The sequence below is a fragment of the Harpia harpyja genome, chromosome 12 (assembly GCF_026419915.1).
Source record: "Harpia harpyja isolate bHarHar1 chromosome 12, bHarHar1 primary haplotype, whole genome shotgun sequence".
Classification (NCBI taxonomy): Eukaryota; Metazoa; Chordata; class Aves; order Accipitriformes; family Accipitridae; genus Harpia; species Harpia harpyja.
In genome coordinates, this window is record NC_068951.1 from 27743690 (window position 1) to 27862007 (window position 118318).

Below are 118318 nucleotides of genomic sequence, written 5' to 3' on the forward strand. Positions count from 1 at the left end.
AAATACACTGTCTTGACTTTTAGGGCCATTTGTCAGAGAAGTGATGTCATGGTAACAAAATGTAGATTGCCTTCAGATTTCCGGTGGGGTTATCAAAACAACTATGGAGCCATCTCAGCTGAAGACTGAGGTACTGACCTCAATAAATTACCTGTTCTAGCAGGGACTTTTGTTGCTTTCCATTCTGTTCAGTATTTTCCCATCCTCACTGGCTCCATCAGCTTTGTGAAGTTTTCCTCCAGCATGTTCATGTCCAGCAGTCAGATCCAGAGCCTACCGATAACATTATGAAAGGCCTTAAATGTTAACAGTAGGATGCAGTCTTTTGAAGCATTTGTTTATTTGTAGGATGTAGTCTTTTGAAGCATCTGTTTGTGAGCTGGCAGTGGATGTTTTTGCTGAGCTCATCAAATACTTGGAAGTCATTACCATATTTCAAATAGGATGTACAAACTCTGCAAATAAGAGCTCTCAAGAATTTTAGAACTTTTGAAGGAATTCTAGAAACTTCAGCTAGAAGATCCTACAGTTTTCCATTGTGTTCAGCCTTTTAACAGTATCAGGGGGTGCCTGCAATTATGTTGGGCATATACATTGTGTCCTGCTGAATTTTGACACAGAAGGCTTAAAGCAGATACTTATGTAATTGCAGTTCATTGAGTGCTTTTTGGTGCCTGACTTGGACTGAAAACAATATTCTGCCACTTGGAACATGCCTAGTCTGCCAAATGGGAGACTTTGATGCCAAACAGACCTCTTCATTTTGTAGTCAATATTTTGCTGTGATTCTTGACATAGCTGTTGATACCAATTTCATGATTTTTCAGTAAGCACTGTAGGCAGAACACTGATCTCTGTATACATATTACTGAATTTTAATATAACAGGGATGCCTGTCATTAATTAGTTAGCATAGATATTGGAGAACTAAAAAGGCAATTATGCTATTTTATTGCTTTAAAATATAAAAGGCAATAAAATGGCAACAATACTTCTGCTGTGGTATACTGTTTTCAGAAATACCAACACCACTGTACAAGAATTGGAAGTTCCTGTACTTAATCTAACAACATGTGTGTTTGAAGATAACTCCATTCAACACATTTCTGATCTTACAGGTGTCACAGTAATTTATATTAAGAAATGAAAAAACTTTATAAATGCATTTCTGCAAAAATGTACTCAGAATCAACTTTATTTACAGCTCAGACCTTTTTTTTGCTAAAAATGCATAGTCATTACATATACAGTAGTCAGCATCCAAAAGTGTACAAAGAGTAAATTTTCAAACCCTCCCAAGAGAACCAAACAAAATTCACACTTTTTGTTCATTGCATGCACGGACCCTTAAATGTGATACCTCTTACTAAAGCGTGCTTGAATCTCTAGCAGACAGAATTGACTTGCTATAAAACTGTTTCTCCATACTATTAACCCCCAGCTACAACCACAAATCCTAAGGCGTTCACATAAAATAGCGAAGTCCTACTTCAGAATCCTCTATGTTCTGCGTATGGCCCAGGAAGCAATTACCCTGAAAGCATAAGTCTGCTGGTGGTGTTTCCTTACAGGGAACTTTAAGCAAAAGCCTGCTTCCTTTGTCTTGGTCATTAACTTATTACTGAATTCAGTGGAATGAAGCAGCATCTGTTTAAGCAAGTTGTGAAAATAATTTGACTTTATTCCACACCCAGCTACAAGACATGAAACGTCTTGAATGGAGGTCTGTGTCTTTCAGTGCATGTGACACTTCCTCAGCATCTTGTGTCTCATCTGAGGAGAAGAGGGTGAAGTCTCAGCTGTAACTTGGGTGTTGGTTGTGTAGCCCTGACTTACAGGTGTCTAACAGAAGCTAGGAATATACTCAGATAGGGTGAATTTCTAATGGTAGAGACTTTGACTTAATGAACCACTCAAACCCTTTGATGTCTTTGTTGCCTTTTTTTTTTTTTTTTCTTGTCTCCACTACTGCTGCCAGTTAGAAAAGCTCTTAAAAACATTGTCCTCTACTCAGTGGTGCTGTTTATATCAGTCCTTCCAGGAGAAGGGCAGAGTGGGTTAGGATGATTAGTCAGAGCTCCACGGCAAAGGAAGAGTACACGTATGTGATAAGAAGATCCAAGTTCAGTTTTCACTCAAGAACAGGATTGGCTCCATGTTGTTGGTTTTGGGGAATGGGAGGGGAAAAGAGAAAGTTGTTTGTCTGATCAATATAATTTATGTTCTCAAGTGATTACATGTGTTTATTTAAAAGATTCATTTATTTAAGGTCTTTTTACTCTGATAAGAAGTAGCTTGAAGTAGGTTGAAATTCCCAATGGCAATTGAGACATAATCATAGTCTTACAGACACTGATGGGAAATCTTGCTCCATTGGTAACTGGAATACAGTCCATGGCTAAATGAACAATGAGGCCTCATGTCAGCATTAAAATGCCCCTCAGTACAGGTCACCAGCGAGAATTTCTAAAGAGAAGAATACTTAACTCATGTAAGTTTTCTCTTTACTCCTAACCCTTAAGCATTTAGTCAGCCTGTTTACTACTGCTTAGGTCTTGATTGCCCCTCGCCTGAAGCCAGTGGAAATTTTGCCATCAGCTCCAAAGGACACAGGATGTGAACCTCCTAGGAGTGTGGCAATGACAAGGGTTTGTCCCAAGAGTTCATGATCTAGAAACGTTCATATTCCTTTCCCTGTGAGATGAGGAGCTACAAAAAATAAAACATTCTCTCTGCCGGAGTTCAGTAATATTTCTTCTTAGCACCTAGGAGGGTCTTTGCATTTTTAAGTGCTTTACAAACATTAGCTAGTCTTCAGAGCAACCCTGCGAGGTAGGTAAGGTATATTGTCCCCATCTTACAGATGTGGAAACTGAGACACAGAGGGTCAAATTCAACCCTGGTACAATTCCAGTGTTTTACATGAATTAAATTCATTCAAAATGAACACAGCTTAAACAACTTGCCCTAGATTACAGAACAGGTAGTTGCAAAGCAGAGATAAGAACCCAGGAGTGCCTGACTCCTTAGCTTGTTACTGGCCACCTGGTCATTTTTACTCTCATAGGCAATGAAAAACAGTATAATCTGGGCAATTACTACAGGTATGATTTGCTTCTGTAAGGCATGTGGATGGTAATCAACTGAGTTAAGTGCAATAATACTTTATGAGTGTGCTGCCTCAGAGAGTTTACTTGGTCATGAAGTAAAACTTTCATACTGTCATTTTCTGCAGGTGCACTGTTGACAAAAACCCAACATAGTAGCTGGATTCAGCAAATAAATAATAAGCACAACACTTGGACAACTAGCAAAACTATCATTTTAGCAAAAAACAATGTGTTTCCACTTTTAACTGCTAAATTTCTACAAGTGCAGCATGCAGATGAAACCTTTCCCTTTGTTTCCAGACTGCAGACTCCAGTCTTGCTAACGAAGCAGCTCAGAGCTGCATAGATATCCTGAATAGTGATGTTCAAATGAATACACTGCAGAAGAAGAAATAGTGTTATCACCACAGAACATGGGATAATTACTACAGACCAGGTATATCAATCTTACTTGAAGATGAGCTTGAAGCTTACCAGTTATTTGGAAATGCCCAGAAGCTAAGCTTATTGAATGTATGCCAATGCATAGAATGCAGTTCTAGGCACATGCTGACTGCAAGGGGGGGGATGTCTGTGCCACCAACACTCTGGGAACTGGCCCCAGTTCGTTCAACATTGGCACAGGTATGTCAGTCTGAAGGTCAGTGTTGGCCAAAGATGGAAAGACACACAGGCGTTTTCAGGCCACCCCCTTGTGCTCCAGTCCTCACCTCACCCCCCATCCCCACATGGATTCTACCACAGAAGGCCTGAAAAGCCTTTATGGTTTTAAAGGTGAGCTGTGGAGTCAGCAGTGTAGACCTTATGGCAGGTACCCAGGCAATAAAAACATTACGACAGGTACTTATGCAAAAAAAGTTTGTTTTCCGGGATGTCCTTACGCATCTAGTCTGCAGGCTAGACCTCCTGCCTAAGCTCTGGACATGCTTATGGATGTTCAGCCATGTGTGCTTTCACACCAAAAAGAGATCCCGCTCCCTTACAAGCCACACAAATGCTGGCATTCACTTCTACACGAGCAAATTCAAGCACTATAATTATAGATATCTTGTTCCACTTTTAACCTCTTTAAGTCAGTTTTGTTCTGTCCATATTTATGGAGACTGGCTATTGGACATGGCAAATAAAGCAATTATCTACATACATGTCCTTCACTGAATAAACACAGACACTCAGGTAGCATTTCCCTAGATATTCTCCACACTTACTGTAACTTTTTAATCTGTAGCCATATTTTAAACAGACAAACGAACAAACATACAGTAATTAGAACTCTTAAAATCTACTCACATCTCCCTGTACCCATTCACTCCCTATTCATACAGCCTGCTTACAGTGGCTCAGAGAGCAGTACTTGCCACCAGCACTTACAAATAATTCCACTAAGTGCTCAGGCTCATACACATGCCTCAACATTTTGCCAACAGAGACTTTTAAATGAAGCAATATTCTTAATACCAGAGCCAGGTACCAAATCTGCAGTGTGACTGGAGCTCACAGGCAACTCTGACAACAGCAGTAAGATTCCAGTAAAATTGCAGTTGGTTGCGATCCAACCTTTATACTGTTATCTGTCGTTGAGATATATATAGACGACCCTGTGTGGCCTAACTGCAAATATCAAATGTATTTTTACAAGTTAGCAACAGCTTTTTTTGACATTGCCTCTTGAGATGTCCTCTACATTGTGACTGACAAGCACAAATATAATTCATTATACAGTATGCTTTAAAAGCCTTTTTTTACATTTGGCTTTTACTGTTGCTTGTTTCTGAGCTGTCTTCTAGTGCTGAGATTTGCTGTCCCCGGTCTTTTTGATTTCTTTCTTAGTTTTTAATTGCTGGTTGGACATGCTAGTGGCATCTCCCAGGCAAACCCTTTCTACATAATTAGTTTTGAAACTTGGATGAGTCATTGGGCTCTAACTACTATGCCTCTATTATTTTAACTTGAATACAGCACATCTCAAAGATTTTGGCCTCTTTTTGCAGTGGTAGAAATTCATAGGATGACATCGTTGCAGGTCTTGATCCATTTGCTTTCTTTGTGAGCTTCCAGGGTTTTTTCACAATATAAAGCGCATTTCAAAGCATAACAGTGTTGTGAACCAGCCTCCTCTCCCAGTGGTACGGATCATTTTCTGCTTTATTGGCAGCTGAATAAAGCAATGCCATGTTTATGACAAAATTTAATGAAAATATGTAAAATTAAAAATACTTCATGTAGTTTTCATTTCCTTTTAATGCAGGTTGGTGAATGAAAACAGAACAGACAGCCACACAGGGCCGCGCTGGTTTTTATGGCCCCTCAGTGATAACTCAAGAGGCCACAGTTTGGAAACTGCTATTTCAGAAAAATTCTAGCCAATCTCTTTGTAAGACCACGTGTGACCCTACCACAAATTATATACTAGCAGAATTATGGCTGGCAAAGCATACGTATTTTTGTTAGGCCATTCTCATCATTCACTGAGAATCTAAAAGATCCAAACCATTATAGTTAAAATGGGTTAAGATAAAAGATAAAATGAAGTGGGTGTCATTTTCTTTTAGCTTATGCACTTTCATAGGGAAATTTTCACAAAGCTGACATTGGTACAGGACATATCAGTTATTGGTTTCTGTGATGATTCTGACCCATATTAAAGATTTGACCTCATAATCCCTAGCTATAGTCCTTCCTATATTCCCGTTATAAACAAAGGGGGCTTTGTCTTACAGAAGACTATGGGATTGGACTCAAAACATTTCCTTGGGGTTCAGATGCCATGTCCATGAAAGTGGGAAAGACCCAAGCAGAAATGAATTTCCACAATAGGGCCGAAGAGGCTGAGTTAAAGAGCCACTACACTATTGTGCGGTATGACACCAGCGTTTCCTAAGGAAGTACCACCCTTCTTTGTGAAAATGGGGTATACAAGCAGTTTCTCACCTGAACTTCAAGTTGTAACCCCCTTGTGTAATATTATTGCATACTTGTTACTTGTTCTGCCAGACAAAATCAAAATCCATTTAAAATCTGCACATAGTTTACAAAAATGTCTCTTTATATAGAGAGTAAGTTCAACCTATAGTTAGCCATTTGTCGCGTGAGAAGGATAATACCTGGGTTGCTGTGAAAAGATACTGCTTTGGAAAATAGCTCATAATTCTTGTCTTTGAACTCCCCCGAAGCTTCTGAAAGAGGACTTCAGAACACCCAGCTGCAGCCACAACTAATCAAAATAGGAAAAAGTGGGGAACCATGAGAAAGTGCCAGTGTCCAGTACTTGTAGAGCCAGATTTTAGGTCCCGAAACTGAGATGCAGCAGTACCATATTCTGCAACTAATTTTAGGATGGTAAATCTGACAGAGTACTCTAATTAAAGAGCAGAAGAAACCAGTTCCATGTAATTCTTTAAAAGATCCAGAATGAGATCTCATGCATCAGTTACTCTCTTTACATCCACAGAACTCCCACTGAGCTTGGCAGGGGCTTATAGAAAGTCTGGCATCTGACTTTGACTCTAAAGGGCTGATTTGGGGGTGAATTACCAGGGAAGATAAAGGGGCCCCTTAGCAACCCCCTTAACACAGCAGATGTTCCTGACGTGCTGGGGGAAGAGCCATGCCATTATGCAGTGCCCTTCTTCTCCCCCCACCCCTGTTCCAAACTAGTCTGACCCCTTTCTGGTTCACTTATTTTACATATCCCTCTATTTTATTTTAGTATCCGAGTGGCTACACCAACCACTCGCTGTCTGTCTAATTAAAGTGTCTCCATGAACTGGTAATTCTGTAATAATTCACAGCTGTTTTTCCTCTCTCTGTTAAATCTATTGTTCCCTGGCTGCAAAGGCTGCAAGACCTTAGAAACTATAGATAGCTATCGATTTGTTTGCATTTAAAATCCAGTATGTGGCTGCAAAGGCCTGTTACAGTATCACAGAGGAAGATAAATGTCAGTGCATAAACTGCTAGGAAATTTCACACAGGAGTTGATTAAAAGTCTATGAGTAATCATTGCACAAGTGTCTTCAGGTGTATATATATATACACGTATATATTAGCTAATGAATATATAGCTAGATATATACATATATATGTATATACAGAGCTAGTTTAGACCTAATTGTTATGAAATTAGTAAGTGGCATTCGCAGTTCATGCATTCTTCCTAGTAGCAGAGCCATATTTTTTTCAGCTTATGCTCTAAGCAGCAACATACCAGTAAGTGTTTGCTTGCTTCCCCTGGTAACCTAGTAGTTTAAAGAGCACGAGCAGTTCCGCCATGGTCATTTTTTCTGGCAACCCTCTGTGAAAGGGACCTGGCTCCTCCACAGGTGCGTTTCCCCCGGGTTTCACAGCATCTTCAGGACACGGCGGGGCCGGTCTGAGGGTCGCCAGTCTGAAGGTCATCGGCCCGAGGGTCTCCAGCCCAAGGGTCACTGGTATGGTGGTCGCTGTCCTAAGGGTCGCTGGCCCAGCTAGTCCTGCTTGCAGAGGTCTGCGACGTTGAGGAACCTCCTGACAACCACGGCCAGGCAGAGCGTCAGGAGCAGCATATACCCCACGGTGCCCAAGTAGGTGGGGGCGGCCGGGGCTGCCTTGAGGAACTCGGCTAGCCCGTCCTCCACGTAGCGCACCTGGTCGTAGATGCTGAGGAAGGTGAAGATGTGGAAAAGCTGGTGGCTGTGCCCCACGATGTCGAAGAGCCCTGGCTGGATCCGCTCGGGGATTTTGCTGACGTTGAAGAAGGCGGCCACCAGCAGCCAGCAGTAGCGCCGGTAGAAGTAGACGAAGAGCGTGGGGTTGCGGGTGCGGAGGTCAAAGAGGAGGCTCTCCAGCATGATGGGGCAGGCCATGCTCAGCGGCATGGCGAAGACGAAGGTGCGCACGGCGAAGGGGTAGGCGCAGCAGGCGGCGCGGCTGCGGCAGCAGGCGGCCGTGCAGCCCACGGCCAGCGCCAGGGCCACGGGCAGCACCAGGGCGCGGTAGGCCGCGATGGGCAGGCTGCAGTCCAGCTGCCAGCCCAGCCGCTGCTGCACGTAGCGGCTCATGGCGCCGGCGTCCAGCAGGCTCAGCCCCGGCAGCAGGTAGTAGGAGTAGGCCACGGTGCTGGCAAAGCCGTAGTAGCTGATGGAGGCGTAGTCCAGGTAGAAGAAGGCGGCCCGGAGGCGCGGGGAGAGGCAGCTGAAGAGGTGGGCCGTGCAGCTCATGGCGAAGGTGAGCAGCACCCCCGAGGCGTAGCACCAGAGGGGCAGCAGGGCCGGGTGGTGGAAGGGCACGTCCCCGGCGCCCCGCAGCAGCAGCAGCCGCCCGAAGCGGCTGAGGAAGAGCAGCAGCGGGATGAAGTGGGTCCAGAAGTTGAGGGTCTCGTTGGTGGGCTGCAGCACCGAGGCCAGGCACTCCTGCGCCGAGCAGTGCAGCCGCCGGTAGCCCGAGAGGATGAAGCACTCCACGAAGTCCTCGGGCACCTCGTCCCACCGCAGCAGGGCGGCCGGGCGAGGAGGCGGCACCGCCTCCTCCTTCTCCCCCTCGCCCGCCGGCATGCTGCAGGGCCCGGGCCCCCCGGCCGCCCCCGGCCCGCCGCTGCCGCCGCCGCCCGCCGCCGCGCCCCGCCGCCGCCGCCGCCGCCCGGGCGCGGTAGAGCCGCTGCTCCCGCAGCCGCCGGCGGAGGAGCCGCGGTGGCTCTGCGCTTCGCCGCCGCCGCCGCCCCCGGCAGCATCACTCATTGCAGCAGGGGCAGTGGCGGCACCGCCGCGGCTCCTCCCGCCCCGCCGTCCGGCATCGCGGTAACTGGAAACCGGCGGCGCATCCAGCGCTCCCGGGGAGCGGGGAGAGACGCCCCCGCCGCCCCGGGTAGGGTTTCCCGGGGAGGGAGGCGCCGGACACCCGAGCCGCCCTTAATGATTGATGCGGCCGCAGCGGCGGGGCGGGGGGGGGAGCCGGGCCCGGGAGAGCCCCGCCGTCGCCGCCGCCGCCCCGGCCGAGCCTCCCCGCGGCGAGGTGTGGGGCCGGGGCCGGGGCCGGGCCCGGGCCCGGGCAGCGCAGACCCCTCAGGGCCCCTCTCCGTCGGCAGCTCTCCCGCGGGCAGGAACCGCTGGCACGCGGACACGCGAGCAGACCCACGCCGCCCGGTACGGGGCCCTTCCCACGGGGGCGTTCCGGTGTAAAAAGCACAAAGGGGGCATCGGCCCCGGCTGTCCGCGGGGCTGCGGGTGCTGCCGCCCGGCCCTGCGCCGCGGCTGCGCCGGCGCGGGTGCCGAAAGCCGGGCAGAAGCCCCGAGAGAGGCGGCGGTGGCCCCGCGGGGCCGGGAGATCCCCAGCAGGCGGGACAGACCTGGGAAATGCCCCCCCGAGAGGGGACATCTGGCAGCTGGGTGGACTTCTGCCGTGTGTGCTTCACAGTGAGGCCGCCCGAGACCTGGTTTCTTTGGCGACATTGCCTCGTGCAATGAATGCGAAGGTTCTTTTAGGCGAAACGTTCCCGGCCAGGCTGCGAAGGGTGTCTGTCACACTGACGCACCGGGCACCCACCTTATCTCCGCGCTCCGAGCGGGGCGGCGGGGAGGGAGACTCAGGAACGGGCTGACAGTAGCTGCTCTGCGTTGATCCTTAGCCAAATCCTACATTTACCGGCGGTGCGGTTATGCAAGCAGCACAGTTACATAACTGGAATATAAAAATACAGGGAAAAGCACCGTACGGGTGTTACTGTACCTTAACGCGTCTGAAGTAAAGAGAAGGCAGTGCGGAAAGGTAAGTAACTGTTGCAGGCACAGGTAGGAGCCAGAGTGAGGGATTGCTCTCTGCTCTTTCAATGTTTTTCCTTTTTTTTTTTTTTTTGGTTTTCAGATGGTCTTAAACATCTGATAGCTCTAGGTTTTCAAATGTATGCATTACACGGTGATATTCAGATATATGCGTATGGTCATATAGTATAAATGGAGGTCCAGTGTTATTAGAATATCCTGCCCAAAGATTTTTATAAAAATCTTCTATTCAATAGTGAATCATGACAGTATGAAAAATCCTCTGAACAAGGAGGTAATCAGAAATAGGTTTTTAAAAACTGGCACAAAAAAGTAGTGAAAATGTGATGCTGAAAGTGATTTTCAATGCATTTTTCATTACAGCAAAAATATTGATTTTATGGAACTGTCAAAAGTAGGGCAGACTGGTGACACTGCTTATAATCTTTATAAAAATTACACAGGAGTCCTGCTAGGAAAATAAACACAACTGAACAGTGCTGAAAAGCCAAGGGGGGAGTAAAATACTAAATTAAGAGACTCGTGTTTTTAGATAACGGGCCTAATGTGCTCTGATGTCCATGTGTTTTCAAGGGGGTGCCTGGCAGTGTGCAGGGGCATACCAACCTGACGCTCCTCGAGGAATGATTGACGGAGGGCTCTGCATAACCCACCTGTGGTGAGCCTCAGCTGCACCAGGAGCAAGCAGGGCCCTACTCGCCGTGGGATCTGCAGTGTGTGATTTAGGGAGAGAAAAGGCTCTTTGGAATTAATGAAAACAGCTCAGCCTCTGGTAGAGGTCAGGCTTCTCATGGGGCTGCCCTGTACTAGAGAGGCTGCCCTGTTAGCTAGAAGTTACCTCCTCCCCTGCTCTGCTCCCACCACACCACACACGCAGCCGCTCCCGGTCGGGCTCTGGTGATAGTTTCTCCCAGTCCCTGAGTGATACTTTAATTTACGGTGGTGAGTGCCATTGCAGGCCTTAGGGAAGAGGACCAAAGTGACCATGATCTTCAGCCTCCCTCATCAAGGTTAGATAAGGAGAGCTGGTTGACTGGGAGCAATCTGGTTTTTGACCTGCGCTAAAGAGCCTGTTGGAAAGCCACCAGCAGCTGTTGCAACAGATGGTGTCTAAAGAACAACAGCATCCACCGCTGATTGGGAACTGCTGGCCTTGCAGCGGCAGCAGGGCTTGTTCGACCTGTTCTGACTTTCCTACAACCTCCAGACTTTCAGGGCTGTGGGAGGTGTTAAGCCCTCATGCCCCAGGGAGTACCAGGGTATCGCCTGGCTTCCTGCGAGAGACACCCCCCGGGTTTGTGGTTTTACGGGGGGCAGCCCAGGCTGGGAGGAGCAGCTGGGGTTTGCCTGTGCTTCAAGACTGACACAGTTCCGCCAGCCACTGGACTGTCTGGGTATGGGTGAAGATACGCACTAACGCTGCAGAGAAGATAAATGCCTGGAAATGTCTCCCTACTATTGATGTCTTCCTGTAATATTTAAGATGTGTTGAAATAATATTTAGGAGGATGGGGGCTTTTTGCAGAGCCCAGAATCACTTGAGAGACTTGTACATACCGGCTCCTCTGGAGGAAGCACAGGCCCCTGTGGTGGCTATCTAGTTTTGTTAGCTTTGTCCCTGGTGGGTTTACCTGTTAACACTGTGCTGCAGATAAATACAAGCAGTGTAAAATAAATATAAATTTTCTTTTCTCTGCCTCTGGGCGGGGATCCGGCTTTGGCTTGTCCCGAGTGCTCTGCTGATGTGATACACGCATAACCTGGGTCTCCTTGTCTGGCCAGAAAGTGCCAGGGAGATCTCAGGGCTTCTAAAGATCACAGTTCACATAATTGCCAAGTGACAGCAATGTAGCTTTAGCAGCCACGTTAATGAAACTCATTACTAATGATCTGGTTCTTTTGCTTTTTTCCAAGGCTGCCTCCTGACAGGGGAGGATGGTCTCTGAAGACAGATTGGGCTTTCATAAAGACAACTGCATACATCTTACGTTCAGTTAATTATTCTGTTCCCAAGCCAGCTGTGGAGTAGTGTACTGGGAACCTTACAATTTAAAGCACTTACAACCTCAAAATAGCCGCTTATTCATATGTAGTCCATCAAGATTAGTATTACATGACTATTATGTGGTAGGCCAGGGAAAATCAGGGCATTTGGAGGTCACATAGAGGAGTCCACATAATGTAGTGCATGAAGAGGCCTCTGCATTTCTCTAACCAGAGTTTATATTTAGAAGGGCATGGTCAGCATATACCAGGGTTTCTTCTAGCATGTGTAGAATTTTCTGCAGGCTTTCTCTCCAAATAGGCTTTGAGAAGACACTTAAAACACTGATGAAGGTACTGCCTAATGAGGTAAGGAATGGAAGATAATGTTAATCAGTGCTGGCTGAAGAGTCATAGAAAAAGATGTGCTAAAATACCAAATGTGAGTTTGTTTCTATATTATACTTCTGTTTTATTCATTGTTGAAGTCCTTTCACAAGGTATCATTTTGTCTGAAATGTCAAAAGCCCTATAAGATATTCTGAATTACTTCAACCCTCCCCAGTGAAATTATGCCTTTTGGTTAGAAAAAAAAGCTAATTTCATCTTTTGCGCTCTAACATACTTGGCACACTAGGGAAGAGGTCGTACTTAGCCCTCCTATTATCCATTGCCTTTCTGAGTGAGTAAAGAAATTAACTTAAATCTACCACTAGAGAGAAAGTCCTCTTATGAACAAGCAATGGCGGTGTTCGGAAGATTTAAGATGCTTTTGAAGATATATCTTCAGCCTCAACCCACTCACGCTGGTGAACGTCAATCTTAAGAGCTCTTGCTTGACATAATCCTTTACCATACAACTCTGTCTCCCTCTTTCATTTCTTTTTCCTTTCTGTATTTTCATCTTCAAGACAGATTTTACCAATTTCTTTCTTCATAAGACATTTTATCTGAGTAAAAACATTTAACCTGTTTGTTTGCTCTGGATTTTTATCCTTCTTCACTAAAATCTCTTTAGTAAATCTGATTCTGTTCTGACATCTTCCGTGGAACCTCACTGATCATGAGTGAGGGTAGAATTTGTCTCTATTTATTTAAAAAGAGTAGGTGTTAAAGAAAGAGGCTTTAGCCTCATCTAAATTTGTCTAATACAGCTCACACTTGCAGTTTCTCTGGGAGAACATCTTAAGAGATACACAGACATACAAACATGGTCCTTTTGTTCTATGTGGGTTTTTTTATCCTTTCTCAAGTGTGCATCAATCTCATGAAAATAATGTCTTGATGGGTAACTTTCTGCTGCAGCGATTACAATCGTTTGTAATAATTGAGTAGGCACAGTGCTTTGATCTAATATTGAAGAGATTAACTTGCCTTTAGAGATTCTACCCCACTATCTTTTTCAGACTGGATAGACAGGAATCCTTGCATTATTTTCTCCTCCTTGAGTAAACTAATTAAGGACAATTATACCTTATAAACATAAGTCCTTAATAGATAAAGAAAAGTGGAAGTGATACTTGTATATTAAAGCTTCACTTGGAGGTGAGAAAAGCTAGATATGGTAAAGGGAATAATAATAACTGACACCATCATGGTTGCATAGCAATGTTCATTTTAACCTCTCTTTCACTAGGAGCTTCTAGTTTTCTTCCCTCTTCACCTTCAAGTTGAATATTTTCAGGTTTGTGTTCTTCATGCTTTAAAAACCAGCAATAAAACTAATTTGAAATAATCTGAAAAAACTCTAAACACACCAAACTGGGAAAAAACACTTCACATTTTTAAGAAAATTTCTCTGAATGTTTGGTTGTTGTCTTTTTTAAGTTCTTGTTTTTGAAAGATTAGGGTTAGAAATTGTGTTTTTCTGGACAGCAGCAAATCCGAACATAAGTATTGCAGTGACATTAGTTTCACCGTGATGAAGAATAGTGTATTGGCGTATGCATATTTCATGTGTGTTTTCTGTGGTCAGAATGCACCACTGTTGCACCTACCAGGGGCTCACAGCAAGAGCAAAGTACAACTTGACCTTTGCACGGGTTGCAGGACTGAACCCTGACTTACAAAGTGCATGGCTAAGAAATTGTTTTGTTCGTATGTACGTGCTGAGTGAGAGTGTTTTCAGAGCACAAACTGCTATTCACTGTTAGTAAGCTCCAAGGAGGGACTCCTGGTATGGACAAAGGAAAGACTGGTGTTGCACTCATCTTGAACTTCCATGCTTTTAAACAGGTGATAAATTTGCACATCTGGATGCCAGCCACGTAGGGTAATTCTCTCTGACAAGAAGCTGCAGGAGAAATTTTGGAATTAAGCCTTCAGTTGATACTTGCACTAATGCCTGGAAAATACACTGCAAATTACGGACCTTTCTCAGCCAGACAGTACAAGTCAGATGTTGCCCCTGTGACTGGTTTGTGTAACGGGCCTCACCGCCTGAGGAGTCCCAGGGGGAGAAAGATGCCGGGTTCCCCGGTAAGACGTGTCCCAGGAGAGCAGTGAGGTCCTGGAAGGGAAAGCGGCTGCTGAATGGCAGGGCTAGAGCAGGACTCGCAGCTGAGAGAAGGTAGGGCACCAGAACTGAGAGATGTAGTAACATAGAGGTGGCTCCAGCCAGGAGACAGCAAACAGAGCAGTAGCAACACGTCGAGGCTGCTGGGAACCTTGGAGCCAAATTACCCTTTCCCAGCCACCCTCTCTGGTTCTTTTTTGTTGTTCTGGGGGGGTCCCTGCTAAAGCATCTCAATTCAGCCCAGGCTATCTGTGCTTCAGCTGCGCATGCTGCCTGCCTCTCATCTCATCTCTGCCCTGCTCTCCAGCTGCACTGCACACCCATAGCATCCTAGCAACATGTGAGTACATGGGGGGGGAGCGTGAATCTACCTATTTTGAGAATCCTTGCCTAGCAGTTTTCAGTCTCGGGTGGGAGGAGATGGAGGGTGGAATAAGGGAAAAGAAGCTGGAAGACTGCTGCCTAAGCAATGGGGAAATGGCACACATCGCCTGTGGCTTTAGGGATCCGTGAGCCACTACTGAGAGCATGAAATGACTCAGAGAGTTGCAAACCTGTACACCCAGCAGCTACACTTCTGTCCTGCTCCTGATCTGCCCACCTTGTGCCCTTAGACGTGCTTCCTTTGCTACAGGGTAGGGAACTTCCACAGCACTTTAAAGCCTTCTTCTCCCCTTTGCTCACACCCACCTTTGCAAAAGGATTGCAGCAGTTCAGCTGCGCCCTGACCTGGGGTGACAGCCACGGAAAGATCTCCTCTGAAAGTGGGGAAGAAAACAGCCAGAAAGACAAGGGTAATGCACCACAGCATGTGGTTTACTTAATGTAGCTTAGTGTTAATTATTTATGATAATTCATGATTTTCCCAGGTATATTGCCTAATGATATCTGTCATTGCAACAACAGTTAATAAACAACTCCCAGTTCTGCATGCAACCAGACCTACTGCATTATAATGAAAAATGTCTAATATTTCCTTTTCAATATTGTTAGCCTACCCTTTCCAGCATTAATTCTCCATAGCTTTCTGCATCTCACTGCTTCCTTTCCTTCCCTCTCTCCCCCCTCCCCTTCCTGTCCCATTATGCTTAAGACACTGACATGTGTTGTCATTCACTAACTGTACACAAGTGCTACTGTACTATTGCAATGTGTTATAAATAGCACAGATTCAGGAGTACAGTTCATTCTGAAAAATTATCTTCAGAGATGACCTTTGAAACTCCCTTTCCTGTTTTTCATAGCATGCTCTGGATCATGATGCTCTTAATTTGGTGCAGTTTATTAATTACAAAAGAGCATAGAGGCTGAGCAGTAAGCAGAGGATTTAAACAATGAGGTAGATAATTAAAAAGGATTAATGAGGTGGATTAAATAAAGGGATTGAGGCCAAATGGAGCACAAATTTTCTAAACATTAGTGGCCTCAAAACTCTAGCATCCAAGGGCACATTCCTCTTTCCAGCTAGATGTTTGTTTTTTACCTAGAAGTGTCAGTCTTTCTTTCATACCAGGTTTATTAACGCGGTCCTAGGAGAGCTGAGCAGTATCTACTGTCTCATCCGGTGGCCCTAAGTGCCCCTTCTATCCAGTACAGGTTCCCCAGCTGGTTTGCTTCCAACTCATTGCTGCACCTCTTTCTACAGCCATGTTAAAAAAAATCCCAAAGCAGGTCACGGATGACACTAATCCTGTGCCTCTGCAGGCTGGTGAAGTGGTTCTCAAGAAAACAGGGAGAAAGATGGGGGAACAGAAGGGCTTGACTTGGATTCTGAAGCAGTAAGATCCTGCCTAATCCATCTCTAAAGCTCCTTGGCCAACACCATTCCTTCCTGTTGAAGGGCTCCTCTACAGGCAAGTTTGGAGCTAAAAAAATCATAAAAAGACTGATGGAATTGTTCCCAAAAATTGCTGTCAAGGGGTGGGGTTTATTTCTCCCTCCTTCCCCCCCAAGCCAGCAGCGATTCCACTTCAAATCTGTGCAAAGCCTGGGGGTGCCCACAGAAAGCTATGCAGGTGGTTGCAGAAACTGAGAGCTGTCCTCCAGAGCAGAAGGCCTAGACGGTAAGGTACTGCGTCAGCTGTAGGCAGAGCAAAGGCTTATTGTTGTAATTGCTTATGGCTGAAGGGAGCTCAGTAAACATCTGGTACCTCTTGATCCTCAGCTGCCAATCCGCTACGAGAAAATTTTGCATGTTATTTTGCAAACGGTGGAGGGAGGCATGAACAGCTGGGAGAACTGCGTATTTCTGCCCCATGACCCTTCTCTGTGTACCTCACCTTTTTCTTAGTTGCAGCAGCACTGTCCGGTCAACCGCTTATTTGCTTGCAGCGTAAAGCAATGTGCATCTACAGAATGATTATTATTTATTATTTTTCTATTTTTTGGTGTGACTTTGTAAGTAGAAATCATATAATGCAGTAAGTTCAACCTCAGCCCTACCGGCGGCCGGGGGACTGCAGGTCCCCGCCGGCTGCCCGCGGCGGGCTGGCCCTGCCCCCTGCCGGAGCGTGCGCACACGGCGGCGGAGGGCGGCCCGGCCCCGCCCCCCGGCCGGCCCCGCCCTCCAGAGGGGCGGGAAGACGGGCTGGGCCGCTTGGGTGTTGTCCGCGGTGCCGGGGTTGCGTGTCGGTCGGGCTTCGAGGGAGGCTTTTGTCCAGCTCCTGAGTGAGTGTTCGGTTCCGTAACGCTGTCGTGTTACTGCCACTAACCAGCCTACTCAGTCCTGTTAGGATCTACGTGACCGCCAGCGTTGGGACCTGTACTATACCAGTAGCCGCGAGAAGGTGCACAGCCAAACCTTGACCCTAACGATAGCTACTGGCAGAGCAACATGCTCTCGTCAGACCACCTCGCTGCAACAGCTGTGCGCACACCTGCAGCAGGTGAGGTTTCCTGAGGGTTTTGCCCTCCTTTCTAAATCTCCAGTCCTCTGCCGTTGCCCCTGCCCTCCTCACCCTCTCCCTTTGTTTTCGTTTTGCCTCTTCTGGAAGCTCCCGCGTCATCCTCCGCTGAGAAATGCGGTTACTAGCGTAGGCCCTGCTCCCTCCCGTCACCCACAGGGCAGTAGGTGTCAGGAGTTGGTGGATTTAAACCTTTCATTCATTTCTGTGTATGCACTGTCTTTTCCTTAAGTATTATCTCAACCCCAGCACCTTTCACATTATGCCGAAAATCTGTAACAGCACAGGAATGCAAGACTCACAATAAATGTAATGTGACCTCTGGTTATAATCTCCTGTTAAGCAATGTTCAATAAAGAAAGTTGCTGTGGTGGTGTGCTATCAAACCCAGTAAAGGAGGATTTGCTGTGCTATCCTTTTCACTGTTTATTCCTGGGCTTTTCTTGATTCGATGTAACACTTTGACATTGTTCAAAACAGTATTCTGTTTCACTGTGCTAGAATTTTAGGGGCAAGCCCTGCCTCCAAATTGTATGACCACGCACCGTTCAGTGTCTATGGACACGGATCAGTGGACGAGCAGAGCTGTGCAGAATGGCCGAAGCGCAGGACTCTGCAGCTGCACAACACGCTCTCCGCCCTGCCCAGCCTGACCCTGGGTGAAGCCTTCCCACGCAAAACACGTTTTGGGCCCTTGGTGTGCACCAAGAGCGCTCCCGGCATTTCCACACCACTTGCCCCACAGGACACGCACACCACCCCCCCACACACCCCGCGGGCCTCCCCAGTGCCCTCGGCTGAGTCCTGCTACTGCTCTACTCATCCCACCTCTGCCTCCAGGGAACAGGTTCACCGGTGGGCAGCCTGAGCTGTTCCCAGCTGTTGCCTGCTCATGTCTTGTGGGAAACATCTGGTGATTAAAAAAGGCTCCGTAGGATCTGCACGGTCCTCTCCCCTCCTGGGAGTCCTGAGGGGACTGAGTCCCCGAGGGGCTCAGGCAATGCGGGCGAGCGCTTTGTTTCTGAACGCCGGCCCCCCGCGTTGGGGTTCCTCCCGCGGGACCGTGCGCCCGTCACCCGGGCAGGACAGGTGCCGGTGCCTCCTCACAGCGCAGCGCTCAGCAGCACGGCCCGTGCCCGCGCCCGCGCTCTGCCCCAGGCCGCCCGCCGAGGGACCGAGGGGCGGCGGGCGGGCGCGGGCTCCCGCCGCTGGCTGCCTCTTACCGCAGCCGGTCGCTAGGCTGATTTGGGTTGCCTAGCGACGTCATTTGGGTTTTCTTCAGCTAACGTGAGACCTGGAGGCCTGGGAGGGAGGCAGGCAGGCAGGCACCGCCCGAGGCAGAAGGCTGCGGGCGGAGCGGGGTGCCGCGCTGCCAACGCAGCGCCCGGCCCTCTCCTGCCTCGCCGCGCCGCTGAGGAGAGGACGTGGGGACGGGCCCCGCCCCGCCCGCTCGGAGGCCGCCCCATCGGTGGCTCGGCCATCGGCTTCCCGCCCTCCGCTCGCGGGCTCGGTGGGATCGGCGCTCGCTTCCTCACCGCCAGGGCTGGGCGAGGGGAGAGGCAAGATGGCGGACAAGGCGCCCAGCGGCTCGCAGAAAGCCAGTGGGAAGGTGAGGCCGTTCCGCGGGGCGGCCCGCCGGCCCGCTCCGCAGCCGGGGGGGGGGGCACGGCCGCCGCCTGCCGGCGCGGCGGCGGGGGCCCGGGAGCGGCGGGGCGGCGAGGCGCGGGCGGCGCGGCCCGCTCCGTCCCTGCTCTTTGCCCGGGGTGACTGCGGGCCCTGGGAGGGGGTGGGGAGGCGGGAAGGGGGTGGCGCGGCGGGGCCGGGGGTGAGGCCCGGGCCTCTCGCGGGGCATCCCCGCTTCCCCGGGACGGCCCCGGGGCACGTTTCTGTCGCGGGCCGGTGGCAGCGGCCTTCTCGCGTCCCCGTGCCCCCGTGCCCCCGGCGGAGGGATGCGGGGGCGGGGGAGCGGGGGCCCGGCGGCGCGCGCCGTGACTGCAGGCGCGGGTCGTCCTGTTCCAACCGGCACGTCCCCGGCGTCGGATGCGGATGGTCGGTTAATGCCCGAGCCGTACCCGTGCCCGTGTAGGAGTTTACTGGGCGCCCTGATCCCCCCCGTGGGCCGAAGCCCGAGTGGGGTTAGCTCCCAGCTTGCGAGTGCGGAGGAAAACGATGATTTGTGATCGAGCCTCTTCTTTTGATTTGCGACGAAATTACAAATTTCACAAAACCGCTGTGGCGTTCCCCGCTCTTTTCACTGCACCCCGCTCTACTTCCTGTAACTGTTGTTTGTTGGATTTGCAGACCAGAAGTCCAGGTAGTGCAGGAGTTCTGGCAAACTTGTCCAGAGCTGTGCGCTGAAACCAGCGCCTGGCTGGCTGCTCTCTAAGCATCGCCTCCTGCCGAGAGAGCAGTGGGTAAGATAACGTTGTGGGGGACGGACTGGCACCTAATGGTTTGAGTATTAGCGATTAGTGACACCCTTTCACTCAGCTTTGTTGCAGGTTTTAGGCCAGAAGTATATAAATCTTCCAGGTTTTGGTGTGGAGTTGGGTTTTGGGGGGTGGGTGGGTTTGGGTTTTTTGGGTTTTTTTTTTTAATTTTTTTTTTTTATTTTGGTGAGTCTATAAATCAGTCATGGGAGGAGCCACGTTTTGGCTTAGGAATTTCCAGTGCTATATGGATTAATTTTTACAGATTTTTGTATTCAGCTAAAACAGTTGGGTTTTTTTGTTTTTTCGTGGGTTTTTTTTTTCTGCTAGGGAACTAGCTGAAATGTAGTTACCAAGAGCCTTTGCATGTTTACCCAGTTGGCGTTATTAGAGTAGGAGAGTTTTATTTTTATTTCCCTTTTATGATCTATTCCAAATATTGCCAGGAAACGTTGTTTTGGATCTTGCCTTTGGCTTAGAACTGCAAGTAAGAGCTGGACAGAAAACTTCAGTAGTAAAGTAGGTTTTAATTTAGGGAGAACAGCTTCCAGGGAATAAGATATTTTGGGATTTCAAGTATCATTAGACATAGAATAATAATTTAATTGTTGATTACTGCAACCGATAACATGGTACACAAAACCAACCCAGATGTGGTCCCTTTCTTTTCACAGTTACATCATAGAATTTTCTGTTTTGTCATTTACTATTTCTGTACTGATGATATTCTTTTTTTTATATACAATAATAGCTAATTTACAAGAATTGTTTTCTGTCCTAGATCTCAGTTCTGCAGAGGTATGTGCAGACACTTAACTCTTCATACTAAGTCATCCATCCCATTGAAGTTAGTGGAGTACTACAGAATGTAAAGTCAAACATGTGTTAATCTGTCGAGGCCTGTTGAGGAGGTCCTGTATCTTGCCATCTTCGTGCAGTTGCCCCTTACCCCTCAATTTCCCATTACTCTAGATGTATATGCTGTGTTTCCAGTAGTCTTTTTCCCATGCTTTACATTCTAGATCTTACTTGTTTTGTGTTGTCGATATTATTCTGTGTGCCAAAGAAAATTGTGATAGTACCTACCTGGATCCATGAGAACATTTTTGTTGAAAAGTGAAATAAAATAAGACAAGCCTAGCTCTTGGGATTTATTTCCTTCAACCTCAACTTTCTTTGGGGGGTCGGGGTGTATGTGGTGTCTCTTTTTTTTGTCATTGCATGAATGTTTGCGATATGTATATACATAGAGATACTTTTCAGATGTCTGCAGAAAGAAGTATGACATAACAGTACTGAAAGTAGTAATATTCTTATTTTTTGTAATGAATTTATTCACACAAGGATAAAAATGTGTATTTTCAGTTGAGTGTATGTAAATGTTCATGGTTTAACAATCTAAGTAAATAATCATTTTGCTCAATTTCTTAATTATTTATCAAACTTTTTGATATTTTTAATAATTTTAAGATTCATTTACTTACATATTGAAATTGAAATTTTAGGCTCCATTTCTTTTGGTGCCTTGTATTTGCAAGTTATAAGAATAATTGTACTTGCAAAACAAATATGTCTCTCAGACTCCATAGGATACGTTTCAGTGGCAATTCCAAGATGTGCCTTTGCTGGTTTCTAGGCTACCTCCTGGGAAGACACAGTGACATTTTATTTTCTGTGTTCTGTGAAGAGCTGTGGCCTAGCAATTGAAGGCTTTAACACTTACAATAAGATACAGTTTCTCCCCTTCAGAATGGGTGGTGGTTGTTTTTCGGTCTTAGTGTCCAAGTACTGATTCTGAATGTCTAGCCCGTTATTTTGTTTTATAGTGTAAAATCAGGCTTATTTCAGTTAGGCATTATCTGTTTGATTCACTATTTGAAAACCATCGCTGGAGATGGTACAGGTCCAGGAGCACCTGTTGCCTATGTCGCTGTGGTGGTAGCTGCTTTTTATGATACTGTCAGCTTCTCAATAAGTTTGAGAGTCTCCGATGTGAAAAGTGTTGCAAAAGCATCATCTGTTCCTCTGTCACTTTGAGATTAGGATAGCAAGATATGTGTTTGAGATTTCCAGAAATCTAAATAGGAAAGAAGGACAAAATTAAGGAAGAGGAAATACAGATTGCCCAAGACTGCACAGATCGTCAGTGTAGGATATGATTCTGAAGTGGCAGATACTGATTATATTCAGTTATTGTCTTGATGTAATGAAATATTCGCTGTTCAACGGCTTTGCCATCTTCTTATTTTATCTTCTGAGAATAGTGACTATATTGTATGTCCACTGTTCTTACATGTAATACTGTACAAATTGTGTACCATGTGGCAGAAGAGATTATCCACTGGGACCAAGCTGTAGGTTTCCCTTTTAAATTCTAAAAAAAGTTTTAACAACATTCCTTAATCTTAAATGCGTTTCTCAGGCTTTGAGTAATTTATATGTTAGTTAAATGTTGAAGAACAGTGATTACTTGCTTGTGAATGGACAGGTTTCCTTGGTAAGTTAAAGTGTATGAAGAGTGATGATGTAAAGTCTGTATGTATGGTGAATTCCAGTTAGATGTAGCATTCTGCAGGATGGTGAAACTCATGATCTTTAACTTTCCCTGTAGTATTGTTCAACTGGTGACTAGGAGCAGGACATGCATAAGTGTGTTCCTCTGTTGATGGAAATGTAAAAGGAGGTGTCCTTCTCATGTCCTCTCTGGCACTAGAAAGTTAAATGCTGGCAGCTCCTGTTCATCTGAGTTTAAGGTTATAATGGAATATCATTCCTTGCAAGTAGTTTGGAGAAAACCATTTTCCATTTACTTTTGTGTCTGCAAGTGATGTCTATTTAAATAGCAAATAATACTAATTTGCGCTATTCCAGTAAATATAAAGAGTAAATAGATTAGCTATAAAATATTTTGCAGGTGTTTGCAAGCATTTGTTTTCTAGACAGTTTGATAGAGAAAGGAAGATGAAAAAAAGATAAGTTGGGGTGGGAACCTCCCTGCCTTTGTTGGATTTTAACATCTTTAAATTAAGCTGTGATTCCATTTGCTTTTCCTTGGTAACAGTGCTGACACAAACCAGTCCCAGCTGTAGCTACTTTTTCCCTCCCAAACACTGTCCTCTTTAGTTGATTTGGCATGATTTGGGCAGGGGGTGGGTGTGCGGAGGGCCTACTGACTTCATTTGGGTTTTCTTCTGCTAACGTGAGAGCAAGAGGCCCTGGAGGGACCTACTGTGAATTGCAGGTTTGGCTGAACCTCCCCAACACTCTCTTTCCTAGGTGATCAGTTAGATTGGGAAAAGTGATCTAGTTTAGTGTGAGCAGCTGCCCAGCATGGGGGCAGAGTCAGTGGAAAGTGTTGAAGCAGGGCAAGAGTGTCTTATGCCAGAGTTTCTTGTAAACAGTTTACCCTGAAGCTATTAGTTTTTGCAAGGGCAGGGCTTTTATTTATGTTTAAGTTGTAGCCATTACAGTTGTAAAAATAACATTCAGCATTTGGAAGGCCCACAGATTGTTTCCTGGGTTTTATTAGCAGCTCATGTGCTTTTGTTGCTCTTTGTTGTTTTACTAAATGGCATCAGTATTAATTAAAAAAGAAAAAAAAAAGTTGTTTGCTTATGTTATAGAGTGTATTTTAAATATTTGTGAAATAACATGATTGTGCCAGTTTTACCTAGGGATCATTAAATTTGGAGAAACTATGAAGAGCTGGATTTGTGGGCACTTGCACTGCTGACAGGAAGGAGAGAGCAGTTGGGAGAGCAGTTGTCTCTTTGTTTTCTTTGGAAGCTGCCATGAAGCTGGAAGAAAATTTAAACATCAGAATCTGAGAGAGGGCTCTTTGCTTTGGCTTTCTGATAAGAATTTGTCATAAATCTTATTTGTGTGGTCCTTTGAAGATTTTTTTTTTTTTTTTTTCTTTTGAAGGTTGAGTAAACTTGGCTAGACTCAGTAATGGAGCTTTGAGTGACCTGACCTCCAAGACTGTGGTTTGACAGGGCCATATTTTACTGGAATGCCATTTCAGCAGCCTGCATTGCTACTTAAGTTATGCTGGCACAATTCTTTGAGGGACCTGTGTAGTGAAAGTGATTGAGAAAGTGATCCAGCTGCAAAATAGTCTGGGTTGGGCGGTGGGGGGGGGGAGGAAGGTTTCATGCAGAGCGGTAAAGGCAGTGAATTGGGGGTAAGAGGGTATTGGTAGATTGTTTGTGTTGGCAATGACTGAAAGATGGACTCATCACATTTTTTATGTCAGTGTTCTGAACATGAAGGAGCTATCTTCACATCTCAGACATCATCAGGTGCAGGACAGAGCTTTGGGTATGTTTCTTCCAACAGTTAGTTCAGTTGAGCTACTTAACATGATGAGAAGAGTCAAAAATAATCCTGTTCCAGGTTTCAAGACAGGTGGGCAGCATCTTCTGAAATGCTCCTCTCTGTGAATGTTAGAAAGACACTGTGATTCTGCTGAGTCAACTCAGCTGGTGTAACTCTTAAGGAAACAAAATCACCCCTTTTGTGAAGGCAGTGCAGATGGATGTAAAGTGCAGTGCTGTGAGAATTAGTTTTTTAAATAATTGCTATTTAGAAACTGGCAGACAGCAATGTGTAATTTTGTCAAGAATCGTTTCATCTTGTGCTTTGTGGGTACAGTTGCTTGGATGGTCAGAAGCAGTACCAAAGGTATGAACTAAATTTATAGATGGGAAGAGAAGACCTTAAAAATAAGAACTGTTTAAGGAGGAGAATAATGTGGATCTGCAAAGCTGCTAGTTGCTGTGGGATAAAGTTGGTCTAAAAGCTAAAACTGCTTTTAGAAGTTTTCAGAGTGCGCCTTGGTAGAAATTCTGTTGCTGGGCTAACGTTCGGGGTGGCTTGCTCCACAGTGCCGTGGTCCCTGGTGGTGGGTTGGGGAGTGCCGCTGTACTTCTAGCTCAGTGACTTCCAGACTTCTTTGATCATTGGCCTGCTTTCCCACTGTTAGCCTGCAGAATCTCTGCGTGCTACTGTGCATTGAAAGCCTTTCTGAGCAATATCATCTGCTCTGTTGCTGGAGAAACAGATTTAGTGTCTGTTACTTTTTTTTTATGTTCTTCCTTGGGATATTGTCTTAAGTGTCATTGTACTGAGCATTGGTACTGTTTGTTACTGTGTGTAATGTCTTGTTTCTTGTCCTCCCTGTAAGCAGCTTCCCTGTTGGAAGGTGTCACTTTCCAAAACTTCTGTAAATGAAACAGATGTGGAGAACTGAGAAATGGTCATTTCATTCTGCTGTTGCCAAACAACCTCCTTCCCCCAAGCAGTGCTAGGTATCGACTCCGCCGGTACACTGAGGCAGATGGCATTGTATCAGTCCACCTTTGAGATTTATCTTTTTTAACTGCAGGTCTGAAAATTTTGTCTTTTTTTTAAGGGTGGAATTGTAACTGATATGTTGGTTGCCACAGGGTGGCAGCTGGCAGCAGGAAGAATGCTGTTTTCAAGCTCTGAAATTCTTTTTCACAGTGTCTTTCTTTTATCTGTGTCATGTGCTATACATTCATGAACTCTCTGGGAGAGGACAGGTTTCCTTAAGCTGCATTTTTGCAGTACATAGAACTGTGGATAACAGATTACTGATTTGAGTGCCATAGGTAGTTGTGAATCACAAAAAAATCCAGCACTAAATACAGAGGAGAAGTTTGCAGCAAGCGGTATTAGTAAAAGATGCTTGTGATACTTGCTTCGACGTGTATTTTAATGAACTCCTACTGGTGCATGTGAACTAGACTTTTTATTAACTTCGGTGCAAAGATGTGCCTTGTGAGTAATGTATATAGGGTTGCAGGTAAGTGGATTTGGGAGGCCTTTGAGAGTAAGGCACAATTGGGTTTTTTGTTTGTTTTTTTTTCCCCCTTTCTTAAAAAAACCCCAAACATATTCCTAGGAGCCTTCTGCTTCTCCCTTTTAAGGGATGTATCTTTGTGTCTCTCTTTACCTTTGTGGACTTAGTTCTGGTTCTTGAAGTGCTGTCTACCATTTTTTACTGTAAAACATAGGAATATACTTGTCCAAAGATAAATGTCTCTATCTTAACTGATGAAAAAGCATGGTGCAAAATGAAAACGAGGTCTAGTAAATTTTCTTCTAGAGTAGCAATTGATGCTTGTCCGTTTTGGAAGGCTGGAGGTGAGCACTGTATATTACTATTTCTGGTAAAACCTATAAATTTCTGGTAATAAGGAGAAGTGCTAATGTTCTGTAACTAATGAACAGATTTCAGCTAATGGAAATGTTTTACTTTGACTTGAAATTTCAATTTAGATATGAATTGTGCATCAGGCAGTTATGTCTTAGTAGTAGATGTTATGTCAGTGAGGTTTTCTGACACTTAGGCATTACATAATTTAGAAGTGTGTTCAGTCCAGTTTGTTGGAGTATTCTCCATCACTTTAAAGTCAGGTTTTTAAATGAGTTTAAAAAAGCCTATGCAAATTTTGTATATACGCTGGTTTATGCGTTAAAGTTTAGTTACAGTTTAAAGTAATCATGTATCTACTCACCAGTTGGACTTTAATTAGTGTTCTTGAGGTGGCCAGCTTCCATCTATGCACAGCATACTAAGAGCAGTTTTGTAAATGATTTTATAGTAAGGCAAATATAATCAAGTACTTTATGTAATCTTTAACAGCCTTTAATGACAACTCTTGCAGATTCAGTGTAACAAACTTTTTTTTTTTCCTTGCAGTGGTGTTAGTGGCATATTTATAAAATCCGGCTGTGGAAATTCAGATGTTTTTAATGGTAGCAAGAACAGTCTATCTTTAATCCCTTGTTTGCCTTATATTGACATTGTTCATGCTGTGACCCTGTTCAGGTATATCATTAAAATACATTACATGTATCTTTGTTCTTGTGTGTTTGGACGTTGAAGTTGAAATGAAAATCACATTCAAAGGACTGAATAAAAAAAACCCAGAGGTTGTTTGTCTGTTTCTGTGGCTCACCTCCTCTTCATTCTCTCTTCAGGTCAGAGTGCCAGATGCAGTACATACCACTGGATCTGCTGATACACATGTAAGTCCAAAATATTTAAAAACAACAACGAAACCCAAATAAAAACATTCAGCCAAACTCACAAACTCAAAATAGGCCTGTTCTCTAAAGAAAACTAGTTGCTGCAGGCAGACTCTGGTGCATTGGGTATCTAATCTTGTAGGTGTTTGTAAATGAACCATTGATTTTTTTCACGTTTAAAAATATTCCTTGAAACTTTCAAACAACCACTAGCGTAGGAAGCTCTGCTGCATGATATTGCATTCATAATAGATACTTGAACAGGAAGAAGGTGTAAGTACTCTGTATGTCTATCTCTTACACTGAGAAATAGTTTACAAGGTGAGTAATCATAGGAGTCACTGTATATTGAAGTGTCTGTTTATACACAGTTGGCTTCTCAAAAATGAGATAGTGTGGCCCCAAATTCATCCTTTATTTTTCTTTCTAACAGAATATACTTAAAGCAAAAGGTAAGAATAATTACCTCGTCTTGCCCCCCTCCCTGCCCCAAAGAGACCTTTGCGGGGTCATGTGGTTGGTATGTTGCTTGAAGGCCTACCTGTTTCTGAGCTAAAATGAAAACAGGCAGCAAGAGCCAAACAGAGTGTTAATACCAGACAATTCATTCCATGGTTTGGATTTTCTTCAAGATTTCAGTTTGATTTTTGTGTATGAAAAAGTCAATTACCAGCTGTTAAAATGCTTGTAAGATAATGTTATTCAAGTTGTGATAGCAGAAACTTTTCATAAAGTAGATTCTTTTATTGATTTGCTTTACTTGCTGTATTTTGGAAAATTACTCTTAAATCTCTTTTGAATATTTTGTGTTGTCGATGGGACTGGGACTTCAGTACTTTGTGCCGCCTTACAGTCAATGCAGTGTTATGTTTAATGGGAGTTTGCTTTCGTGCAGTGATTTGATTACTCAGCTAGAAGTTTTCTCTTTGCTTCCATCATTTGCTTTACCCTTTTCACTGTATTATTTTCTGTTTTTTGAAGGAGGAAGGCCTTCAAGTTTTGTATAGCTCTGTTAGAAATTCTGTGAGGGTGCATATGGTTAATAATAATGTTATAATTGCCTACTGGAATGTAACTAGCAGGCACAAATGAGTTCAATCCTATTAACTTTTTGTTGCTCCAGCCACTTTGAAGGTATTGTGGTTTTTTTTCTGAGACCATTTCTAAACTGAGGAGATCTTAGTGCCAGAACTCTTGTTACCTTACAGCTGCTTCCCTTATGTCACTAGAACATATATTGATGTGGCTGATCTGCAGGTATCCTGTGACATTACTGTGAGAGATTATTTCCTGATGACAGGATAAGCCTTGGGTAGGAGTGTGGTATTTGTTTTGTCTGCATTCCTGTGCCACAGCAGTATGCCTATGTTTTGCCAAGGTTGTATATTGTTTGTCATACTGAAATACTGTCTTTCAGAAACAGGAAAACTGGATTTTATTAACTTTAAAAACACACAGATGCATGAAAAGCTCCTCATAAACCTGTCACAGCAGCTCATGTTGATAAACATAGTGTCATAAACCAGATAACTCCACAGACAACACTGCATTAATTTGTAACTGATAGTGTTCCTTTTGGTGATGAAGTAGGGAACGTTTTTCAAAGAAATATGAGCTATTTTGGTCATAGGCTTGGCACAGATCTAAGAGGTGTTTGTGATACTAAACAAGGATTATAAACTTAAGGTATTTCAAACAGTTGTTTTTCACAGTGCTTTCATATGTAAAAAATTCTGAATAGGAAGCTGATACTAGAAATAAAACTCTTTACAAAGAAAATTCCTAGAGGAAACTCTTTTTGCAGTTGGCATCTGTCATTTTTTAATAATATGACAGTTAAGTTGTTCACCTTATTTGTCTTGATGTCTTATAAATTGAGCTGTGGTTTGTTGTTTTTTGTTTGTGTTTTTTTTAAGAACTGTCATTGCAAGAGTGGTAGTTTTAAGCATCACTGTGCACTGTGTAAGAGCATAAAAAATATCAAATATAAAAAATAACAAATATCTTTTTTATCAAAAATATAAAGGCTAATAGCTTACGTTTTGCTCTTCTGGGGCTTTTTTCTTGTTCTTGTGCTGATTCTTTATGAATTACTTTGTCAAGCTAGGAGTTTCCAGAGAATTTTCTTACCTTTTCTTTTCTTTCTTTCCTTTCCTTCCCATTGCCAATGTCTTTCCTCTCTCAACGCTTTACTGTCTGTTAACTGCCTAAATAGAATCTTAAGAATTCTAATTCCATGCTCTCCAGAAATGACTGTTACACGGAGTCCTTCTTTCATCAGGGTTTCAAGAAGGGAGGAATGGAGGTTAAACTACCTAAAATAGAATCTAGGAGCTAAATGTGAGGTCTTTTGTTTTATTTAATTAGTACTGAAAACCTCAAGAATGCATTTTCTTCTTCAAGCAAAAATATTACACTTAACCTTGAAGTACTACTGAAATTTTAACATCCATCTTCTTCTTCAGTTACACCTGTTCAACCTTGCACAAACATTCTTCTGGCCAAAATAGAAAAGCTTTTAGAACTTTGTTGTTGTTGTTGTTTTTGTTTTTGTTTTTTTTTTCCTGGAAATTGCAAGGCTCAAGAAGTAACTGTAGTGCAAAGCATCTATTTCCAAAGGTTAGAAACTGTGTGTTGTGTAGTGATAAGATCTCCAGGCTCTTACAGCAAGTACCCTTCAGATTTCAGCTGTGTTTGAATGGTGAATTAAAAGCTTTCTCATTAAACCAAGAATGATTTGTGTTTAAAAAAACTATAAATTTAAATTTTTTTGGTGGTATTAGATAACAGCAAGTTCGGAGAGAAGTACAGGAAGCCTTTTCTTCGTTTTGTTTAGGTTAAGTCACTTCAGGTAGAAAGTTTCTGGTCTAGACCAAGGTAAAGAGTAAATTTAATTGTTTTGTAAACAGTTTAATGTTTGTTTTCTTACACCTTTTGCAGCCTCTAATGGAAAGCAAACTTAAAGCATTCAGTATTGGCAAAATGAGTGCTGCCAAACGGACTTTAAGCAAGAAGGAGCAAGAAGAATTAAAAAAGAAGGTAATGGTATATAATTAAAATTTTATTTTGTATGCAGAGCTGAAATAAGTTTGCTTATAGATTGCAACCAGGTTTACCACCAAGTTTCTTTATTTTGATAATTGTAGCTTTCTAAGAACAAAAGTGAATTGTATTTACATATTTAATTTGTTCTTGGTATCCATGGCATTAAGATAAGAGAGGCAGGCTTGCTTCTCTTTCTTTCTGTGTGAGAAATCAGGTTCTCTGGCTTCCTGAAATACTGAACTACAGCAATCCATTGATTGTTGTATTGCTCAGAATGAAGACAGCTATCATCTTAGGTTATTTTCTGTTCTTTACTTGTTCTCTATCATTGGATTTCAGTAATTAGAAAGAGTACCTGTCATCTCTGAATTTGTTTCAATATGCATTTGTGTTATTCTGTAAAACGTATTTTTGTCTAATGACCTTTTTTTGAATTAATAAAAACATTAAAATTTGATACTGGATTTTAGGATACTCGGGAGCATCCAAGGAAATATGGGAAAGTTAGGAAATATTAGGAATTATGTAACTTATAGTTGGTAAGGTGGAAGTTTTGAAAATTTTGGGCTTAGAAGTTTATACACACAACTCCTACTTTATTTCAATGGGATATCTCCTGCTAGGTTGTTGGAAATATTAGCCTAAAGAAACATGGTAGTACTAAATTTAGTGTCTCACTCAACTTTATTAAGTCATTGAATTAACTTCTTCTCTGGGAAATACATAAAGGTGATCCTGTTGTTAATCTTCCATCATGTGGGTTGATCATAATGGGTAAGATCGAATACATACTGTTCTCTGATGCTTAGGTCACCAAAGCGCCAGTCTTATAATGTTGGTCTATCGTATGATCTTTTCTATTTGGCATCTTTTGAATGTTAAATTGCCATGTAAACTCTTGTAAATGAACAGTCATGTTTGAGCATACAGGCCTTATTTGCTTTATGTATTATGTGCTGTGTTCTTCCCACATTTTTCAGGAATTTGAATTCTGTCTAAAATTGAAACTCATTTGATGCAGTTTGTAGCATGAACTCTAGAAAATAAAAAGGAATGTCACATAGCTAATTTAAGAATAGCTGTCTAGTGAAGGCTGTTCTGTGATGATAGTAAATAGATTAACATTTGCTATGTAGGAGGACGAGAAGGCTGCTGCAGAAATTTATGAAGAATTCCTTGCTGCCTTTGAAGGAAGTGATGGTAATAAAGTGAAAACATTTGTAAGAGGAGGAATCGTTAATGCATCTAAAGGTATAACTAATCTTTTTTTGGGGATGGTGGATCATTTGGCTTTGAGTAAAGATGAAGATGGCTTTGAATTGCATTTTAAAATTAATATGTTACATTAGAAGCAGCAAAGGAAACTTGATCCTAAAATCTACTTTATGCTTTGACTCGCTAGGTAGGTAGTGGTGTGATACATCTTAAACTTTAGAGGAAAAAAATGCTTTGTTTTAAAATACTTCATCTTTGTTCTTTTTCTTCATATTAAAAGATGTTAAATTACAGAAAGTTTGTGTTACCACTTTTTTAATGAAATAATATACTGAATTGAATGAACAAGACTGAAGAACAGCATTCTTTCTAATGAACAGTATTATACAGCATTAGTTAATACAATCTGTTCTTAATTTGCCTTTAATTTCAGAGGAGCATGAGACAGATGAAAAACGAGGTAAAATCTATAAGCCTTCCTCACGATTTTCAGATCAAAAAAATCAACCCAGCCAGCCATCTAATGAGAAGCCTCCATCCCTCTTAATGATAGAAACCAAAAAGCCTGTAAGTTTCTTATTTGCATATTAACGCCATACTTAGAAAGTATTTAGAAGTGCTTAGAAAAAGGTCTGTGTGATCTTGCAGAGTAGTTTTATCTGCATTTATCACATATTAAAAGAAGGCGGAAATTTTGATTTGCTTAATCCCATAGCAGATAACAAGATGATGAAATGCAGAGGTCCATAGCCCTGTATCCAGCATGATATACCTAGTGCTGCACTTTGATTTGGCTGCTGTATATTTTTCCTGTGTTCCTGCTAATTGAGACAGACTTCACATGAACACTGATTTAGTGACTGTTGCAAAGTAACAGTATCTCCAATCTTGAGAATTTGTGAAGTTCTAGAAGCAATTCTTCTTGCTGCCATCTGTTTTTAGGTTTTTATAACTTAAAAAAAAAAAAAAATTGACCTTTGCATTGATCCAAGTTTTTCTCTTGGTGAAGTTTTTTGATTTTTTTTTTTTTTTTTTCTTGCGGTAAAGTTTAAGAAGTCCCTTTAACTCTTTGAGATGTACCAAATAAGTTGTAGAACTTGCATATTTTTGAAGCAAAGCACCTTGGTTTTATTTAATTTATTTTGACTTCTGCATGGTTTGATACTGTGGGGGGGTTTTTTGGGGTTTTTTTTGTTTGTTTTTTTTGTTAAATTGAGATTTCATCATAAAAAGTAATGGAAATACTATGAACAAACTTAGTCTTCAAGTCAAGTGATGGTTACATATGATTACTGTTACTACTGTATATGTGTAATGTGTAATTAATGTCTTGGATGTCTTTTAATAGAGCTTACTACAATTTTTAAGCTTAAGTGAAACATATATGATACTGCCTGTTAGGGTGGGAAATGAGATGTAATGTGGTAATTGTGGGTAATCCCATCCTAGCCTCCCTCCAGCTTTAAAGAAAACTCAGATTTAGACTAGTGGGGTAATACTGGATGGCAGTTTTCATTTTCATTGTATGTAAAGCTCTACAGTTACAGAAATGAATTGTAGCATTTTTTATTATGCTGAGCTGTTCTGTCATATGCAAGTGTTTGTACTGTAAGAATATTACTGCTTTTCGAATTTGTCATAAATACTTATCAAGTAATGCAATCAGTTTACTCACTTGCCCTGTCCAATGGTGATTGAAGATAATGAGGTAAAAATGATTTTATTTATTTGGCAGACCCTCCCCAAAAACAAAAACAAACAAACAACTTTGCCTGGGGTGAGTAGGAAGTCCAGTTTTTCCAAAGCTGTAGTGTGTAACACAATAAATATTTTGTATGTCTGCCTATTGGAAACGTTTTCATTTAAATCTGATTATATAAAAGCAATGTTGTTGAAGAGTTCACATGAGTTAGTTAAGGTACCTATATTACAGTAAAAAAAAAAAGGAAGTTTTACAATATACTTATTCTTTGTCATTCAAGAGTGTTTTTTCTGAGGATCTTGAACCATTTAGAGTAATGTTGCTTCAGACCTGTATTTATATCTGAAAGGAAGCAAGAGAAGGAAATTCTTTTCACATAGAATGTTTGTCTGTGGATAAAATAATTGAATATTTGTATATGTAAAATTTACATATATATGTACACACATAAATTTAATTAGAGCATGATGATTTGCTGGGGGTGTAGTCAGCTTTTAAGTTTTTAAGTGGAACAAACTGACAAAATACATCACAGATATTTTAAATTTGTATGTTGTAGAGAGTGTTTGATCACACATGCTGTATTGTAATAATGAGAAGTAACAAAGTTTAGTTTAAGCTATCCTTAATTTTATGTTTTCTAGCTTTGTGTTTGATAGCACTCAGTCTTAATGTTTTCAAGTCTGTTTGGGGTTTTTGTTGTTGTTGTTTTTTTTCCTCCTCCTGTAGTTTACTTGGTTTGAAAGCTGTGGGTAAAAGATGCATGGAAATTATCTAAAATTTTGTTATATAATTTTTATTTTTGTTTCATTTTATCTGCTGAAATGTTGGCTGATGTATCTTTCATTTTAGCCTTTGAAGAAAGGAGAGAAGGAAAAGAAAAAGAGTAATTTGGAACTTTTTAAAGAAGAATTAAAGCAGTAAGTTTGACTAGTTTTTACTCTAAGTAAAGAAGATGCAAGGTTTTACCTTGTTTTTACAGGCAATATTTGGGATCATTCTTGCTAAACTGTTTCTCACAGTAGATTTTTGTTGTTTTTTTTTTTTCTCAAATACTTTTGGAGTGGTATAACTTAACAATGGCAATCATAATTAAACAGAGTACAAACCCATGCTGGTAGATGCTCGGTATAGGTGTCTATGATCTGTCTGGATAATCAGTTGCCATCTAATTAGTTCTCTGGGGTTCCTTGATACTTGTGCCCTTTCTTATGCTGATTGGCAATAGGAAGTGTTTACCGCTATTGTTGAAAAGGACTTCTGTTTTGAAATCTAGCGTTCACCAAAGGCTATAAAATGATCAAAAAACAAACGAAAAAAGCCCAGTATGCTGGCTTAAATCTTTGTCTGTTGAAATGAATGGATTTCTTTGCATCTCAGAGATGTTTGATTGTGACGTTTGAAACAGTTTTGTACTGCCTTCCTAAGCAGAAGAATATCCAGAGCAATTAACCAAAAAAATTACATATAAACGCATAAAGTATTTCAGAGATCCCAGTAAGTGAATGACTGGCTATGTTTCCAAAGCTACCGAAGACGATTTTTGGATCAGTTAGGTGTGAATAGAAGCTTTAATGATTGAATCAACCAGCCTTCTACCAGGATAAAAAAAATGGAAATGTGGGTTTGTTCCTTTGACAGCTGCTGTCAGTATGTTACTTACAAGTGGAACTTCAGATGCAATTCTGTTATAAATTAGCACGTGTGAGCCTGTAAATGAGAACACTTGTTAACATGGTCTCATGCATTGTTAAAGTTAGTGAAGATACAGCAGGACAAGTAGGTAATGTAATAGATGAGGCTGTTCAGGTTTTAGGTGTTGACTCTTCTCTTGATGGGGATGTAGCAAAGAGGTTGGTAGCAAATTGAAATGTGTATCAGATTCAGGAAGAATAAGTTTTGTCAGTGTCTCAAACTATATCCAGACAAATTGTAGTATGACATTGAGCTTTTGTACTAATGCAGAAATAAGACTTGCAGTTAAAGTTTAGAGATGTACTTCAGCTTGCATAATTTTAAAAACAAGCTGAGTAACACTTAAAAAGCAGATTCTTTCACTTTTTGAAGGTGTAATACAACAGAAAGAGCAGCACATGGATTGAGTGTAACTCAGTGCCATGTGTTTGCCCTGATGTTAGAGATGGAAAACAAAATAATCTGTATGCATTAGAAAACAATAGATACTGCATTATAAATCCATAAATGGCTGTTGTGAGTGGTGTCTGAACTTCACTGCTGTCTGTTCATTAGTTGATGTAAATGAATTGAATTGGCAGCCTTGTATTCCTAGTACACAATATCTTCGTACCAAGATTTAAGGCCAAACTACAAAGAACCAAATAGTTACTTGTGTGAGTACTATCCTCAGAGGTATAAACTGAGACGAGATCCTGTATGTTCTGGAAATAGTCGTATGGGGGTGTCTGTCACCCTACAAGGTGACAGCCTGTGTGAATAAGGCTTAGAAAAAGTAGTAGGAGAAATAGACACTAAGGAGTTGTGTGCATCCTGAAAAGTCATCTGAATGGTCAATGGATCTCTGGCAGTCTGATGTGGAATTCAGGTCACTTTTTGAGAGCACAATTCTTATTTCTGGTCTTGTAATCTGCTTCTCAAACTAAGTCAATTTTGTTTGAGATTAAAACACTCTGACAGTATGAACGAGGAAGCATGCAGCTGGAATAATTCTGGTAGATATATTCCAGTTGATTAAACAGAAATTCAAACATACTGGTAATTGAGAATTTTTAACAAGCCCATTGTTTAATATTAAAAATTCTCATAATTCTGAAGTTAATTGAAAATTTTAGAATAAAAACCTCAAAATGCTATTGTTACTTACGTTAAACTTGTTTTGTAGAATACAAGAGGAACGTGATGAAAGACATAAAACAAAAGGTAGATTGAGTCGTTTTGAACCACCCCAGTCAGATTCAGATGGCCAGCGTCGTTCAAGTAAGTAAATGTTATTTTTTATGTTTGTTTGGGCTACGAAATTTGTAGACTAAATTACATATATATATTTTTCTTCTGTTTATTCAGTGGATGCTCCTTCAAGAAGAAACAGATCATCTGGTGGTAATATAGATTCTTTTCTCATTCAGTATAATGTTGTCACTTAAATGCATAGCAAAGATTATGACTTCTTTTTTTCTGTTTTTTTTTCCTCCGTCATTGCAGTACTGGATGATTATGCACCAGGGTCACATGATGTTGGAGATCCAAGTACAACAAATTTGTATCTTGGAAACATTAATCCTCAAGTAAGTTTGGAGCCAAGGAGTGAAGTGCAGTGTTGGCATGTTTGGGTTCAGCTGAATTTTTTTCCAGTGGCAATTTCCCCCCCTTTTTTGTTTTAAACCATACGCGTGTGCTGAGACCCATATACTAGGTACAGTTGGTGACTGTAGAGGCAGTATTCATTTGAATAAATGCTCTGTACGCAATGCTGCAAAAGTTGAGGTTTAGACTATCAGTTACTATATGCAAAAATGCTCAGTTAAAATTATTTTTCCGTGGATATCTCTGTGCAAGGTGGATCATACCTCAAAAAAATGTGAGTGTGCTCTGTTTAAAATGCATCTTTTCTAATTATTATTTTTGCAGTAGATCGCATTGGGGTGGTATCAATGAAGCGTTGTTTTGCAAGAAACTCAGAAAATTAAAATCTCGACATTTGAACAATAATATGAACGAGTATGTTAGAAATACAGTAGCAAGATGCTAATTTTTACGTTTTTTCATGTAGATGAATGAAGAGATGTTATGTCAAGAATTTGGACGCTTTGGACCGTTAGCAAGTGTTAAAATTATGTGGCCAAGAACTGATGAAGAAAGAGCAAGAGAAAGAAATTGTGGCTTTGTTGCCTTTATGAACAGGAGAGATGCTGAAAGAGCATTAAAGAATTTAAATGGTAAACAGATTTCTCGGTTCGGAATTGTAATTATCTTTGTAGGAATATTGAGGAGTAAGCATATCTTCAAGTTGTTTTATCAGACTAGTGATAGGTATGCTGTAACTCCAGTAGATACCACACTGGCAGTGATTTCAGTTTACACTGACTGTTTTACTGGCAGCTGAATGTCATCAGACGATAGCATACACAAGGGCTGGGAATACTGGTGGCTTTTGCTGTGGGTAAAGATGTAAAATTTCTGACTGTTTTGAAGATGTGAGCAGGGGGTAATGTTTGATAATCTCTCCTCTGTAAACAGACTATTTTAAGAAGGAACCTATTACTTGTAGTTGTGCACCAACAATGATTTTTTTTTACTAAATTTAACCAGTGCACAGGATATAATTAATAATTGGTGATAAATATGTTCTTCTGAATAATGGTTAAATTCCTAATACTGAAGAGGTAACTGTATCATGCCAGACATGTAATTTTGCATATGGTCTATCTTGTCTACCTTTTATTTGAAAAAAAAGAAAAAAAAAGTCTTATGTGATGAAGAAAGCTATGTCCTTACAGTTCAGGAAGAGCCTGAAAATCAAAAATCAGCATCCTAGACAAAAAGAATAAAAAATGAAAGGTTGCCCTTGCATAGCTTACTCAAAATGGTCCTTTACTAGGACCATAAATAAGTAGGCTTACACTATGTAGGAGTTCTAATTGGTTATTACATTTGGTTTTGGATAACGTAATTTGAAATTTGTTATTATGAACAAAACACTGAAGAATTGAAGTGCAGAAATAATATAATTTAAAAATTACTCTGTTCGTTCTGATGTGCTGAATATCAAATTTTAAAACTTTTTTTCCCCCCAACAAGTCAAGTAATTGTGTACTGTAGTCCGAAAATGTACATTGGGGGAAGATTAATAAAATATATCAAGTAATAGGCTTTCATTTGCACATGATGTAGTCTGATAGATATGATACACTAATCAACAATGTAAGCAAAATATAAACCATGGCAGGCAAACCTAAACGCTGCACGTAGAGAAATCTCAAGCAACGCAGAACAAATTTATAACATAATGGTGGTTTGGTTTTGGTTTTTTACTTTCACTTTTTCAGGCAAGATGATTATGTCGTTTGAAATGAAGCTAGGTTGGGGCAAAGCTGTACCTATACCACCACATCCAATATACATTCCGCCTTCTATGATGGAGCATACCCTCCCGCCTCCTCCGTCAGGACTGCCTTTTAATGCCCAGCCTAGGGAGAGACTGAAGAATCCTAATGCTCCAATGTTACCACCACCAAAAAACAAAGAAGATTTTGAGAAGGTAACTTACAGTACCCTGGGCCATATCTCATTGTTAAATACTACATCTGTGACAGTATTTCAATGGCTTCATAGATTTGCATTGTTCAGGCTGAGTTTGGCAGCCCTTAGTGTACAAACTCGCTGGCTCCCTGCTGTAGCCCAAGGGAACCTACTTAATTCTTGAAGCTCTGTTTCATGTCTGTGTTAGGGTACAGTGTACTGGGTCTTGGTTTGTTTTAGTGCTGCTTTAAATCTGGCTATCATTTTCCCCCTCCAGGCTCCCTGGATTTTTTTCTCCTACGTCCCCCCCTTTTGTTGGCTGCCAAATTGCAGTATCTAAATTGTTTTCTTTAAAGAAAATACTACGTTTTAATTTGGGTAGCATTATTTTTACACTAGAGGAGTTGATGTATTTTGTGTAGACGGTAATTAATCTGGACATTGAGTAAGTATTTTATGCTACTTATGGAGTCAGTTTTCAAACTTTTTTTTTCTGGAATATTAGCTGATAAAAGGGTAAGTATCTTGTAATCACAAACCAACTTGATTTACATTTGTAAGAACTTGTTGATTCTTTGAATGACAAATGTTAGGGCTGTTTTTTGTAAGACTTGGGAATAAAGTAATACCAACGTGATCCAAGTCAAATAGTTTAGAATCTTTTCATAAACTTAAGAACTCCTTTCTTAATTATATTCAGCGTAGTACCTATTCAGTGCATCGATGTACATTCTGACAGGAATGTTCTGATACTTTGCAATTAGTGAACCTTTACGGTTCACTGACACAACCATTTGCATTTTGTGTAATTGCTTAGTTATAACTTCACAGCAGTGATTGCCTGCAAAACTTGTGATAGATGTGTAGTATTTTCATTGCATATGTATATTTTTGCTTGTTACTTGTTAACAATACTCACATATTCTATGTTTATTATCTGATGTGACTTCATATACAGACTCTGTCGCAAGCCATAGTCAAAGTGGTTATCCCAACAGAAAGGTACATGTTTTTCTTTATTATTACTGATCTAAATATAGAAAATTTCCCCTTCGGAATTTTAAAGAAAAATGGTGATGTTGAGGAAAAGGTAATGGCTTGACTGAGCAATGGTTCTTTCATGACACTTGAGAGAAATGTGTGTTTTGCAGTCTTATTATCCTTATCTTAATAACTTTTTTTTTATTGAGGATAGATTTAAGTAATTATTCTTTGCATTTAATTTAAGCACTAGAAATAGTTGCAGGGTAATTTCGTGAGTGAACACAAATAGCTTGTCTTAGATGCTGTATGAGTCCTGACATAAACCTCTTGAATACTTCATAGCTAGGATGCAGCTGTCTCCAGTGTTGTGCTGTGGGTTTTTTCTTTCCTTTTTTTTTTTTCATTTGTACAATTTGTAACCAGTTAAAATTTTTGATTACTGCTATTTTTTTTTTTTTAATGTGCAACAGTTATAATTTTGGTCACTGAAAAAGGTAGTTCTGTATTGCAAGGGTATTTTTACATTTTGGTCCCCGTCAGTGCTCCTACCTTCGCAGTAGTCTAGGTATACTCTTGCTCAGTTAAGCTAAAACCTCTTCCCAAACATAGGAACACAACACTGTTTTAAAAGTAAATAAGCACAAAAGATTACCAAATTCTCTTTGACATTGGCCTTGGTGAGCAACACCAGCTGAACTGTCTGCGGCAGCGGGGGACCAGGAAAACATCATGGGATGGATTGGGAAAGTATACAGTTTTTGACCAGACATTGGTACGATCGGCTCCAATAAATGTGGTTTTATTATAACTGAAAAACTTTTTTTTGTTGCCCAACTTAAGCTAAATGACATTTTAAAATAATGCACTTAAAACTATCGTCTTTTTTACTACACTGTTTTAATTGTCACAAAGTCCCTTTTTTCTTTTTTTCGCGTGTGTGGGGGGGGAAGAAAGATTTGTGAAGCTAGTTCCAGTAGTACATTAACATATTTGTCAATAGATGCTCAAATGAACTAGTAGTTTTGATGAAATTTTAGGACAGTACAATTTTTGTTGGGTAGAGAGGTGAATAATTAGGGTGACGAGGAGGAGTCTTGATTTGAGAAACATACTCAGTAGAACAAGTACTTGTAAAACTCTACAGTGCTTACAGAGCAATTGGCTTTCAGAGAAAAATATGTTTCCATTTTATTTACTGTAGCATTTTGAAAGCTTGTATGAGAAGAAAGGCTCATGTTAATTGAATTGTATTTGAAAATACTTTTAATTTTTTCTTTTTTTCTTGATAACTTTCAAAGATGCTAATGGCGACTGCTAAGAGACTATTACACAGTGCATCACATCATGCAAAAATTTCGACTGACTGCAGTGGGATAATATGTGTAATTATTCTCCTTTGTTTGAAAATTTTCAATACGGGTTTTTAATGTCTCTTACCTCTTAGTATTTACTAAACAGAAAACCTTGAGTATCAAGTGTTTTCTGAGAAATTCACTTTCAAGTAGTCATTTCTTATATACCAAAATTTATTTAACACCCTCTTTCAGATATGGGATGTACTGAATCTGTTTTTCATACATCTGAGGTCTTTCCAAAGCAGATGTTGTTGTTCAAGCATAAGCTGCTCTTAGGCAACTTTATTGTACTCAATGAAAGAAAAATTAGATGAAAACCAATGGCATGGTTCTGCAGGAAACCAGAAATGATCACATTGAACTTGCCTTAGAGTAAATGAATTTCAAGCTCAGAGGCTTGAAAGCTAATTGTAAAGTTTTTTCTTACTGGTGTTTTCAAATACAGTTCATATAACAAGAACAGTCTTGCTATTCAGACTTTCAGAACACTGCTTTAAATAAAATGGCTACAGAATTATTGAGACTGTCCTCTTTACAATTTTTCTGGGATAATAAAGAGCGAACAGGAAAACTGAACTGTAGGTAGCTATTTGGTTTTTGTGTAAAATTTGAGGCAAATGTAGATTTAATGCTAGCTGGTATAAAACAGAACATTTGCTAAGTTTGCAGATGGCAGGGGCAGATTTTTTGTTACTATGTTTTTAAGTTGAAAATTTTTTTTGATCTAGTGCATTATATCTGTGGCAGAACTTTGAATACTCATGGTAGAAAATAATCACCTCATTACTAGGAAGTAATAGAAAATTCTGCAGCTTTTCAATGTAACAATTTTTGAATTTTAATTAAAAAATTGCTAAAATGAAATCTAATGAGATATATGTAAAGAACCAATATCCATTTGTTACATCTAAGAAAATAAATTAAAAAATGTAAAAATCTGTATTTTTTTCTTGTTTGCATCACGTTCAAAAGACACGTGCTGTGAAGCTTTTGATATATGTAGGTAATCTATATTTGAAAATTCGGGATCCTGTTTCCAAAAACCCCCGAATGGCTGGAAACTGACAAATCACTATTTGTATATAAAGCTCATATGACTGTCTCCTGTTAGCATGCTAATAAGTGGCTCTGTATTTTCAGATGTGGCTTGAAAAATGTGCACTTCACATCTGCTTCTTGCCTGTCTCAGGATGTAGTGCTGAATGAAATTTAATACAGATTTATTTTTTTTTTTTTTTTAAATTTGTGATTTGGTTCACTTGAGTGTATGAGGGAGGAAACATTGGATGGTATGACACGAAATGGTGGACAGTTTTGTTCTATGCCAATAGCTGAGTCTTGACCAAAAAGAGATTATCTAAATTTAATAAAACCATTGCCCTGTTTGGCATCAAGAAGGCTGTTTGCTTTTCCTTTCATACTTGAGTAGTTTGAAAGCTGAATGCAGTTTCTGTTGAATATTCAAAAGCATGTGTGTTTAATTTTGAGCATAATATTCAGCCACTTGTTCCTCTGTAGAACTTTAGCTAACACTTCTGTCTTAGTTCTAGACAATTTAGATGAGGGCTTAGTTTTTGATAGTTAATTGTACTTTGGTGTTCAGTTGCCCATTTTTATGCATAAGGACTATTAAGCTTCTGCTAAGTAAAAGATGGTTGTAGGCTAAGCTGTGGAAATTCAGGAAAGAGGTCTCCTCTTAAATTCTTACTCCACCACTCCTAGGCATGTTTTTATTTTAGAATGCCCATGTCTATGATGCAAGGCTATAATGTTCCATGTTACCTTATCTTTTATACAGTTTTCTTAACGATACAGCAAAATAATCTCCTGCACAGTTATAGTATCTTAGGTGGAGTGTAGTTTTATATAGTGTTAGGTCTGAATCAATTTTTCTTTAACTGTGTTGTTGTTGTAGGAATTTGCTCGCTTTGATACATCGAATGATAGAGTTTGTGGTACGGGAAGGGCCTATGTTTGAAGCCATGATTATGAACCGAGAAATCAACAATCCAATGTTCAGGTGCTTATTATATTGCTTCAGTTTGCAATAGCGCTGACTGTTTTCACTGTTGCTAATATTCTGCATTTCTGAAATACTGCTAAGAGTTGTTTTTATTATGTCTATCTTCATGTGCAGATTTAAATTTTACAAATTGTACAAATGCTTATGCTGTCTTTTTGAGGAATGCACTTTTATTCCAGTTGTTACTACTGTGTACATATAAATAAATAACTAAAATACTATATACACACACTATAAAATACATTTGTACCTATATAAAAATATATATAATAAATAAATAAAATTACATTTAGCACCTGCTTTTCTGAGGGATTCAAAATCATCAGTGGAGGCAGTAGCATACATTTTAAAAAAAAAAGAAAAAAATCCCCCCCAAAACAGACAGACTAACTCAATGTAAAGTCCAGTCTTCCTGGAGCCTAATTTCTAACCTTTAGCAAGAGCTGGGAGTCGTTTTTCTTTGATGTCAATGCAAATAGGATTAAACTTTAGCCTACATAGTGAAGTTGTCAGAATTTTCAGCTCTTGTCGTTAATGGAATAAAAAAGGATCAATTTAAGAATTTCTTGTGAAATGCAGTTGCTGAAAAACTTTTTCAGGGAAATACTGAATGACCTTTTAAAAATGTTTTATTTGCAGTAAGGTTGAAGTGCTTCATTATGATTTTTATATACAAACTGAGAATTTTTTTTTTCCCCCCTTGATCTTGTCAGAATGTTCTGACACACAGTTTACTGGTGGAAAACTTCAAGTCGTTCAGTATTCGATCTGAGCAACCTAACTGTATAACTACAAGTTCCTGCAGCACTTCTGCTGAGGTTGCAGTTGCTCCCATAGTGACTCTTTGCACTGATGATTCTTCTGCTTTACTATGAGGCTGCACGGTTGTTCTTTCTGATCCTGTTTGTTCTGCTTTTAACTTCTGAGAAATGCTGTGCCTTTGTGGAATGCTGCACTCTGCTTTGCAGATTGCATATGTATGTGTGTGGAGCAGTTGCACTTGTTCTGCACAGCTGTATTGTAGTTGTACATGATTTTAATTATCTTGAGTTCACTTGGTAGCTGAGGTGGGATTCTGAATAGGGTTTGGTTATAAATTTTTTTTTTTTTTTTTATTCCTTTGAATTTGCTTCACTTAAATAATTTGTAATAAGTTTTGTGTCTTTTCTTTGCTCTTTGGTTTAGGTTTTTATTTGAAAACCAGACTCCAGCCCATGTATATTATAGATGGAAGCTTTATTCAATTCTTCAGGCAAGTAGAATTTTAGTGACAATTCATAACTTCAAGCATAATGAAATAAAATAACACCAAACTAAAAATACTTTTGTTTTTTTGTAGGGAGATGCTCCAACCAAGTGGAGGACAGAAGATTTCCGTATGTTCAAAAATGGATCATTTTGGAGGCCACCACCATTGAATCCATACTTGCATGGGATGTCAGAAGAGCAAGAAACGGAAGCGTTTGTGGAGGAACCGAACAAGAAGGGTGCACTTAAAGAAGAGTATGAACTTCCATCAATTCATAATGCTGTTTTAACTGCTAATGTGCCTGTTTTTTTCCTGTTGTGTTTTTGTAGTTATAACATTTCATCTCTAAAATGTTACCATGCTCATCACTATTCGCTGGGTAAAAACCTGGCTGGCTGGCTGAGTCCAGAGAGTTGTGGTGAACAGAGTTAAATCCAGTTGGCAGCTGGTCACAAGTGGTGTTCCCCAGGGCTCAGGTTTGGGGCCAGTTCTGTTTAATATCTTTATCAATGATCTGGATGAGGGGATCACATGCACCGTCAGTGAGTTTGCAGACGACACCAAGTTGGGCAGACGTGTTGATCTGCTCGAGGGTAGGAAGGCTCTACAGAGGGATCTGGACAAGCTGGATAGATGGGCCAAGGCCAATTGTATGAGGTTCAAGAAGGCCAAGTGCCGGGTCCTGCACTTGGGTCACAGCAACCCCATGCAGCGCTACAGGCTTGGGGAAGAGTGGCTGGAAAGCTGCCTGGCAGAGAAAGACCTGGGGGTGCTGGCTGACAGCCGGCTGAATATGAGCCAGCAGTGTGCCCAGGTGGCCAAGAAGGCCAACAGCATCCTAGCCTGCATCAGAAATAGTGTGGCCAGCAGGAGCAGGGAGGTGGTTGTTCTCCTGTACTTGGCCCTGGTGAGGCCGCACCTCGAATACTGTGTTCAGTTTTGGGCCCCTCAGTACAGGAAAGACATGGAGGTGCTGGAGTGTGTCCAGAGCAGGGCAACCAAGCTGGTGAGGGGCCTGGAGCACAAGTCTTATGAGGAGCGGCTGAGGGAGCTGGGGTTGTTTAGTCTGGAGAAAAGGAGGCTGAGGGGAGACCTTATCGCTCTCTACAGCTACCTGAAGGGGGGTTGTAGTGAGGTGGGTGCTGGTCTCTTCTATCAAAAAAATAGTGATAGGACAAGAGAAAATGGCCTCAAGTTGTGGCAGGGGAGGTTCAGATTAGCTATTAGGAAAAATTTCTTTCCTGAGAGGGTTGTCAGGCATTGGAACAGGCTGCCCAGGGAAGTGGTGGTGTCACCATCCCTGGAGGCGTTAAAAAAGTGCGTAGGCAAAGCACTTCAGGACATGGTTTAGTGGGCATGGTGGTGTTGGGTTGACGGTTGGTCTCGATGATCTTCAAGGTCTTTTTCAACCTAAACGATTCTATGATAATATTATTTAGAAACTCTCCTAACCTCAGTGCTTTTCAGTTAGTGTTCTTTGATACTTGTTGCTAAATATGTTCTGGATTTGGTTAGATTTGTCATCGTTGAACAGTCAGTCCTTTCAATCCAATGGTTATTAACCCTTTATTTGAAGGAGATTGGGAAGATGAGAGTTTTTCCCCATTTTCTGTTTTTATCTGTTGATAGGGGTATATAGCACTTTTCTCAACATTGTTAATGATCTCGGGAACTAAAGAGTTGTTATAATCTTGAACTTACTGATGCTGTTCATCAGAAAGTAAAATTGGGAACAGTGGTTAATAAGCAGTAAGAGACACATCATCAGAGTTCTTTGCTCTGACTTGTAAGTGTGGGGGGGATGGCTATGGTAGTGGAAATATATACGTTACTTTCTTAATTTTGCTATTGTTCCAACTGTGTTCTTAGCATGTGGTTTTTTTCTTGTTTTATTCTTTTCATCATAGTTATGATACCAGTCATGGGTCTGGAGGGTTTAATATGTGATTTATTTCTTATCTTCTATCTGAAAGGCTCAAAAAGATATTGAGTGTTCTTTATATATGGAGGTTGGGGAAATCCTGAAATAGTTGCTTCTTACTAGCTTTCTGAATCTAATGTTTCTTATTCTGCAGCAATTACTTGCATGCTTCAGATTTATCCATTTTCATTTAGGCATAAACTAAATCCAAAAAGATAATTACTTTATTAGAGATACTGGTCTGCTGCATTAGGTATTTCTCAGTTATTTTTCCTTGATTTGTGTACGTAGTCAAGACTTGAGTGGGGATTTTTTGCACTTTGTTTATATATGTAATGTGGATACAAATGTTCATGAGTCACTGAAAAAACTCAGGCAACAGAATATAAAAATATTTAAAATTGCTTTTGTCCTAAAGAGGGAAAAATCAAAATCGTAATTAAATGGAAATTCCCCAAAGTACTTTTAATTTATATTGAAAGTATTAAAATTCCTGGTATTTCAGACAGAGGGACAAATTAGAGGAAATTCTGCGTGGATTAACACCTCGGAAGAATGATATTGGTGATGCAATGGTTTTCTGCCTAAATAATGCAGAAGCTGCTGAAGAAATTGTAGACTGCATTACAGAATCACTGTCCATTCTGAAGACTCCTCTTCCTAAGAAGGTGTGGAGATTTTTTATAATCTTGTATTTTGGGGTAAGAACTCACTTAACAGCATGTGCATATAATTTACAAGCATTATTTCGTAAGTTTCATATAGCATTGAGGGTTTTCTATTAAAACGTGGGCTTGAATTTAAGTATGCTTTTTTCCTGTGGTATTTTGTTATATATTTCTGTTCTTTCTGAACCTGCTTGTAAATAATGTTCTGCCTTACTGTGAAGTTGAAAACAACAGAATAGTCTGTTCAAACAAGGAAATAAAAATTGGAGTGCCGTGATCTGTCCTTTGTAATACTATGTAATATCACGTTACAGTGGCTACTACCCTGTAGCGTAATAGGGAGCTAATTGCTCCTTAGCATGTGTGGCTGTGTTACGGTTAGTTCTAATTTGATACTTCTAGATAGTTTAAACTATCTTGTATTCTTTCTGGAAAAAGGCATATATTTTCAGGATAATTTAAACTCTAGAATTATTTTAATTTGAACATTCTTTATTGTAGATTGCAAGATTATATCTAGTGTCAGATGTGTTATACAACTCTTCAGCTAAAGTTGCCAATGCTTCCTACTATAGAAAATTGTAAGTATAATATTTAAGGTGATTGATGACTTAAAAAAGAATATCCTTATGTTCAGTTTTGTACATCTCTGGATTAACGTGGTTGTAGAGAAATTCACACTTTGCTATGAGGATACTGTTACAACACTGATGATATTTATATTTCTTTGCATGAAAATGTATAAGATGTAGCATGTTAGTGCATAGGATTGCTTTGTAATGCAAAAAGTAGTCTATATGCCCTATGCAAGGGACCACTTGCATGGAACCTCATAGAGGTGACAATAACTCACGTGCTTCTTGACGGAAAGAAAGCCTGTAGATAATATTCAAGATACGCTATAGCAAATAATCCATGTGAAGAAGTCAATTTTTGAAGTAGAATTTTTTTTTTATTAAAAGGTGTTTTTAATTCTCCATGAACTTTGGAGAACTTACAAGGGGATTATGTACTTTTTCTAAGGTGCTTAGCAGAATTTAGGAAAAATGTCCAAGGGAGAGTACCTTTGTCCTACTTAGATATTGGATTGTGTCTATTTCCTGGAGTCTCTCTAATATTATGGTAGCATGATGGGGAATATTCAGCATGTTACAAAACTCTAGGGATTGCAAATGATGTTTCTTGTTGCAGTGTGTCTTTGTTGTGCCAGTTGAGAGAAGCTCAAGGGAAGCTAGGCAGCCATTACTCACTGCTTTCATTGAGGGCATCATCAAGTAAATTAAAATAGAAACATAACTAAGAATTTTCTAAAAATACAGATTTAATTTTGAGACTATTCTTTCATTGTATATAAGGTTGTAAAACTCCTTTTATCCTCCTCCAATCTTTCCAGGCTGTATAAAGCGACTGCAGCAGATGTGAAGATCTCCCTTCACAGTTCTGTTGTTGTCCAAGGTGATTTAATATATAGTAATCATATTTGCTTTATAGTTCAGTTCATGGCTACTATAGGGATCAGAACCTTGTGCTTTTGAGTCCTGTGTCCCAGGTATTTTCGTGAATTATGTATGTCCAGAAAACATATATTACAAAGTTTAACTAAAGAAATGTATATGTTTAATTCTAGTTTTGAAACAAAATTATGTCAGATATTCTCTGATCTCAATGCTACTTACCGTACAATACAAGGCCATTTACAGTCTGAAAATTTCAAGGTATGTATTTCATTGTTATTTACGTGACATAGAAGTCAAATAAATAGATGTTCCTGCACAAGAGATTGCATACTGTGATAGGTGGCTTAGAGGTGGCTTAGACCTCAACCTTCCTAATTAAGCTTTTTTTTTTTTTTTGATAAAAATTAGGTTTTCTCTCTTGCAAAGATAGCCTTGAAATTAAGGAAGAAAATTAGCATCTAACAGCTCAATTGTACCAGTAGATGTATAGTTGTGGAGTTGAGAGGATATCTATCTAGTACTTGAATTGCAAACAAGGCCTTACAGCTTTCTGATTATTTTTGGACCACCTATATTTCAGTTTCAAAAACAAATTTGGGCTGCTCAGTGTGGAAAGAAACTGCTGGACATAAAAGCATAAAGTTACTTTTTAACATTTTTCTGATACTTAGGCTTTATTTTTTGAGGTCTGATAAGCAGTCTGATCATGGGTAGTTGAGAGTGATTTCTGACATCAAGTGCTCTGCTTCTCACTATTCTCATGCTCAGCCTAGCTTTTCCTTCTCCTGTTTTAAAGATGTCTCTACAGTTCTTTTTTTTTGTTCTTTTTTTTTTTTTTCCTAAATCAGAACCTTTAAATACAAAGCTTACAGTGTAGTTAGTTTTTCTGTATTAAGGTCTTTATGCTGGTTATCCTACCTTCTCTGGTCCTGAGTACTCTAGATTGAGAATCAATTTTAGTTATCTGCTATTTTAAAACTGTTCATTAAATTATATGGTAAAGACAGGTAGTAGATTTTGTTTATATCTACATCTCCAGCTACATTTAATGTGTCAAGCTTGAGCTGAAGCCCATCATTTCAAATATACTTCACTTCTATAAAAAAATGAAATTAGGAACATAATTTCACTTCAATAATATGCATAAGCTAGTGTTAATTTTAGCTAATTTTATTTTACAAAGGGAAAGATATTTTCTGTTACACTTAGTAGAGGCACCTGCTTTGAACATCTGGGCAGAATGAAATTTACTATTGGGTTAGGAACTGTGAACAGCTGAAATAGATAATGTAACAGGATTTAAAGGAAAAATAATACCCAAGTGAGATTTTTAAAAGAGTAGTTCCTATATACATATTTTTGTAAAATTACTAGTCTTGCCCAGCATAGTATCATTGTAATATATTCCAGTATGGAACTACTTAGGAGTAGCTGTCTACAGCAGTAGTTCTCTGTGGTGTATTTCTGATCACTTAACATTTCTTAATACAAATTTAATAGTGCTTTTTTTCCTATTGCTTCTAGCAACGGGTAATGACATGCTTCCGAGCATGGGAAGACTGGGCGATCTATCCAGAACCATTTCTGATCAAACTACAGAATATTTTCTTGGGGCTTGTAAATATCATGGAAGATAAAGAAACAGAGGTGAGTGACCTTTGGTAGTGATGCTAGCAGATGGTAAGGAAAAATGTGTAAATATAAAATAGGACTGGCAAGGATTATTTTGATATATCTGTTATGGTGAATAAACTTTTTTCCTCTGAATCCTTACTCTTAAATACAGGTGTAACAGATGTTTTCAGGTGCAAATACTGTTTAATCTGTTCATGCATTTGTTGCTTGTAGATTAGGTGCTGTGGTGGAGTTATGTTGTGAAACTATTTCAGAGCAAGACTAGTGCAGAATGACGGGTATTTCCTTGGTATTGGAAATATTCTGTAGTATCTATCTGAATTTTGAGTTAGAATTTCAGGCATTAGTTTTAATTTCTGAGAGTTCTAAATAGCTAGGCATCTGGCTACCTCGATCATCCACTTTCTTTTTGTGTGAGTGTCACACTTGGATGTAACAGAGCCATCTGAGCTTTTTTAATCTGAGAGGAAGGTTGTGATAATCATTTACACTGGTGATATTCTACTTTGATCTTTGCTGTGTTGTATTGGAGCAATAAGTTGCTAACTTTCTAGTTTTAAGCTACAGCATTTATCTTTTTTTTTTTTGGTAGAGGTTATTTTTAACAGGATATGTAGTGAGTTTTAGTTCTAGCAGTGACATATAAATTACTATGCAATATTTTGATGTTCTATGCTTAAAATTTCTAGAATACCATTAGCACTGAGTGAATGTGTACTGATGTGTTTACAGTTATGTATAAATATTATTTGAGAGAACCAAGACAGTGGATGCTAATAAATAGATGTATGTTTAGAGTAAGTTCATTTTGTAACTCTGTGGAAATGTGCCTTTCAGAAAAGCAGGAGGGAGACCTACAGTATAATTGGAAGGTTAGCTTATTTCACTTAGCAGTAGAGCAAGGTGAACATGCACCTAACAGTGCCTGTACCGAACAGAATATGTAGATGTGTTTATCATTTATGCGTGTTCCTTAAATTTGTGTTCCTGCTAAATAGTTGATTTCTGTCAGTTCAGAGTACTGGTTCCCAGGGAATCTTTCATATATAGTAAGTATAATTTATCTGACTGTAACTTGCTCATTTCAAGCTAAGCCTCAGCTTAATATCTCTTTAGGTATTGCAAAGCTTCCAGTACATTGTGGACAAATTCCAAGTTCTTGCTTATGGTTTTTTATAGGAAGATATTGTCATGTTTTTCCTCTGCAATAAACAACTGTCCTTGGTAGCAAAAATTGTTTAAGTTGAGTTTTTTGGGTTTTAGGTATTTTTAAAGCTACTCCTTTAAAAAGAAATGAATCAATAATTGGAGAAGTAAAGAAAAGCAATGTAGATTTGTTCCTGAAATTATTTGCTTTCAGGAAGTACCGGATGATCTTGATGGTGCTCCCATTGAGGAAGAGCTTGATGGTGCTCCACTAGAAGATGTGGATGGAATTCCTATTGATGCTGCTCCTATTGATGATCTGGATGGAGTCCCAATTAAATCATTGGATGACGATCTTGATGGAGTTCCTTGTATGAAATGTTTCAACCTCACTTTCAATTTGATTCTTTAATTTTTGATGATCTCTTTTTCCTGAGTAGTTTTTACAAGTACAGCTGAGAATTAACATGGCATGTAGCTTCATAAAATGTTGAATTGATTAATTTCACTTTGTTCTAGGAAGAATTAGTTTAAAAACTGCTTTTAGATTGTAATTGCTTCAGAGACACAGTAGGCGTCTTCTGATGTTATGCACATCAGGTTCCAAATCCTAATTTCTTTTCTCTGCAAATAATAAAATGGTATAATACGCTGCAGTATTTAAATTTATTGTTATATAAGGATTTTTCTGTTTGAACTTTTGAAGAGCTTTGGAAATTATTTTTCTGTGTCTCTTTCTCCAACAGTGGATACAGCTGAAGACTCAAAAAAGAATGAGCCTATATTTAAAGTTGCCCCTTCGAAGTGGGAAGCAGTGGATGAATCGGAACTGGAAGCTCAAGGTTAGTTTTCAAAGTATATATAGTAAACTAAAATACTTACGTAAGTAAACTGAAAGCTTAATGTCACTTACCTATTATTTCATGGGTATTTTCAACCAATCTGTTTAAAAGTTCTAATATGACTACTGTAGTAATCCAGTAGGATTTTCAATTGTAACTTCTTTTTTGGTTATAACTTCAGTGAAGAAAGTAGTGTATTCTGGTTTTGTTACTCTACTTCAATAACCTACCAACCTTTAAAAAGAATTTCCAGTTCATTAAGAATAAATATTGGAAAAAAAAATCTGGGTATGTGACTGGCAGTCTTTCTAAATGTTTGTTTGGAAGATAAAATTTTACAAACTGACAAATACTTGGCTGCTTTTGAAGGATTTACTGAAACATGAGATGCAATATAAGTGAATAACTCTGTAAATAGTAAATATTCTGATAACGTGCAGTTTTGCATATTTCTATGAAATAGAAAGTCTGTATTAAGTGCTAGATGCTGGTAAACTTTATCACATTGTAGTTTTTATTATATCTACAAATACTAATTTTCAGATTAAGTGATAGCTTTTTCTGTTGTTAAAATTATCTTACTGTTTCTTCTAGCTGTTACTACTTCTAAGTGGGAGCTTTTTGACCAACATGAAGAATCTGAGGAGGAAGAAATTCAAAAGTAAATACTTTTTCATTCTGATGAAAACATACTCATTTTCTGCCTCTAAGGTTGAGTTTTTGGCACTCCCTACAAGATATATATGTATTATAAGAGCAGAACAAAAATGAAATTTTGGAAGTAGGAAAATAAGAAAATGAAGAAAAATCAGGATTTTAGTGCAGCATGCTTTCAGACCCCATAATTTTTTTCTAACATGATAAATTACACTTTTTGGTAGAGTTGTTAACCATAATGTTCAAATTTATGCCGATTTGGTAACTTAATGTCAAATAGTAAGAACTAAAGTAGTATTTTACAGTTTGGAAATCTTGATGTCAGGTATGTATGAATCTACCTAAATCTCTGCCTTTTGCTTTTGCAACACACACAGTGAATAATGTTCTGGTGTGTATGTTTCTTTGGATGCTAATAGACTCCATGCCATCTGTTGTTTTTGAGCAGTCTTTGTTGTTTAGGCAATTGAGAGCATCTATTAGTAGTGCTTTAAATATCTTAATGCATTGCATGTAGTCCTGCAGCGCTCTAGTGGCCAGTCTGGGAATATAATTTTGAATATCTGCCATGTCTCAGGTTTGTCTCCCAAAAGCAAAAGTGTAGTAAATTTTGTTCTTTTATAAAACTTAATATATCTGAAAAGCAAGATTACAGCACTTAAAGAGATTTTGTTGAGGTAGTGAACTTGTTCTGTAACTGAGTTAGGTATAGATTTGGTGACTGTAAATTTCAAAAATTCTTCTGCAGTCTGTTTATATGAAGAGTGTAAATCATCTGAGTAATAAAAAACTAATTATTTAATTAAGTGGAAATATTAAGATATCTATCTCACAGATGGAGACTGTTTTGTACCTGCAGACTTTTACATAACAATCTTAACAGATTTCAAAACTAGTAACTAATCATAGAAACTGAGTAGGAGAGATGGTAAATTTTGTAACAGATAATTGTCTTTTTTATATATATATATATATATCAGTTAATTCTGTATGTTTTCTGTAAAGTCAAGAAGAAGAAAGTGAAGATGAGGAAGACACTCAGAGTTCGAAGTCAGAAGAGCAACACATGTATTCCAATCCTATTAAGGAAGAAATGCCTGAATCCAAGTCATCAGTCAAATACTCAGAAATGAGTGAAGAAAAGCGTGCCAAACTCCGAGAGATAGAGGTCAGCATGTGATGTTTTGTGCCGCCCTTCTGTACTTTTCCAGTCCTCCCCCCCACCCCTGAGTTCTCTACATATAATAGGGAGTTCTTTTTACTGAAATAATTGTAGTCTTAGTATATAGTGGTTTTTTTAGTCCAGTATATTTTTATAAAGGTATGTTTGTTTACAGCCTTGCTTTGTTTTGGCTTTCAAAATAATGCAGGAAAAAAAGAAAAATTGAGTCAGGGGATATTGCATATTCAGAATTACTCTTCTTTTTCAGTGTCCTTTTCCAGTACCACTGGTAGCCTTGGATTGCTTGGGTTCCTCTACACTTTCCTGCTCTTGGCAAATGGGAGTGACTTTTGGATGTGGCCTTGGTCCTATGCCTTTCTTGTTCTCTCTCTCTCTTGCCTTGAAGTGTCTGTATTTTATTGCATTTGAAAGTTGCTCTTTTCACTGTGTCAGCCATCAAACAAAGAAGTAGATGCAACTAAAGCAGTTGGTCCTGAAATGGGGCATTTTAATTGAAGACATCCATGCATTTTATAGGGCTCACTCATTCTTTTATCCTTTCTTCAAGCATAGGTGTTAGTATAGCTGTTAAGGTTGATGAGCACAGATTCTTATGTCTTCACGCTGGCTTCTGATCTTGTGGTTGACTGGGAAGGTAACTAGAACTTGAATTTAGCATGGGCTTTGTGTAGCAGTGAAGCCTTCCTGTCATACAGTGCCATGCAAAACAGGTTTAAAATTGCATGCAATTTTCCAGCTTGTATTCAGTATTAAAACCCATAATACATTGAATACTGAAATTCTTGTAACTTCTGTTCTGTGCATTAAAGTGATATTAAGAAGCTGCTAAACTACTTGTTGCAGTTGTAGCATCTCCAAGTGACAGATTATAATTTGGGTAGTATTTTGAAGGTCGAATTGTGGCTGCCTACCTATTGATGCTATAATGTACTGGTTAGCTAAAATCAGACATTAGCAAAGCCCCATAATACTCCAAGATGCACAAGCAGTAATATTTTAAAACGTCACAACTGTTGTTTCTCCCAAATACGCTTCTGCTTAATAATTCAGATTATTAAAATTAATGGAGTATAACTAAGCACTTAGAAACCTCTTGCTTTGCATAGCAGTTTGAAAGTTCATGATACATAGCCATTTGAAGTGAGTAAATTCTGAATTTGAGAAAAGCTAAATGGGATTTATGTCTGACTTGACTCATGGTGGCAGTAGTTCTGTAGAAAATACATGATGTTAGGCTAACGAAAGTACAAGAGAAACTAGTTTTCATTTTGCTGTAATAATGATTGTAGTGGTTATGGAAAGGGCTCCTTTCAGATTGAGTATCTGTTTTATAGATGTTATCCTGGCAGTTGTGGAGGCAGATTAGGAAGTGATTTACTTTAACCATTGTCAATTTTACACTGCACAAGTGTTGTAAGTTCTTTCATCAGTGTATCCCATCTGTAACAGTTTTAGGTGGTAAATATTTGAGGTTTTCAAGTGCATGTTGCCATCTTTATTCTTTGTGGTAAGTAAATTACTGTCTCAGTTTCAGACTTTTGGAACTGCCAGAAAAGGATTGTCATTTTTTTCATTTTCAGAACACTTCAGACACCATGTAGAAGTAGTTAAATTTTAAAATTTCTCTTCAAGTTTGTCATTGGCAGGAAGGTACTCCCTGTACTACTTTAAAGCATTCACGCTCAAAGTTTCTTTTTTGGGTATGTACCCAGTCCCTGCCAAAGAACACATCCATTATTAAATTTGAGAGGAGGAAGTGAGGGGAAAAAAAAAACAACCCAATTACCAGCTTTAACAATTATGCCATCTAATATACACTGTTAAAAATGTCATGTAAAATCTTTGGCAAAAAAAATGACAAAGTCTGATTCTCTAGCAGTTTACACAGTGACTACCAGGGAAGCTGAAACACATTTTTTCATGTGTTTTTTTTTTAAATTCATGAATACAAACAATTCTTTCTCTTGGCACTTAGTGAATTAAGTTTGTCAGCTGGGAGGGGAAAGGGCAGTAAGAAACAAACTTTGGCCACAGCCATCAGACTGGTGCCATAAGAGAAGGCAAGTTATTAACCCTTTGTTTGCCCCCCCATACCCCTGTTAACCTTGCTGAAGTGTGGATTCTTTCCAGAACTTAGCAAGAGCAGAGGCTTTTTTGTAACACTGAAATACAGTGATTTCGTTGCTGGTTTTTTTAAGTGTGGAAAGATTGGCACTTTGCTTTACATTATAACGCAAATTTCAGAATGGTCTTTACAGTGCTGTGCATGTGTGTCTCTCTTTCCCTGCCCCAGGGACATATAAAAGAAAGGTGTATTCCTCTCTGTAAAGAGACCTCAGTGCTGTGAAGTGTTAGAAAAATAGGAATTTTATGTTGCTTAAATTGTTAAGCTTGTTTCCTCAGAGCATACAAAAACTCACAGACAAAATGAAGCAGCATTGTCCTGCTTGGACCATTTTCTAAGGTACTTTACTTCTGTCTCCATCTTGCTGCACAAGATTTTATAATCCTACCCCAAAAAAAGCACAGTGCAGGCTTCATCTGTAGCAGGAGGCAGGGTTTTCACAAATCCAGATATATCAGTGCTTCCAAAAGGGTCAAGCAGGGAGATTTGTCCTCTTTAGTAGCTGCCTTTACTCACCTTTGTGTTAGCTACCTGAGACCTCAAAGTAGTGTTTGCTTGATCAGAGGTAGAAGACGAATGGTCTTCAGTCTTCCTGTTCAGCCTTTCTGCAATGTACCACTGAGCTCCAGGAGTTGCAGGGTTGGATTCTGTTATACCGTCCTGTGTCTGTGCTCTGTCAGTACTCCCTTGCCCAGTGCGTAAACAGAGATTGTCCCCCTGCCCTGCAAAAAAAGTGTCATGGTATTTGAGGTACAGTTTATTTTTCTACCAAGAGCCAAAGGGGTTTTTCCTGCATGTCACAAAGGAAAGGAGGTTACTCTTCTTGCTTTCTTGATATGAATTGCAGTACCAGAGAAGATCAAAGTTCCTTTAGTGTAGTATTCAGTCTCCAACAGAGAATGACTAGAGGACAAGATAAGAATAGATTAAGCATAGTTCACAAGAGCAGATTGTATCCACGGCCTGTTCTGGATTTCAAGGCCCTGTGTACCTTTGTCAAGAAACTGAAGTTCCATACAGTTTCCATTATTTCTTTCTCTGGATTATGGTGCTTAGTATGCAGAATACTCACTTTTGTGTATTTGTTCATCAAGTCAGAGGAGCTGTCTGAGGCTTGTAATCATCACTAGAACAACATAACCCTTTGGTCTTTACAGTCTGTGGAGCTTTCTGCACCTAGCTCATTTGAGGCCACTGCAAAATGGCAAAAAGCTATCCAATTAAATATCTTACTCATTGCAGCTTAATAATAACAGATGAGACAAACTGGCTCTTGCTTGATCAATAGTTTCACTATTTGTAGCAATTGTTCCTTAGAAGATAATGACTATCTTAATTCAGCAGGTTCTAGTCTATTTTAAATCTTTGAATCTACTTCTGCTTTTCACAAAGACAAAAGTGAGGAATTGCTTATCTCCGAGACACATAGCATCCTGTGAGTGTGATTGAGCATGCCAGAGGTCTGTTATGGCTGAAGAGGTATTTCACATGTACATCAGTATCGCTGTCATCTGTTGTTGATGATATCGTAGCTGCAGAAATTCCACTGCTCATAGACTTGCTGGAAAACTCAAGCTTTCAAAGAAATATTTTGCTCTGCTTCTGGCAAAGTCTAGGACTGATTGCAGCCATTGTTGGGGCAAGTCTAAAACAGAACATTTTGGTCTGCTTGGATTTCTATCCTGTCTGTAATTGGTCTAGATTTGAGTGCAATTATATATCAAGCAGAAGTTCCTCTCTTTCATCAAGCATCTGGTGATTAACTTCCTAGTTAATGCTAGTATGTAGTATGCAGCTAATTTACCTCAAATAAGTTGTGTTTGAAACTGGTCACTTAAGTTCTGAGGCAGTGTACTTGTGGAATAACCTCTTGTGAAAAAGCCTTTTTTTCCCCATGAAGACCACTGTGTATGGACTCAGACAGTATCAGCAGAAGATTAGAAAACCAAGAACAGTTCTTGAAAATAGATTCATTTTAAGCGAGGGAGGCTACCCACAGCACACGTGTTTGTGTCAGAATGCAAAAAGCTATGGGCACGGCTTCAGTTTGCATCAGTCTGTGGTTTCCCAAAACCGTGGTAACAAGATGTTACCCTTTTCTGTAACTTGTTAGCTTACTGGTTAGTGTATAATCAAGGCCTCAACTTCTAGGAAAGGCTGAATCTTTTAAACTCTCCTCAAATTATTTTGAGGAGAGGGGGAAAATTTCAAGATGAGAACCAGTAGACAAGAGGCATGTTGTTGAGCTGTTTATCTTGAACTTAAGAGAGATACTTCCTCATGGTTAGTGAGAAATATGATCCCTGCATTGGAGCATTTAGTAGAGATTGCTTACAGGAGCTCCAATGAGACTTGACACTTCTGCATTGCAGTCTCTGAAAACCTCTGAACTCTCTCTGCTGTGGGAGACTGCTGTGTCTAAGACAGTATTATGAAGTTTTGGCACAGGGTTTTGAAGAATTTTCCCCTTCCATATTACCATGCATATTTCTGACTCTGGAGGTAGTCTAGATGAAGTCAATGTATCCACTCCTAAGGATGAACAGGCTTAATGGCTTTTGTCTGTTGGACAAGAATAGTTAAAGAATAACCAATTCAATGAGAATATATTAGTTCTTTCTAAATGCAGGTTTATGAAGTGGAATGCTTACAAAATTCATTGATTAGATGCTTAAGCAGATTTAAGCTGAAGGTTTAAGGATCTCTTTCTCCCTGGGGGTGTTTCTGGAACTGTATGATAGGAATATAAGCATCATATACTCTACATGAAAAGAACAATAAGAAGGGTGTTCACTATGGCCAATATGCTATGAATAGTGAAATGGCAAAGGGAGATAAACAAACGTGTAAGTTTATATAGTAATTTTGAGTGGTGGAATTCTTTAGAGAATTCTTCTCTGGACTTTGGGACCTATGTAATTCTTTCTCTTTTAAAACGTAGTTACGGTGGTGATGTTTTAGAGCAAGTAGCAAAAGCTGCTGTACATGAAGGTGTAGGATGAGCTGATCTGATCTAACTGCTCACCTCTGCTGAAAAGGAATATTCTGATCCTACCTGTGAGCTCTGGCACTTGCTTGTTCTTCCCAAGCCAATACATCTTACTAGTGCAGGGGAAAAAAAAAAAATTGAAGGGGGGGGTGGCTTCTGCTGGATTAGTGAATTGATCTGGCTTATGGAAGGCTCAGCCAAGCACTGCAGCTGCTGCAAGGGCAGGGTACAGGAGGAACCCTTTGCTTGGAGTGCAGGAGTGGAGAAGGAAGGTGGAAGAGAATGGTATTTCTGTAGTGAGCTGTTGATGCCATCTCAGCATTTTGTAACACTTAGTCTCCTTTTCCAGGGGATGTACTAGAGCTGCTTTCCTCTATCCACAGCATTTTTCTAAAAGGAGTCAGTTTACATGGGTTCAAAGGGAGATAGAGCAAGTATGTGGAAGAGAGATCCTTTGATGATTGGTCTGTAAAAGACCACAACTGTCTCAGGAAACTGTATGTTCTTAACATAGTTGGAGTTTAGGGAGGTGTTGAGTCAGTGGTTATTGTATAGGCTTTTCCTATTTTTCCTCTCTTCCTCTAGGCACCTGCTAATGACCACCTTCCTCCCCCCACAGTTACTGGAAAGATTACATGCAAATAGTTCCTCTTGGCATTTTAAATTTCATGCCAGCAGTGAGTTGTGTGACATGCATGCAAAACAGGCTGCTAGAAGTTCAGCATTTCTTTGCATCTAGATACGCTTATTAAATCAAGTAAAGCCTGTTGATCAGATTCCTAGTTTTCCTTCATTTCAGGTTACTCTGGGCTATAGACTTATGCTTCGTTGCTTTCAAAATATGGTTAAACAGATAGTGCCACAGCTTTGTTGGCTAAAAATGTAAAGAAATAAAATCTTCTAAGGATGGGGTTTTTTTGTTTTGTTTTTTAAATTATGTGGGTGATTTAGTTGGGAAAACAAAGTAGAATTCTTATGGGCATGTTCATACTGTGACAGCCCAAGAGGCCTTCTGGATCAGCTACGCCTCCTCTGTACTCCTTTGGTTCAGTACTGAATGTGTGAAGCAGCTTATGGCCTTGGAGTTTACATGATGGTAGAGAAGGCAATCTTCATTTCTTACCAGAACAGGTGGTATAGGGTGACACTGAATATATGGTTCCAAGAGGTATTCCTGCTTTTGAAACTTCTGCATTCAAAGGAGGGGAGAAGAAAAAATGCCTTTATGGAAGGTGGAGTGGTATGTGACAAATGACGATGTCAGTTTTCCATTGGCTGCTGACTATTTAATTGGCTGAATTGTAAGCAAAAATGAAAAATACTCAACCATAGGTAGAGCGTACTCTGTAAATGAGGGAGGTAGGCAGAATATTTGTTAGAAATTTACCATGGTACAAGATAGCAATGCCCTTTTCTAAAATGAAAAAATGTGTTGTTGGCATAAGCTCTGTAACTGAAGGGGATCCTGTTCAAAGTAGTGCTATCATTGCCTGGGTTTTATGTTTCTTAACATATTTGTTCTTGTGATTAGTTTGTTTTTGTGGTATCTTCCCTTTCTGCTCAGTCAGTAATTGGAAGGGCTGATTAGAATACATGGTATCTTCATATGCAGGCTCGCCTGCTGCTTTTGAGAGGGAAGAAAAAACCTTTAGGGTTTGATTTTGTGCCTACTTCATATTAGGGAATTGAGGACCTGGAGAATAAGAATCCTTTCAGATAATCAAAATGGACAGAGTTGCAAAGTCTTTTCCTTTGTGTGTTTTCCGTGTGGCAAAGTTAAATATTTCTAAAGAGAAAAGTATTTTGTGTGTTCCCTAAAAATGAAACCTCAAGCACTGGAAAAATCTACTCTTACCGATATGACTGTGCAGGTCAGTATTGAAACAGTAAATACAGGAGGGTGAGAACATAAACAGTTGGAAGAGGGCTGACAAATACAACATGACTTGTTACCAAGCTCCCCCCCCCTCCCCCCCACCAAAGAGAGACACCTCTTCATCCAGAAAAATTGAAAGATTGTTTGTAAAAGGCCATGTCAGTAAGAATAAAGAATTGACAAATAAGAGATGTGAGTGAAGTTTTATGATGTGAATCAACTTGGAGAAAGGTTTCAGTGTATCGAGGGGAAAAAAAAATCTACATGGAAAAATTCTGACATTTGTTTAACTTTGTGACTCAGTTGGGAATATTATCACAGTAAATTTAGTGTTACATTTAGTAGCACTAGTGAACTGAATTTTGTTGCTAAGCTTGATAGCACATGAAAGAGTACTACGTTAGTAAAAATCACTTCTTTCAAATCAGCCACTCTGTGCAAACAGCCCTAAAGAGGGGATGCATTTGTTTTATGTCCTAATTATGTCAGTCATTTGATTTTAATATTTAGGCTTAAATGGAAATAATGCAGTTTCTGAAGGAAAACTTGGAGTAGATAAGAGAAGTTGAAACCATGTTAAGACACCTGCAGTAAATTATCTCATTTCGAAAGAAAAAAAACCCAGATAGATAATGATCTAAAATATAAGGGTGCAGTGTTCTAATGATGGGAACAGAATTTAGTAGAATAACAGAAAAAAATCCCTTTATTTTTAGTTCTTAACATGTCTGTAAACAACTGCAGGTGCCTGCAGACGAGTATGCGGTTTTGTTGCTTTGATCCAGTTTAATTTAAGTTAGTATCTTTTTGTGCACAAACTTGTATAGAAAGAATGAAGAACACAGAGATTATAAATTATGGAAATTTCATTTTCAGCCACCTGCCTAACTGGATAATAATAAGCCCAATAACCTAATGGTCAGTATTATTTTCACAGCTTAAGGTGATGAAGTTTCAGGATGAGTTAGAGTCTGGGAAAAGACCCAAGAAACCAGGCCAGAGTTTTCAGGAACAGGTTGAACACTATAGAGACAAGCTGCTCCAGAGGGTAAGAAATGTTCTTTATGTTTGGCTCTGATTCTGTGATTAGGCTTTTACTGAGTTTATCAAATGTAAGGTGGCATTAAGTTTAACAACACATGGTTCTCGTTAAAATTCTACTGTAATGTCAAACTGCATGTCTAAGTCCAAGTGCTTTCTGCAGAGTAGATATAATCTCTCTTTTTAATCAAAATAATGTAGCATTTCACAGTGTACAGATGGGTGTCATTAGAATGTATTGAAAGCTTAAAGAGGTCACTTCTGGATCTACTACATAAAGCAAACTGTTAGGTGTGTGAAAGGAAAGGGAGAGCTGTCAATTGAAGATGTTCATCAGGCTTTTCATTTTGCTTTTAGTAACTGATCCATTGTGCTAAAGGCTTCCAAAGGAAGAGAAGGAAAAGTATTAAGCAGCATATGTGCTTCTGATTCTCCAGTGTCTAAGATTTCCTGGATAATTCCAGCTCATACTGTCACCCAAAAGTGAATAATTCTGTACCATTACCATTTTTAGTAGTTCTCTCTGGACTATGAAGTCACAGCGGCTTTAAAAATTAACATCATATATGTGATGTCATGTGATCTAGAATCTTTGAAACATAACGAAAGTACATGTAACCTGTTTGGACAATGCATTTAGTGAGAGAGTAGGTGGAGTTGCTTCTCTAATCTGGTTTCACAGCCTGATAGATCATTGATGAAATTAGGTACCCATGCAGTTTCTTGAAAGCTAAATACAAATAGGCAGTTTTCACCAGGTGTTTGTCTGTCGCTTGTTCTTTGCATTATTTGGTGCTCAATATCTGACTAATTCACTAAAGTAATTTTGCACAGTACCTTGAAGAAAGAGACTTGTAAAAATTAAGAAAGCTGATCCCTGAAGGAGACTTAAACATTTGGAGGTTGATGTTAGCAGTTAAGACTTCAATTTTTATAAGTAACTTTCCTTTTAAATGTAGTTTTATCCTAAAACTTCCCACTTCCTCTTTTTTCTGTAATTGGAGAAAAGTGATTTGTACAGTAAGCACAGAATGTTTAGTGAGACAGTAGCTTAAAAAAACCAGAAGTTGTAATCCTGGTAACTTTGTTAGATGCCTTGTGTTGAATTAGTTCAACCAGCTTGCAATAGTTTAGATTTTTAATAATTATCTCACTCTCAATGATGAAGGTAATATTTAGTTAAGAAGTATTTAATGATAATTATAACAGGTGTTCTTTAAAACAATAACAACCCCATTGTTAAGGGAATAACTTTGTCTTTTGCTTTAATGCCATAATAAAGTTAGTTTGTATAATAATAATATAATACTGGTTCTGATTGTATTTCCCATGAACTTGGTGGTTGGTCATGGTTTTTTGTCTCATTTACTGTAGGATAAGCTTTCCAAGAGTAAATTTCCTAGTATTGTATATTGTTAAGAGAATAGGAATTTACAGCTATTTAAAATACTGTTTATTCCTGTTTATCAAGATGAAATAATGTTATGCTATCAAATAAGCTAGGCATAACTTAAGAGCCCATTGATTTTAGTGGAATCTAACAATAGTTTGCAGTAGTAGGTATAATGATAAGGGACACTTTAAAATTTTACTGGTAAGTCTTCCATGCAAAGAAAATGTGAGACTAGATTAGTATAGCTGTCCTTGCATTTCCTGCACTTGTGTTATCTCCTCTCCCGCCTTTTTTTTTTTTTTTTTTCTTTCCCCTCCCGCCTTTCTCTCATTTAGCTAAATCACCCTGTCTTTGTCTTCTTTATGAAGTATGCAGGGAATATCGGGGGGGGGGGTGTTTTGCCATGAAAGGAATTTTTTTTTATGCCAGTACTGAAAGAAGCACATCTCTTGATCTCTGTATTCAGACTTGCTGATGGTGTAGGTTTATTTTTGTATAATTAATTTTCTAATTATTTGACAGACAAATGAGGTGTGCTCAGGGTATATATTTTCTTTCAAAATGGTTCTGTTGGTATATAGAAATGGACCATATTTGTGGGGTTTTTTTGACAGAGTAGATGTTATTGCAGAATCTTGTTTGTATTTTTGTTTTGTCTTTAGATGTCTTGTAGTTATGAGATTATCTCCATTTTCTGTCTGAATTAATGAAGATGAATGCATATGTTAAGTAGAAAGAGGTTCCTGCTATTCTTTCATGTTTAATTTAGTTTAGAAAATCTGTTACAGCTGTAATGTTTCCCTGAAGTTTGTAAAATCGAAGACTGTTTGTTTCCAATTAGATGCTCACTCTCACATGGGGTGACATCTTTCATGCTTTTATCAGTTTTTGTGTTACAATAAATATTTCTGCTGTGTAAAAGCAGTAGTAAAGATGTGAAGAGCAGGTTAGTTCTATCTCAGATTTTGTGCTGTGTTCCTTCAGTGCTCAGTGCTTTTATGCTGTTCGTGATTAGCTTGATTGTCTTTACTTAGTAATTAGTCACACCTCATCTGAAATAATGAATGCTTCTAATAATTTAGGAAAAAGAAAAAGAGTTGGAAAGAGAACGGGACAGAGACAAAAAGGACAAGGAAAAATCTGAATCCAGGTCCAAAGATAAGAAGGAAAAGGAGGAATGTACACCAACAAGAAAAGAGAGGTACGGCTTTCCTTGGAGTAAAGTGGATGGGAGGAAAAACCTCACAGTTAGTATATTTGTATACAATGGCAGACTTGAAATTATGTTGTATCACACATCTTATTTTAAAAGAAAAACACAAACCCACCCAAACAAAAAAAAATACCCAACAACAAAAAAAACACGCTTTGGATATTAAAACATGCTTCAAAATTTTAAAGGAATTGTCATTTTTATCCTGCCCCAGGTGACGTACCCTTTTGAATAGTATCCCCTTTTGGCTCTGTTAGGCCCTGAGGAAACATTGTAAAATACCCTGTTTTCAACTGGTTGTTATATTTAACTCTCTCTTAGCAGTAAATTGACTGCAGTGTATTAGTCAGAAAACTGTACTGAAGTCGTACCACAAATTATTTGCGATGGTTTAGATGTTATTCATCTCATAGTGAAAATTCTTCAAAACAACTAGTTCTAGGGTAGTTGATTGTACACTCTGATCTTCTAATACTTGTATAGCCAAACTCTTTCATGGTATTAAGCATAGATATGGTAAAATGCCTTGCTTTTCAGGAAACTGACAGAATGTTTTTACACTGCAATAAACAAAGATGAGTCACAGGCCTTAATTTTTTTTTTTTCAAGCAGAGAAAATTTGGTGTACATGTTGAACTTGATTTTTTTTTTTTTTTAAGTAATAAAAAGCCTACTACTCTTTAATTACTTAAAAGGATCTAACATTACACTGGCAAAAGAAAACATTTAGAGAAAGGAATCCATTTTCTTAATATACCTTTTGACTTCTCTGTGTGTCTCTGCATGTGTATGTGCATAACTGTATTTGCTTTCTTTACAAAGGAAAAGACGACACAGTGCTTCACCTAGCCCATCTCGCAGCAGTGGCAGTAGACGAGCAAAATCTCCGTCGCCAAAATCGGAACGCTCAGAGCGCTCTGAACGGTCCCACAAAGAGAGTTCACGTTCTCGGTCGTCACATAAAGATTCTCCCAGAGATGTCAGTAAAAAAGCCAAAAGGTAAGCTGGCATATTCTCTGTTTCAGGTTGTAGGAAAGTTAAGTACATAGGTATGTTTTTGTTGGGTTTTTTTGTTGTGTGTTTTTTAGCAGAGCATATCTGATACACAAGTATTTTCTCTCATAATGGACTATACTGCATGTTCCTGATTAATATCTTCAGACACTTGGTGTCTGAAATGTGTACAGCCTCCTGCCTTGACAGCTCAAGACTCTTCACTTCTGTGTTCTTGTTTACCTGTTTACTGATAATTTTGAGAAATACTGCTTTTAAACTAAAGCACCTTGATGCTTTATTAGCTTTTTATTTTCAAAGGATGAATCTTCTGTAGCCCATAGAACTTTTAGAATTATGGTGAGCATGCAGTCTTTCACTGATGATTTGCTTACATGAAGCTCCTCTCCCATGGTTTGTTTTTTTTAATGGAAAAAAAAAATCTAGATTAGATACTGCTTGTGGCTTTTTGTTTCCAAAGTAGGTATTTCCTAATCTCCAGACTGACAGAAATATTGTCTCTAGTTATTGCTAAACTTGGGGTGAGATTTTATTATTGCATTGATGCTTTTGTAGCTCAAAACTCAAAACTTCAGCTTCCACTTTTTAGAGGTATAGAATATCTTACTGATACAATGTTCCTCGGACATGCTGAGGAAAATTCCTTTGATGCTGTTGAGAAAATCATAGTACATATTTACAGTAATCAGATTCTTGTGCTGTAAGTTAGGAATGTATTTGAGGGGGGGGGTTGGTTTTTTTTAGAGTTAATATGATGGTCATTCAATTTAGATTACATCAGATTAACGTATTAGGTATGTGTTACATGACAGTAAATTTATTGAGTGTTCATTCTTTTTCTGTGGGGTTGCATCACAAGCTGAACATGTTTGATGGGCATCAAAAGTATTTCAGCATAGCACAATTCAGCATTATTTTTAATTTCTGTTCCCTTCTATATGGATACAGGCTGTTTTTTAATACAAGAGCCAAGGTGGTTGAGGCATACGTGGAAGGTTGTGAATTCCTTATGTTAGTTTAAGGAGGACATGAGTTGGTGTTATTTTTCTTGTGGGTTCTAAGCACAGAAGTTAAGCCCAAAATACATTAAAAACCTTATAATGTGAAAATTGTCTTTTTCTCAAAAGCAAGAGACCATTTTGTTACATCCTCTTACTAGAGAAAGATATTTTCTACCTTGTTTAGCTCAATAAATCAATGCCAAATAACTGCAGAAGAAGTTGGTGTTATCAATCAGTATTTGACATGAAACTTTTTTTTTTTTTTGCAGGTCGCCATCTGGCTCCAGGACACCCAAAAGATCCAGAAGATCACGATCCAGATCCCCTAAAAAGTCAGGGAAAAAATCCAGGTCTCAGTCCCGTTCTCCTCACAGATCTCACAAGAAGTCAAAGAAAAGCAAACACTGACAATGTTAATATTTTTTATGATGCTGTCACACTTACTGGAAATGCAGTTTTGTTTTTGTGCCTGAACAGTCTGTTAAAAAACAAAAAAGCATTCCTGACTTTTTTTTTTGTGAATGCACGTGTATACTCATGAGTATCAGCATCTGTAGACCTGTCATTGTTTTATATTGTACAAAATATCTTCATTGTGACTATTTCCCAAAAGAAACATTTTTGTGTTTAGAAGTTTCATCAGAAATGTGTGTAACTGATCTGCTGGCAGTAGTGGTATTTTGTTTTAGAATGTTGTGACATAGCAGAAATAACTCAAATGTTCCCCCTTTTTGTAGCTTTGACAATTTGAATTAGATTTCAAATAAAATCTGAACAGAAAATTAAGATGTTGTTTTCTTGCCCCACTGGTGATACAGATCTCTAAAGGAATTCATAGTTTGTTTGGAAGTACTGTGTATTTCAGACATACTATGGTGCTTAGATCTTTCAGTATAGCGGTAGCTCAGTTCCTGTTTTCACTAGTTTGACTATCCAGATAAAAGCACCTTTTGAATCCAGTGTATGGGTTTTCTTTCCTACCATGATACTTTACTGTAAGAACAGTTGAACAGTCTGGTACCTACCATGATAAGCTTTACAAGTAAATCTTTGCTTTGTATTTCTCCATTTTAATTGCAGGAAATATTTGTGATGGCAGAGTATTTGTTTTTAAAAAAGGGCCTCTGCAGAGACGCACCATATATATGTGTATGTATATCATATATATATGATGTATCAATAACAAGCCATATTTGTGGCATGCATGGGGAACAATAAGAGGACAGCAGGCCTGAGGCTCTATGACTTCTTCATTAAGTATAGGTACAATAATTGCAACCTACAGTACACTATTGTTTTCTAAAACCGATTTTTACTCCAGAAGGACCGCTTTTACATTATTTTATTGAATTTATTCCTTTGTTGTGGAAATTCTTCAAAATGGCAAAAAAAATTAAAATTTTTAATTACATATTTTATTTATTAATATTTTGGAGTTGAGGCTGTTTAACTTTTTTTAATGTTAGGCTTTCCTTTCTCCAAACCTGTTCTGTGTGTTAGGCATTGATGTGGCTTTAAATCACCTCACCTTGGTCTCTTATCATGCAGCCTTTCTGTGGGTGGGAGGGGGAGAGGGATGAGAAATGGGGAGGGTTCAGTGTTTATACTTGGAGGTGTGGGGAGATTGTAATAAAAACATAAAATTAAAAGGGATCTGGCCTCTTGTGAACTATTTCTAAAAGCAAAAGCTGTACTTAACTACAGGCACAGAGTGTCACATGATGGCCTGCTATTATACTTGTGTATCTACAGATTTTATGTTGTTAGAATTCTGTAAATGTGCCAGTGAAAATCCTATGTTGTACATGTATATAGCCTAAGAGGCAACACTTTCAGAAGCAGGATCTAAAAGGTCTTTTGAAAAACACGCATATTTAATTAAAAAAAAAAAAATTTTTTTTTCTCCATTTTTTTCCTGATGGGAGACTTTGTTAAAAGATTATATAAATTGTTGCAAATGTGAGAATTAAGTGGAGAATTCTCTTTGCTAATGAGAACTGAGAGATGATCTGGAATATGAAAATATGAAAATATGGAGAATGCATGTGTACTGTAAAGACTGACTTAGAATGAGTATTGAATAGATGCGTTGATAATGAGAAAAAAAATACACCTTATCTTGTTTATATTACATTATAAAGAATCTGTTTTAGAAATATATAGAGTTTATTTTTTATATTTTTCTTTCTCCCTGTAACATAAGGCGTTTCAGATGTACAGATTTTGGTAGCTAAACTATTGGAAACTAAGTTATTTTTTTCTTAAATGCTTTGTATTCACACCTGGCACAGATTACGTAAGGCTTTCTAGAGCAAAAAGTAGGTACTAGAATCAGTTGGGGACAGGGAGAATCCTAACTTTACAATAGGAAGAAGATAGCTTCAGATCCAATTAACTTCTTTAGAACTATTACTTTTGTAGCTGTTTATAAATGGAGGAGTGATAAATGTCAATGTTCTAAGTGAAGTGAGGCTAAAGATAGTTTGCCACAGGAATATTCTATCTGCAGAATCAATTCTGTATTTCATTTAATAGCTAAAAATCCTCAGGTAGAAAATCACTTAGCATTATAGGTTAGCCATACTTTTCAATAATTAATTCTGATTTCAGCTTTTAGAAAATTTGCATCAGTGATTATAAAAGGCTCAAGCCAAGTAGCTAGAGGGCTAAAGGAGCACACGCATTAGACTTTATTTTGTAACAGGTTTATTATGCAATACCTTTTTTCAGTATCTTTGTTCTCTAAATACCGTTCTCATACATCTTGTTCTTTGCTTTCTATCCTGGGCTTTAGAAAAGCTGTTTTGTACCTGATAGTCTTACAAGAGCAATTAAGAATCTGTATCCTTAACTGGATGCCTGTGTTTTCTCCTGTTGAAAGGAACATCTTTTGATCCTACTTACTCTTTTCATTTTCTTCCCTTCTTTTATAAATAGTTTTGTTTACAGCTTGGCTTTTATGCAAAGAAAAGGGCGGGGGGGGGGGGGGGCGATGGAGACGGACGACCCAGCATTTGGTAACAAATGTTTTGTAAAAGATGCAAATTAATACTGAAGACTGAAAATTAGGCTGCCTGTGAAATTCATTTGTCCTTAGGTCACGTTGCAGTGACAAGGTATAGTTGCAGTGTGCCATTACTATGTGACTTACGTTTCTGCAGCTTTTTGAGGTGAAATGGTGAAAAATCATCTAGTTGATGTAGAATATAGGAGTAATTTAAATAGTGATCCTCTGATTCAGGAAGTAGCATTCAGATGAATCTTTGTGGGGAAAAAACCTCTGACCTGAGGAAGTGTGGTCCAGTGTTTCCAAATGTTTTTTGTGATTGCACAGGAGGAGGGAGCCCATTATCCTCTAACACCCCCCCAGTCAGTGAGCGTCTGACCCTGCGCTTTGGGAGAGGGAGGAAGCATGAGTGGATAAGGGGCTTCTCTGTCCTCTTCTGCCTTTCCTTATGGATGATATCAGAGGTTAATATTCATGCTTTAGTGTTTAGGTTTATCCAAAGCAGAGAAGCTGAGTGTAGCTTGCTACTGCCAAATTCTAGTGTGGCTGAGTAACCCCCTGCAGCCTGAAATAGCAGCTGGTGAGGCCCATCTTGGTGTGGGATCACATTAGAAATGGAACGTATATGGTATATTCCCAGGTATGTACTAGAGACACTCACGCTGATAGGTTTTGGTGAAGCCTGCCCAGCACTCTAGAGGATTTTCAGGTATTTATGCAAAAGCCTTCTACGTATGGAGTTGCAAGTTCATCTCTGTTTTTTCTGAACCAGTGCTGACCTCTGTGAGTGTCTCTGTAAGACTTAGACTCTCATGCTCTGAGTATGTGGAGCCTGTCTTGGTGGAGAAAAGCTACTTGGTTGCATAGAGTCTCCTTTGACGACTAATATCTTTCCTTACCAGTGTTACAGAAGTGTTTATATTTGAACTGCCTTTTTTAAACTCTGTGACTTCCTTTGACTTCTCTGCACACCAGCTGCATATACCTTTTGTAATACTATTTGAGGAAGAGTTGGTTTCTGAAAGTCAGTGTCAGGTTATTATTTGGGCACTAGGCACCATGCATGTGTTCTCCCCCCGCTTCCCCCTTGGAGGTTTTGAAGTGTAAGAATAAACCACTTACGAACAAGGGTAACAAATTCTGTTTTCCAAAGCATATATTTAGAATTGCAACTATCGTTAATGTGAGTTCATCTGTCCCAGTGACACTGAATGTACTCCTGCTTTCTGCATTTACAAATCACCTTCTGTACTAATATAGCAGCTCTACCTAAGCACATGTGAACCCTTTGAAGTTGCTGGATTACTGTATTCATTGTGGTTTTCTGCATGTAAAACTACTGCTATGCTTTTTCAGTTATGAACTTAATGATTATCCCCACCGTTGGGATAGCTTTCGAATTTGTACTGGTTTTGTTTAATAAATTCCCGAGGCAGATTTTATAGCTGAAACTGTGTAAAAATTGTGTCAGACCTCCACTCTCGCCGGAGTACTGCCTGAGATCTAAGTTATGGAGCACTAAAATGGGAAATCCAGTTTTATGTCTAGGGGGTTCTTGGGGATCAACCAGTGTTTGAGGCATGCTCTTGGCATGTCGAAAAGAAAATAGTGCTGTCTCTAAACTGTGCCTGTAAGAGGACGGTATCTTGAAGGAGTTCATGTAACATGACTTTAAAACTAGAATCTTGTGATGAGAAAATCAAGATAGGCCAAAAATAGCAAATATGTTCTGAGCATCTTTGATCACTTTAGGCAACTTGTTTGTAGGTTTTTCCGCCACAAGCATTTACAGTCCTTTGGTGGAATTAATGCTTTTAATAAATAAAAATTAGAAGCATTGTGTTTCTGCAGATGGATTAAGGTCTGAACTTTGTTATCTAGTTTTAGATTGCTGGCTTGCTGTGCTTTCATATAGGTGCTTGAGGAATTTGGGGTGAGATGTTTCCCAACTGTTGTGGGTCTACACTGAATACTTACATGAGGCCACATACATTTGGCTGCATTAAGGTAAAGGTAGTTTTGAACGATATTTGAATTGCTGCCTTTTTACTACAGATTGGTCTACTTTCTGTGCATTTTCTTTGTTGAAAAATCTAGATTTTGGGGTGGTTATGAATGTCCAACAAGAGAATTGAATTCTCTACAGCTGAAGACAGCAGCAGTGGAATAATCTAGATGAGAATTTTACAGTTCTTTTAAAATCAACTGTTCAGTATCATGAGATTTATCAAATTAAAAACCTGATATTAGCAGTCAAACCCTGAAAATAATCTGAGTTTACTTTTCTGAATAAGGCTGTTGAGTTCATAAATTTATATTTTATTAAAACAGCTCATAGTAGTATTTGAAACTTTCTTTTTGTTCTCATTGCTGCACGACCAATGCAATTTGCAAGATATTGCATATTGCAAGACTTTCAGTATGCTGCTGCTGTAACTGCTGCTCCTCATTTTGTAAGCCACTCTTGTAAGAATCATAACTAAAAAGCTAATTTAATTTTGTCCATGTGTATTTTTCCCATGTAGGATGCAGAAGTCTTAAACAATTGCATACTATTTTTTCCTCCACCTGCTCCTGTCAGCACAGTCAGTTTTCATGGGTGAGACTGTTCCGTTTGTCACTTCTGCTGTCTAGTCTTGTGCAGGGATGTTTTACTGTGTACTCTGTCATAAGCTGGAAAGTTTTCTGTTTGTGGTTATTTAAAGAGGAAATGGTAGTTTCACATGAACTTTTTTGTCTTATTTGCTTTTGGGTTTGTATTTTACGCAGAAAATTTTCCAGATGACATGGCGACAATAAAATTGTCAGTTTGCCGATATCCAGAAATGGTTTTATTTTTAACCTGGAAAAGAGCGATGTTTGTGTGTGTTAGCGAAGGGCAGTTTCTTGACCTCACCAGCTCTTTTGCTGGTTGACGCTGATTTGCCTGTGTTGTTGAACTGTAATTGCTGCTGCTGTTCTACTGTCAACAGTGACCTCTGCTTCTCAGAAGCTCATTAACGAGGCATGGGCTGCTCACTGTGTAGTTGCTTGTATAATCCTCTCTTGAACAAAGAAAACCTCCCACTTGGAACTGCTGCTCAGATATTGAGATGATGAGCAGCTTTTCAATACCTAAAATGGTTTGCAGGAATGTCAGATGAAGGAAACGGAGCCCATGTCATGCTGTAGTGCGAGGTCGTGTGTTATGGCTGGGCCAGTGTCACAGCTTGTTGCTGCTGTTGGGTGCAGGTCCTGTTCCTGCCTTCCCTGTGCCTCCTGTTCTCTTCTGTCCTTTCTGCTGCCTTTTGTGCCCTGTGAGTAGCCAGTTCAATTCATTAAGGGAAAACACTTTTTTCTGGGCTTGTTTTCACTTGGTTGACTTTCTGCTGGCTTAGTGAGTTGAATTGGCTCAGTGCAGGAAACGGGGATGGACAGTGAGCAGGATGGTCCTCATTTTTGGTAACGGTTCACTTGTAACATGCAACTCCATCCACAGTATTTTCATTTGGAGTGTGTGTTTTGATAAGATGGGCTGAGTCAATGCTGTACTCTGCATCCCGCTCACTTCCACCCTGGTCACTTACTCCTGTCACTTTCCCACCACCAGCTCTAGCACTTGTTTGACCACTTTCCTTGTGGAAAGGTAGGACGAGCACAGGGTAGGCAGGTTTATGCGATGAGGTACATGGGAGGAAGGAAATGCAGCACTGTGGCCATCTCTCTGAGCAGTAGTGAGCTGTGACACTGGCTGTGCCTCTCTCCGTCTCCCCATTTCTCCAGTGATGCTTGAACCCATCGGAGCAAATGCCTCCAAGATAATTTAGTTTCAGCAAGAGCTGTGAAAGAGCAAAAAGAGGAAAGAGACCTCAGATGCCCACACAAGAAGGGAAAGGCTGGAATATGAACTCTTGATGTCGTTAGAGCCCAGAGCATTCATTTGGGAGAGATTACAAGTCCCAATTACTAACAGTCTTCACTTAGAGCTCACAGTCAAGAAACAGGATATGTTGTGATATCCCTGGATTTACTTGCTCTATTTTTAATTTTACTCTTGTGCAGACTGGAAGACTTCCTGTAGCTGCTTGCCTTAAATACAGACCATCAGTTTTACTCTTCAAGACCTTGTTAAGAGGTTGCCTGCAAGCAAGTGTGGAATCTGTTTCCTCATTCTGCTTCTTGGGCTGGACCTAGGTCTGAGACTTTGGTCATGAGAATTTGTGTATAGTAAGTGTGCTGGTAGAAAGGTGAGCATGGAGAAAGGGTAGATGCAAGGGCTGTGTAATAGGTCTCCAAAATCTTTCATTACAAGATTTACCCTAGCAGAATAGGTTAATTCTGTATGACAGACTGTTCTGGGTATGAAATTTAGCTGGTGTGGGAAGAGGAGGATGGAATTCCTGCATGCAATTTGGATTTGTGGAAGATGGATCAGGGAATTAGCCTGTGCTCAGGATTCAACTTCCAAGATCATTACCAGCAATCAAGATCATCACCAAAGTCATCATTGGAGGTGGAAACCAGTTTTCATCTTTTTAGTCAAGCTAAAAAGGTACACCTGTGATATTTCAGGAATGATTTAGCCAGATGTTTTCACCTGCTAGATACTGAGAAAGCTAACACCGCACTGTTGCAGAGAAGCTCGGAGACTGGAGATGAATCTTCAGAACTAATTATGGTATAGAGGTTCTTATTACACTGGTAATTTTCATCATAAAATCTGCATCTCTTGGGTTGCTGGTGACTTATTTTTTCCTGGCATTTTAGTTTATCTTCCCTGCACTATGGGAAAAGAACTGTCTGCTGATTAACTGAATGGAGAATATTGCCTTAGGCAAACTCTGGAAAAGAATTGGCTATAAAATTTAAGACATGAGACTTGGTTTGAATTCTGGCCATTGTGTGAATGGAGGGGCTGTGGATTCTTGTCCTCTGTTTTTACAGAGGATAACTATGCTAGATAATTAAAAAGGAAAAGTTTACAATAAAGCCTGATTTCTAGGCAGTTAAGTTTCACTGGGGTGCTCATGTTTCACGCCAGCCTGTAGGAAGTCCTCACTGTGATATGGAGTAGAAATTTGGTAATGTTACAGATAGAGTCCCTTTTTCTCAAATCATGAAGATTTTCAAGAGTTAATAGTGAATGATTTATGTTACTCACTGAGTTTTCAGGAGATGCAATGGATTAATTTCAAGACCTTTAGTTCTAGACAGTCATTTATAGCATGTTGCATGTTAGTTATGTGATAAACACTGAATTCTCACTCTCTTTTGTCCTAAGCTCTGTATTTGAATTTTCAGACAAGTACTGGGGACTCTCTTCGCTAGGATTTAAATTTGTCCAATCTGTAGTCAAATGAGGACCGGCTATTTTGCTCCATCATCTGGGTGCTTAGATCCAAGGGAGCGTTGTTGTGTGGTTTCTGGTGCTTGCTGTCCTCGGGAAGGCAAGAGGCAAATGAGGCCTCCAGCACTGTGCAGCACAGCAGGAGGTGTGGGGTGATGCTCTGCGTGGCACCAGTGCCTGGGCAGAGCCCTCTGGTACAGGGATGCTAACCAGGAGGAGGGGTGCACTGACCAGCTGAAGAGATTTAGGGGTTCCTGGGCACTGCAAACCATAGGGGTGAAGGGTGATAAGGCATTAATTAACCCAGGTTCATGGTTTTGGTTGTAGGGAGTTTAGAGAGACCCTAATGTGTGTGGCTGAGGTAGCTCTTAGTGTGACCTGCTAAAACTTTTGGAAGCTCCTGATGTGAAACAGTATGTTGCCAATTGTTTTAAGGTACATGGTTATAAAAGTAGAATCTCTTAATTTCCTTTAGAACATAAAAATGTTACACAACAGCTGAGAAAAGATTTCTAATTTTAATAAAAGTCAAATAGAGACTTAACTACACTGCAGTGTCCTCGGGACATCCATAAAGTTCTGGAATTCTTTCAGCTGCACAAACAGGAATTTATAAATATTTATTGAAATTAACTGTATTGCAAATGTCACCTGTGCAACTGGAGGTAAATATAAAGGAGAAATGGGGGAGGGTGAATAGGGGAACAACTTGCTACAGATAGGTTGTCCACTTCGCTATATATTTCTGTTTTATGACTAGCTGGTTTAATTTCGGTTCATGCCAGCTGCTTCTGCAGTGCAGCTTCTGCATGCACAGTTCGGAAGGAACATCCAAGAGAAAATGAGTACTTGAAAAGGCAGATTGCTGCACTCATCGCTTAATCAAATGGCTGCTGAAGACTTCAGCGTTATTGGAAATAAGTGTGTTTCGAGGGAAATCAGCTGCCCCTACTGCATGAGACTTTGAATAAGCTGTTAGAAGTTATGCAGAGCACTAAAAGGAAGGGTGCAAATACAAACATCTGCAATTCTAAGTGCTACTGTGCAGATTTTTCTCACCCAGCTCTCGTGGTGATACCAAAATACAGTCTTAAATTCATAGATCTCCAAGTTTGGGCAGCTACTCAATTTTATATAAATTTTGTTCACATTTTGTGATCTATGACTTGTGCTTTAGTTTTAAGGATCTCACTTCTGAGCAGTGTTTGAGGAATTCAGCATCTACATTTATCCTGAATAGATTAGGCTAGATACAGGAGTTTTTAATCAACACCCAGAACTTATCACATGCTAGGTGTGTAACCGCTTAAACCTCCATCTTTCATCCAAAAATAATTTGTTTTAAAAGATACAGTCTTGCTGAAGTTTGACTTCAGGAAAAACTTCTTCACCTTGTGCCCATTCCATCCTTGTGAACATGAGAATGGTGAGTCTTAATGCATAAAAAAAATCAAGTCAGGAAGTATTCCGGTAAGGATCAAACCTTTTGTAGCCCTATCACTTAAACAAAGGGATATTGGGGGGGGGGGGGGGGAATCTTGAAGAATTCTGGCTGGGGTGGTATCACTTTGGGGGAGGAGAAATCATTCAACTAGTCAGGATTTGGGTTGTCTAAATATTACATGTAAAAATCATAAATATAATTACTAAATATAAAAAACCTAACAAAATATTTAAGCATTAAATGCAAAAAATGAGGTTTTTTTCCTCATAGTTTGAATTGGGGAATTTTAATCACAGTTACTTCGTTTATACATTGCTCACTGCAGAGTTTGACGTAAACACAGCCACCTCATTTATATCTGAGGGATGACTGGGTTGTAGTGTGTAACTAACTACCTGCACAGGGAAAGATAACATTCTTTTCTGCACTATCAAAGCAAACAAGATATAATGTTTAAAAAGTGAAGCTGGCCTAGAAGTGTTGGGGGGGTTAATTTTATTTGTTAATGGTGAATTTTACTTCTCAAGGAAAGGAAAGTTTTAGTATTTGACATAAGTGATCTATTATATTGAAACTCATGAGCCTAAATTAGACTGGCATGAAGTAAAATAGAGGGTGGAAAATGTACACTGAAGTATCTGAACAAGTTTGTGAAGGTGCTGTATCTGTTCAGCTGCAGAATGTTCCTCTTTCACACACTTACTGTGGCTCTTATCACTTAAGTTTTTATTCTTTTGGGTTTGCACATAAGCAAGATGGTAAGACCATGCAGAGCCTGAACCACCTGCTGAGATATCCTCTACTTGCTCTCCAAACTAGGTTTGAGAGACTAAGCAAAACACTTTACCCTAGAAATTATTTGAAAAGATACAAAATAACTTTTTCACCACAGCGCTGACTTTAATTCATTTTTCAATTGGCTACAGTAGTATTTAAACCCATGATTAAAATCAAGCAAATGCTTAAGTTTTTCACTGACCTTGGGCTCTATTTCATGGTAGTTTCTTTAAGTCTGGAGGCAGCTGTAAAAATCATGGAGGTAGCTTTGCAAGTGGGATGAGTTATCAGCCCTCTTTGGTGAGGATCTTGTCCCCTGGAAGTCTTGTTAAAAAACCCTGCCCCATCACTTTCTTTTATATTTTTTTAATCTATGATAGTCTACATATCTTCAGTGCAAAAAACAAGAGAAGTTCTGAACTGACAGCTGCCTGATGATTTTTGTTAGCACTTGGAAAGAGACGACTGATTAATTGGTGCAATCTCTGTACATTTTTACAAATCTGCCTTTTAAGCTTGAGGGGTGTGTGTGAACCTTTCAGCTACTTGTGGGAATTAAAATTACTGTTACAGTCCATTGCTCTGGTTGTGCACACTGCCATGCCTTACCAAATAGCTGATACCTGCCAGCCTGCAGCATAGCCGAGAACTCACCCTTATGGCTCTGGATGATGACTGTTGCCAGCTTGCCTGCCTGCACTCTTACTCTCGAAGATCAGCAAATACTTTAAATCACAGACTGCAGAAAAAAAACCAAAATTCAGAATCCATTTAAGGAGAGTTCTTCGTATACAATGACTATGGCCCAAAACAGTGCGCCTCGACTTCATCAACAGATCTGCAGAGTGAGTGATGGGGTTTTTGCCATGTTTGTAATACTTTGCATCAGATGTGTAGATGATTTAAAAAAAAAAAAACAAACCCAAACCAAACTTGGTGTGAATTGAAAGTTGGCTGCATAAATCTTTTCCATATAAACTTATTAAATTTTCATTGATATTGAGTTGCTTAAAGTGATAACTTGACTACCAGGTCTGAAATTTGTTCTGGGAGGATCAAATATTGCAGCTGCACTGAACCTGATTGATTTCAGTTGGGTTCTGCATGGGTGCTTGAGTCCACCTGCACAGAATAAATACATATATAACTCCAGTTCTGAAAAATAAGATTCCATTTTGCAGCGTGTAGGTCAAATTAAAGAGCTGCTCAGACCCATGTTTTCCTAGGTAGAGGTGGAGCAGTATAATGAAGGCAGTGTTACTGTCAGTATTTGTACACTCACTGATTCAGAGAGATGTAACCTCTGTGTAACAGCAGGGAAGGTGCAGAATCCAATTACAGCTTTTAATGTTTGGGTTTAGTGATTAGTTTTGCCATTTCAAATGTTATACTTGCAGTTCATGTTTGCTTATCTTTATTTGTTACTTGCTAAATTTTAAATTGTGTAAGAACTGGAGATGGCTTTGTAGGTTTTTTTACAAAATTTCATACCTGTCATCAACCAAGTGAAATGGAAAGAAGGGATTAATTTGAACTTCATGGTATTTTAATGATTTTTCACTGCTATGAATTGTTTTTGCTCCCTGTAGTCTCTGTCCTTTATGGCATTAGTGCTGCAGTACAATATTGGTGGGGGATACTCTTTTATGAACTACGGTGTCTACTGCTGTAGTTATTCATCATTTAATATAGCCTAATTGATGTTATTACAGACCATTCCAAAATTAAAACTAAACATTTCTGCTTTAGCTGGGTGAAGGTCACTTCATCTTTAGTGAGCATGTAAAGCCAAATAAATATTTGATCCATTCCTTTACAAAAGGGATATAAGCAGAAGTCATTTTGTATGTGAAGAACTCAAGGATTAGGACTAAAGAATAAAATAACTGCAAGAGTTTTATGCTGCAGCGTGCTTCCGAGGTATATCCTTTTTCATGATATACTATGTTTCAAAAGTGACAAGTCAGTTGTTTTAAGCTCATCAGGTTTAAACCTTGCATTTATTTTGCTAACTAGATACAAATTATTTTTGCCGAATGTGGCTTTAAATGCTTCCTCTGGAGTGCTGTAGGTAAAAAATGGCTTCCCCTTTCCCCTCGCTGTTTGATGAAATACAGACTTTTCTCAAATATTTAATTCTGCTATTAACAAGTTACTTCTGTATGAAAAGTCACAGTAACATTTTAATAGTGCTGTCAGAGTCGCTGGCAGCTTGTGAAGTGAGTCCCCTGACTTGTCCCATGTGGTTTGATCGCTGCATCTCACACAGGACAGTGTGTGGGTGGATGTAGTGTCTCGGAGCAGGGGTTCGCTCCCTGTGCCCCTCGCGTGGCCACCCAGCCCTGCGGAGCTTCGTGGCTTGGAGGAGCGAGCAGGGAAGGGTGGTCCCTTCCTGCTATGGATGTTACCCTCCACTTTGGGGCTGGAAGGGGCTTATAAGCTTTTCTGTAGAGGTAGCTTGGCTGTTAATATCCCTGTAGAAAATCTGGAAGGAGTATAGAAATCCTTTTGATAAGGGATATAAAGATTGCTTATACATTTAGCTCCTTCACCCTCTTGTGCTGTTTTCTTCCCTTTTTTAAAGAGTGCTACCAGGCAAGATGCACACCAGCTGAATTTAGCCACTGAGTGTAAAAGCGTGTGCTGTAGTGTCAGATCTGTGCCGTTCAGAAAATAAATGTTCAGCAAAAATTTCTGTCAGTGTCATCCATCGTGGAGGGATGGGTCTGTGTCTGAGCCAGGTGCAGCCCTCCAGCAGCTCAAACCTACCACCTGCCCTATATATATATATGGGCCATATACATCCTGTGAGTAGTGGGAAAGGCTGCTCTGATCTCCCTCGGGGCAAGGGGGGAACCTCTGAGAGAATGCCTCGACATCACAGTCACTGGGCACTGCCCGAAGCCCGGCGCAGTTGGGAAGTCTGTGACCCCACGAGCGTGCCGTCCACGCCGCACTCGCTCAGTGCTGTTCTGGGGCTGTGCGTCGTCTTTCAAGTACCTGCGCTTACGTTACGCTTCATGCAACGCTGTGGCTACAAAGCACAGAAGCTACGACAAAGTCTTTCTAGTAGGCGATAGCCACTGCGGGGCGGCGAGTTTGTGGGTACGCCGCCGGCCGGCTGCCGAGTCGGGCGGCTGGCGTAGGAGGGCGGCTGCAGCTGGGGCCGGGGCAGAGGCAGCGCCTGCTCTCGGTTCTCACCGAGCAAACGCGGCGGGGCCGGCACCGACCCTCTCCTCGCTTCTCCCTCGCAGCAAACTCGCCTGCCTTCGCGCCGAGGGAACCGGCCGCTCGGGCTGGGGACCGGCGACCAGCGGCACTGGCCGGGGGCCGCAGCAGCGGGGCGGGGGCAGCTCCGCCCGGGGCCGCAGCGCGCTGCGCGGGGCGGCTCGTCAGCCGAACGGCGTCGGCCCGCGGGGACCAGCGGGCACCTACAGGCTGCGGAGCGGCGGGGTGGTGGCAGCGGCAATAAAACCGGTGTTAAGGGCTGAGGGAAGATCCAGCTCGGGGGCTTTGATGTTTCTGGAGAAGTTATTGGAGGACCTCTGAGAAACCCGAGTTTCTGCAAGAGTCAAGATAACGAGGGCGGGGGCCGGAGCTGGGACCTCACCCGTTTCGGGCATTTTATGGGTCCCCCGCCCCCTCTTGTTTTTCCCGTTTCCCGTTACCGGCGCAGCTTCACTGTCCGAGGCGTAACTGGTGACGGAGCCTGCGCCCCCGGGGCAGGGCTGACGGAAAGCCACCGCAAGAAGGGAACAACTTTTAACGGCACCCGTCGCGCACCGGCGTTTCAGACCCGGGCGGGCCGGGGCCGGGTGCCGTAACCGCCTGGCCGTCGCCCGTGGGGCGGCAGCGCCGCAGACCGACGCCGGTCCAGCGACGCCTCCAGCCCCGCCGCCACGGGGCGCGCCGGGCCCGGCGGGGCGCTGCGGAGGGCGCGTGACGGCGGCGGGAGTGACGGCGGCGGCCTCCAATGGGGAGCGCGGGGCGGGGCGCCGCCATTTCGGGCCGCACCTCCGCGGCGGGCCCCTGCGCGGCGGCGGCGGCGGCGGGGGCGTCAGCCGGGGCTCTCGCCGCTGCGGCGCGGGGTGGGGGCGCCATGCGCGCTGGCGGCGCGGCGCAGCGCAGGGGCCTGCCCGCCCTTCCCGGTCGCCACCCCTTGCGGCCGCGCTGCGGGGCGGAGCGGAGCGCGGCGCCGCCTCGCCCCCGCGGCCGCCGTGAGCTGGGCTGCGGCGGCGCCCGCGGCCGCTGGACGATGGCGGCGCGGAAGAAGCGCGGGTGGCCGCGCGGCTGCTAAGTAGGGCAGCGGCGGGGCGGGGGCAGCGGCGGCGGCGGCGGCGGGGCCGTCGCGGCGGCTGCGCCATGCGGGCCGGGCGCGGGGGGGCCGGCCGGGAGACGGCACCGGGGGCGGCGCGCCCTGCTGCTGCCCGCCGCGGGCCCCGGGGCGCCGGGGCGCTGAGCAACAGTTGGCCCCGCCGCCGCCCAGCATGAAAGTGTGCCGGCGGAAGGCGCTGGCGCTGTGCCTGGGCTACGCGCTCCTGCTGCTCCTCGCCGCCCTCAACCTGCTGGAGTACAAGTGGCGGCGGGAGCCGCGGCGCTGCGGGGAGCCCCCGGCCGCCCCCCGCCACCGCCCCCCACCGCCGCCGCCGCCGCCGCCGGCCGGGAGCCGCGGTCCGGCCGGCGCCCGGCGGCAGCTGGTCTATGTCTTCACCACCTGGCGCTCGGGGTCGTCCTTCTTCGGGGAGCTCTTCAACCAGAACCCCGAGGTCTTCTTCCTCTACGAGCCGGTGTGGCACGTCTGGCAGAAGCTGTACCCCGGGGACGCCGTCTCGCTGCAAGGGGCGGCCCGCGACATGCTGAGCTCCCTGTACCGCTGCGACCTCTCCGTCTTCCAGCTCTACAGCACGGCGGGCGCTGGCAAGAACCTCACCACGCTGGGCATCTTCGGGGCGGCCACCAACAAGGTCATCTGCTCCTCGCCCCTCTGCCCGGCCTACCGCAAGGAGGTGGTGGGCATGGTGGATGACCGGGTGTGCAAGAAGTGTCCCCCGCAGCGCCTCAGCCGCTTCCAGGAGGAATGCCACAAGTATCGCACGCTGGTCATCAAGGGCGTCCGCGTCTTCGACCTGGCCGTCCTCGCCCCGCTCATGCGGGACCCGACCCTGGACCTCAAAGTCATCCACCTGGTGCGGGACCCCCGGGCCGTTGCCAGCTCCCGCATCAAGTCCCGGCACGGCCTTATCCGGGAGAGCCTGCAGGTGGTGAGGAGCCGGGACCCCCGCATCCACCGCATGCCCTTCCTTGATGCCGGCCACAAGCTGGGTGGAAAGAAGGAGGGTGGGGGCGGCTCGGACTACCATGCCCTGGGTGCCATGGAGGTCATCTGCAGCAGCATGGCCAAGACCCTGCAGACTGCTCTGCACCCCCCTGACTGGCTCCAGGGCAACTACATGGCTGTGCGCTATGAGGACCTGGTGGTCGAGCCCATCAAGACCCTGCGGCAGGTGTACGGCTTCGTCAACCTGGCAGTCAGCCCAGAGATGGAGAAGTTCGCCCTCAACATGACCAGTGGCCCCGGCTACTCCTCCAAGCCCTTCGTGGTGTCGGCCAGGAACGCCACCCAGGCGCTGAGTGCCTGGAGGACTGCGCTCAGCTACCAGCAGATCAAGCAGGTCGAGGAGTACTGCCACCAGCCCATGGCCCTGCTGGGCTACGAGAGGGTCGGCAGCCCCGAAGAGGTGAAGGACCTCAGCAGAACGTTGCTCAGGAAGCCGACTGCTCTTGGGGGCGGCTGAGCCCTGCCGGGGAGAGAGGAGCCGCTCCGGCTGGCTTGAGTGAGGGAGGGAGCTGGGAAAAGCAACCTGGTTTCCGATTTCCTCCCAAGACTGCTGAAGGGTAACATACAGTAATGTGATGATTTCTTTCTTTCTTTTTTTTTCTCATCCCCCCCCCCCCCGCCTTGTATTGGGTTAGATGCGATTAAAAAAATAAAGTGGAACTGAAAATATGTGTAAAGGCCCTTTCCCTTTCTCTAAAATGCCAGGCAGTGATTCTGTACCAAAATCTTGTTTATGGAGTTCTTGTGGGTTTGAAGATGGTAACAAAAACTCTTGCACAATTCCTAACACATCTTTATTTCCCTTGGTGCGGAGGGGATGCCCTTGGAAAGCATAACGCTGAAAATCAGACTTTTGTGTGAAAGCAAATGTTCAGACATGATAGTAATAAAAAAAACCAATAAATGATATTCATTTTTATAATTACCTCAATTGTTTGGGAATTACAGCGTTGCGTATGTACAGCTGGAGGGGATGCTTGCTTAAAATAGCAATGTGGACTTTTTAAAGGGTATGGGTGGAGGGCTGGAGTGCAACGTTTGACGTGTTCGAAGATGAGGAGCTGCTCTTGCAGAAACAAGTACAGATCTCACAAATGTGGTTTAGGTTTTATGGCTATGTCAAAGCAGGTTTCTATTTAACTATTGTCTTTTTGTTGTATTTAAAAAGTCTTTCAAGTGCCACTGTATTAGTGTCCTAAGAGTTTTAAAACGTTTGCCATCATAGCAGTATTTATTTTTGTCTTGACATGTATGTCCAGGAGTCACTGTCAAATAGAAGCGGATCTGCAGTGTGATAAGAAGTGCAGGATTTAAAAAGACATGTATCATACTGGAAACATTAGCATGTGTGAAAACAAAAATAAAATTATATATATTATATATATTCTATAGTGCTAACAATAGGTAAGATATGTAACGTATTTCTTGAATGGTGATTGGTAACAGGCATAACAGGGAAGCATAGAAAAATGGATAAAATGATTTATTTTTCCCCTTTGTATAAATGTCTGAGGGTATATTTATGTACAAGGAGGGAGGAAATGTGCAGCTGTGTGTTCATAGCTATAATGGAGCTTTTACAGAGTAAACCTAGCGTTTGATTTCAGTGCGCTGGTTAGATGCTCGTTTCTTGTGAATTGTCATTGCTCTACGGTGGAGCCAGATGGTGGTCTGGCTCTTTCTGGGAGCTTTGCCTAGAGACTCTGTCCCATCGTTAAAACTTGAGGAGAAAAAAAAAAAAAAAAAAGAGAGATTTTACTACTTCTGCTTTTATAATTTCCTGAAAAAGTCCTGGTTTATTAAAGGTTAAGTGGTGTGTTGCATATGAGAAGTGCAGACACCTCAAGCAGTTTTTAATCTTGGCGGTGTTCTCTGATGCTCTTTGCAGGCTCATTTTGGAACTTGAGTTTTTAAACAAAAGTGGTTTTGCCAAACTTCTCTTTGGAGACTATAGACTTTTCTACAGGAAGTACATTTTACATTGCCTATTTGGGTGTTGTGCCTTCAGAAAATGTGAAGAGTATGAATAGGAAAAAGGAAATTGATTTGTGAAAATAAATTGATATAAACAGGATGCTGATAAGTGTGTGTGTGTGGGTATGTGTGAAATTTTAGTGATGTGTAATATGTCTATTTCTTGTATTAGTACTTTAAGTTAAACAGGTGATAACCGGCTACTAAGCGATTTGAGTTCTTGATGAAATTTTGGCATTAGATGTTGAACTTTGAAAAGGAAACATTTAATAAACTAGTTAAAAGATTATTGCGTAAGGTTGCCGATGCACTTGCTGGATGACTGCATTACACGTGTCCATTCCCTCAGTTCATCTTCACCATCAGTGCAAATAACATAAATAATACCTATCAATGGGAGATTTTATAATTGGCCTATTAGGATGTATTCCCAAATTCCAGATAGCAGTGCTAAAAATGGGAGGGATAGTTAATTTGGTATTTAAAATACAGATTAAGGTCCTTCTGTTGTTGTGGAAGGAGGTAGTTTGTGTTATCGCTGTGCGTATTCTGATGCGGTGCTGAGTGGATTTGGGACGTCTGGGGTTGGGCTGTGGGTTTTTTTTCTTTTTTTTCAGTCAGTGTGTCCTGGAGCAGTGCTTGCAAATCTGGTCTGCTTACAGAGCATGTCGCTTGCTTTCTAGCCATCCACTGCTTCATCAAGGACCTCTGCTACCCACCGCACAGCCCTGTCTTGTCTGCCTCGTAATGGCTGCGCATGGTGTATGCCAGCTCTGCTATCGGCCGGGCGAGCGGGCCCGGGGAGCTGCAGAGCCTCTGCAGAGCGGTGTGCTGCCCGCGGGGAAGCGAGCTCAGCTTCCCCTCCGGGCTGGGACACTGGGCCATGATTTAGGCTCCCGCTGTCTCAAGTGTAAAACTTCCTGCGGTTTCTAAATGGGGCTTTCTCATGACAGTGTGTTAAGAGCATAAGCTCTTTTGATTTTGGGGGCTGAAACCCGGTCGTTTGTGTGTGCAAAATTCCTTGGTCTCTTCCAGGAAAGTTTTCTGGGTGAGTAAAGTGAACAGGAATTAATTGCCTCTGGGAGTGTGAAATAGATGAGCCCGACAGACTTGGCTTCCAAAAACCTCCTTTGGATTCTAATTATATTAAAAAGGTCATCCTGTCATTCTGAGAGAGCACTCACTGCTCTTCTAACAGTGGTGCATTGCAAGCATCTGCTTCACTTCACTGATATGAACGGTGTGCCAGTAGAGTTACAGCATCTGAATCTGGTCCATAATTTGAGCTCCACCTACTACAATGCAGCAAGGAATTACCCAACATACTGTACAGTTGTACCTGGGCATGTTTTGGTGAACAGAAGAAGTAATGCAAAGCTCATTTTGTGAAAATAAAGGACTGCAATTTTGTTCAGGTAAAGCTTCAGGAGAAGTGAATGGGACTCTGCTTGTGTAAAATGCAGGTGGGCTAAGCCCTATGTTTAATGCTGCTCCATTAATAAGTATGTGAACAACTGGCAGTTAAAAGAGGCCATTTTTAGTCCTTTTTTATATGCAGAAAAGAGGATTAGAGGAATAAAAAAAAAGCCAAACATAGTTAAAAAAAAAAAAAGAAAAAGTTTTAAATGTGGAAAATTATAGAGAAAAATAGGGTATCAGAAAGATTATGAACATGGTTAGGAAAGACCTCTGCCTGTTGTGAGGAGGGACATCTAGCTGAGGTTGGAATACTTGAAGTAAGGACTCGTATGCTTAAAAATAGTGCCTGGGTTTGCTTTCTGTCTGATTTAATAATTACAGTGTGCTGCTTCAACTGGAGCTAATGCCTGTATTAGTGAGGAATCAATAGCATACACAAGATACAGGGTGCACTAAGTTGCACTGAACTGGGAGGGAGACTGTTTTGAAGACTTGGCACGTCGTTTCAATGGAACAGAAAGGCCAGTGCGCTACTACGTGGTGGTTTCTGCTGTGAACAAAACCAGAAAATTGTGCAACTATTGTAAATGGTAATGATCACTCAGTGCATGAAAACACAGGAAAACCTTCTGTCCTCCACTGAATCAAAACACAAGACGTGTAAAAGTGTGCAAGTTGCTGCAGCTGACCTAAATGGTGATAATGAAAAAATGGTTAGATAAAGTATCTTTCAGTCTTTCTAACAAAAGGAGGAAGTTCTTCATTTTTCTGATCACTTTGTAATCTGTCAGGTGTTAAGCTCCATGCCCTGACTGGGAAGAGGAACATAACTGACTCAATTTAAAACCACAAACCTTGCTTTTCAGTTGAGATTTGAACTTGGTTCTCTTGAGATGAAATACTGGTGGTTATAGTCAATTCTGAAACAAGTGTTTTTCATCCTGTAGGCCATGAGAAGAATGGGATTATTCTTTATTTCCCCCTTCATTTCTAATTGCTGTGGTGTGTTTTTAGTGTCCTTGAAAGTGAAGGGTGTTTAACATGAGCTTTTGCACACTGCAAGGGGTGGTCTTACAGTCTGTGTTTCAGTTTTGCTCCTGTGCACCCCTTAAAGTGCAGGCATGGGTCTCTTTGGAGCGGTGAATGCCAATTGTGTTGAATCGTGTGGGGCTGCTTAATGTGAACAAACTGAATGTTGGGCAAATGCTCCTTGTGTTATTTAATCCAATGGATCAAAAATGTTCTTATTCTAGTGCCATTTCAATTAAGGATGTTGTACCAGGGTAAATATGACTCTGCTGGAATTATGCATATAAATAAGGCAAGCAGATTTAATTTGGAGCCTGTAAGTGAGCATGAGACTGCTTGCCATTGATGTATCCAACTTCGATGGCCAGTGCTTTCTGCTAGTTACCCTGGCAGTCATTGGATGTGGTTTACATTTTGTATCAGAGCTCCTGAGCAAAATGTTATGAAAATGTGCACATGTTCTAAAATAAAAAAAACCCATGGAATAACATTTCAGCAATATTCATTATGTTGCACACATTTAAAGTAAAAAATAAGTTTATCTGTTTTGTTTGGATTCACTGCTATCAAATCAGTTCTGTTAATTTGTTTAAATAAGAGCTCTTGGCTGTCATGACATCCATGATTCTTCACATAAGTAAGTTATCAATTCTGCAAAGAGAATGCATAGATTCTGTACAACACAGACTGTTTTAACTTAGAATGTTGGAAAATTGCCTTGTATTTCTTTTTCTTTGGGGCTTGGAGTTCCCTGGATCATGAGATCGTGAAAGGTTCACAAGAATGGGCCTGCGTTATTGACTGTTTAGTGTTTGGATCAATGCAAATCCAACGAGAATCAGTGTGAAACATAAGGTGTCCTGTCTTCCCTTGATGCATGAAGAGCCAATGTTCCTCAGACACATCAATACCATGAAAGCTATAAAAAGAAATAATTCATAATATAAATGGCCTTGCAAATGGGAGAACTAGAATTAAAGAATCATCTGCTTCTGCAGTGAAACACAAAGCTGTAAAATGCATATAAAAATATATGGCATATTCCTTCGCAGAAGAAAATTCTGTATGTAAGGGACCCATTTACACCCACTGATGTGGGTGAGATCACTGGTGTCCACTTCAGTGTCTGATACAGGAATATGCTTGTTAAGAACAGGGTGGTGAGAAGGGAATTGAGGTCGAGCAGTAGGTTACCATCTCTTTGTTCCTATCAGAGAAGTTGGTGAGTAGCCAGGACAGCCTGCGGGTCTTTCAGTATGAGGTACCACAAACTTGTGTCTGGATATAACGGCATTATTCTGATGGGGTTTGAATGAAAATAGGACTTTCCTGCTGAAAAACAAGATGAAAATCGGATTGGAGGAACTCCCCAAATTAAAAATTATTAACAAAGCAATCTGAGCAAGGAAGGCTGGTAGAAGCTGCTGAGCAAACTGTTTCTAACAGCATTAGTGGAAGCTGAAGTTGCTAACTGGAAGGGGTCCTGCAGGTACAATTTTAAGGACTCTGAAGATGCTAGTAAGCTTTAAGTGGGATTTTCAAGAATACCTTCATGTGTCATTTTCATTGGAATGGGACTATTATGCAGGAGTCAGTGGGAGTTATATTTCAGGGTGCCTCCTAAAAGCATGGCCTCATCAATTCATTTTGGGAGGGGCCTCAGGAGGTTTCTGCTCCAACATCCTGCTCAAAACAAGGTCAGCTTACAAGATCAAACTAGGTTCTCCAGGCTTTATCCTAGTGGGTCTTGGAAAACTTCAAGGACAGAGACTGCACAATCTCCCTCAGCAACCTGTTGCAGTGCTTGACGGTCCTCGTGGTAAATCATGATGCTTCAGCAAAACTGGCCCCAAATCACTGATTATGTTACATAAATTTCTTGTCCCTTAATTTTGTGGTCTGCCTATGACTACTGATGTGGGTCATGTCCTCACTTCCCCTGCAATAGATGTTGGCTGCAGCTCAGCTGTTGCGAAGGGTCAGCAACAAAATGGTTAATGAGTAGTGATCTCAGTGGAAAAATGTGAATTCACAATTAGAATGCTGCATCCAGCAATATCCCTTGTTTTACCCAGGAGTGATAAAGAGGAGAGGAGAGTAGAGGGAAGAGAAATTCACTTAGAAGAAAGGAGAGGAATACAAAGTGGAGTCTATCAGAAGTTGCTCTTTCTCTGCTATAAGAAGAAAGAAATAATGTTAAGGAAAATGGAAAGAAACAGATGATACCATGCAGCAAGGTCAGGAGAGCATGAATAAAGGCATTTGCATGTTAAAAACAGAGAGGATAGAAACCTGAAGGATATAAGATAAAATGCGCTGATGCTGTGTGCTGTAACTATTTGCAATTAATTGTGATATGCAGAAAGAATTCCTCACTACCAACACAGTCTTAGATTCACTGGTTTTGCTTATAATTTTAAGATGAATTTCAAACAGGAATAGTTTTCATAATTATTTTGGTTACTTTTGGTGTTCTGATTTGTTTTGTGTATAGGTAGAATAGCTGACCTTTTGTCTAAATACTCCTTTCTTCAGACGTCTATGCATAAATTCCTAAGAAGTCCCCTAGTCTGCTAAATTCTTGGCACCTTCTTATTTTCCATCTGCCAGATGGTTCCTTCTCCCACCAGTCAGGATTATCAGTAATTATCTGTTTCAAGCCATGTGTGTGTCTCATAACAGTTTATCATGGGAGACATAAAATGGAAAAGGGACATATTTAGTGTTTATGTAACTTCCAGAATCACTTCTGGCAGCTTTCAGTATTGGCTTATTTGCCACTGGTGGTTCTTATGGATGCTTGCTATACCGGTCTGGGACCAGCCCTTCAGATCTTACATTATTTGATCCATTTACTAAAATCAGGCACCTTACACACTCAGTGAGTAGGTGTTTTTAGGTGTACTAACTTAGTTGGTCAAGTGGTGACCTGTTTTGTTCTTCAGGACACCCTTATATCTGCTTGCCCTCTCCTCTCCCAAGTAACAAGCAATAGGACAAGAGGAAATGGTCTCAAGTTGCCCCAGGTGAGGTTTAGGTTGGATATTAGGAAAAATTTCTTCACCAAAATGGTTATCAAGCATTGGAACAGGCTGCCCGGGGAAGTGGTTGAGTCACCATCCCTGGAGGTATTTAAAAGATGTGTAGATGTGGCACTTAGGGACATGGTTTAGTGGGACTTGGCAGTGTTAGGTTTATAGTTGGACTCGATGATCTTAAAGGTCTTTTCCAACCTAAAAGATTCTATGACATCAGACCCTGCCAATGCCATACTGGGGTGGTTGGAGACATCCAGGGTCTTTCAACCCATAAAGCAATGAAAAAGCTCTGACTGCCAGAGCGAAGCTTGGGGTTGAAGCATGCATTACATAACTCCATGGCGTTACGTGCTTTTCACCTGCTTTGCTGCCTATAGCTCCAGTTCCAGCTCAAAGCATCAGAGCTGGCAGTGGTAAAGGATATCTGTTTCAAAGAGGTTTTGGTACAACGGTAAAGAGTAAGTGGTGGTAAACACTTATTTGTGCTTCTCTGCTCCACTATGGGAATAAGCACAAAGCAGCCAGTGCTTAACATCTGGTCCCTAATTGCACGTTCTTTCATGCTGAGCAGAGGTAAAAATATACAGTATAAAAGTGTAATGTTGTGGCTACTGCCCAGAGGATACGTGCTGTGTTGTTTTAACCCAGGAGACATCACCACAGGGCACCACTCACACACCCATGAGCCCTCTCCATTTTGTTTTGCTTTAAATAGAAAATGTTGTATCTTATGGCACACCAGAGATGTAACCACTGACTTTTGAGAGGCAGTGTGCTGCAGGTGCTAATTAGGAATGCTGACACCTGATGTAGAAAAGGGACACCTGAACATATTTGAGGGGATGTGCTACTAAACCCTTTCACCTCCCAGACAGGTAACAGTTTCTTGGGAATACAGGATAAAAGCAGAAGTCTTCCCTGCCCTCCCGGGTTGCATGGGGCTGAGCTGCCGATGCCCCTGTCCCCACCCCCTTTATTTCTATCTGTATTTGTACCTGTGTCCTGCCGGCTGCGGGCAGATGCCTGCCCGGCTCAGCCGGCTCTCAGGTGCCCGTTGTTTTGGGCCGGCCATGTGCAATCAGCCTCACAGGCAGCAGCTGGCTGAGGCAGGGGCAGGCAGTGGTGGGTGCTGGGGGGGAGGAGGTCTCCTGAGGGCAGGCTTCAGGGAGGATAAATGCAGGACAGGTGCCCTTCCTCCTAGTAGGAGGTGTGTGGTGTGAGGTGGGGTGGTTGGTGTGGGGTGTGGTGTGGGTTTGCTTGAGGTAACTCTGAGGGGAAGGACTGTTGCAGACCTTGGGTGTGTATGGCTGCTTTGTTGTATTCCCCAGAATTGCTTCAAGTCTGCAGGAAGGAGACTGGGCAAAAGTGCTTTTCGGTCTTGAGGCCTTGCTGTGCCCTGACTAATGGAGGGAGGTGGTGGGGCCACTGTGCTAGGGCACTATGTAGAAGGGGCACTTCAGGATAAAGAGTCAGCAAAGCACATTGAAGAATGTTGACTGGGACCGAGGATGCTCCTGAGTGCAGCGAAGCAAGAAGTGAGAGTCAGGAGCGATGCAGGTGGCTGTGCACCATGCAGGAGAGGCAGCTGGATGAGGAGCACCTCTTGAGGCACCTTGGGACTGATGAAGGTGAGCTGTTGTGGGGTGGCTGTGCTGTTGTGGTGGGGACAATGAGCAGAGGGTGGGGGTGGCCACAGTGCTGGGACACTGCTTTGGTGAGGTTTGTGGGTAAAGGTGGGGTGCGTTCAGGAGCGCCATCTGCTGAACTGTGCTGAGGAGATGAGCACCGGTGGTCTGCTTGTCCTGGTGGCAACAGGGCTCTGGGAACTGGGCTGGTAATGGGAGGGACTGTAGCTTGAAGAAAACTCATCTGAGGTGGTGTTAAAAATGAGTTAATATGGCACAAACCCCATGCTTTAGTCAAGTGAGCTCTGAAGGGGGGGATGAGATGTGCAGGGAAGGGCTTTGCCCACTGGGAGTCCAGGGCAGTTGAGTGGTGCTCGGTCAGGCTGTGGCTGTTGGTGATGCTGTGGGGGTGAGCTGCCAGCCTGGCACTCTGGTGGTGGGAGGCTGCTAGCAGGTGGCTGAGTAGTTGCTGCTGCTGGGGAGCCCTAGGTGTATTTTGGGGAACAGCTTGGAGCATGTGAAAGGCCCCTGTGGAGTGGTGATGCCTGTGGGCTGTTGACTGTGGCTGAATGGCAGGAGGGTGTTGTTTGTTTGGGGTGTCACGGTGTGGGGTTCACACACTGTGGGTGCTCCACTGCTGGGCAAGCATTTGGCTCCTGTCTGTGCCGTGGCACGCTGGCACACCGCTGCGGGCTGCATGGTACCGCCATGTCCTGCCTGGTACCGTGGCTATGCCCTCCTGCTGGCCTCTGGACACCTGAGTACTCCTGCTTATGTCTATCTCTTCAGGGACGTGCGACGGCTCAAGTAAATCTTCTACAGGTAAGGAGAGGTTTTGGAGTTGGTTGTTTCTCGCATGCATATGTACTGACTGACAGAAAAATCTATATGTGTTTTTTTGCCATTTTTAAGTCTTATTGGGGCTCAATGCGGAGTCTTTTAGAGTATCTAGTGGCAGTCCTGTCCCATGCCTGGGGTAGCAGATGAATTGCAGAAAGTATCTGTGTCTCTGCCTTCCTCTTGTCCCTGATGGCCATGTGCCCTGACCTCTCATACCTCTTGCACAGGTGAGCTCTTGTCTCCTCACTTCTGTCTCATTCAGAACCTGTAGGTGATCGGGCTCCCTGTTGCTTAATTAGTCATTTCATAATGAGTTATTTGGGTAAGTGCTTTTCTCTGAGTGGTAACCAGCTGTTTCTTTGTCACTTCTATCTGAAAGAAGAATTATTTTGAAGTTTAACACTTCACAATTGCTGGCTTTCGCTGTGGCAGAGCCCATAAACTATACTTAGAAGGATTCCTTAAATCATATCAAGAAATCAATGGACTTTTTCCTCACTGCAGGCTTCAGACCTTGGTACAGTGTCTAGTAATGGCTCCTCATTTTCTCTTATGAGTCTCTACATAGGAGAAGCTGAGAAAATGCATGTGTGTGGACTCACAGCTGAAGTCCTATTGACTGCTCTGGCCACCATGAATGTGTGTCCCTATAATCTATAACTCCTGGCTGAAACAATAAATTAGGCTTAAATTGTTCTCGCATGTAAACCTTGGATTTTCTTGGCTTAAGTGTACAGGCAACACAGGTAACAGCCTTCTGGGTAGCTGCTGAATTTATCCCTGTGGGAAGGTGAAAAGGAAAAAAATGAAAAATCTAAACATAATTTTAGAGAAAGAGGAGCTAACTGTACAGGCAGATGATGGATTTAAAATGGTTTGTATTTAAAAAAAAAAAATCCCTCAATTATAGAACAAAAGTACTAACTAAATAGTCAAGACAATTATCTTGAGTGTTCCCAGCAGTTCTTCTGCATTAGGTTACTGAACCTAAATCAAGATGCCCACTCTTCTTATTTCTTCTCCGACTCATTTGTGAAGGGCTCCTTAATGCTGTCATTGGAGGCTGTTACTGCCTGGGCATTCTGCTTTCCATGTTATGCAGGTGGGCTCAGAGAGAAACGGGGTATCCGGTGATATCCAGATGGTGAATAAGCTCCCTGTACCCATGCTGGCTATGAGAGAGTGCACCAGTGTCCTGTGGCACAAGGCTGTGCCGGGTGCTCTGGGAATCGATGAACAAGTGGGGCAGTGAGGAGATGATAACATGTCTGACAGAATAGATCATGCTATTGTCTAAAAAGTTATTTTGACATACGGTTATTCTGACATGAATGTTAAATACCTCATTATACAAAGCTATTACTGTTTCTAACTCGGCTCTCTGGTACTTCAGTGAAAGCAATGTATGCTTTGCATCTATTGGACTGTAATAGTGACAAAAATGCAGCACACTGGCATCCTTATGGGTGTGCAGAACACTTTATTTTCCAGGCCACTGGATACATCACTGATGCATTTCTACTTCCCTCCATTGTCCATGTACTTAGCCATAAAATCTTGTTAACTCTTTTAGTGGTGGTGTGACCTGGGAGAAGCACCTCAGGGCTTGTGTGTGACATCTCTTCTTAACTTGAATGAAGCTTCTCTGCAGAGAGAGGTTGTGGTGAGGGTGGAAGAGCTCAGTTGCTCCTAGACAACCCTGAGGGTTTGTGACAACCCCAGGTGGTGGCAGGTAGGACCTAAAGCAGCCATGAGCAGCCTCCAGGGCATTGTGCATGGTAGGGGGCCTGTGTCCAACAGCTCTTGATTTCTGTCCCACTGCCCTGAGAATGACCAAGGGTTTTGAGCCAACAGCTGTGAGACAGAAGCCATAAAAATACAGTGAATCAGTTAAGAACATATTTTCAGAAGGTCTTTGGAAATGGTCCAGCAATGTTGCTAAGTGCATATATATTTGCATTCCAACTCTCTGGGCCTGGCCTATGTAATAAACATGTACAGGGACAGGTGCTGTGGTAGAAGAGGTTGTTCAGTGGCTGGAGAGGCAGGAGATAGTTAGGCACAGGGGGCAGTTTAGCCCATTGATTTTAACATACTCTTAATTTAAAATCTATACTTATGAAAAAATGTTATTGCATTAAGATTAGAATATAGTCTTAACTCATGGACATTTAATTCTCACATAACCCCCTCTTAAGTAAAAAGAGTAACTGTAGTTAAGGTAATTTAGAAAGGAGGAAGCCTTTTCTATGCTGATGTAAGGCATTAGGGAACAAGTGGTGCATGGGCTGGCCACACAAAAGACATGGTGTTTGAGGAATGGAAATGAAGATCACTTTCATTTATGTACATAATGGCAAGACCTTATCAGGCAGCAGAATCAAAATAAATTTCTGAAGGCTGGGACTCAGAGATGAGGTATGGGTAGGACTGAGTTTGGATTTACAACAGAGGCTAGGTAAAGAGGTGGCAAATATGCTTTTTTGTATAGACGTTCCTTCTTGTTTTAATGAAGCATATTGCATAGTAACAACACTTCCTCTCTTCTGTTAAGCTGAGCAGTCTTTGAAGTATATACTCCCCTTCCCTACAGTGGAATTGAAATCCCTAATAATTGCTTTCAGATGTATTTGAATTCTAATGTAGCCTTGCCTTCCTTCCAGGGTTTGGCTTGCTTCAGAGTCATTGGCACTTCATCTTGCCCTAGATACCCCTGTAAGTTGTATGCTTTGCTCTGCAGCTTAGTATAGAGCAGTATGTGCCCCAGCGCTTGCACCAGTCTGGAACTGTGCCATATCCTAGCAACATCTGGGGTGGGCAATTGTTTCACAGTCTCTCATATAGAGTTTCAAAGCAATCTGTGCTCATGCAGTGAGGGTAGTGTTTATAAATTTCCCCATAATGGAGCTTTTGGGGTCAGAGGAACGCTTATGGTCCTAGCATGAATGCAGGATGAGGTCATGCACTGAAAATAGGCTGCTTTACATGAAAGTAAGGAGAGATTTTTGCCCTGTATTTCCAGCAATATTTTAATTATTTTTCTCTTTATAAAAGCAGTTAGTTTCCTGAACGCTCCTATTATGTCTAAGGCATTGTAGCAATTGGTGTTGCTGATCTGGCATTCTTGCTTTCTTATCTGTTGCTTCATCATGATTTCACTGTAGTGATAGAAAGTCAATTTTTGTCAGAAAGTCAATACAGTGAACCTGGGAAGAGCTACAACTGCTTGGGAGTGGATGCATCAAGCTAAACAGTTGGTCTATCAAGTTCACTTGCAATATTTGTTTCAGTAATGGATTGTAGTCTGTGATCCAGTTAAGTGATGGCCTCACCAGTCACCTCAGTACTAGCTCAGGCTGGGTCTGGTAGTTAGTGCTAGAAAAATCTCTTCCGACTGCTGAGAAAATACTTGTGCTGGAGTCCTTGAAGGAAAACCAGGAAGTCAGGCTTCAGATGGGAGATGCAGCCCAGTCCTTATTCCCTCCATACCCTTTTGACTGTTCATATGCCTGATATGTGGGTGGGGTTGGCTTTTGGTATCAGAATATGCTTACTGAAGTGCTACCCTGAGGGGTCATGTCTCTTCACTCTTTTTTCCCTGTTAAAAACTTGAAAAGAGCCTTTAATATGCAGATTGATTGAATGAAATGAGTAAAAAGGGTACTTACGTTATCACCATGAATCAGTATTAGGATTTGATTGTGTATTATATTTTAAAATATATTCAGCACACAATGCCTTGCATTTCAGTGTATGAAATGATAGGCAGGGCATCAGCTGTAATGGGCCATGAACTGACTCATTTGACAATGCATCTGATTTTTACTGAGTGCATCTATTTCAATGGCAAGTTTAGTTCTTCTGATGGGAAGCAGAAATGTTCAGTAGGTAATATAACAAAATCAGCTGGTTACTTGATGGGGCTGAGAAAAGAATGGCTGCCTTAGTTCAGTGAAGGATGAATATTTCTAAACAAAGCTCATTAGATTCATAATGATGCTAAATCCAAGGCTAGCTAGCTGGGAATTTTTCTCTGAAAAGCATTACTGGATATTCTAGAAAACTCCTGATGTGCTGGCTCTGAACGTATGGCTCTGATACAGTACCTTGTTTTAGTACAAAGGTGATGATCAAATGTGTTAGTGGAGTATGGAAATGGCCTCAAGTTGAGGCAAGGGAGATTTAGGTTAGATATTAGGAAAAATTTTTTTACTGAGAGGGTTGTCAAACATTGGAATGGGCTGCCCAGGGAAGTGGTTGAGTCACCATCCCTGGAGATATTAAAAAAGCGAGTGGACAGGGTACTTCAGAACATGGTTTAGGGGGCATGGTTAATGGTTGGACTCGATGATCTTGAAGGTCTTTTCCAACCGAAATGATTCTATGATTCTATGTTTAAAAGAATAAATTAAGCTAATTTAAAAAGCTCTTAGGATTAACATGTTGCCACAGGAAAACCTCTGTTCTCTGGGATCACAGTTTTTCACAGATACTGTCCCAAAGGTAAAGTTCTTCAACAGGAGGTTCTTGAAGCTATAACTTTAGAATAGTGAATGTTGAAGAGGATAGATACCTACTAATAGGCTATATTAAGATACCTTAATTGGTTTCCTCTCCTTTTAAAATCATGTAACTTGAATCTGGTCATGTGCAAATCTTTAAATCAAGAATTTTCTTATGGATAATGAAGTTCAAATATTGCATAATCATTTTCCTTCTTAGAGAAGCAGTGGCTTATGGACTCTGTGGCTTAGAGCTTTCTAGCATGAACACTTTCTAAAAACAGTAGTACTTCTTCCAAATTGTTTTGAATTTGCGGGGTTCAAAGTGGCAGTGTGGTAGTGCTACACCCCCCAGGTCCAGTGTTATGGATAGCTAAGGTTATTTGGATCGTTTTAGAAGAGAATAAGGGAAAGGAAAAGTGAGATTATGGAACACAACTGTGGGATAAAGCTGTTTCTGGATGACTGTGAGGTACTAAACATCTATGGCAGACTAATGAACAATGCAAGACCAAGTTTCTGTGAAATCAAATGATCTTCAGTGTGTCTTGAGTGCCAGCTACAGGAACACATGTCATCTTCTAAGAATCAGCAACCATCTGCTCAGTTCATGTTCTTTGTTTGTGTGACACACCGCCCCCAACAAAAGCATTTGGTGATGGAGAGCAAAGGAGTTACATAGTCAAATATGTAGATCAGCTTCAAAAGAGGGAAGCCCAGTATAGTGTTATGCTAGTGCTTTGCAGACAACTGTGTCTGTGCATAATGTACCCTCATCAGTATGTGGGGCATATGTTGTGTTTCTGGATGCTGAACCAGCAACACAGTTATCTGTCCATCTCTTTAAATCTTCCATGATTATAACTCTCATTATAATCACTCATTGGTGTAAATGAGAGGGAGGGTGTAATAAACTTGCATAATTTGTTTTCTACTTATCGTCATGTTGTCCCAATTGTAAATAACATGAATTAAATCACGTCAGTAATCTAGTCAATGTACACTAAATCAAATCTAACATATGTTTCAGAATTAGGCTACAGATCAAATCAGAATGCATTATTTAGGTAGTTTATAACACACATACTGAACATCACAATACTTTTGCTTATTGAAAAACATGAAAAACAATGTTAATTTTGGGTTCAATATATAATTTTAAATTTTGTATGTTTTCTGTTTTCTAAATCTAGTAGTACAGATAGCAGTATTTCAGGTGATCCAATTTTTATTTTTGTCCCTAGATTTAATCTTTATCCTGTTTATTTGCTTTAAGATTTGATTCTGCTGCTTTTTGTACCACAAGATTTTGGGCCAAAGTCACCTGAACTTCAGTAACTTTTTCTTCCTTTGTAAAACCCAATGACCTAAGACTTCTTTATACACTCTTGGGATTGTTGAATAAAAGAGTCTGTACATATTTTTGCAAATGTAGTCACTCTTACTTATGCCATATGTATTTGTGGATGAAAAGCAATGTGAATAATAATAATTAAAGTAATACCTGTCATTCCAACAGTATCTGAACCTATCAAGGTATCTCACAGGGACAATACCAGTCTTCTTGCAGAACTTAAGAAATTGCCAATAATTTCCTTGACTAGAAAGATTGTTTTGAACAACACCTGGATAAACATCTGCTGATGTACTAAATAGGACAATAAATCTTCAGGCAAAGGTTTCAATGATATTTGACTTGTAATGGACTAGGTACTCTGTCAACTACTGTCACAAATTGATGACTTTGTAATAGGCACATGAGATGCTTAGTATCTGTTCAGAGCAGATACATAACTAGGTCTCTTTTGCTGAAATACTCTGTTAAATCTGGAGGAGGAAAAGAATTTTGGGGTTGAACTTGTGTCACCAGAAGGCCCAGTTATTTTTAGTTATTGAAATCATTTAGCCATCTCAATTTTTATTGGAAAAGAACAATAATACGTAGGTGTTTGAATAGGACTTTTACTGCTGAATTCTGCTCTTAAAGCTATTGAGTAATAACTACACAACTGGCTTGACTTTTGGAAATGCCCTTTCCATCAATCCATCCCACAGAAGTAGCGTGCAATGTATGAACTTATGCATTATATAGCAGTAGCTTATTAAATACTGCTTAATCTACATGTATCTGGCCAAGTTTAAGTCTTTTGGCTGTAATTCCAAAAAAGAGCTCTGAAGTCAGGAAATATGGGCTTTCTGATTTTAGACACTTGGAATTCTAAACGGTAGAAGAATTTAGTTTTTAGGAGGGAAATGCAAATGAGTGTGTTAGAGCAGAGCTAGAGCAGAAAGCTTTCACAGTGCCTGACATGGGTGCTCTGGAGAGGTAGTGCTCACTGCTTTCCTACAGGAAATAACTCATCTGCAGTATCTTCCAGAATAATCCTTCAGCCCTTTTGTGATGGACTTTATGCAAAGTTCAGTTTCTCATTGCAAAGAGCTACTTGGGGGAGCGGGGGGGTGGGGGGGGGAGGGAAGGAAGGGCTTGAGTTTTGGGTTCCATCACTGTAATAAGAAATAAATTGGATGCAAGGAGTATTTGTGTTGGTCGTTATGACTTGGTGCTGTCAGATGATGCTGTGTTGTGGCTAATGCCTTTTTCCCCACTTTATTGTTACTGAAATCAATGGCAAAACTCCATTTATGTTTAAGAGCACAAGACAAGATCTAGACTAAGTGACAGAAGCAGATGACTAACAGTAATGAAAGCAATCGGGAAAGAACAGCCCTATCAAAGGGCATATTCAGAGTTGATTTAGAGCAGTAAGTAAAGATGATTCAGTGTCTGACTCAAGATAAAGGCAACGGCCATTGAAGGCATATCCACTGTGCACAGAGGGAAAGAGTGTCTTTGTATATTTTAATAGAGGGGGGGGGAAAAAAAGTATTGTAATTCCAGATGGTGGTTATGGAAATGATGTTTTAATTGGTAAGCAGGAATATTTCCCTTTGCCCATATTTATTTTTTGAGATTAAACTTTTGCTTGTGCAAACAGTGTCCACAGACTGGTACACAGCAATGGACATCTGTGCTTTTTCAAATCATTAGCACTAGATTAGTAATTTTGGCTGAAATTTTGAGTACTGAGCACTAGCTTCCAATACCTGATTTCAGTGGATCCGTATTAGGGTTGGGTACTATCCCTTCTCTGGCCAATTTTCATCGACCAATTTTGAGTGTGTCTTTCCCTGCAGCAGCTTTTCTTTTCATGGGAAAGCTCTGCCAGATGTGCCTTCCTCTGGGGTCTCTTGTCCCTGGCAAGGGGCTGCCTGAGAGCTGCAGAGCAGCTCAGCAACCTGTGCTCCTGGCTTGCACACTGTGCAGAGGGATTGCCTCGTAGGTTAGAGATGAGCTATTTAAGGACTTGCTCTGAACTTGGCCTCACCTTAACGTAATACCAAACACTACTCTGACCATATGCAGTGGCTGTAGTCTTTTTTTTTTTTCCTTCTGAAAATGCATACTTGTGGACAAGTGATTGGCGTAGCCATGAAACTGGGCTGCAGGTGTGGAGGAAAATAAAGCTGGGATGTGAGCAAGTTAGCTATTTACTATCAGCCTTTGGTTGTGTCTCATTTAGGATCTAAGGCAAGTAGGAAGTTCAAGCCGCTGCCTTCCTTGGTGTGGTGCTACCGTGTTCAAGGAGTATAGGAAGATACTATAAGTGTGGGACTGTTGGGTAACCTGATTAGTGTCTCTAACTAGCATGGAGAGTCATGTCTTCTGCTTGATTTATAGGGATGAATGGTCAGAATCCAAACTGCTCTTCTGTGACAGTGTTGTGCAGAAGGAGTTAAAATTTTCTGAATCACTTTTAGCTTGGTTGACCAAATGCATCCAATGGCTAAATTAGAAGTGATGCCAGGATCCCTGATATGATTCCCAGTATTTATATCTGTCCAGTTGGTGAGCTGCCTGGGCACTGCTCTCTGCAGCACTGAATCAGCAAGAAAGTTACATTAAGAGTTGTATGAAGAAAATGAAGTTGTAGAGTGGACAGTTAAAGAGGAAACTTCTGCTTAAACATCAAAGCAGTGAAGAGACTGACATTAGAAAGCTAGAGATGTCAGCAGATGTTGAGGTAAATCTGCAACCCAGCTTACCACTAGCACAGATCTTGGATTTGTTTACTTAAAAACAGTGGTTTTAAACCCTATCTGTGGATCCGAACATGTTTTCCAGTGGAGATATGGATCTCTGACCAGTAAATTTATTGGTACTGACTATGTCTAAAATACAGGACCATAGTTTCTTTTGTTGGAGTCCTTAGAAGAAGTCTCTGGACCTCGAGGGTTCTCTACTTAGTATTAGTGAATTACTCTAAATTATGAGAATTGCTGACTTGCAAGAAAACTTGGTAGAAATAGGCAGAGAGATGTAAACTTAATTTCTGGCTGCTGGTTCATTAGAAGAAACTATCCTGTATCTTGGAGAGAAAAAGGGTGAAGCAGGTAAATGACACTGTGGTGCAGAGACCAGCACTGGTGTTCCTAAGGTACACAGAGCTGTTGTGGGTTAAATGTACTGTGGCAGAGGTTCTTGCACGTGTGTTTCTTGAAATCCAGTTGTCTTTTTCCAGCACTTCTCTCTGTAGCAGAAAAATGGTGTGTGAAATCCTGTCTCGGTGGGAGGCAGGGACCCAAATCCTGCAGTGAAGACTGCAGTGGTGTCATAATCTTGCTCTGTGAAGCTCTCTTTTGTCACTTGAAAAACAGCAATGTTATTAAGCTGAAGGTGTTGGTGTAACTCCTGGGTTAGGCTGGTGTTATTGCAATGAGCTCAGCAGTGCTGCATTCGGAAAGAAATGGACTACGTGGGCATTTTGCAGGGACATGAGGCTTTCAGCAGCCTGATTGACATGTAGTCTCATCATGATGTTTTTGAAATCATGCAGTATTTTACACCGATATCATAGTGGCTTCCTAGAGAATGCAGAAACATACTGGGGATGGGGGGCTGGAACTACATGACATGGCACTTGGTCACCTCTGCAGTTCATGGCCTCTGCAGTAACCCTACATTTCCCACAGCTCCAGCTGTTCTTCCTCCCTGCTTGTGCCTGCCTGTGGCTCCTTGCCCCACTAGCTGTGTTGGTAAGACTGTTGTGATGTTGTGCTATGAACTAGATCAGTGAGTGAAGAGCTGAGTTAAAAATAAACTGCTTTTAACCTAGATTGTCACAAATCTTGTGATCATCAATCACATGGCCAGCAGACAGGGATGTGCACCTCAGAGGTGTGGGTGTGGGGAAGAAGGGACTGAGTGCCCAGCAGGCAGAGGCAGGGGTGGCAACCTATCAAGCAGGCTTGATGCTGAAACCCTGAATACTGTAAAATGAGATGTTAAGGTGCCCCACATGTTTAAATGTGGGCTGCTACAGTACTGCATTCAGATGCCTTGCATCAGGCATGCAGTGTAGGTGGTGTAGCACTTAAGGTGAGGATGGGTGGCCCTGAAATGGGGCTATGCAGCACCCAGGTTATATGTGAAGGTGTGTAACTACTCCATAGTGGGTGTGAAGGGCTGTGCAAGACAGGTGGTGCTCCAGCAGGCTGGGTAGGGAGGTGCTACCACTACCCCCTGGAAATAGTAGGGCTGAGCTGTGTCTCACCTCCCTGCCTCTCCTGGGAGCCACATCAGATGTGCATGTTGAGCAGATGCAATTTTTATTCCTGGGGTACTGAGTGGTGTTTACAGTCTGTATTTGGTGAGATAGCCAAGCTGTTGGAGTGCCCATGGGGGTAGTAAGGAGATGCAGGTTGATCCCTTTCTTCGTTGTAGATTTTCCTAGCTATCAGTCTAAAGTAGACTTTGGAGGGGTTCTGTCCTGGCCTTCTCTATCTCAAGTCTAGTTCTTAGAGCTGGGACAAGGCTTAGAAAAGAATGCATTAATCGTGACACCAGGGGGAGGGTGGGCAAGAAAGACCTTGGCTATGTAGCCTACTAATTGGAGCATTCAGATTGAAGTGGTCATTGTCTCCTGCTTCAAGGACAGTGTTTGGCACTCAGTAAAATGTAATCATCCTCCCAGGAGTGAAGCAGCCACATCTTCCAGATTGCTTTTCCTGAAGGTGTTCTTGCCCCAGCATCTGTAACATTGCTCTGAGTTTGCCAGTGCTCTGCAGCTTGTAAGTGGTTAATGGATCATGGGGAGGCTGGCAAGGCAGGCTAATAAAAGGCTTTTCTGTGTTAATGGTTAAAATTTGGAAGTCATCTGCAACAGGGCTTCAGATTGAGCCAAAGGCAAGAACAATTAAGGTACCAATCTTTTATTTGGAGCATTTAGTCCCAGGATTTGTGGGCACAATCACTTAGCCGGACATAGATGCAGCTGAAACTAATGACATGTACAGCTCTGCAGAGTGTCATATGATGTAGCAGTTGTAAAATATTTTTATAAGAACCACACTTAAAAGATGGAATATTTAATATTTGGCAAATAATGTGTGGTGGTAACCTATTTACTGTGTAAAGGCAGTATGTACATTATTGAAAACTGATGAAAGAAACCAATCTACAGATGCTGTCTGGAAATACCTTAAGTTGTGCTTTAATACTGCAGAAATTAGTGGGCTTTCAGTCTTCCTGGCTTTTGACCTTTTGTAAGTTATATTTGGCTGCTTTTATTTGTTCGGGTTTTAAAAATGCAATGTTAAAATCAAATGCAAAAGTTCAGCTCTGTTCAGAGGCACATGTAAGAGGAATAATGGCTGTTATCCAGAATCATTTAGCATGTGTCTACACAGTGCAGTGCTTAATGAGGTAGGTCCCAGAAACAGTGTAACTGCATTAACACTGTGCTCTGCCTCTGCAAACATACCTTCCTTCTCAGCAGAGCTAATTACCCTAAATAGAAGGCTGCAATGATGTGTTTATACTGTTTCTGGGATTGGGGAGGTCTGACTACATTTTTCAATATAAACCTAGCCATCTTTTCCTTGAGTCTCTCTAAAATTAATTTTCCCATCTGCAGTGCCTTATGCTTTCTATTACTGATATCTTCCTCACTTTCTTCAGTTGACAAGTTTTAACACAAGCTGGAGAGGATGTTTGTGGGTAATGTCAGTAGGAACAATGCTGGTCTTGAAAGTCTCTCTAGACTGTTTAAGCTCTTGGAATAAATTAATGCATTGTGTATCAATGCCGATTTTTTTTTTTAAGGGTACTTTGTAAATGTGATTGCTCAGCCTTGTTTTTATGGCTCAAGAGTTTCTGTACTATTAAAACAGCCCTATTCAAGCTTAGTTTTGCATAGCTGTTCTGTTCTGGCCAGACTGCAAAATGCTGTGGTTCATATTTTGTTTTTTATGCTTTTGAAGACACTGGCATGATATTACATCAAAGTCCTACCATAGCTGATTTGAGCCTTACCTGTAGAAAACTTTCCTCTGAAAACTCTTCTGTATTCCTCTTCTAGAGAAGAAAACCATGCAAATGTTTTAGGAGGAGGATGAGGTATTTCCTTACTGTGAAATAGTTCGATAGAATCTGTAGGCTAGTTTATGTACAATGTTTATCCATATTATTTGTGACTCTACTTGTTCTCCTTGTGCTGCCTGTAACTAGGAATACTCACCTGTAAACTCAGTTATCTTTCCCATACAGAGTATTGCAGCTTACCCAGGTTTTGCATTTTAAGGAAGCAATTAATGCTCCTTGTCAAGATAGGTCTGTTGCTGTTGGCTTTTTATGGAAACTTGTTTCATTTGTGAATCCACCTCTGTATATTTGGTTTGTTGTCTTGGCTTATTTCTCTTCAGATGCAGATCCCATAACACAGCTCAGTTGTGGTTGTCACACCTGTGCTTGGAATAAGACAGTGTTGAAGGGAGAGTTTTGCTTTGGGGTTATTGTGAACAGCACTGCTCTTTTCTTGTCAAACCTACCAAAAGGCACAACTGAGGGGCTGTCGTGGGACTCTGCTGACACAGTATATCCAGCAGTTAGTGGAGTGGCTGCTTGAGTCTGCCAAGTATGAGGTGTGATATTGTGGTGATTTCAGTTCATCTCAGGCTTGTGTTTATTGAAAGTAACTACAGGCTGAGGCTATTCACTGGCCTCTTTCAAGTAAGATGCTGATGACTGCAGATACTGACTGGCAAGAATCCATCCTTACAGTTGATGTCCTTGTTTTCACTGTCAAAGGGAAATCATGTAGCAGTGTCTGCAACAGTTGTCCCACCTTAATATTCCCTATTTTATATTCCTGAGACACATCACTATTCAGGGCTGTGAACCTGTCACTTCTCTGGAGTCCTAAATTAACCATAAAAGGATTTGAATATCTCAGTTGTTGAAATCTAGCAGACACTGTTGTTAATGGAGACCTATCTAACTGTCCATGTTCATTGTCCTTGTTTTCCCACTTCATGCCTTGTTGCTAAAGACACAGCTGTGATCTTTCTCAGTGATCTTTAGTTGCTTACTTTGGTTTCATGCATGTTGACTAGATTTTCTTTTTTCTTTCCCATGCCTGCCTCAGGGAGAGGTAACTTGCATTGCTATTTCTGTTGCCACTGGATTTAAGACAACACCTAACTGAATTGGTCTATGCTTTCAGTGTATCTGTCTGGCTTATGGCTGTCCCTCTAATCTGTAGATTTGGCTGACAAGTTGCTTCCTGATAAAACAGAGTTTTTACTGATGGTCGTCTGCTAGCAGAGGTCTGTTATCTTTGCTGGCTGTTTTTCACTGACAACAGCTTCCTTCCTTGCTTCCAAAACTCATTACTGTTTTTTTACTTGGAATGTTCTGGGGAGGCTGATATTTATTTGATTTATTCTTTCAATTTACATGAAACTGTGATAGCTTCAATTAACAGGCATCCATCTGTGCTCTCGGCACCCTGATTGTAATTACAATTAAGCATATCTGCATTGTCCATAGCAATATATAGAACCAAATTTTTCAAAACACTTCTGGAAGTGTCTAGGTGTGGGGCTTCTCTCTCCTGCTGGCTTCCCTTAGTTTGTGGTGTTGGAGTGCAATCATTGCTGTGAATTAAGCATGTATTTTAACAGCTTTGCCTGCTGCTTCTCTTCAAAGCTTAGCAATTTTTTACAATAGCAATATTTCACAATGCATACTAGAGTTTACACCCTCTACCCAACGCCGCAAAGTCCATGAGCTCCTGTGAAGTGGCAAGCTGTTGGGAAAGCAAAATAGAGTGACAACATAAATGCAAAAGTTTTGTGCTAGTTTATCCAACAGGCTGTGCCATTAAAGATTGTGGTGATAGTTTGCTGGAGGCCTACCAAAGGGGGCTGTTTCTGGAGCTTGTGGTTTCCAGCCTGCAGCACAACTTCAGTATTAGTGGTACATGATTAGGCTTCGTTTGGCCAGTTGACCCCAGTATGGAAGCTGCCTGGTATGACTAACTTGCAGAACAGTTGTTTTCCTTCTGTTCAGCGTCTCAAGTTCTAATGGCCTTTGTCTAATCATGAAAAGGAAATGCTTTTCATTAGCTTATTCTCATCTCTCTTCACTCTCACCCCAAAAGCTGGAAAGGGCTTTTCAGAAACTATTGTTAAATATAAGGGATTATAACTTTCTTTGTTGCCAGCTTGCTCCACCAGTGTTAGCTCATTTGACTGAACTGTCTTACCTTTGTACCAGGAGGCATCTTGGCAATGAAGGCGTGGGAAGATGATGGGGTTATTAGTGTGGTGTAGAGTGTAAAACCTCATATCAGATGCATACTACCTATATCCTGAGGTGTGTTTTAAAGGAAGTGCAGTCTTGAGTGAAAGTTTAGCCTCCTTCAATCCAGCAGAGGACAGGTTGCAGTACAGAAGGCTGGAGGGGTAATTTCAGGACACTGGTAACCTGTATGTAAAACTGCTGCCTTGGCCTTGAGGCTGGCTTAGTTCACCCAGGAACTGTATAACCAACTTGTATTGTGACATTGCAGACACCACAAAATAAGCAGTCTGTTTAATAATGCTTAATGGTGAAATTTATCTTGAAGGTCCATGTACTGGTGAATTACTGAGAAGGGTAATGGGAGTTATGCTGACAAGCAGATCCCAAGGATTGGGTTTTCTTGTACTGTAGGCTATTGAGATCTATTCTGAGTTTTTCAGTTATTAGTTTTTCCCTGTCTTTAACATATGTTACCAGACAGAGTTATGTCATAACCCAGGTGCCCTCAGCATTATTCACACCAAAACTTTCTTCTGACAGTCTTGGAACAGCGTGCCTGCTATGCCTTGTATCCATTAGCATTTCTGCTGTCAAGAGTGAGAGATTTTGGGAGTAACAAAAGAGGAGACTGAGGGGGAAAAAAATGCATTAAATACCTCAGATATGAGCATGTTTCTAAGCTCTTACTGCTTTGAAATGATTATTTAACATGGTGAAAATATTTCTGTTGACATCCTTTAAGCGGGAGCATAGGTTTTTAACAAACTGTACCGCACAATTTAAGGACAAATATTTTAAAGTTGCTGTTTTGCTAGGAGTGTGTCAAAAGCAGGATGGTAATACAATCTTAGAAATTCAATTTCTTTGTTCAGTTACTTTTTAAAATCATTATGCTTCTGACTTGAAGATCTGGCATCCTTAGTGTATTGATTTTCATATTTTAAAGTATAGATTGGGTAATACTTACATAGCAATACTAGTAGGTCTGGCATCCTGCAGTTATGCAGTTATTCAGATGCAAGATACAAAATTTATAGGTTGAAATGATGTATTTTATTGGAATGGCTGATGCAGTTGGAAAAAGTCAGAAAGCTTTTGGGCACAAGGTCCCCACATTAGGCTTGACAAAATTAGTGCAAACTTCAAGCTAAGGACATTAGCTGAAGAGCTATTGTACTTGCTGTAACCTCCCTTTGTTAATCAACAGAGTAACTTGAGAGAAATGTATGGGTGATTGTAGGTGTGTAAAAGTGTTTTTTTTCTGTAAAACTAGTCATGTGACTGTTTTGAAGGGCTGTGAATGTATTCTGGAGGCAAGCATAATTGCTGGAAAAAAAACTTCAGGTAAGTGGATTTTCAGCTTTTTTTTTTAGCACCATAGGCTACGTTGAGGATAAGACTGCCTCAGGATAGTTCAACAAAAACAATTTGTTGGCCAAACCTGGGATTCACTGTAAAATAGTCTGTTTAATTTGCCATGGCTCAGAGGGCTCTTGAAGAGACATCTATGTCTTGTACCTTCTGGGAAAATTGCTTTGCAGCCAAATCTGAGCCTGTGAATAAGAGCAGGATAAGCACTGCAAGTTGTAATCCCACATTAAATTGTCAGTCATAGTCAATCTTTTTTTACAATGAATTAAGCTGTAGAGTTGTTGGAACGTGGGGCTGATTCCAAAGGGGGAAGCATTTAGTTGTAAAATAGGATGTATGGTGGGTATAAGGCTTGGGGTCTGATCTGTTAATCCCACTCACGAGAGTAGAATTTGGAGACAGAAATCACTTGTTTCAGCATGTGCTTGGAGGGCCTGCTCATTATCAGGGGCTTCTGCCTTTGTAGTTATTTCCCCACCACTGCAGTGAAAACTTTTCTTTTAAGTAGATGCAGTCTGACGTGAAGGCTGATAACACCAGAGCTAGAAGTAAGTTTAAAAAAAAAAAACAACTGTCATTGAGTGTTGATTTATGCTAGACAAATTTTGAAGTTGGAAGAATACCTGGTTTTGTTTCCTGTGTGAGCCCATTTAAAAGCATGAGAAGAAATATGCTCAAGTATTTAACCAATGTAATTAAAAATAAATTGGAAAATTTAAAATACTCTTCCCTGATTAAAAAAACAACAAAGCACAGTAGCCTGACACCAGTGTTAGTGATAATTATTAATGCAAACAATTGGTGCTAGATGAAATAGATATGACACTTCTAAATGGAATATTCTGCAGTCCAAACCTAACCCTATGCCTATTTTCGTGTATGCGACTGATTCAAGCTATGTCCTTATATATTTTTTCCACCCCGTTGTACATTATTAGTGCTCAGCTGACTGAAGGCTATTATTCTGTGCTTATAAGGAATCGCAACAGAAAAGTCCCTCTGAGAAACTGGTACTTCAGAAGGCTGATGCAGCCCCTGCAGCAGCTGTATGAGACAATTCCCTTTTGGAGCTGGATCAGACCCTTTGCAGATCATCCTGTGTAAGGTTGCCTGTTCCAGCAGCCCTGTGTCTGGAGACTCCTGGGAACATGAACTTAGGTCATCCAATACATCTGAGCTCTGGAATCCAGACCCAGTCACTCAAAACCATAAAATTGTTAGCAAGCAGTTATTCACCCAGTGTGAAGTGTCACAGGGGAATCTCTGTATTTGAACTTCTGTTTTGCATTTGTGCATTTTACTCTGTGAAAATATGTAAAACAAGAGAACGGCAGCCTAGAAGGACAGGTGGAGAGAAGGTGGGTAAGGGGAATGAAACAGTGTGGAAGCAACATCAGTGAAGGGAAGAGGCTGAGGGCTGCGGTATCAATAGAAGGGGAATTGCTGACTGACCATGAAGTCTTGTGAACAACAGACCTTTACTCCCCATAAACTATTGTAGCTTGCAGTGAACCGATACACTCTCTCCCTTCTCTTTTCTTTCCTTCTGTCAATGAACACTGTTCAGGTCCTTGCTAAGGTTTAATACTTTGCTTTGTGGCTTATTCTGGATCACTTTAAGGTCCTCCATAAAAGCAGATATTATGCTGCTGGGTTGAACAGATGAACTTGCATTATTCTGGATGAATTTTTAAGTCTAATTTATTATTTTTGAGATCATAAGTCTACAGTGTTCCCTTTCAGTAGAATAAAGATGTTCAGATAAGAACAGTGTGATTTACTATGCCAATAAATTGTTGATGGGAGGCAACTAAAGAAATAACATGGGATTTTTCTGCCAATCAGGGTTTAAAACAGAAGAGTTGCAAATACTATCTCTTCATGATACAAAAAGGCACTTCTTCCAGGTTTGTTAGAACAAAGGATATGGATGTGGAATATTCCCCAGACTATTTAAGTCTTGGATGTGTTTCATTGCAGACCAGGTGGGTACCATTAGCACCATTTTGTCATTCATACCAGTCAACCACGGGAAGGAGAACGCAATGCAGGGAGAAAACTGACAATCCTGTGCTTTCATGTTGCTAACAGACTTTTGGTGTTATGTTTCAGTACAGTATCTGTACCAGTCCTACCTCCCTGCCGTGCTACAGAGAGTCTGCCTCAAAGAAGACCTGGCCTTATGGCCAGTGTTAAAAGCACTGGGATTAAGGAGGTAGGGTGAAGAGGCTTCCACAAGGCATGTCTAAGTACTTAATACCACAACCCAGCATCACATGTTCCTTTCTCACTTTCAGTCTTCATTCAAGTATTTTTAAACATGATGAAGGGCATGTTTCTTTGTTTTATCTAATTGAATAAGGTAGTTACATTAAAATTGGCATACAGTAAGTTGGCAAGATGGTTATTGCTTACAATAACAGAGCCTGGACACTGAGCACAGCTCAACATCCTTTCCTGAAAAGAAAACCCACTCTTGAACCAGAGAAAGTGAGCTGAATTTGCAAAAATGTTACCTTTTATTCCTTGCTGGACCCTCTGAGATTGCTCCCAAATCAATTCACTCTGCAGAACAATGGAGCCATTGTCTCCAGGCTGGCCACAGTCATTTGCACAGCTTGGCTCAATGAATATTTTGTCAGAATGTTTTTTGCATTGCCAATCTTCTAGGATAACCCCCACCCCCCCAACTTGGAGCTAATTAGTAATTCATAAGAGGAAGAGCTTCTTTTCTTTTCCTCTCCCCCAAAGAGTAATTTTCCCTGCTAACAGATAGCTCTTGGCACTATGAGAAGAACAGGCCACAAAAATGTTTTTCATATAGTAAAGATGCAGCAGGAGGAATGGACTGTTTTCTGGAGTTTCTCTTGGGTTTATTTGCATGTCAAACATCAAATATACCACAAAAAACTGTTATTTAACTGACTGCTTATGTTTCTCAGAACTCTTTTTTTTTTCTCTGCTCTTTACTGTGTTATGTCAAAATCGGATATACTTATAGCTCTACTATAAAACCAATGGTTCACAAGACCATGCTCTGTCATGCTTGCCATGTGTTAGTTTATTATCTAAAGTTCCTCTTTGCTTCCCTTCCTTTTTCCTCCACCCACACCATGGCACCCCTGCTGATTCTTTTGTGGAGGCTGCTGCTGTCTGAGCTCCTTAGATGAGCTTTGAGAAAAGCTTTGTGAGCAATGTGGTGGCCTCCTTCAGGCTGTGTCTCTCCTGAAGATGGTGAAATGTAAATTAGCTATGTTTGTACAACCCAAGATTCATTCCTGTTTTATAGCTAAAAATGGCTCAACTAAAAATCTAATTCATGACATAGTCTAGGGGAAATGCTTAATTATACACCAATGAGGAAGAAGTAGTGAAGGGGGAAACAACAAGAAGCCCGAACAACATAAAACTAAATGTATGCTGTGAAAAGCCACAAGAACTGAAGCAGGCAATATAATAATTTATTGAAAACTGTATAGTTTTTTCCTTTCCTTGGAGGAAGAGAGCCACTGTGCATTAATGTTGCCCTGAACAAAAGCCCTTTTGTCTTCTAGGGATGATTTTTGTATTCGGTGGTATTAAAATAATTCTAATTCAAATTAAGGCTGTTTTGAAATCACCTAAAGATATGGTTGTCCCTAATTTCTGATAAATTATTCTCCACATACTGCTTTTCATCACTTGGGCATTGTGTTCTGTTATAAACTGCATCATTTTATTCATGGGGAGTCTGGCTGCCATCTCATGTCAGAGTAATTCAGTAAGGTTGCTCTTGATTTTGTCAGCGTAAGTCAGATAAGTCATGTTTGCTTCCTATATTAAAAATTCCAGTTTATGGTGTTAATTTCTGATGATAATGAAATGGAGATAGCAGTAAACCTAAGCAGAAACTCCTACATTTGCTGTAGAACTTCTCATAATTGTTTCTTGGCTATTGGAATTCTTGGATCCCTGGAATTTGATTATTTGTGAAATATGGAGCTTGCTTAAGTAGAAGAATGAATCCTGGAACCCATAGAAGACCTCATCAAATTGGGTGAAACTGAACATGTATGAATTATAAGGGTTTTGTGGCTGGCTGTAATCTCTAGAATTTTTAATTAGTGGATTGATGGACAAGACCTGTGTTACTGTCTAGTTTTTAGTGTAGTATTCTCTTTCCATGAATGTGAGACTTCTATTAACTTGACTGATTTCAATTTAGCATGATTTACTGAGTAAAGGTTCTTGTAAAACACTTAGGAAACAAAATTTTACTGAAATAGTTGTTTGTTTGAACACAACAAAAGGCAATGATGCAGCTACTCTAGAAAATATTTCACTGAAAGCAGTTTTGGGTTTGCTTTTGCAAATTTTTCTTCAGCACAGCTGAAAGGCAGTGTCAAAATGTGCTTGACTGTTTCAAGTTTGATTTTGATAGGATCAAACTTTAGCTGTACATGGTTGTGAATTATCAGAAAGGAGGTTGAAATAATTATGGAATTGAGAAGGGGTGAACACAAAGTGACTGAGAACGTGATGCTTCTATCGCTGATGGGAACTAATATTGGCACAGGGGATTTCTTCTAAAGAACTATATAAGCTGTATATTGCTTTGATGGCTTTCTTTAAAATTGTGATAACTTTTTTCAGTGTAAAGCTTGTGCTGTGGCATCTGAGAAGGTTGAACGTAAATTATTGTATGCTCTGAAGAGCTGGAACTCTTCAAGGATCATGTTTAAGCAACTAGAGAGACTTGAAGTCTTAGCCCTGGCATCAAGACCTGGGACAACTGGAGCAGGGTTATCTTTGGTCAGTAGTTGTTTGTGGAGTTACACTTTTGGGCAGAAACCATGTATGGCTTCTGCCCAGGCTCTGCCCATAAGGCAGTGTGTAGGATCCTGTAATTACGATCTGATGAATACACTGACCATCCACCAAAAGTCTTGTCCAACCTGCAGATGATGTCCCTTGTGCAAAATATAGCAAATAATTTGTTTTGCACCTATTACATCTTATTCAAGGGGATCAGTGTGTCTTACAGTAGCTCTGTATACTAATTCTCCTGTCTGCTAGTAAATGCATTTCATGGTAGAATACATAGAGACAGAAATTGCATAAGGTCACGTAAGAAAAAATAGTCAGACACAGAAGTAAATTCTCCTGTTTTATCTGTTTTTAATTTTCTAAGCATGACTTTCAATTATGCATAATATTCAGGAATTTCTCCCTAGTGAATGCCCAGTCATGTGAGGCACTGTGCTTTCAGGTGAGGTTCTTCAGTAGCTTTATTGCCAATATTGGCATTTGTGGGAGGTTTTTGAGCAGTTACACAGGCATGTACATCATCTTGCAAGACTGTATGTTTATAAGGAACAGGAATGCATAAATCTTCCAGTAGTTTTCAGGCACAGTTATTAAACTGTTACCTATTCTTCCAGTCCAAGTGATCAACTGTGGCATTAATGTCATGTGGGAAGCTGCAGCAATGTATCCAGGGTCAGCAGCTCAGTTTCTCTGAGGAAAAGCCAGATGCAGAATTTAAGGGAGCAGTAGGAATATACCTTTACTGCAGTCCAAGGTAGAATTGATCCATGTGAAGATTCAAGGATAATATAATAGCTGTGGTAAAGCTCCCCTCTGAAAGCAGCCATACTTTGGGGGCATGGTCTGAGCTACTGAGTGCACACTGGGGATCCTGAATGGGCTTGTGCAGGCCCTGATGGATACCAGGAATCTGCAGTCTCGCTGCTACGGATAACAGAGCTGTCTAGCTCAAAGCTGGTTTGAGTGTTTTCTCATGTACTGCAGATACAGTTCTTGACTGCATTGCAGATATACAGTATATATGACTTGATTTATGTATGTACATGTTTACTCACCCTGAAACGGAGAAACACGAAGACAGTGTGTGGCATTATCCCTACTGTACAAAGTCTTCCAATGGCAATAAGCTGATTTCCAGGGAAGAGCTGTGCCTTATTTGCCTCAAACCAATAACATTTTCCAACTGCTTGGTAGGATATCTTACAGTTTTGGCATTAACTTTCATCATCCTGAAGATGAGTATATGCTTATGCACTGCAAAAAGAGTTGAGGAAGCTGTCTGTGACTTGCCCTTCTTTGTGTCCTATGATCCCAATGTAGTATGTGTGTGAGTTTCTCACTTTGGTTAATGTTGGGTGAACTAGATTCACTTCAAGTAAAAATTGGAGAGCATGGTGTATGCTCAAACTATCGATGACCTTAAAAAAAAAAATTTGTAAAAAGGCTTCCTTTATTATGACCTTCTTTAGCTCTTTGAGGATGTAGTTGCAATTTCTATTTATTTTCAATGAAGTGTTCAAGTATGTGAAACTAGTAATAAGCAGAGTGCCATAAACAATACAGCAATCTGTAACAAAAAACTGCTATGTGCACTCCCAGCAACCATGGGGGAAAAAATAGCAATTTAGCCAAATGTTCAGAGCAAATAATCTTGTGCCTTTTCCTGTCTTTTTGAAGTTTCTGTGAGCATACTGCAGAGCCAGACTTAAAGTTCGACATGACTCTAATTAGTGGCTGAGAAAAGAAGGTGTATTTGTGTGTGTCAGCTGGAAAAACGTGCCTTCAAGGAGTCAGTTCTGTTGATCTTGGATCTGATTTCAAATTGGCTGACTTGCAAAACAGCCCTTTAAACTTAGATACTGCTTCAGAACGACTGCTGTCAAAACAGAAGAAAAAATAAACAAGGAAGTCCTATATTTCTAACCCTGCAGTGCATGCAAAAAGCAGCTCTAGGAGCAGCATGGCTGACTGTTATAAATGATGTGCTGTAGGCATCCAACTGTGTAGATGTAAGGCTTCTTCCTCTGGAAATGCATGTGCATCCCTTTGTTTGCTGAGGCATTATCCAAACTCAAATATACAGTACTTTCTTGGGAATTGAACTGCATTTTAAATGCTCTAGAGGCTTCATCAGTCTGGAAGAAATGCAGTTGGCTGCTATATACATTTGAAAATACAGGACCAATCACACCTTTTTCAAACAGGGTCATGTAGGAGAGAGATGGGAGAGGTAATGCTTGTCTGTAGGAAATGGTGAGATTTCTGTTGTGTAATCTCCCAAGCTGCCCTATGCAACGTCATCCAGCTGTTCCAGCAACAAATGCAATTTTTTCAGATGTATCTCTACGTTTATGAGATGACTTGAGCTTGAAGAGTTTTAATCTGCTGTTTTGGGCTCAGCTTTTGCAAAAATGTATTTACCTGCTTTGTAGTTCTACAGTTATGAAGAGTCTGTAGGATTCAGAGAGCAGAGTGGTTTATAGACTGATGCTAGAAAGAGCTGCTAAAAACCTGGAAGTTTGGTATAAAAACCAAATTTAAAAATTGAAAGGTGAACCTGCCAATGTTTAGATTAAAACTTTGTGCATGTACTTTTCAACTCAATGAGAAACAAGTAAACATTTACTTTGGTAGCAACTGATCTTTTTTTTTTGACATGAAGCAAAGTAGAGTTTTGAATTATTTTACCCTTCCTTTCCCACTGGAACAGATTCTTAGAAATATTATTTCAGACAAGTTGAAGACTCATTTTGAAAATGTAAAAACAAAGTATCTTGGTATTTCCCAAGAGAATAACTTAATCTGAAAATGTCAAAATTAAGTACTTAAAACCTCTTCAAGAATCCCCATCTATGCTTTTGTTTAAAACCTGTTTGTTGAATTTGACATGGATTTGTGAACATTTTTGTTCCCTCAGAACTCCATTTCTCTGAGTTTGGTAATGTATGGAGAGCAAATCCTCTATTACAATGTGTTATTTGACTGTAGGCAAATCATGCTCTCCATGTCTCCAGTGTTTGTGAGGGGACACTGTGCAGACTCCTGTATTCAGTTATTCTTTCATCTAACAAGGCAAGCTCAGGCCTTGGACAAAAGCAGACCTTGTGGATTAGGTCTGTGGGGTTTCACGAAGCTGCACGTAGTGTTTGGAAGCAACAGAGCTGGAGAAGCAGTCTGACTGATGCTGCAAAACAGAGCTGTTATTCAGAGCAATTCTGCATCTGTGAGTTAAGCTGCAAATTGCTATTGCCAAGCCTGATCTTCTGCAAGTATATACATATATGTCAACAAATTAGAGCAGGAGTACAAGTAGCCTGGCACTCCTGGCTTGGTTTACTCCCAAAGAAATGACCCATCCTCACAGCTGAATTTCTCTTGGCTGCAGAGAAGCAGGACATGAGTTTAATATTCTGGATAATAAATAGAATAGTGAATTAAAATCGGGATGATGCACCAGACAGGGAATCATTTGTGCTGCTCTGCTTGACTCTCTCTGGGCTTTTTGCCTAGCTGGCCACCACCCAGGGAGGGTAAACTGCTGCTGTTTGCTCCAGGACACCAGCAACTGAGGGAAACTGAGGAAATTAAGTCCTGCTTCCCATTCCTGATGATGAGAGACACTTACTGAGTGCAGCAGGGGAGATGACGGTCTAAGGAAAGCAGCTTGCCAGGGCTCCAGAGGGAATGTCAGCTGCTCAGGAAGGAGGAGCAAAGCATTGGGATGCAGTGGCGCATAAGGCCAAGCCTACAGCTGTAACAAAATGTTATTTTAGAAATCCTGAGCTGATTCAAATAACAGCCTGACTGAACAACTTCAGCATGTAATACCACCATGATGAAGGCACTGAGAGAGACCTGCCTGAAGCACTGGGGCAGTTGGAGATCAGCAACTAAGGAAGTGAAATGGAGCAGCCTGGGGAGAGGTTCCCAGGCTTGATCAGAGACCCCATGGAAAGGGCAGGACTGTGGCAGCATTGGGTGCCCACCTGAGAGAAGGTAGTCTGTACCCAGAGAGAGAAACTGGGTGGGCATCAGGCAGAGGAGGCTGCTCTGTGGGTATGTGGGTACAGCACAGCAGAGTAACGCTGGACATGAGGTTGTCATAGGGCACTTTACATGTGTGTAATGGTAAATACATCCACAAGGAAAAGACTGTGAAAATGAAAGCAGGGGGGAAAAGTCAGGAAGGCTGCTAATATCCAATATTATGTACCCTAAAGTGAAAGGGGAAGAATGGAGCCTGGAGGGGAAAATGGAGAAATTGGAATATTCCGGCATAGTGGGCAAAAGGGATTTGGAGGCTGAAGGTATCTTGTGACCAGAAAGTACACTTGTGGGAGGCTGCTTCTACTACAAATGATGCTGACAATCATTGAAAAAATAAGAAGATTCCTCTGTGCTCTAATTTTCTCCCCTTTGTAGAATGGGGACATTAACAATCGTCAATCTAATGTTGGGTGTGTGTGCCAGTTATTTATGTGTGGGAAGGCCCAGAGACCCGCCCAGTCAGGGTCTAAGTCTTGTTATACCAAGTGTTGTAAACAGCACAAGAGCCCAGACAGCTTTAAAAATAATCTGCAATTTAAGTGTATTTATGTATCACTGTAGGGAAGCTGTTTATAAGAGTCCCAGCAATATGTTACGGCTTAAAAAGGAGGACATAGGTGGGAAGTGAAGAATAACTGTGAAATGGCAAGAATCAAATAAATTAAGCTCACAGAATAGTAGTTCTTAGTCATAGACAGAAAATAGTGGGAACAGATTTTCCAATATCTGGCAGAACTGAGAATAGAGTCTTTCCTGACCTTTCAGTGCAGATAAAGATTAAAAATAAATAAGACTTGGGATACTTAAGAGAAAGGGGCACAGAATTAAAATGGATTATGCTGCTCATGCAGTGAGACTAGAGGTGATCATAAGTTCTTAGTCTAACTTCTGTGGCTAGATAAGGTGCGTACTGTTAATTTTGTGATTTGGAATCATGGTGTTAAAAGGATTATTTGGTGTCCTGCATGCATTTAGCTGGCCCAAATGGGGGTGTGTGTGTGTGTTTTTTGTTTCTTTTTTTTTTTTTTCCCTAAATGAATCGTGTAGGCAGAGTGCATTCAATCCTGATCTGGTTAGAAGGACGGTTGTTAAATGGGAAGTGGTTTATTGATTACCTTTTTCACAGGCCGTGATATCTTACCTTTATCATTTTAAGAGATTTTTACTTTGCCCTTTCACTTAGTGCAAGGTCATGGAACAATTGATTTGGTGTTTCGTACAATTTGCAGTTAAAGGGATGGAAACCATGGGTGAGGAAGTAGAATGGTGGCAGTGCTTGTTTTATTTCTTCCCCCTGCTCTCTTCCCCTCCCCCAAATGATTACCTGCTGCATTTGCAAGGAAAATTACTAACCAGGTTGTCAATCTACAGATTTCTGCTTGATCAGAGGCTCAGTTGGATCCAATAGTTCTTTCTCTAGCAGGTGCCGAAGACAGAATGGGATTCTTCTAGTTACCCACATCCTCCCTCCCCCCTTCACTAAGACAGTAGCAAATCCATGTTACATGCTTTTATCAAAAAGTGTAATAGGGCATTTAGGGTGCAGTGCATGGTTATTGTTTATTCTTAGTTACTTTTAATCCTTTATAAGGCTCTCATCTAGCATGTGACATAGTTTTTTCTAAGTTGTAAACCAGTGTGATTTGACTGTTGTCTGAAGATATAATTTTAAATTTTTTATAAAAAAACCACAACATACCACAAACCAACACCCAACAAACAATGCAGTGTTCTCATATGCAAAGATGCTGTATTGTGATGTTAGATACTAATTGCAGTCAAAATAATCTACCTCATAATGTAGTGGCTCTTTTTCCATGAGGGGTAGAGAGGTGCTCATGTAATTTGAGGGATGTCAAAGCTAGTGGGGATTTTCACGCAATATGGGCAGTGGTTTGGCTTTTGGGTTGGAAGTGCGGTAGCAGCAGCCCTGTGACAACAGCTCTGTTTGACACTTTTGCCATGACAAAGTTCCCTAGCAACCGTGGCTGGCAAGCGGGGTGCGCTTGCAGGGATGCTGTCCGCCTGCCTAGAAATGCTGCCTTCCGCATGCTGCCAAGGGCTGGGGGCAGAAAATGGCCTGACTCCAATCCGGACTGTGAGCTGCTATCCAGTTCAGGCAGTCTTGCAAATGGCAGGCACACTGAAAAACTGCTTCTCTGTGTGCCTTGGTTTTCAGAGCTATAGTGCTCTCTAGGATGAAATACTTTGTGACAGATATTAGCCAGTGTTTATGACTGGTATTGTCCAGAATGTATCATACTGGTTAAAGATTCCTATAGGAGACACTGTTCTCAGTACTGGGGACAAGAATAAAATATAGACTGCACAGACTTTTCCTTTTTCTTTATGAAGAAGGGTTTGTGATTAGAATAATCTGTCATACAGCAGCTGCAAAAAGACAACCAAAACCCTGCAGTCTAGTATCTA

At 40.9% G+C, this 118318-nt stretch overlaps 3 protein-coding genes across 9 annotated transcripts; 2 read left to right on the forward strand and 1 right to left on the reverse strand.

The window, feature by feature from the left end:
* Nucleotides 1-1177: 1177 nt before the first annotated feature.
* On the reverse strand, nt 1178-9480 carry PAQR9 (progestin and adipoQ receptor family member 9). Its single transcript, XM_052804037.1, has one exon. It carries the CDS (start codon nt 8822-8824, stop codon nt 7577-7579), a length of 1248 nt encoding a protein of 415 aa, XP_052659997.1. The 5' UTR covers nt 8825-9480; the 3' UTR covers nt 1178-7576.
* Nucleotides 9481-18721: 9241 nt separating this feature from the next.
* On the forward strand, nt 18722-66488 carry U2SURP (U2 snRNP associated SURP domain containing). 7 transcript variants are annotated; one of them, XM_052802722.1, is made up of 28 exons: nt 18724-18875; nt 26704-26751; nt 29692-29790; nt 30933-31047; nt 31445-31578; nt 32747-32788; nt 33566-33633; nt 35574-35668; nt 35756-35791; nt 35894-35976; nt 36462-36627; nt 37738-37949; nt 38889-38932; nt 42185-42289; nt 43478-43548; nt 43636-43795; nt 45968-46130; nt 46632-46711; nt 47758-47845; nt 49112-49234; nt 50583-50739; nt 51115-51210; nt 51805-51871; nt 52873-53035; nt 60978-61088; nt 63557-63675; nt 64510-64686; nt 65972-66488. In XM_052802722.1, exons 1-28 carry the CDS (start codon nt 18831-18833, stop codon nt 66108-66110), a joined length of 3006 nt encoding a protein of 1001 aa, XP_052658682.1. In that variant the 5' UTR covers nt 18724-18830; the 3' UTR covers nt 66111-66488. The 7 variants fall into 7 exon arrangements, with proteins under 7 accessions (XP_052658684.1, XP_052658685.1, XP_052658686.1 ...); XM_052802723.1 differs by having other exon boundaries at nt 35756-35788; XM_052802724.1 differs by lacking the exon at nt 32747-32788 and having other exon boundaries at nt 18722-18875.
* A 13924-nt stretch (nt 66489-80412) lies between these two features.
* Nucleotides 80413-83861, forward strand: CHST2 (carbohydrate sulfotransferase 2). The gene has a single exon (XM_052804449.1). It carries the CDS (start codon nt 80744-80746, stop codon nt 82049-82051), a length of 1308 nt encoding a protein of 435 aa, XP_052660409.1. The 5' UTR covers nt 80413-80743; the 3' UTR covers nt 82052-83861.
* Nucleotides 83862-118318: the final 34457 nt, after the last annotated feature.

Bases quoted from the DNA above. Each gene is read 5' to 3' on its own strand.
- PAQR9 (XM_052804037.1), bottom strand. From the start codon at position 8,824: ATGAGTGATGCTGCCGGGGGCGGCGGCGGCGGCGAAGCGCAGAGCCAC.
- U2SURP (XM_052802722.1), top strand. From the start codon at position 18,831: ATGGCGGACAAGGCGCCCAGCGGCTCGCAGAAAGCCAGTGGGAAG. The intron at 35,977-36,461 runs GTAAGTTTGGAG...TTTTTCATGTAG, and splicing joins TTGGAAACATTAATCCTCAA to ATGAATGAAGAGATGTTATG. The intron at 53,036-60,977 runs GTCAGCATGTGA...TTATTTTCACAG, and splicing joins CCAAACTCCGAGAGATAGAG to CTTAAGGTGATGAAGTTTCA.
- CHST2 (XM_052804449.1), top strand. From the start codon at position 80,744: ATGAAAGTGTGCCGGCGGAAGGCGCTGGCGCTGTGCCTGGGCTACGCG.